Source organism: Vicugna pacos, chromosome 10 (genome assembly GCF_048564905.1).
Source record: "Vicugna pacos chromosome 10, VicPac4, whole genome shotgun sequence".
Lineage (NCBI taxonomy): Eukaryota > Metazoa > Chordata > Mammalia > Artiodactyla > Camelidae > Vicugna > Vicugna pacos.
Genome location: NC_132996.1, coordinates 14,257,166 through 14,401,344, shown reverse-complemented (window position 1 = coordinate 14,401,344; position 144,179 = coordinate 14,257,166). Strand labels below are relative to the sequence as shown.

Sequence of the window (144,179 nt, the reverse complement as noted above, 5' to 3'; positions counted from 1 at the left end):
CCTTGTTGATGAGGATATGCAAATGTTGGCATTTTAATACCCTTCTGTGCAACCACCCTGAAGTGTGGTTTAGTAGTATCTTCTGTGGCTGGGCATATACCCGCCTAATGACACAGGGAAGCATACACTCAACAGAAGTGGGAACACGTGTGCACAAAAAGACACGTACAGGAGTATTCACAGCGGCATTCCAAGCAACAGGGAAAATCTTTAGCAACACAAATGCAACACCAGCGGTAGAACTAAAGTGTGGTATGGTTACAGGGAAAAATGCAGCAATGATGATAGACCAACCACTGCAACGTGTAAGATCAGAAGTGAATCTCATTTAAGTGAGAAAAGTCGCAAACTCAACAGACTGAATAATGAAAATCAGTTAATGTAACGATCACACTAACAGGCTAAAAAAGGAAAATCACATCAAATCAATAGTCACAAAAAAAGCATTTGACACAATCTGAGTTTCATTCGTGATTTTATCAAAAGGCTTAGCAAACTGGGAATGAGAGAGTTTCAGGCACTTAATAAAGAACACATCAAAAAAATCTTCCAGCTAGCATCGGACTCAACAGTGGAAAACTAGATGGTTTTCTGCTAAGAAAGAACCTCATCAGGTATTATTAACTAATCCATAGGTAGCCAAAATGAAAGACGTTAATTCATTGATTCACCTCTCTCAAATAAAAAAGGTCCCTCCACCTGAATGAACTTTGACCTCTGTTTCTAGAACCTGGCTTCAACTATGACAAGCATCAGCAAGCCAAGAGGAGAAGACAGCAGTAGCAGGCAGCCAACCCGAGTCCGGACCATGCCCGTGAGACCCATCTTAATAGTGCCACTGTGCTGTCTACCAGACGTCTAGCTCTCCGTCAGAACTGCAAGCTTGCTTTTCCCTAGTCTTTATAACTAAAGGAGAATGCATCAATAAATTTGTTACAACGTATAGCTTCTGGAGACAGTTTAACATTTGTGTTCATATTAAGTTCTTTTTTTTTTTTTAATCGAGTTAAGCCTGTAAACACTGGTGAAGTCACGTTGGTTAACTGTTGCAGAATTAGCACACAGGAGTGGGCGTGGCTCTTTTCTGCTTTTTGGCAGGCTCGGTGTTGGCCATCCCAGGGGCTCAAGTCATTTTAATAAATGTGTTTTCAGGGGGCGTTCCCCATGGAAGGATGAGGGGGGAAAGAATGGCAGGTTCAGCCAGGTGCTGTCTATTGTCTTCTCCAATCTGTACACGGCAGATTTCTCTTCCTTATCAGAGATGTTACACATTTTTTAGTTCTATATATATGCATTTGCTTTCCCACTAGTCTATAATGTCCAGATTCTAGGGAGATTTTGTCTCACCTTTGATGACTAGGTTGCTGGAGGATAGGGTAATCGAGAAGTTACTATGGTATTTAGTAAAACATAGGAAGGGTAGCAACGGATTAATTACTGTATTTATTATTTGAGGTAGGGATGAGACCACAGAGTCTGGTGTATACAACTTTGGAATGCTTTGTGAAATAACCACTAATCCAGGGAACAATGGCGCTTGCAAATGTTGGAGAAAGCCCTCTAAGAAAGAGCATCATTTAATAGCACTATACACCCAACCACTTAATGTCCACAGAAAAATGAGATTAGAAAGCTCTTCCTCTATGTGCTTATGTAGATGATATGTAACACGTGAAGAAACATTTGGCGCAATTTTCCGAGAATGAAATTTCAGGAAAAGCCCTCATGTACACATCTCCATATACCTTAGTAGTATATAGACTGCTTCCTTTCCTTTCCTTAATCTCTTGAGGACACATTATTGAAGTATAATTGCTAGACAAGTGAGGCTTACGTTAATTTACAGTCCTACGCTTGGAGTAAGAGGCCAGCTACTTTTCCTCCTTCTAGCATATGCTGGCTTGCATGGCTATTATTTTTTTCATTTTGGTAATTTTTTAAAATGTGACTTTTATTGACATTTTCACTTTTTCAATTTCTAGCAAGGTTAGATTATTTTCCTATGTCATAAAAATAAGGCCTAAATCCCCAAACATTACATAACTTAATGAAACATCTAATATCTAACCACGGGTAATTTGTTGAACTGTGATAAGTGTCAGCAAAATACAGATAGTCTGGCACCTGTGCTAAAAATAACATTCCACAGAATGCTCAGTATGGTGGCCATAGTTAATAATACTTTATTGCATATTTGAAAGATTCTAAGACACTAGATCCTACATTCTCATCACAAGAAAAAGAATTTATAGCTATGTACCATGACAAATGTTAACTAGACTTATTGTGGTGATTACTTCACAGTATATAAAAATACCCACTTTTTAATGTTGTATATGTATATGTTTATGTTGTATACCTGAAACTTATATAACATTATATGTCAATTATACCTTAATAAAACAACAATTTTCTTTATGCATTTTATTAAACATAATTATTATGCAAATAATTACTACATTATATTAATATCTAATATAAATATACCCACTGATATTAATTAAATATATCAGTTAACTAGGAAAGTTAATTCAACAAATTATTATATATACAATTACTATACAATTATTGAAACCACATTTGAGTGCCTAGTTACATTTTTTTTTATGAGAAAGGTATACAGTGCCGATGTGTCCAGTTATTTCAGTGAATGTTTTATTATTGGGCATAATCAAATAAACAATGGCTAGAGACTTCGTTGGCTATTACAAATGTTAAAAGTAGAATAGGAAAATAAATTTGAAAAATTGTGATGCCATTGCTTGTAGAATAAAAAATCATTTCATGAAACCACGGCTTCCGTTAAAATGCATTTTCAAACAACTTGTGCCCAGTCACCTTCTTCCGTTTACCCTAAAAGGAGTCTATATTCACTGTGCTGCACACCAGAAATTGACACAAAATTGTAAACTTATCACACTTCAATGAAAAAACCCGAAGTCTACATTCTTTTAGGGTCTTACTCCCCAGGTGTTGTTTCCTATAACCTAATCACCCACTTGCACATCTTTCTGAGTGATCCAATCAGTGTTTTCCAATCCCCTTTGAAGACAGGACTCAATCTCAAGACGTAGGTGTGGCCTTAGGTGAGTCTAACGCTTTATAAAGCACCTTTGTCCAGTGGTCACTGCTTCTTCAGCGTAGACTGAGGGAGTTTGCTGCGGCTGGGCGTCGGAGAGTTCTCGTTGACCCTGACAGCCACAGACTTCCAGACGTCCAGCCTTCCAGAGCTGAGACCGCTCGCAGGAGACTCTGGTGAACACGGAATTGATTGTAAATATCTCCGTGCCTAATTTCTCTTATCCCAGTAATTTTAATTTTCCTGTTGGCCTGCTTGAGTCTTGTCCAAACAAACAAGCAGTTTTCTTAGTTTTTTTTTTTTATTAAAAAATGACATCAATGTTGAAAATATCCGTAACTAGAACAATTAAAATATACTGATATTTGTAATATTAAGTTACTTAATCCTTTTTATTCTATTACCTTATGGGTTACTAGATGTTTTTAGGTTTTTAAAAGAAATTTCATATGTATATATATATATATACACATACACAAAACTCATAAAACACCAAAAATGTTCAATATCATATATACATTTCATGGTCTTTGTGCAGATTAACCCAAGCGTTAAATGGGTTGGATTAATTAGAACACCTTGTTGTAAGGTCTTATTTGCTATCTGTTTAAAGCCTTCAGTTTGTAGTCTAGATTTGAAAAGTGTTCAGAATAGATCTAACCAACTGGTAGAAACTCCCAGGTGGCATTGGTCACGTGCGGAAATATCAGAAACAAAGAGGACACCGTCACGCTTCCATTGACTTCACCTCTGGATATTCTAGTATAGAGAGAATATCCCAGTGTTTATTCTAACTTTTTTTTTAACTATTGATTCATTTTTGCTGATTATCATTGTCGCTGGAACATTCAGCAGTTGAAAATGTGAGGGTGCGCTGATGTTCCTTTTATCACCCTCTTTTACTCTCTGCTCTAATCTTTAAACTTTTCCAAGTAACTTCAGTGTGATTGAGAACATGGTTTACCTTAAGCAAAAAGTTGCAAAGGACTCTCTTATTTTATCATTGTTTCATAGCAGAAACCCAACCTGTCTGTATTCACCATTTCTAGGTTTGTTCTGGAGATAGGCAAGTAGGTAAATCACACAAGACTTTGTCCAAAGGATTTTTTTTTAATAAGGGTAGAAGAATGACTTTCTCTCTTACTCTCTTTTTCTTGTTAATTTATAGAAGCATGGATTCAGGAGGCTTCATGCAAGCCTTCCAGAATGAACTTATCTGCTCCATCTGTATGAACTATTTCATAGATCCTGTCACCACAGACTGCGGGCACAGCTTCTGCAGTCCCTGCCTGCACCTCTGCTGGGAGGAAGCCCTAACCCCACTGAGCTGCCCTGAGTGCAGGGCAGTGTCAGAGAAGCCAGAGTTTAAAACCAATATTGTTCTCAAGAGGCTGGCTTCCCTTGCCAGACAGGCTAAAGCTAACCACATCAGCAGCTCTGAGCAGCAGATCTGTGCGACACACCAAGAAGCGAAGGGGCTCTTCTGTGAGGTGGACAAGACCCTGCTCTGTGGGTCCTGCTCTGAATCCCCAGAACATGGGGCTCACAGCCACTGGCCACTACGATGGGCTGCTGACGAATACAGGGTAGGTGATGCTTCTAAAGCTATGTGGAGTCCACAGGCTCCCAAACAGGAGAAAAAGATGAGAATGATAATGAAGCTGATGGGAATGGAGACGGTGGTGGTGGCGATTGTTCAATGTGAATCCCACGATATAAGTGTATTGTTGCAATGTTGTTGACCAGCGGTCCAAATATGTGGGACTGCTGCATCCTGGGGCAGGTGGCAGCACCAGGAACACTGGCTTTGGATGTAAGCTCGATGCTTTCTTAGTCAGTTTATATCAAAGGCTGAGTTTCAGTTTCCTAGGAAATGGATTTTCTTATCTGTGGATTTCCCTCAATTTGCTAGTATACATTCCAATCACTTTCGGTATTTGAAATATTAGAGTCAGATTAGATTAATGTGGAAAAATCAGACCACCCCATTCTGACTCAAGATTACTCTTTTTCTCAATTTATGAGCCTTTGCTAATAAATAAGGGGATGAAATTTACAGTGTCAACTTCTGGGTCACTAAAGCCCAAAGTTTCTACTTTGCAGGAGAAACTTCTAAAGAGAATGGGCTCTTTATGGAAAATGAATCAAGAAATGCAAAACAATCTGAACCAGGAAACTGACAAAATCCAGTCATTTGAGGTAAGAATGAAAATGTTCTTTTTTTTCTTTTTTTGGTATGGAGATTGATATAATTCTGGCTTAGACTTTCAGCTAAATTCAAGTTACCAAGTCTCTTCCCTGGAAAACTAGTGGCTTCAAAGGACCGATCAGTAATCACAAATATACAGGTCAATACAGGCGAATTCAAAGAATGCTATACTATGGGCAATCAGGTCATGAGAAGTATTTTGGTGGCTGGGATAAACTTAACAGACACGGAGTAAAAGACAACATGGCCCTTGTGTGGCTGTGAAGGAGAGGAAAGGGCTAGAGGAGAAACAAGAGAATTTTTTTTAAACTTTACAATATGGAGTTTACCTGATTTTTAAAAATATTTAGAAAAATCAGGTAAAGGAACAAGAGGAAGAGAAGATTCAGGTAAGAGAGAAAATATTTGATGGGATAAGAACCCTGAAGAAGCATCCCAGGGAGGGAGCCTGGGGCCACTTGATGGCTTGATTTAAACTGGGAAAGAGACTAGGAACATAGACAAAGGATGGACAGAAAGGACCAGCAAGTATTCAAGACGCTTTCAGGTGTGAGGCAGAAAGTTTGTCAAGATCTTGCTTGATGCCATTAGGGAAGTCACATTTGAAGCTTTCCTTTGAGACTGAGGATGCGTAACTCTTTTTCATCCACCATCTCTGCAGAACTATGTGTCCTTGAGGAAGGTGACGGTTCGAGCTCAGTATTGGAAGATGCATCTATTTCTCCAGGAGGAGGAGCAAGTCCATCTGGAGGCACTGGAGAAGGAAGCCAAGGAGATTTCCGACCAACTCAAGGAGAGTGTATTCAGAATGGCTCAACAGAAGGAAAGTCTGAAAGAAATGTACAGAGAGCTGACGGAGGTGTGCCACAAGCCTGACATGGAGCTGCTCCAGGTGAGAAGGGAGAGCCCATTCTCAGAGGCAGAAACACTTTTCTGGGCAATGTCACCATGATGTTGCTGCATATACAGTTACTCCCACATAAGGGAGGATGCTCTGATCTCTTACCCCCTCATATCCTGGTAATCTTTGGGAGGGTCTTCCCTTTTAGTAGCTGATGTAGGACAAAATTATTTCAGTGTAATCAGAAGTATGATCCACATTAGATTTTCCAAAATCAGCGAAACTCTGTGACCAGGGGAACATTAACCTTGTGGGAGAAGGTCTCAGTATATGTTTCCCTAATCTGTTGTCACTCTCTCTTATCCCACAACTGCTGAAGACTTTGAAGTTTTGCTCCTTGTGTAGGCAAGATTTTTAGAATTGGTCATCAATTTCAATGCATTCTATAAATAGTTTTTGACGATTCCCTGTTTTAACTGTTATCGTAAATGGTGAGATCTCTCCTTGGGAATAGGGCTGGGCAATGAGTGCCTGGGAACCTGGAGGCTATCGCCTCGTTACACAGCCCTTTCCTGACCTTCTTCCTTCCTTAATGCACCCTGAGGAAGCCTGTCATAGGCTTTGAATTTAGCTCCTTTTATTAATATAGCCTGACTTTCTTAAAGGGGAACTAAGGAAAAAGTACCTTATTGAACAACAAGAATACTAAAGAGGCAAAAGGACAGAGCTCTCATGATTAACACGATCTTACTTGTTTTCATTGCAGGACTTCCGAAATGTAATGGAAAGGTGAGTTTACATTAATGATTTTTAATTTCTGAGAAAATTGTCATCTTTTCGATGAAGTGTATGTACATTTGTCCCTTGGCACCATGGGGAACTGGTTCCAGCCCCCACCCCCACCCCCAAATTTCAGGATGCACAATTCCTTATACAAAATGGCAAAGTAATTGCATATAATTTACAAACATCCTCCCATACACTTTAAATAATTTCTAGACCACTTATAACACCTAATATAATGGAAATTAAATGCTATGTAAATAGTCGCCTCATGTGCACTGTTTTCAAGTTTTACTTTTTGGGACTTCCGTATTTTTTTTTGGAATATTTTCCATTCAGAATTCACAGATTCAATCTATGGTTGAATTCACAGGTGTGGAACCCTAGGATGTGAATGGCTGACTGCCCATCTTTTGAGTTATTAACATTAATATTTTCTATTTTATTTAAAAAAATTTTTAAACATTTTTTATTGACTTATAATCATTTTACAATGTTGTGTCAAATTCCAGAGTAGAGCACAATTTTTCAGTTATACATGAACATATATATATATTCATTGTCACATTGTTTTCTCTGTGAGCTACCATAAGATCTTGTATATATTTTCTATTTTATACCAAAAAACCCCAAGGTCTTCTATTCCTTGGTCTCAGAAGTTTCCTTCTCATTTGACTGAATTCAAATACATGTAAAAACCATCCAATATTCTGTCCTTGTTCTACACACTCACCCCATCCTCTCCAGCTTCACCACAGTAAAACTTAGGGAGTTTTTCTAAGGTATCACAGAGGAAACACCTGTCCCAGTGAGCGGGAAGATGAAAAAGACAGGAAAGAGGAAGACTCACTAAGAATGGGAAGGGGGCCTGTGATTTTGCTCCTAGGAGTGGTACAATGACTCAGCCTGTTCACCAGCACGCCCCCTTGTAGGCAGGACCTCAGAGGGAACAGCTTCCCGGTGCCACTGGGAAGCGAGACCTTGAGGACCAGGGTAGCCAGGCTGGAACTGGATTCTATTACTGGCAGACAAGAGCAAAGCTGTCTGGCTCAGTGCACTCTTCCTTTTAATGAATGTATGCTTGGTGACTACTTGCTGACTGAAGTCCCAAAGGCTTTGCCTGAATTTTCTGCTGTCTGTAAAATGCCCAGTGTCTCTGCATTCCTGGACGTGGAACGGAGGCACTGAATGAACCTTAACAACTTTACAAATGAAATAATATCTAAGATGAATAGTAAAGTTGAAATTTGGTATAATTTATATTTAGGGAAAAAAAATAAAGGAACATATTATATTCCCAGGAGTTTAGAATATAATATGTACCCTCTTTACCAAAAATGGAGACTTCTGTTGAAATATCTTGAATTAAAAATTGTTTTGTTGGTAATGGCTGTGTTACCCTTTGGCCCTGAAGTATAACTGATGTCATTCTTCACAGGGCTGAGCTGGTACAGATACAGAAGCCTCAGCCAGTGAACCCAGAGCTCCCTTCCTGGCCCATCGCTGGAACCTTAGACATGCTGAACACATTCAGAGGTGAGACTCAGCCCTTTGGTGATCAGGCCTCAGTTTCATTAGTGCTTCTTGCGAAGGAGCCTTCTTTTATTTTCATTTTATTTTTTCTGACATGAAGATAGTACCTGACTTTAAAAAATTGTTCCATCTTTTCTGCCTGCATAGCTATGTTACAGAGATCAAGACTGAACTTTGTATCCTATAGTTCACTGAGAATGCAAATCCAGACACATGTTTAGTTACATCTGACATAGGCAGAGCAGGGGGAGGGTAATCAGCTTGGTCCTGTGGTTACAGAGAGAGAGTATGTAGTTCTCAGAGTAGCAGTCAGGATTGTGTTTAGTCACTTTATTTCACTCTGGAAAGCATGAGGATAGCACTGGTGCTGTTAATTGGTTCTATATTACAAGTGCATTTATCATGCATTCTACAAAGAATATTTATTTCTAAAGTTAGGAAGATTTGACCAAAAAGGACTATAATTAGTGTAAGCAGAATAATTTTAATGCCATTAGATCAATCTCAAAACAACTGAAAGGCAGGAGATATGTGAACTTGCTTAGCCAGAACATTCTTTTCACAAGCTTCCAAACTATTCATTTATGGATTTGTATCAAAGTTTTTGACCTCTGGAAATTTAATAGCTAGATACTGTAGCCCAATAAATACCCATATAATAGCAAAGTGCTGTCTTATATTGAATAGTATTAAAGACAAAGGACACAAGAAAAGTTTTCTAAAGAAAAAATATTTTCAGTGTGTCCTGAAACAAACTATCAAGAGATTGACGTTACGTCAGTCTTCACACAGTTTGTCATGTGTCTGGACTTTTGTTTTCTCTTTCTGTAAGATTTGAAGGGTTTCTCCGTGCTGCAGAGGTAGTAATAACTCTCGTTCTTCATAGAAGAGTCAGTCTGAACTCTTTGCTCCCTTCGTTTTTGTATTTGCTTGTAGAAGGGAAAATGCAGTTTCATTGGGTGGAGAGCCTTTGCCTCTTAGGGCATGGAAAGCCCATCGCTGACCTGACTTTTGCTCTTTCTGCAGTGGATAACATTGTGAGTCTGAAAATGACCATTCCAAACGTGAGCCTTTCTGACGAGGATGCACGTGAGACATCTGGAGGTGACCATCACGGCGAGGCCGCAGACCCTCAGAGGGCAGAGGGATTTGCGGTGTGGGGAGCTGAGGCCTTCACCTCCGGGAGGCATTACTGGGAGGTGGATGTGAGCCACTCCCCGAACTGGATCCTGGGAGTTTGTGAAGATGTCTTGACAAATGTTACTGACATCATTAATAATTCTGTGGAAGCATTTCTTCTATTTTCGATGAAGGTGAACAATCATTATATTCTCTCCACCAACTCCCCACCGTTAATTCAGTATGTGAAGAGGCCTCTGGGTAGGGTTGGGGTGTTTCTGGATTACGACAATGGAACTGTGAGCTTCTATGATGTTTGCACGGGGTGCCTCATTTACAGTTTCCTCCCAACCCCCTTCTCTTCCCCTCTGAAGCCTTTCCTTTACCAGAGATCCCCATGAATAGTCACGTTTTGTGACCATTTATTTGATAAACTTCCATGTCTGAGGACATGGCTGTCCTGAGACCTCATATGAGGCAGCAGAATGACACGAGATTGCTTTTGAGCACATTGGGAATTTAAGGGAACATAAGTGTGGTATGTGTATAAAATGGCATAACCATGTTGCATGTATACATGTGTTAATCAAATTTTCTTTAAATAAAAATTAATTATTATGGAGCATTTCCTAGAACATAATCAATGGCTCTTCTTTTTTTTTAATAATAGTTTTATTAAAATAAAAGTGACATACCATAAAGGTCACCCCCTTAAAACATATAATTCAGCTGTTTTTAGTAATATCCAAATAGGATTTGTGAAACATAACTATGTTATTCCAGGACATTTCCTTCACCCCCGAAAGAAACCAGGGCCCATTAACATACACTTCTCATTTCCCCTCCCTCACCCCTGTGAACTTCAAGTCCACTTTCACTCTTTATGTATTCTTCTATTATATGTGCTTCATGTACATAGAATCACATAACGTGTAGCTTTTTGTATCTGGTTCCTTTCGCTTAACATAATGCTTTCACATTTCGTCTGCGTGGTAGGCAATGTGTTTTACTTGCATATCTGAACCAGACTGGGGTAGAAGAATGAAGTGGTGTATCATTCAGCTTAGCAAACAAAAGGAAGGACACCTGAGTAACTCCAAAAACTTAGTCATTTTAATCATTAGCTTCTACTTTCTCTACCTCCCACAACCCCTTTACTAGTGATGATTTTCAACGGGAGCAAAATTTGCTACTCCAGAATGTCTCTGGCATGTGGATTGTTTGGAGCTGAAAACAATCAAAGCCCAAAAGACTCAGGAATAAACTTTGACATTCTGCCACTAACTGCCTAAAGTAATTTAGATAGAGGAACTGTTCACTGAACAGCTATCACCAGATATATCTGCAAGGAACATGGGTTGGGGCGGGGAATTGGGTCAGACAGAGAACAAAACAAACAAACAAAAACCAAAAATAACTGCTTTGTGGTTCAGATAAAAACAGATAATAGCAGATAGGGAGGTTGAGAGGAAAGAACAGAGATTTCAGAAGTTCAGTTTGCTTCCTTGGTGACAGATTCCATGAGCCTGGTAGAGAACACACAGTGATACTGAGAACATTTAGAGATCAGAGTCCATTCTGTGTCCCATTGTCTCTGCATGTCCCGGCACACTTTTTTTTTTTTTTTTTACCAAACTTTTGCTTTTGCATCACCATGTGAATTGCCTTCCTCCACTTGAGGTTCCAAATTACTGCCAACATCCTCTTTTGCCTTTAGCTGAAGATGATACTTATTTGAGAGGTTTGGGCAATTTTGGTGCATTACTCAGTTCTCCTGGGTCTCTCCTATGTATACACGCTATTAAACTTTTCTTGGATTTGTCCTGTTACCCTGTCTCATGCCAGTTTAATTCTTAGACCAACCAGAAGAACCTAGAAAGGGAGAGGAAAATTTCTTCCTTCCTGACAATTTTATTCTGCTTTTTGAGAGGTATGTCATCAATAGCCCATGGTCCTATGGGTAGCAGACAAAAAGTGCCAAGGGTATAGAAATTAATAAATTCTATAATCAATTCTCAAAAAGTTTATGTGTAACACATTTTCTATATACTGACACAAATAATATTTGATATTGTTTTTGGCATAGAGGAGATCCCTGTTACCCAACTGTTATAGTAGAAACTGGATTAGCTATTGAAATCTTAATATTCTTTAGTTATGGGACATAAAAATAATTCTGGATGCTCTAGGGAAGTTGCTCAGGCTGGCTTGTTTTAGCCCACCTTATCAGAGTCAGAAACCCCACTGCCCTTCACAGACCCTAAAACTCTTACCTCACCTACAACCAATCAGAGACTTGTGCACAAGCCAATCAGGCACCTTGTGACCCTATCTTATAAAAGACACCAAACTGGCCCCTGAGGCTCACACAGGCACCTCTTGTCTGTGTGGCTCACTGTTGTCTTTGGCAATGTACCTCTAATAAAACTCCTGTCTATTCCCATACATTATCTGGTAAATTCTTTTACCAACCCGAGCATCACCATGTCACTGACCGGCTGCCCCACTGTGTCCCATAACAGAACTGTTCCTTAAACTAGGTTTGAGGAGTATGGTTACTTCATTGGCTATTGGTTCTATTTGAATAACTTCATTCTAGATCTCTGTCTGTGCTGCTGTATGTGTGTGTGTGTGTTGGGGGGACTTTGTTATGAAAATGATATCATTTTAAAGATGTTCATCTCTAAAATAGGAAATGCTGGAGGCATCAGTTAAGGAGTAGCAAAGGGGCTAGTAGCTAAAAAAGCTGAAGCTACTCAGGGCTTCAACAACATACATATATTTTGAAATCAACTAGTTCACTAAAGATATTTGGTTCAAAGTTAACGATCAAGGCTTCTACAAAAGTTCTGAGGGGAAAACCATCAGATATGACCATCAACAATTACAGTGCAAGAAAAGAAATTAGATTCTTCTAGCAACTTGTTAGGAGCAAAAAAAAAAAAAAGTGCCTTAACTGAGATCAACATGACCTCGCACAACGCAGTGAAGTTGAGGTTATAAGCAGAAACATACTGTCCTCTTCACAGTCCACTCAGTAGCTTTTGCTCTGGCTGCAAAATTGCTTTTAGTTGGATAGGAGGAATCCAGTCATGAATTGCTGAAAGATCTCCTCCAGGGTAAAATGGATGGATGCAGGCGGCCTATTTACAAGGACCACCATCTTGTAAACCTTTTACAGAAAAATTCTGGGAGAAATGAGATAGGAGTGGGAGGGCGGGAAGCATGACATTTGTTGAAAACCTACCATCAGTTATGGTGCAAGGCACTTTCGTGGTTAATACTGATTTGAACCCACAACATTCCGGTGTGGTAGAGGAAAAGCCCAGTTACAGAAGAAGAAACTGACAATTACAGAAATTTGGAGGCTTGTTCAGGGAAAGGAAAACGAAAGAACCCAATCCCATCAGTTCGGAAGTTGTACCTGGTGAAGCAGCACGTGAAGCAGCCAGGACCAGAAATGCTCCCCAAGTGTGACCAGTTAGAAATTAGCCAGAATCTGGCAGGAAGGTAATCAACACGGAAGGAGAAGCAGCAGCTAAAGGCACTTGCTGCCGAAACTGAGCAGTTCCTGGAAAGAGGCTGGGAAGCAGTTTTTCAGGGAACACTTCGGGACACGTTCAGCTGCTCCCTCCCACCCCAGGCCGACTTCGTCCCGGAGCAACAGAATGGAAGCTGCCCGCCGACAGGAAGATTGTCTCCTCCCCTTGCAGGGCTTCCTCTCTCCCCTCCAAAGCCCCCGGGGCTCACGGGGGCCAGGAGTTTGGGGCCGATTTGCACTCGCTTCTGGACGGAGCCGGAGGGCAGAGGCGGGGCTTTGCGCCCGGGCGGCGGCGGCCGAGGTGGGCGGCGACCTGGGCGGCCCCCGCGTCCCCGGGCGCGCGCCCTCCGCTCGCCCGCGCTCCCGAGCTTCGCCCCGGCGGCCGGCGTCTCCCGCGCAGCCCCGCCGAAGCCATGGCCAAGTCCCGGGGTCGTCCGCACCTGTGGGTGTGCTTGGCTGCAGCGCTGGCCTCTTTCCTGGGCGGATTTCTGGTGGGTAAGTGTACCGACCCGACCGCGGGGCCGGCGCCGCCGCCCGCAGCCGCCCCTCCGCGGAGGAGCCGGGAGCCGGGGCTGCGGGGCTGGGCTGCGCGCGGGGCGCCCTGGCCGGCCGACCCCCGGCGCGGCGGGCTCCGCCGCTTCCGCCTTCCTCGCAGAGGTGGCCGGAGTTCGAGTGTATTAAATGCGCACCGACTGCACGGTGCTGTGAAGGGCGGCTGGAAGGGCAGTGTAGAGTTGCCACTATCCGCAGGGGTGAAAAAGGCGATTTCACTTGCAAGCACCGTTAAGGAGGCACAACTTGGAGCGAATATGGGCAGCGCTGCAAAAAGCTGCCGTTCCGTAATCATTTATCACGTAAATATTTGTGGAAGGCTCCGCGTGTGTGAGGCGCTGCGCTCTGACCCAGACCCGGGGGGGGGGGGACAGGAAAGCTAGAGGCGCGTGTGATGCGTGACACGTGGGGAAGCGAAAAGATACCCCTCCTCCAGACTCCTTTAACCGGCTCAGAATTAGCAGCAGAATTGGAAGGTTTTCTGCATCTGTGTGACTTTTTTTTTATTGTTGTCAAGCTCACCATGATGTATTTCTCGGATAAGGGCTGTTTTTTGGGGGCGGGGCTTCTAGTTTTATAAAGTCAAAAGCAGTTATGTGTGTATGTAGTGTGCATACGTGTTTGTATTCTCCCTCCAGGCTGGCTTAGTAAGCCTCTCACAGAGACAGCCACTTCAGTGGGCCCTCCCCAGAACGTAAGGGGCGGACTGCTGTCTGAGATGAAAGCTGAAGGTACTAGATCATTTCTCCGGTAAGTTTGTCTTGTATATTTGATCTTAAAAATACAGTGTTTAGAATGTTGCAGGGTGAGAATTGTATGAAAACTGAGTATTTATTCAGGTGGGTAATTTCTTTGTGTGTGTGAAAATTTTTGATACGTGTTAATTTATGGTAGTTTAAGGTGTCCCTTTATACCATTCTTAGGATGAAATCTATTTGAATGTTGCAGGAGTCTGTCTTCACTAATTTTATCGGCATGAAAAGTATCTGGTTGCTTTATTAAGAGGTATTTCAACTTCATGTTTTAACTTTGGACTGCAAATGAATGTTATTCTTTCTTCTCCGTGCTTAATCAGCCCATTGGGCTTAATCAGCAATTTTATTTGAAAGTCATATTCTGATAGGAAGACTAAGATGGTTGTAAACTCTGATTTAGAGGAAAGGAAATTGAAGCTTCAGATTCTGTCTGCCACAAATTAAACCTTTATCCCATGTTGCAAATATAAGTAACACAAATAGGACAAAAAGAAAGCAAAAGATCAGTGGAAACCCACCAGTCTCTTAATAGGAGAAAGTGACATTCAGGGGAATGACTATGAACTCCTTAAGGGTAGTTACTGTGACATTTATTTCCATATTCAGACTCTTTCAAAGGAGTATCATAAGAACAAAACAGATTTTATTGAAACATACCTTACATAGAATAAACTGCATCCATATAAAGCCTACGGTTTGGGAGTATTGAGTGATGTGAAATAAATTCAGCAGACCATCTCCTCAATCAAGACACAGAAGATTTACAGCATGCCCTTTGCAGTTAATTCCACCCTTCTGTCCTGGCTCTAGGCAATCACTGATCAATCTCACTTTGCTATGAACTCTTACACATTTTCTAGAATTTTATGTGAATAGAATCATGCAGGATGTGCTCCTTTGTGTCTTCTTTCACTCAGCAGTGGTCTTGGGGTCTTTTTTGGATCAGAAGTTTTTAATTTTAATGAGGTCTAATTTATCAGTTTGTGCTTTTAAGAATGTTTTAAAGAACTCTTTTTAAAGAACTCTGTGACGCGTCCTAGATCCCTTTTCTCCTCTTTTTTCATCGCCACATTTTATGGTTTACGTTTTCCATTAAAGTGTATGGTTCTTTATAGAGCTAATTTTTGCATAAGGTGTCATGTTTGGCTGAGGGTCATTCTTCTACCTGTGGACGTCCAGCCGCTCTCGCCCCGTTTGTTGAAAGGCTGTCCTTCTTCCATTTAATTGCTTCTGCTCCTTTGTCACTAATCAGTTGGGCATATTTGTGGGCTCTCCGATGCTCTGCTGATCTTTGTGTCTTCTCTCTGCAGCACCACACTGTCTTGATTATTGAAGCTACGTGGTAAGCCGTAACAAGGCATCGACTGATTCCTCCCACTGTGTTCTTTTAAACAATTGTTTTAGCTATTCTATATCATTTGCCTTTTTATATAAAATATATAACAAATATGTCAATGTCTGGAAAAATTCTTGCTGGGATTTCGATAATAATTGCATTAATCTTATAGAGCGATTTAGGAGTGCTTGGCAGTTTTACTGTGCCTAGTCTTTCAATCCATGAACATGGTAAGTCTCTCCAATTATTTAGGTCTTCCTTTACGAACATTTTGCAATTTTCAGGATGCAGATCCTATATACGTATTGTTATATTTATATCAAACTATGTCATTTTCTTTGCAGCAAATTAAATCATATTGTGTTTAATTTCAGTTTTCACATGTTTGTTGTTAGTATATAGAAACACTGTTGATTTTGCATCATCTCGCCTGCCTAAACTCATGTCCTAGTTCTAGGAGTTTTTGTAGATTCATTAGGATTTATTTTCTTTGTAAGAAATCAGGCCATCTTCAAATAGGGACAGTTTTATTTCTCTGTTTCCAAACTGTATGCCATATATATATATATATAAATTTATTCCTATTGTGCTGGTTGCAATTCCAATACTGTGTTGAATAAAAATGATAAGAGCAAACATTCTTACCCTGTTTCTAATCTTAGTGAGAAGCATTCAGAGTTTCATCATTAAATGTGATGTTATCTGTAAATTTTTTTGTAGATATTCTTTATCAAGTTAAGGAAATGCGCCTCTGTTGCAGGATTGCTAAGAGGGTTTTATTTTAATCATGAATGGTTATTAATATTGTGTCCAGCGGGAAAAAATGAAAAACATGAGAGAGCTGTGAGTTCAGTTTTATTTGGGGCTTACTGATGACTATAGCCCAGGAGGTGGCCTCAGATAGCTCTGTGGAGCTGCTCCAGAGAGGGGGTGGGGGGAGGTCAGTACACACGTGGTTTTGGTGAAGGGGGGTACGTACAGTCAAGCACACATCTCGGTAGACAGTGACTGTGAGTCACGGGATGGCTGCTGCTGGTCACGAAGAGCAGATTTTCTCCATTAATGATTTTAGTGCTTCTCTAGGTATGAGGCGATGCAAGAAATTAGGTTCATAAAATTAATACTGAAAATATTCATGAAATATTTTACATTCATTTTTCTATACTAAGTGATGTCCAGAATTCATTTCATACTTAACAGCACGGGTCAATTCAGACTAGTCACATTTCAAGTGCTTAATAGCTAGATGTGGCTGCCCTCCCTGGTAGACAACATGGGACTAGACAGACCGGCCATTGCATGAGAGACACTTTGTTTTCAAATCCTTGAACAGACAGTAATTACAAGTAGTCCTAGGAAGAGAGGGTGGATTGGAACCTCCTATCTCCAAATTCCACACCCATGGATGAGGATTATAAATGGTCTCAAGATGATAGTTTTTGAGGAAAAGTTGTCAGCATCAGCCAGGCTGGTTGCTTTCTAACACAGGACTCACTGGCAGCCGTACTTGGCATCCTAATGTTCACCAGTGAAGGTCTTTATTTTTTGGATAATAGACTCAATTTTATTCTTCAGCCTTTTTGTAGAATTTCCAAAGACTACACTTTACTTGATATATTGTACTAAACTCTTAAAAGAAGATTAGGTTTTCATAGGCATAAGCACAAGTTCAAACCATTTTGATTGGATTTATCCAATGGCCTGATCTATTTAAGGAAACATCCGCATATTCCTGCAGTCCTCCATCTAAGGGACAATGATCGCGCCTCACATCTGCCATTCTTCTGTTCTTTAAATTTCTCTTTACCTTTTACTAGACAGTAGCTCATTGCTCCAATGCTATCATAATTAGCCATTCTTTATGGTAACATTGCCCTTTTATGTTTCTGCATGGTTTCTCTGTCTTGACTGGATGCTAACTGATAAACGTTATATCCATGCAAGTGAATGCTGTATGTCAGTGAAATTTAATGGCCTAAAGCCACAGTAATACACGGATGAAATGTCAAAAGTGAGTGAAAAATCAGGTCCTAGAAAAATATACATGGCATGATTTTATTTATAAATATTCTAAAAATACTCAAAGCCAAAAACACGTAAGGGATACAGCCATGTGTAGTGAAATTACAAATAACAGCAAAGATTAACGCAAAACTCAAAGACAGTGAGTGTCTCTGAAAGGCAAGGAGGGCACGTGGTCAGCAGTATGTGGGGGATCCAGAGATCTGCAATGTGCCTCTTCTTAACCTGGTTTTTGGGGGAGCTTTACAAATGGCCATTTCTTTATTATTTTTCACTGTACATATATGTTACGTATGCCCTTTGGTATAAACAACATATTTGCTAATTTTAAAAAAAGTAATTATAGTATAGAGTGACTATATGTACCTGCACTGGGTTACACCAGAGCTGCCCGTCTAGTGAGCTAAGATACGGGGTCCCCACAGCCGTGGGAGACGGGCCGGCTAAGGCCTCTGGCTTGGAGCAGCTCTGTGTACTTTCTCATGTGTTCTATAATGGATGCTTTCTACGTGTGCACTGACAAGAGTAGGTTTGGAAATGCTGAATTAGACCTGATTCTCTGACAATGCCAAACAAGTGTATTAAAATTTTAGCCTCTTAGTTTCAACACTTAGCTCAACTTCAGAATAACTGTCTATAACTATAGAGTAAAAATCACCCATCTTTCTTATTTGATTCTATAGAGAGAAGAAAAAAATACCTATCTGTGTATATGTATATATATATATATGTACACAAGTTTATTTTCCAGCTTATCAATACATACATCATGATTCTTCCTGCCTGATGCGTCGCACCAGCTCAGTGTGTGTTCTCTGAAGGTCCCTCTTAGGCTACTTCTCGCAGAGTCCCTGCTGCAGCCTGCACTGTGAAGGCTGCAATGGAAATCTGTCTCTTCACCTCTCCCCAGGCCTTGGAAGGGTCCACACTGCTTTCGATATCAAACAGAGCATCATAGATCCCTGGGAACGACTCCCCGGCGTACTTGTTGAGGCTGCTTGGAGCATAGATGATGTGCCTGTTGGCAGAAGTGGTTTGCTGTCTATTAGTTGCTCCAATGATATGTACAAGAGAAAACACAGGGACACTCAGCAATTCCTGGATTACATAATTCTAATTTTATGATTTGAAAAAGCCACTTGTCAACTAAACTTCCAAGTTTAATCTCCAAAGACTAGTCTGTGAAGTATGTACCAATTAATTATATGCTGATTTTAAACAGATGACTTAAAAGTGGTTCAGAGCCATAAAAATAAAGACAGTGACAGTAAGGACCTCTATCACCTCTATCACCTACTATGATTCACGCTTGCCACTAAATTATTTATTGACAATTTTTCTAGTCCTTGAAAAATAAACTCTACAAAGTTGATATTAGCATTTCAAAGAGGAGGAAACTGAGGTCTAGGAGATGAAGAGATCAGTCTCAAGGCACATGGCAAATAAGTGCTGACTTGGAAAAATCACTCTACCCTCTGAGATGTAGTGCAAGTGTGATTTATAAAGTCCTGTTTGTGACCAGCCAACCTACTATTGTGGGTTTTCTTTTCATCTTTAAAAGAGAAGTCACGTTAGAATGCCTAGCATGAGCATGAAGAATCACTACAGACAGCTTTGTAATGTCCGACATGACCCAGGAGGTGAGGAGCTACGACCGCGCAGGCGTCAGCCCTGGAAGGGAGGGACAGGTTCCACAGCAGAGGGGTCGGGAAGGAAACGGGCGTGGTCATGCTGCCCTTGACAGATCTTTCCTGCTGTTTGGATGATGCCCTTACTCCCAATTCCAATCATTTGAGAGAGAATTCCTATATAGAAAGATGGGGTCGCACCCAGGTAATCCATGCTCTGATTCATCCTGCGTACTTAGTAAGATCAACCTGGAGACAGTTGGCGTTTATTTGAAATAAGTACAGTTGTCAAAAATTAGTAAAAAATAAATGTCCACATTAGGAGGTAGAATAAATAAATACATATTTATTATGTCTTATGTCATAATATTTATGACATAAATACAGATATACTTAAAATAAAATAAGGGGCTAAAATCATGTATACCAAAGAATAAACATGATTTTATATCTGACTAATTGAATGGGGGAGATGTTTATTTTCTACTTCTGACTTCCTGGATCTTCTAACTGTTCTACAGTGAACATACATTTTTTTCTAAACAGAAACAAAAAAGATAATAAAAATAAAGATCTGTAGCAACTGTATTGTATTACATAAAAAAAAATCACTTACGACACATATTTTGGAATTTCTATTTGCTTGCAAAAATCAACTGTATTTTTTTCCTCAGTGCAAAAAATAAGAAAAAAATGGTATTAGACTACAGAGTCATATTTTTATCCTTACCTGTAGAAAGGCCTGTCTGGTAATCCTAAAGGATCAATAAATGCTCGTTCCAGAAACATCAGTTGATCATTCATAATTCTTAACAATATCGGGCTAGAAATGGAAAGGAGGACAGTTGTAGCTGCATGAAAATACATGTAATACCCAGCAAACTAAAAATCTCAAACAGAAGTAAACACAGCTGATATATTTTAAATTCCTGTAACATGCAAATTAAGAACAGTAGCATGCATAGTTCCATTTTCAAAATCCTATAAAATGCTATTCTGCTGAGGCTTATAAAACCACCGAAACAGTTCAATGTGCCAATGGAAAAAAAATTGTAGTAATTTTTATTTATATTGAAGTAATTAATTGATAAACCTAGATACTTAAATATTGGCAGGACTTTTTTCATGTTAGGTATCCTAGTAATCTGTTCACAGAAGCCATTTCAATATTGAAATGGGATAGTTTATTAATGTTCAGTAGTGTGCCTGAAAAAGTATATGTATTTGCCAAATGACTGCTAATAGTATTCTTATTGTTATTATTATAAAGATACACCCATTGTGAGCACAAGAGGTGGGGCTTAATCCATCTTTTCAACAGCATTTGAATGCCTGCTGTGTATCAAACACTTCCTGCTTGCAGAGGTCACATTCCAGAGGGCAGGGAAGAGTGTTACTGTAACAAGAATGACTCAGTATAACTGAAGATTTACCAGCAAGTCTAGGGTAGTGCAACGATGTTATTAAATTCAATGGATTAATCTGTCATAATTTAATTAACCAATGAGAAATAATTGTTACAATAAGGAATCATGGGGAGGGAGGGAGAGAGAGAGAGAAAAGAAAGGAAGGAAGGAAGGAAGAAAGGAAAGAGAAAAGAAAAGGAAAGAGGAGGGAAAGAGGAAAAAAGAAAAAGAAAGGTGGGTAGGGAGGCAGGTTTGTAGATGGATGGATTGAAGGGTGTGTGGCTGGACGAATGGATAGGTAGGTAAAAAGAGATAGGTAGGTGGATGGGGAGGGAGGGAGAAAAAAACAATCATTACAATAAGGAATCATAAGTTACTTTATATAAAATTTTAATTATCTTAGTTTTGTGATGTTTTAGCTTTGATAATAACAGCTCCTATTTACTGATTGATCTATGTGCCAATTACTATTCTGAATGTTTATACAATTTATACAAACACTATTTTTTATCTTCAGAGAAATCCTCCAAGATAGAGATGGTAATAGCCCCATTTGATAGATGAGATACGTAAAAACCTGACCAGGTTCACAACCAGAATGTCCTAGAGGGAAATGGGAGCTCAGTAGTATCCCTTCACCATGCTGATGGAAGGAAGAATAAAGGCCCCACAATTTGGATTTGAGCTATTTTCAACACTCATTTATTTAGCATCGAAAACTCAGGTGTGATAGGATAAAGGTAAACTAGGTATAGACTTTACCTGTGAGCAGTTCACAAACTAACAAAGGAGGCAGTTGGATGAACCATAATTTCAATAAGACAATCTAAGTTTCTGAACCAAATTTATAAAGCATTGTTACAAACACACAAATTCATGTGAATACACACAGCCTGCTTGGATATTCCTTGTGCAGAGCAGAGTTCAATCTGAAATATCCCTGGGAGGTAAATGTCCAGAGCGCCAGCCTTAGGTAAAAGGGATCTTTTCCCTTCAGAAGCATGCTGGCCTCCTGGGGAGACTGGAAGAGGCTAGGTCTTGAGGTTAAATGCTATGTGTGCATGAAGGTACCAAGGAGTCAATACTCTGTATCCTTTTATGATGAATTAAGGGATTAACTCAAGAAAAGCAGGATTCAAAGAAGTGCTCTTCCTACATGCACCCCAGTGCTCAGAGCAGCACTATTTACAGAAACCAAGACATGGAAGCAACCTAAATGCCCATCTACGGATGGCTGGATAAAGATGTGTGTGTGTGTGTGTGTGTGTGTGTGTGTGTGTACACACATATACATACACACACAGTGGAATACTAGGCAGCCATAAAAAAGAATAAAATAATGCCATTTGCAGCAACATGGATGGACCTGGAGATTACCATACTAAGTGAAGAAGGTCAGACAGAGAAAGACAAATATCATATGAGATCACTTATATGTGGAATCTAAAAAAAAATGAGACAAATGAACTTATTTACAAAACAGAAACAGACTCACAGACATAGAACACAAACTTATGGTTACCAGAGGGGACAGGGGATGGTAGAGGGATAAATTGGGAGTTCAGGATTTGCAGATACTAACTACTAAATATAAAGCAGATAAACAGCCAGGTCCTGCTGTATAGCACAGGGAACTATATTTAATACCTTATAAGAGCCTATACTGAAAAAGAATATGAAACTGGATCACTATGCTGTACACCAGAAATTAACACAACACTGTAAGCTGACTATACTTCAGTTTAAAAAAAGACCAGAAAAAGAAGAAGTGTCTCTTCCTCAGATTTCCAAGTTTTGGTTGAGAATTTCAGCATCCACGTTAATGGACTTCAGCCGCCGTCTACTATTATTACGTGCAGTAGCTTGTGCTCCAGGTGTTTCAGGATTTACAATCCAGACACACGAACTGTACCTTCCTATCATTCAGAGATGGTAAGACAAATACAGACGTACTCAAGGAAGAGAAAGCCAAGGGCCCTAGATTATCATACCAAGCCACCAGATAGTTTGTCATGGAGAAGAAACATCATTTTTTTCAGTGATAGAAAATCAGCTTCATAGAATATATGGTGTTTGGGATCTCTTAAAACGCATGTATCTTTTTTTTTTTTTTACCCTTCGATTTCAATATATCCTTTATTACAAATACATCCTTACATATCATTAGTCTAATTTTTGGTCTGTCTGTCTTCTTTCTATGTATTTTTGCATCAGTCCCCAAAGATTTGATATTTGTATCATCATAATAAATTTAATATGTAGTGGATAGTCACTCAAAATTCTACTTTCACAAAAATTGTGTCTAATATTCTCTATTTTCCTCCAATCTTAAAATTTTGCTCAAATTATGTTTTACTTTTGAGATTTTACCAGAATTAATCCTAAATGCTTCATGTTGGAAAAAAAGGTAGTGACTTTATTTGCTATTCTGGATACAGAGAATTTTTCCAGGTGGAAGTGGAAATTAGGAACTCTTTGTGGGGTAATGACATTAAGAAGAGAGAGGCCGAAGGTGTGTTTTGGGTATAGGAGAGGTTGGTTGAAGTATGATGTATAGGTGCTGAAAGAACAAAAGATAAAACTAGAAAAAGATGGGGACATACAGTGCAGGACCTTTGATGCTATAGTGGAAAATATCTCTGAGAGATCCAGCATCCATCCTTGTACAGGATGTTAGAGTGGACAGAAAGCAAGCAGAAAAAAATTTTCCAAAGAGATTTCAGCAACAAAGATGTCAATTAGCATTTCTCTTTCATCGTATCTATTACATGTATAACTTTATCTATGTAGAACATACTTGTTTTTGTCCAAGTCTTGGAGTCTCTCACTGAAGTTAGAAGCAATTTCTGTAAAATTCTTCACTGCAGAAAACAGTGCATCTGCAACAGAAATTAGGACTTAATGGCATCGTCTGTAGCTTCAGCAAAGGGAGCACCACAGGAAGGTGTCCTCTTCTGTATTTAACAAGGTATTTATACTCTATGTACTGCAAGACAGGCATCACTGAAATGGAAGGTACATCTGTATGCATAAAATATTTGATCATATAGAGCAGCAATAGATAATAAATGGATCTAAGGTAAGTCATTACCTTTTAGAGATTAACAGAAACATACAGATTGTGAATTTTGAAAGAGGAAGGGTAGCATACCAAATGACACACTGTATGTTTTCATTTCTTGTGGATGTTTCATTGAAATATTGTAGATTTTATCAGCATAGTTTCTTAAAACAACAGCGTAGTCTCGACAGTCAAAGGGGAGCACTATGGAATTGGCTAGTTCGAACACGATCCCTCCTCGAACCTGGGCCACAGCAAGGTGATTCTTAAAAGTTGGATCATAGAACTTTTCCACTAATTCATATGTTTCATAGATGCTGTGATACAGTGGATAGCTGCTGAAATTGGTTGTTTCCTACAAAAAATGCACGAAAAAAATCTCTTGTAAGATAACATAATAAAATGCACAGTATCGTATTTACTCTTAATATTATTAAGACTGTTTTTGTCAGTAATAAATAAAGAATTTAAGTACTTCAATAAGCCACTTACTAAAGTATTAATATTAAAATACTAAAACCCATCCCAGGTTTTTACTAGTTTAAAAAAAAGTGTATGTCTAGAACATAAATGATATTATAAAAATTATCTTGGAAAAATCTAACATTCTTGCCTTTAAGAAAACAGGAGATGTAGAAATGTTTCTGAAGTAAAGACAAGATAAATTTGCATGTGAGTGAAACAAATTTAAGAAGACAGAGGGTTGTCAGAAGCAAGTAAGCAAGCATGATACAGTATTATATAGGGCAATGCTGCAAACTGCTTAATGAATAAATTCCATGACGAGCAGTTCTCAGATGAGCAGTGCAGGGACAAACGAGGCCTCTGAGCAGGGGAGGGGTTCAGGAGTGGGTCCAGAATCTCCCTGAGGGGAGGGAAATAATGCTCAGACAGGTATAAGAACATACCTAAAAGGCAAGAGGCAAGGACTTCTCAAACTATGAATTGTTGATTTATGCCTTTTGTCCATTTTTTCAGATCCTTAGCTGTCTATTTATTTCCTTTTTTACTGATTGTAGCCTTCCAACTGTGGGAACAAAGGCATGAGCCTTGGGCTGGAATGGTAAACAAGTCATAAGAGGCTGCAGACTCAGAGGTGAGAAGGCTGGTTAGCCAGTGACAGGTAAGATCCCCAGAGGGGGGCGACCTAAGACAGGCACAGCCGCCTGAGTCCAGGAAGAATGTTGTTAAGCAGCTGTTTCTCATACGTTCCGCCCTGATAAGCTGTAAGGCTCGCTGGTGCCAAGACGAACATGATTTACCAGACCATCAAGGGTCTTACGACCTTGAGCCAGACACTGTCTGTTAACCATTTCCCTTGTCATTCTTCTTTGCTATATAAGACTATGTAACTTAATAAAGCTTTAGAGTAGCCATCAGCTCTCTCTGCATACGGTGTGTATGTGTACACTGATATTGTGACACCAACACTGATAAAATAGAACACTTTATATAGTGGTGTGTTGAGAGTAGGACTCTGGAATTAGCCTGCCAGAGTTTGCATCCAGGCCTCAGGACTTATTACCAAATAATTTTGGGTGGTTATTAAACCTTTCTTTGCTGTGGTTTTCTCCTAAGTAAAATGTACATAATCTTAACATCTACCCCATCACCAACCCCATCTAACCCTGCCTAACTTCCTACCCCCATGGTAAGAGGTTAAAGATTTCCTGTCTGGCCAAAATAACTAGCCCAAGAAAAAGACCTGTAGATTCTCAGTGTCGGTTGCCTCCCAACGAAGCAACTAGACCAGGCATTCTCAATCCGTCTCTTGTGAAACTTCCTGTTCAACAAGCACCGTCCCTGCATACAGGGCTTCAATCAGTCTTTTATGGTTTCTCTCCCAAAGATAGACTGCCAAAGGTGGCCAGGCATTTGAATAAAGCCTTTAACTTGAAAGATACAGATCAAACACACAAACTACAGTAAAATCAACTCAGAGTAAGAAGGTACTGCAGGAAATGGAGGAAACTTAATAAAAAAGAACGCATGAACGGCAGAGTTGAGAAAAATATCCCAGAAAGTAGAAAAAGACAGAGATAGGAACAAAAGAGAGCAGACTATTACAACAGAAATTAATCCCTAGATGCTAAACAAATTACTAAGTTTGCGAAAGGGGAAAGAGGGAATAATCAAAGAAAAAGCCACTTTCTCCAATTACAGTGCACAGATTTCCAGAGCAAAGGGTTCACTTTGTGTCCAGCCTAGCATATTAAAAAATGGCATAACTAATACAACAACGTGTACGCCAAGAACAACACAGTCATAAAGAGAAGATACTAAGATCTTCCTTAAAAAAAAAAAAGAGACAAGAGATCAGGGGCTGAAAGACAAAAAGACAATAAAGCAATGAGTTCAAAATTCTGAGGGTACAGGATTTTCAACCAAAATTTTGCTCTCAGCCAAACAATTGAAGAATTGTGTGTAGTATAGATAACTTTTGCAGACTTGCAAGGTCTGTAGCTTTCATTCACCCGTTTCAAGAAGTTCCTAAAGGATGTACTCCAAAAAGAGTAGAGAGTTCGTAACAAAAAGGAAGACACAAAATCCAGGAAACAGAAAATCCAAAATACAAGAGAAATAAAAATACTCTCAGATTTTTAGTGAAAGAAAATTTCACAGGCGAGAGTTGCGCCAAAGGCACAGAGAATAACCAGAGAAACTGGAGGAGCAGAAGAGCCCTGACGGGGAAAATGAAATCTTCCAGGGCACCTGACATATTTGAATATTCTAAGAGTATGAGGTGAGTTAACTGCATATGCATGAGGGAAGGAAAAGTCTGCTAATCAACGAGTGTAGCACAGCTCTATACTGAGAAAATGCCACGAGGGACAGTATTTGAGGGTTGGGACAAGAAGTGGTATAAGAGAACTGAATGCCTATTTTCCCTAAGAAGTAAATGCATAATACCGAAAACTGAAAAGGAAAGCAAAGTAGCACGGGCATACTATTCATAAACATGCAGATAGAAGTCAGAAGAAACCAACTACACATTGAAAGAATATTAATCTCTGAACACAATCAGGGGTGGAACAATTATGATGTGTTAAGTCACTTTTTTTTTGATTCAGAATTATGTTTGGCTAAAATATATTCATAAATAATCCTGAAGACCTTATGGACAGACTTACCCAGTTTTTAGTGTACCGTGCTCTGCCTGAGGCAATTCCCAGTCTTTGGAAGAACACTTCAAAATCATTACCAGATCCTAATTTGCTAATCCTTTTAGGGGTAAAATACAGGATTATTTGAGTTAAGTTCTTCACTGAGTACAGATCAAAGGTTAACTTAACTAAACTCCATTCTTAATACAAAAAATAACAATTTTTAGATATATCACCTTAGACAAGCAGAAAAAAAAAAGAGAGAGGAAAGTCAATTCTGATCACAAATATTTACTTCCATAAGACTATTATGGACAGGAGTAACCACTGTCCTTCTGGGTTCCTGGACCCAGTTCCAACCTGGGGGAGTGTAGGGGTTTCCCACATCAACTACAAGCAAAGCTTTGGACACCAGCTGGGGTCTACAACTCAGTCTGATTCTGACACTGTCTACCCAGAGACAGCATCAGATTCCACTGAGCTTCAGGGCTCAGTTCCAGGAGACTGTCCCCTCTGTCCTTTGCGGGGTTTATGGAGGCTTCATTCTATTGTCACGATTGATTAGATCATTGGCCGCTGATGACTGACTCAACCTTGAGGCTCTCTCCACCTCAGAGGTGGAGGGCAGGGCTGAGAATTGGAGTCCTCTAGTCACTTGGCTGGTTCTCCTACCAAGGAGCCCCCGCCTTAGGTGGGGTCCAAGTCACCTCACTAACATAACAAAAGACATCTTTGTCCCTCTAGTCACTTAGGAAATTCCAAGGGTTTTAGGAGCTCTGTCAGAGAATTCAGAGGACCAGATACACACTTCTTCTTATGAATCACAGTATCACAATTGCACGTCACTTTTTTTAAAAAAAGATTTTTTTTCCTTTTTAAATTTTAGTTTTTATTGAACTGCAGTTGATTTACAGTGTTACTTTCAGGTGTACAGCAAAGGGATTCAGTTACACATATATAAATATTTGTTAACTGTATGATGTTCAGAAAAAAAATTTATAAATTGACCAGAAGACAGACCTAGAGCCACACATATATACTACTTATTCAAAAGAGAAACATAGTTTGATGGCTTACAGATTTAACCTCAAAGAACATAACAATATTTTCTAAGCAGATAGGGTAGAGGTTCCCTGGAGAAAAAGAAAGAACCAGGCCTGGCTTTCTTGACATAAGAGAAGCCATTTTTTTCATTTACACACCACTATATATAAAATATATAAACAACAAGAACCTACTGTACAGCACAGGGAGCTATATTCAGTATCTTGAAATAACCTATAATAGAAAAGAATCTGAAAAAGAACATATATATGTATAACTGAATCACTGTGCTGTATACCTGAAACTAACACAACATTGTAAATCAACTACACTTCAATTAAAAAAATAATAAAAACGTTTTAAATTTAAAAATTAAACAATTTTTAAAAATGGAAAAAGAGAAGTCATTTTTGGCCTGTGCCATTTTGTGATAAATGCTCGGCTTTGAACAGGTCTCGGTAATTAATGATCTTAAGGGGACAAGAGAATTTAGGAACACATGACTGCATCAGGCAAGAGAAGTAACAACAGCAAACACAGTAACGCAGTTGTACGGACTCCCCTTTCTGTTACAAGGGTAAGGATGAGCCCAAAGCCCATTCTTGAGCTGTTCTGCAGAATTCAAACCCCCTAGACTGCTCAACCACCAGACCAATGGGAACCGAAGGAAAGTTGACGTTGCCCTTTCCTGACTTCAATCAACCAACGCTTAAGACTCTGTCAAACTTTGCCCCAATTTTATTATGAATTTTTCGCTCAAGCCCCTCATGAACATGCACGTACCCTTAGCTCAAAACTTCCCCAGTTTTGCTGTTCTGAGAGACACTGGTTTGGGAATGATCCCCAGTGCTCTCCTTACTTGCTGCAAGTAATAAATCCTTCTTCCTCCCCGTCTTGGGCTTGGCCATGTCTTCTGGCTCGACACCCACCAAGAGGCTAACCTAGTTTTCTGGTAACAACTGTATTTGTCAACCTAAGCAGTGCTTTTTCTTTATCAGAGGTTAGAGAACTTTTAATTCAAGTTTTATTATTTATTGAAATAAAAGACCCTTTTATTTTCAACATGATCCCATACATACTGACTTTAGCAGGAAGTTTTGATTGTTTACCTGGGCCAGCCACTGAATTCAGGAGAAGGGTCTTTTTCATTCCAGCTCTCAAAGAGAGATTTGCCTTCAAAGCCTTCATCAGGACTCTGGAGCTGCACGAGTTAAAGGGGGGGAAAAAGGGGAGAAAGAGAGAGAGAATATTTATAAATCAGACATTTTAAAACCTAAATATCTATTAACCAGGGAATCAGTAGCTAAATTGTATCCAGCAAAATAAGGAATGCAATTCATACATTAGCAGTCAGTAAGAATGACAACAATGGGGGATATAGCTCAGTGGTAGAGTGTGTGCTTAGCGTGCACGAGGTCCTGGGTTCAATCTCCAGTACCTCCATTAGAAAAATAAAATAAAGTAAGATTTATATATAAAAAAAGAATTTTAATAATGAGTTGCTGACAATATGGGAAAATGCTCACGTTATTATATATAATGCAACATGCAACTATTATTTAAAAAATACATGGAGTGTAAGGAAAAAGAAGCCTACATCAAATTATTACCAAGCCATTGTGTTCACATGAATGGTCATAAGATTTATTTTTGGTCTTTTTTTTTAAATTTTCTTTTAATTTTTCTGAATTAAGGGACGCTAGTCTGAAAAGTATATTCCTCCTTCTCTTATAAAAAAAAAAAGCTGGTTAAGGAAGGTATTTTTTAAAAATATTGCTTTGTGCCAAGAAGGTTGTCAAAGTCATTAAATAATACATACCAAAACAAATGCAGTAATATTTTATTTAATTAGTTGAGTACTTATTGTAATTGTGTTAAACCATGGGGCTTTCGATACACTTACAGGTTTTACAGATGAGAAAACTAAGGGAATAAAATAGGACTACTATTGAATTCTAGATTCAGAGCATTAGATGTTATGCTAAAATATTTAGCACACTAACCTATAATTAATATTTCATGATTATTCACAGCTAAATGAACAATATGTGATATAAAACTTTATTTTATATTTAATTAAAGTCTTATGTTCTATTTTTTAACAAATTCAAAAAATATTTATAAACTACCTATGCTGTTGAAGGCTTTTCGCAGATACCAGTGATACAAAGTTTAACAAGATGCATTACACACCGTCTATTAGTGGGAACTGTAAGTGAAAACATGGACTTCAGTGTGCCAGGTTCTCTAAATACTGGGCTGTGCAAAGGTTAATGGGAACACAAATACATTATATAAGCATGAGGAGAGAGTCAGATTTTATGTTAACATCTTAACTTGTAAAATATCAATACAAAACAATAAAATAATTTCACTCAAACTATACATTTACACAAAACTTTGACACAGGAGACAGTACCACCCCATTTATTTTAAGAAATACAAATTTAGAATAATGCAGAAATATATTACTAAATTCTCAGTTTATCACCAAAATTTGAAATGCTACCAATCACCTTCCCCAAATAAATAAAACAGAATTTTAAAAAATCCAAAATTGTCAAGCAGCACAATTTCAAACCTGACCTAGAGAGTAGTGGTTTTGCATTTGGTCTGTCTCAGGGAGACACCAGTCCACCTGCTAAACAAATGTAACTGCCAGGCTTCGTCAGCATTGACCTTAAATTACAGAAATGGTGGGAATTCTCTGAAACACAACGTTTCCGATATTTAATTCTGTATACATTTCATGCGAATTGATAAAACTGCAGGTACCCAATGGCGCTCTTCAGTCATACCATGAATAGACTGTTGCCAAATTAAAACGTTCTATACCTACTGGAGAAGTTAATACATTAAATTCCATGCTTGGGAATCCAAAGCTTAATGGTATGTTTAGGTTTTATTTAAAATACCTATCTGAGGGCAATAATTGTTCTTCTCGGTAATTATATTTCAATTGGTATTTCTATTAAGATGGTGAGTCTGGACAGGAAAGTCCAGTTCAAACCAGGTAATCAGTATAACAATAAAAATCTGCCATGAAAACTCACTCGGACGAACTTTAGGACCAGAGGATTTTGGGGGCAGGAGAACTGAAGAGCTGCCTGGAGGTCCTGAAGAAATTCAGGCACCACCTCTCTGCCAGGTTCAGTATCTTGTGCTGCTGTCAGAACTACGGTAACTTCAGCTGATGGCCAGGCCCCATGGAGCTCAGCCGACTGAGCCCGTGGTGGGCAATCAGGAAGGGGGTAAATGGCCTTAGCCTCTGTCCCAGACTGATTCACCCCTGGAGTCAGCCCTTGGGGTCCTTCTACAGCCTCTTTCTCAATCGGTTGGAAACGCCAATTCTTCCTGAGTCCTGAATTAACTGGTATCGTTCTATTTAAAGAGTGAAACCAGTTTTAAAATTAAGGAGTTAAACTGCAGGACCAAGTTCCTGGTTCAGCTACCAAACAAGCTGTGTGACTTTAGTGGCTAAACGCTTTTTTCTTTTTTGAGCTGTTTTCTCATTTTCAAATGGAGATGGTAGATATAACGCTTCCCATAGGCTGCCTCAGATCAGCGTGGGGAGAACCGGGGCAGCGGGCGTGAACGGTTCATTGGATGTAATGTTCTATGGAGTAGGTATTTGCCATATGAAAAAAAAGACAAGTCATAAAATAGCACGGGCATTTAACATAGCAAAGCCACTTCAAGAACATATCATCTGTAGAACTTAGATTCTCTAAAATTCAAGGTAATGATTTTTACCTCCTTTGTTAGATTGTACACCAAGCTGTACATAAGTGGGGTGCAATCAACTCTCAGAGTGTAGTTTCCTAAAAGACAAGGAGAAGATAGGTTGTCTTCTATTTCATTCCTTTATTTTATTCTTCCACACAAAGACCCTTCCTAAGTCCTTAGCCAGGATGATCCCTTTAAAACCCAAGTCTGATCAAAACTCTGCAACTCATCACTCAATGAAAGCGATCCTCCTCCCCGACCCCCAGGTAAAGAACCTTGAATTTATCTCTGTGCCAACGTCCCCCAACTAAAGACTATGTTCCTTTAAAAAATTTAATTAAAAGAATGTCATCTTGAGTTTCCATTAAACTTTATGACCCATGACCTTATGCTGTAGGTTCGCATTTACAATCGAGATTGACATGCCAAAAGGGGGGGCGGACCTCAGTAAGCTTAATTCAAAGTGAATGAAAATTATATTTGAAAGAAAGAGTAAAGGAGCTATTCGCTGAAACCAGGGGAAAATAACATGCTGGAAAAATGTAATAGAGTAACTGCTTTTTTTATGGTTCTACTTATTTTTACAAATAATTGATATAACTACGTAATAAAGACAATGCTACAAAAATGTTAGAATACCAACTATGAATATTGATCTCATTAAGGTGTGTCATTTGCTTTTGATTCTTAAAATGATGGGGATATAATGCAGCATGTTAAACCAGGGGATGATGTGATCAGAAAAATCCAATGACTTTAAAAAATGATACATGAAAAATCAAGTTTAAAAAAAAAAGCTGGCAATAGAGAGAACATTATTCTACTTTTGAAGAATATATGTTTGGAATACTTATTCTGTGTGGCAAAGGTATTTCATCTTCATCCGTGTGTTCAAATAAGGATAATAATGACCCAAGCCAACATTCTGGGACACTTACTCTGTGCAGAGCACAGGTCTGGGAGTTTTGCGAATATTACCTTCTTCTGTGCGTACATGAGCCTCTGAGATACGTGCTCTTAGTAACTCTTTTGAAAGGTGAGAAAACTGAGACACAGAAAGTAACAGCCTGAGGTCACACTACTAGGGGGTAGCAGGGCCAAGAATAAGAGGAAGCCCTTGGCCACTAACTAAGGAAAGTTAGGAAAAGGTAACTGAAATGCACAACCTAACTTAGGGGACAAAGCAGTTCAGCCACGCGCACAAAGGAGAAAATTTAAATAACAATGCACCTCCATCAACGGCCCGATCATTGTTGACAGGGCAGATTTACTAATCAAGAAAATATTCTATTTAGCCCTACCCTTCATTCATTTGTTGCACCCATGCAAACAGTATTTATTTGAGACATTAAGAATCCAGGAGCGAAGACGTATGATCCTGCCTGTTCTAGGCTGAAGTATATAGTCTAGAAAGGGAGGCAGTTTGTAAAACAAATAATTTCTTAGTAATGGCAGAGATGAGTGCTACAAAGATATGGCTTCCAAGAAAAAATTACATTTCAGGGAAGACTTGTAAAGTAAGAATTAGGCGGAGGGTATAGCTCAAATGGTAGAGTGCATGCTTAGCATGCATGAGGTCCTGGGTCCAATCCTCAGTACCTCCACTGAAAAAGTAAGTAAACAAATGAAACTAACTACCTCCCCCTGCAAAAATAGTATATATATATATATATAAAAATATATATATAGTGTGTGTATATATATATATATATATATATATATATATATATATATATATAAAGAATTAAACAGAGTGGGTTAAACAGCAATCTGAATACAGAGAAAGCAGTTGCAATGGCTGGGAAGTTGCTCGTGTTCAAGGAACAGAAAGATGTGTAGGGCTGCAGGGCAGTGACAATGGACTGTGAGTTTCTTGGACATCAACATGCGATTGTCCCTAAGTTCAAATCTCTTGTTTATCAAAGCAAATCCATTCTACGAGGCCTGACTCCGATGTCTTCTGCATTTCTCAAGCCTTTCCTAAAGTTTCTGTCATTCTCTCCTCTGAAATCCAAGACGAATCTGCTTATAGTCTGAGTACCTGCATATATTAAAATCCTGGACTGATTTATTTTATCATCTATAGTCAGCTGTAAACTCTTGAGTCCTAGACTGTTCTTTCCTAACCTCTGATTCGTCTGAAATCCTGGGAAGTACATTGCATAGAGAGGTACTTCATAAACAGTCTTTAAAGAAAAAAAAATTTTAAGAAGAAATATTCTTGGTGAAAGATGAAATCTTGGAATTCAGCATTTTTTTCAAACTTTGTACGCATGATATTATGACGACACGGGTTAAATTTAAATCATACCTTTTTGCTACCCTGTTTTAAAATCATAGAAATCTTCAGTACCATAACTGACTTATCCATTTAATAGGTATTCACTGAATTCCTACCATGGACAAGGTTATCTGCCAGATGAAACAAATCAAAGAATTTTTCCTAAATTAGCAGCCCAGGGCTCACCACTGCTGTAAGCACAACAAACCGACAGCAGCTTCCCTCACCACATGTTAATGGACCTGCATTTCTTGTTAGGGAACAATTTATGAAAGAAACTGCTCATCTTTTCCTATGAGACCAAGGATATTCACCTTCTATAGAAGAATCAGCATTAATATAGGCCACACCACGCTCTTGAAGGAGTCTGGAATTCTCCTGCAATAAAAACAAACAAACAAACATATAGCCATAACCCCCTCTAAAAAAACGCATACCTACATTTACTGTATAGAGATTTCTGAATTATGTTGGCTCAAGTTCACCACAAATTTGACACATAAGATTTTTAGAGTCTGTTTGAAAAAAATGTCAGTTTGTAAGAAATAATGAGCAAAACATTTTTAAGGCTAAAATGATGAAGATGAGACTGTCTACATTCTTAATGTTAAGTGGAGAAGGAACTGATTTAATCACAATGACTCCTTCAATAAGGTCTCCTATATTATGGCACCACCTACTGGTCGGAATTGACCACTGCAGTTTAAAAAACTGACAAAAGTGTAAGTAAGTAGGGTTTTGTTTTGATAAACGTGGATTCTGAATCTCTAAAGCATGCAATTTTCTAAGCGTCCTGACTATAAGAAATAAAGTGGAAAACATGCAGTTCTATGTGACGAAAATAATATTAAAAGGACAAACCAAGCTCTCAAAATATTTATGCTCTTCTTGACGCCAGCATAAATCTTTGTCTACAGGAGCACTACATCCCCCTGACCCCTTCAAAGAAAGTTGAAGTTTATAGGGCTTCTCATAATTCCTGGAGGATGACAGAAGCCAAGTAAACATTTACAGCATGACTGAAAGTTAACTGAATAAATGTTAATTTTGCACTTTACAGGTCATGCTTCTATTTCACAAAACCAACAATGCATGCAGGTAAAATTACTTTCCAAAGGGCCTGGTAAATATTCTGTGGTGGGGCTTTCCTCCTTACTTTTAGCATGATTTAATTTACAGTAGGTCATTATGGTATGAGGAATACAGTACAAACTCAAGGGGTATTTAAATGTGATCAGTTTTAGGAGCTAATTTGCAAAAAACAGAAACATGACATCTTACATGATGTTCAGTTTCTAGTGAACTGAGTGACTTCCAGAAAACGAAGATTAAAATATATTGACAATTGACATTGAGTGGTTTTAAAAGTTCAAACAAAATTTAGTTCTCAAGGGACAAAAACTTTTATTACTGAGTTTTGAACGAGAATATGTTCCTATAGACTTTCTGGGGAAAAGTTGGAATATTTTCTCGCCGGATTGACTTGTTATTCTTACATCCTTGGGAATTAAATCCTAACTGCTTTGTTATCATGAAAATGTATCTTGGAGCAAATTATCAACTAACCTCTGCCCACTCAGTGGAACCAAGAAGACCAAATTCTTCTGCATCCCAGCTTGCAAACAACATTGTCCTTCTAGGCCTCCATCCTGAAATACGCACATACATATAAATGCAGGGGAAATGCGTACTATAGCCAAGACAGCGCCACACCCAACAGAAAAAGACCAGCAACAGAGCCCTTGGTCGTTTAGGAAGAGCGAATCATGATGACAACCTTTACTTACGTAATTTCCTTTTGATAGATTTTTAAAGCTGATCTGTCAATACAAAATAGCACATCTGTCTTGAAAAAGGGGAAAAGGCAGACATGGTAAAAATCTGGTGAGGTCACAAAATGTTCTAATAGGTTTGTAATGACTGACTATGCATGGGAAGCCATCTGCGGTCTGCAGGTGCTGAGACTGCAAGAAAAAAGTGCTAGACGTGGTCTGTGCTCTGAGAGCCGAAATAACTGAGAGAGAACCCTTCACAACTTCCACGCGTGCTGGCCTTCCAGGAACAACTGCTCAGTGTCAGCTGGTTGTGTGACTTCACTCCACCCTCTGCCAGAATTAATCAACAGCTGCTCCACTCCCAACACCAGGGTCGGCTGCTGCTGTGAACCGCATCATTCAGGAGGGCGGTCAGGTGGACTGCAGTTATAAACACTGACCTTGGAGTTAAAGAGAGACCTCATTTCAAGCCCTGGTTCTCACTTACTAGCAGTCCAACCGAAGGAATGTTATTCAGACTTACTGAGCTGCTTCTGCACCAGGAAGAGCAGAGTAAAGATAAAGTTCTAGCTCGATTGTTGGGAGGATTAAATGGAGTAATATTACAAATACAGCACTGAACAAGTGCTCCAAAAAGTGTAAGTTGTCATTATTTTAGTATTTCCTTTGTGCTTATTAAGAGTGTATATCCCTGGAGCTGTTGAGTCCAGTACCTCATTTTTGTCAAGTGTGTTACGAGTATTGTTCAAATTTCTTATTAATTATTATTCCTCATTATTGCATTCTTTTGGCAAACTCTGTCATTGTTGGAGTGATGCTTTATATTTGCCACAGGAAATCTTCTTGAAAAATCATGAAACTCTGACTCTTCCACACACAAGCTGTAAGTCCTTGGATGAATGACTTGATTCTGTAAACCTTGGTTAACTTATTTATAAAATGAGAGCAGAAATAACTAGGTGACTGTCTCCCTGGTTGTTATGAGTTCAAAACAGATAACACGTATGATAACACTGTTTCACTGAGAAAGCGAGTACCTTGCAAACTTAACTTATTTTTACCATCATCTTTATTGCTTAAAAAAATAGCCCCCAGACACCTTGTTCGCAGGGTCAGTAAACTAAATGGGTGTTCTGCTCTTGGTGTGTAATGATTATTTTAAACAGCAACCATTTGAACTAAATTTTATTTTTGTTTTCATATGAAGATTCTAAAATGACTGGAAGTTAACGGCGCTAACAGCATAATCCTAAATTCTGGGAGAGAAACCGAGGCTGGGGGTGAGTGAACAAGTGCAGACATCAAACTTTCGACAGAATCCTATTAAGCAAGCAGACCAGCATTTTTCTGAGTCATCTTCTATCTCCTCAGTCACTTAGTGTCCTTGACCTGAGGCATGAGGCTGGAAGAGCCCAAGGAACTTCTGCTCACATTTCACAGACCAGGATGCTTTGGCTTCTGACCTAATGCTGGTGTGTACTCTCTAGGGAAAAAACCCATCTCCATCGTCTTAGAGGCCAAGAGAAACCCCTAACAGTGTAATTCCTTTATTTCAGATTATAATTTCATATATAAATACAAATAATGTAAATATTATATATAAATGAAAAAATGAATAAACAATATAATTAACTAATATGATACAGTCACCATATTATTTACTTGAGTAACGTAGTCATTATATTATTGAAAGCGAACTTTTGCTACTGAGTTCTACAAAGTACTCCATGCAGCTAAGATGATGTACTTTGTATCATGTGGCCTCTCAGTTGACCCTGCAACACAAACCTATGAGGCAGTATTTGTCCACTCACTTTGCTGAGGACCCAAACGAGATGCAGAAAAATTGGTGTTTTTACTCTGTTTACGTTACCTTCTTTTTTCAGCTTTCCAAAACTCCTGACGATTTCATGAACAACAGCTGCCCCGCTCTGAGGGTCAATGCCGCCAAACACCCACGAGTCACGGTGACCTCCAAGGATGACATATCTGTCTAGAGAGCACCATGGCAAAATGACTTACCCTTCCGGGTCAAGAACGGAGCAAACTGCAAATGACTCAGCAGCGCCTACACACCGAGCACTCACGCCTCGAGATAGCAAGGTTCCTGAAAACTTACGTAAATACGTCACTTTGTTTTGATTTTCATGCATGAAGAAAATACGAACGTGATAAGCGAATGCATACTTCAGTGAATTACAGTAATTATAAATATATAAGTCGTGATAAGTGAGTATAAAATTATCCTTATCCACCTCGTTATATAATTCTCTATTACTCCTCTGACCTGCTTGCACTTTGTTGCCAGTATTTTCAGAGTAAGAGAACACAGCAGCCACATAACAAGTTCTCCACTTTCTCCTCCTTTTACTCAGTTTTAAAGTACAGCTCAGAGCCTCCCCCTCTGTTTCCTGTAGGGAGAGAGAACCGCCCCCCTACCCAGCTTTCAGGGCAATCTCTTCCTATCTAATAAAGCATTTACTGCACTTCAACATAGGGGGCTTCTTGTCCCTGGTCTGTGTCTTTTTAAAAATCCCTCCATCCCCAATGCCTGGCACAGAACTGGCACAAAATAGGTACTTGGTGAGATTCAACACATAGCCAGTTGTATTTGGATTAGTGCTCATTAGAAGTTTATCAGTATTCTTGATCCCTGAAAGAGAGTGCTGGCTGCTTGCGAGAAAGACATGGAATTTAATTCTATCCGTTTAGGTAAGAAATACATCACCGTATAGTTCCTAATGAACCGACACATAATGAAGTAAGATTATTTTTAGAATGTATTTATCAGCAGGTCATCTGAAACCATATAGAAATGGGGTCAATATATTTCACCAATTTCAATGTAAAATAAAACTAAAGGATTCATTAACTTTAGGTTACCTAAACTCTGTAAGAGTGTTACTTATCATTATAATGAAGATATTTCCCCATGCAAAATAGGTGGTGAACAAACCCAGAAAACTCAGATTAAACACGTGTAAACTGTCCCTCCGTGCCTTTCCTCCCTGGATCCTTTCACTGAAGCAAGATTTATCACTAAGGTCGCTCATCTGACCAACCTGGTCCCGAAGTTTACTTTCTTTTCAACATGCATCACAATGCAAAATGACTTCCTATGGATCTATTTTGTGCTTATGTGAGTTCTCTTAGGACAAAGAGTCGCTTTGCTTTGTTTACCCTCCATCCCTCCATCCCTCCTGCTCAGAGCAGTGCCTGGCACCAAAGAACTGCCCCATCGATACTTGCTGAGCAAATGATTAATTTACCTGGTTCCACTGCCCCTCTGAGTGTTCCAATCACATTGTAAATTCTTCTCACTTCATTGTTGGAATGAATATGCATCTTGATTTTTCTAATGCAAACATAAAGGATGAAGCCTAAAAATACTGGTTAACAGCTTGCCACCCACAATGTTGAAATCTGACAGCGTCTTGAAGACTTCTAAATGCACACAGGCAAGCATTACACCGGCCCCTTAGTACAACTGTTAAGGCTGTAGGTGTGTTCCCCTCTTTAGCCTGTTGCTTTGTTTCCTGCTGGTAGTAGACAGATTTTACTTTTCAGTCATTCTCCATAATTTTTTTTAAGAGCTTTCCTCCCCCTAAAGAGTTACAATAAAAATTGTCTCTTAACTGGGTAGAAAAGTTTCCAGCAAAGCCAGGTCCGACATTGTAGGGCACTTGCAGACTTCCTTCCCAGCTGTGATCTGGTGGGGCTGATCCACCCATTTTTCTGGTGAACACAAAAAGCATTATTAGCTGCAGGAAAACTTTGAAGTTATAGGTTACAACGTCAATGAACTTGCTGTCGGGAGAGCCTGCTCATAATAGCTCCTCTGCATCAGGGCAGTACAAAGTGCATAAGGTATGCCGTTTAAAGCTTGCTACACCTCTTCTGAGGGGGTTCTGCCATTAGCACCTGCGGCTTAGAGTGAGATTAGGTACCATGCCCAAAGCCAGGCAGCTGATTAGCGGGACAGTTGACATTCAAACATTTGATAAGGATGTGGACTCTGTGTGATCAGTTTCCAACAGGAAACCATGTGCAAAGGGCTCTCCAGAGCGCGCTCGGAAGAAGCCGCTCTTGTCACGCGCCTCGGGGTTTTGCATGATGTGACTCCTCCCACTGATGAAGACCTTCCCAAATCTGTGTGTGGTCACCCTTCACAAAGCACTGTCACACTCTGTTAGGGAGGGAGGAAGAGCAAAGGAAAGGATTTCATTTCAACCAGCAGCCCCTAAAAGTATCATGCTATTTACTTATGTTTCAATTCAAAAAGGAAGGAAGATTCGGGTGGACCAGCCCACACACCATACACACCACTGGCCCCAGTTCTCGCTGAGCAGCTGACTGAGAAAGAGAATATGGCCCTATTTATGGAAAGGTGGGGCTCTTGTTTCACTCCCACATACCTGCCTTTACTGTTTGAAGAGCACAGATTGACTCAGTCTTGCTTTGGGCATGGAAACCACATGTACTTTTGGTACAGAGAAGCCGAGAAAAGGAGGTGGTTCCAGACAAACTTGAGAGTGGAAAACATCAATCTATCTTTCATGGTTCTGTCTCTAGTCACAGACCCCCATGCACACTATGCTTTGCATGGAACATTTTCTGTGGTTTCTTCCTTTATTCTGCACCTGCACACAGGTGCCTGTTCCCTGCCTACCTATTGGAAGCAATGTGAATAGCTCAACCTGACCTAGAGTCTACTAGTAACACTTGCAATACTAAAACAGTAAGATTATCTGCTTATGGAAAACTGTAAACAAGATTTTTGTTTTAAAGTACTCTATCAGAGAGGTTCCTCTGTTTGCCTATCTCACTAGAGCGTCTGTGTAACAAACATAAGTTCACGTACTATATACTATTACTGTCTATAAAATATACCATGTAATATACTATATGAACTTTATGTAATATACTATACAATTTATTTGCCTATCTACAATAAAATTTCACATGAAAAGCACCAAGTAAAATGAAGGGGCATTTCACATTGCTAAATATCATAATGAATAGTCAAAACAGCAGAGGATTATGTATACGAAAAAACTGTAGGGGGCAAACGAAGAATATACATATGCTTGATTATATGTAAAATATTGGTACAATTCCATATTGGAGATTAATAACATTGATTGGCTTTGAGATGGAAATGAGCAGGAGGGTAACTTTTTCTTGTATACCCCTTTGAATTCTGAACTGTGTAAATGTATTTTCTTTTCAAAATAAAAATATGAAAAACATAAAAAGGTTTAAATTCATCAAGAAGAAGAATAGTCAATTATATATTATATTATAAGGAAGGTAATGAATAGTGCATATTCCCAGAAAATAATAAAATACAAAGCCAAGATTACAGTGTCTCCACAAGGACAAGTAAATAGATGACTGGAACAGAACACAGTATTTGCAAGTAAGAATCTGATGTAACAACAAATGAAAATCATTTATCTACGAAGAACAGAGGTTTTAGCCTGACAATAAATGTCACTGAGATAATTAATCAGGGATATAAGTTTCTCTAGGTCTTTCTTTCACTCTATAAATTTAAACAAAACCCAGGAAGATTAAAAAGTTGAATATTAAAGTTTCAAAACCTAAAAATTTCAGAAAATACTGAAAATGTCTTCGGAAGGCTGTAATAGATGGTAGATGCTCAGTAAGTGTCTGTAAGCAACAAGGAACTGAAAAACCTATATTCTGGAGCATATTAATTTTTATTTTTCCATTTGGCAAAGATTTTTTTGTCTATAAGGCTCAAGGCACTGGATTGTACTCACAAAGGAACACCAATATGTGTAAGAAATGGTCATTCCACCGAAGAGGTTATAAGTTAGTTAGAAGAAGATACATATACAGCCAACTATAAAGTAAAACAGAGCATGCCAGAAAATAGATGAAGTCCTAAAGAACAAAACAGCTTGATTGAGCTTGTGATGAGAGAGACCTTCCCAGAGGAGGTCTCTTATCTGGATTTTAAAGAATGAGTAAGATGTGGACATACGAGGATGGAGGTGAAGAGGACTCCAGTGACAGTGTGTGATGTAAAGAGACATGGAGGCAGGAAAGCCAGAGCAACTGTAAGGCACGGTGATTAAATTGGCTGGGGTATAAAATGATTAGGGAACATAACAGAGATGCCTGAAAAGCAGCGGGACTTTGCTTCTGAGACGATAGAGAAGATGCGCTTTATCCTGTTCCTCCTGCTAAGTACAGCTAGATTCTCTGACTATAAATAGATGGAAAACAAACATAAGACTCTGAAAGGTGGACAGAAGAACACGAGCCAGCTTGCGACCTCAGGGCACAAGGAATGACACAGTGGTGAGTTCCTTAGGTTTTCTGTTTTGGCTCACATATCCCACACATGGAGCTGAAGAAGCTGGCCAACCAGAAATGCCGAGTGGCACATATAGCACATTTTACCCAACAAAAGCCTTGAGTATTAATATATATTCTTCTCAAGTGCACATGGAAAATTTTTCCAAATAGATCATATATGAGGCTATAAAACAACTCCAAATAAATTTAAAAGGTTGAAATCATATAATCCTATGATTTTATTAATCATACAAACCTTTTGTTAATCCAACTACAATATAAAGAATTTAGTAATCAATAACAGAAGGAAATTTGTAAAATTTGCAAATACATGAAAATTAAACAACTGACTCCTAAATAAACCACTGGGTGAAAAAAAAAATCACAAGAGTAAACAGAAAACACTTTGAGATGGATGAAAATGAAGACACAACAAACCAAAAGTTAGGGCACGCCGCTAAAGCAGTGCTTAGAGGGAAATGTGTGACTGTCAACACCCATATTGAAAATGTAGAAAGATATCAAATCAATAAATTAATCTTCCAACTAAAAAAACTCAACAATGAAGCGCAATCTAAACTCATATCAGGTATAAAAGAGGAAATAATAAAGACTGGAACAAAAACAGTGAAATAAAGATAAGAAAAAAAATAGAGAACAATTAACAAAACCAAAAGTTGGTTCTTTGAAAAGATCAATAAAATTGACAAATCATTAGCTAGACAGACCAAGAAATGAAGGAGAGAAGAATGTTACTAAAATCAGGAACAAAAGGGGGAACATTACTACTGACTTGACAGCAATAAAAAGGATTTATAAGGGAATGCTATAAACAATTGTATATAACAAATTAACCCTGATGAAATGAGTTCTTAAAAACACACAAACTACTGAAACTGAAGAAGAAAGAGAAAATGCAAATCAGCTATAACAAGTAATCAAAACTTCTCAGGAGAGAAGCCCAGCACCAGACGGCTTCCCTGCTCAAGAATAAACACCAGTGCTCGACACCCTCTTTCAAAAAACAGAAGGAACATTTCTAAAATTCTTCTATATGACAAACATTACCCTGATACCAAAACCAGGTAACGAAATCACAGGGAAACTGAAGGTCAGTATGAATATGGACACAAAAGTCCTCAACAAAATACTAACGAACCAAACTCAACAGCATGTTGAAAGGACCAGACGCCATGGCAAGGGGGCTTTGTCCCATGACTGCAAGCCTGATACAACACAGAAAAATCAATCAGCATAACACACAATATTAACAGGCTAAAGAGAAGCCACACGATCACATTAACTGACACAAAAACCGAGCAACCACAGCATTAATAAAACATTAGAAACACTCAACATCCGTTCACAATGAAAATTATCAGAAAACTAGAAATGCTGAAAGAAAATACAAGATTAGCCTGAAATACTTTGTGATGTCAGTACGTAAGTGCTTATAAAAGGATGAGAAGTGTCTATTTTTTATGTTGCTGGTAGGACGTAAAATGATACATCTACTGGAAAAGTTTGTCAGACCCTTTTAAAGGTAAACATACTATTATCATATGAGCAGCAGTTGTGAGTCCAGAGAAATGAACGCATGTTGACATGAAAATCTGTACCCGATTATCCTCAGCGGCTTTCTTCACAGCAGCTCCAGCTAGCTGCCGTCCAACTAGTGAAACAAACTGTGGTACCAAACACAATGGTACACTCCTCAGCATTAAGAAGAAACAAACTATATACACAACAACTTGAACAAGCCTCCAGAGGATTACGCTGCGTGGGGAAAAAAAAATCCCCAAACGGTGTATACATAATCACATTTATATAACACTCTTGAAATGACAAAATTTTAGGGATGGTGAGCAGATTAGTAGTTGCGAGGGGTTCAGGTCAGAGGGTGGGGATGGAGCAGGTCAGGAGAGAAGTGGGTGTGGCTCACTGTGGAGAGGTGAGAGAACATTCCAGCAAAATCTGTCTTAAACATAGTTGTCTACTGCAGGGGAGGGTCCACCCAGGGTGTCACTGGAAAATAACCTTGTGATTCAAAGGTCCTTTCTGACTGGAAAGCATTGAGTTCCAAAGTTGTCAGCATGTCTGGGGAAGCAGGTAACTGGTTACCATGAAAAAACCTCCCTAGAAATTCAGACATCATCAAGGAGGGGGAGGTCATAGTTACTTGTGATCTAAAAGCCTGGACACCTGGGCGTCGATCACCTTTAAGACCAGGGCAGTGTGATTACCTCCGCCTCCCCCACCCCTGCTCAGGGGACAAAAGTGCATCTTAGACTAAAGGACTGGTGATGGCCCTACCAGGAGTGCTGTGGTATTCCAGCTAGATTAGCAAATAGACACTGAAGAAACAAAACCTAGAAAAACAAAACCTCTTAAGAGAGGTTGCCTTGTAAGAATTCTCTGCCTTTGCTGTGTGTTTCCGACCTGAGGGCTCTCCTTCCACTTCCTGCTACTTCACCCCCCGGGGGTAGGTTCATCTCGGAGCTCTGTGTAGGGTCATCAGCCACCAGTTTGCTTTCTTGTGGTTGTTCGCAAATTCCTGGTTTCTGCATTGAATTTTGGGGCCAAGTAGGGGTTTTTCTGATTTAGTCATTGGGAAAGCACATCATACATTCAATTGCTCAGAAACATTCAAGCAGATACATTTCAGCTCTTAGTAACTCCACTTAAACTTTGACTTGGAATATCCTGGATTAGGAGTCAGTTTTGTAGGACTCGGGGAACAGCTGACATTGTATGTGATGCTATTTCTAAGGCTCAAGGAGCCATTTTTGGAGCATGTACTTTTGCATTACATAAATTATTTATCGGATTTATAAGTAATTGGTGAAGCCTGAATCTCATCTATGCCTGTGCAGCTCCATGATTTTGTCCCGATTATAGTGACTCTATGACCTAGTATGTCTGCACATGCCAATTTGCAGGCTGTTCCTCTGAACAAGGTGAAGGAGGAAGAGGGGAAGACGGTCTATAGGAAACCATTCCTGAAGGACCTTGCAGGGCGGCCACAGCGATGGGGTGACACTCACCTCGGAAGCAGTTGAGCTGGTCCATCAGCTCAGTGATGGGCGGTGCGCGGAGTTCCGGCAGCAGAGGCCGAGGCACGTGCCGCTGTGCTGACTCACTCCTGAAAGGGGGACGATGGGTTAATCTGCCTGCTGCCCAGGACTCTTTGTTACACAGCGTTTAAGGAGAGTCAGCATCCTTCAGCTCAACCGTCTTCATCAAAATCCCTTTCTGCACGATCATGGGCTAAATTCGTGCCATTTTTGAAAATTTTAATTTATTCTTCTTGGCATGATTCCACCTCCATTTCTCACCTAATTCCTGGGAAAACCTAGTTCTTGCACTTCTATGTGTTTATGATTTTTAAATCTAACTTCAGAAATAACTGGCTTTCTAGAAACTTCTGCATTGAACTTCACAATACACACCTCCCTCAGCCACAGGAGCAAAAAATGCTAATTTCAGTTTTCAAGGATAACAGGAAATCATATTCAGCCACACATACGACATACACCCAGGCAATGTAGGGTCATGTAGTAACTGATATCGTCACTTTGTTAAATGTGCTTGATCTTTCACAGCCCTCACAGTGCCCCAGTCGGCAACAGAAGAACAGACTTCCCATTTCATTTTGTCTCCCAGTTCCTGTCAAGAGAAAAATAAAAAGCTTAAGATTAGACTTCTTTTTAAAATAGCCCACCGGTCTGTGGGCTGGGGAAGACTTCAGAAGAGTTCCAACCACCACCGCCAGAAAGCAGTCTGGGAAATCCATTTTCCTTCTCCTCCCTGAAGGAATTTCCAGCACAGCATATTGACAGAATCTAAATTCTTGAAAAATTAGCAATCTTGAGTGTGAAATAGAGTGAGAAAGAGAGAGGGGGAGAGAGAGTGAGAGGGAGAGAGAGAGGGAGAGAGGGAGGGAAAAGACAAGGGCAGTGACTCTGTTTTGCTGCTCCCCTCAGCTCTGTGTACATTGGTCTTACCTAGGTCTGGCCCCTAAAGGGTAACATGCCCCAAACTAAGGACAGCTCAGACGTAAAATATCCCCAACAGGAAGTGCAAATATACATGAGCTTTCCCCCAATGCCTCCCATTGCGCAATTGGAGACCAAAAAAACTGAACGACAGTCCGTAAGTTGTACCTTTATGCTGTTTACAGACAAGCTACAAAAGGAGAGTTTGAGACAGGAGTGTTCCCTGGGGAATCTGCATAATCACAGTTCCATAAAGCCTGCTCACCCGTGATTTGGATGGTTTGAAATTTATTTCTCATATTTCCAACTAGGGAAGACTCCCACCTTAAATGCAAGACATGAAGAAATGTAGGGCTGGTACCATCTGATGGAAGTCAAAGGTGTGAGCTTCAGATAATATATTTTCAGGCAATTGCTCCGTTCTTACCTGGAGCAGCTCCACATCTGGTTTGTAGCACATTTCCGTGAGTTCTTTATGGATTGCTCTGAGGTCTGTCCTTTTCCCAATCATTTCCTCTTGCCTTTTTCTGATCTGCAGACATGTCTCTTGGCCTTCTCTTAGAAGGCTCTCTAGGTAGTAATCTTCTTCATCCTGGAGATCTAGAGGGAGCATCTGATACGTTTTCCTGATCGTGTCTCTGTAGCGATACACGTAATACTGTTGGGAGATGGTTTAGAAAACATTTAGTTTTCTTTGATTCATGTCCGCTTCCAAGGAGCTATATTCATCCTCAATTCATTTCCTCCCTCTTCTCAGAAACAAAATTCATTCCTCTTTCATTTTCATTCAATTGTGTTCCGTTCTTCCCTACTGAATCCAGAGCCAAACCCACCCCTTCCTCACACCACTTTCTTCTACTTCAAGAGTTCGTGAGACGCCCGGAGAAAAGCTTTGATGGGTCATTTCTTTCATATGCATCCTGTCAAATCTGAACGACCCCATGCAAGCGACTGAAATTTATGGGCGACTCACAGGCTGTATGCAGCCTCCTCATTTCAGTCTCACTGTGTAAATTTGTCTCTCATCTCAAACCTCCCAACTCCACAGGCTGACATTCTCTCTTTGCAGCCTCGGTCCAGTTTACTCTCAGAGGTAGAAGCCGTCAGCAAAGATCTTCCTAAGATTCTCACCCACCTGCCCTCAGGCAGATGTCCATCCTCGTAGCCCTTTCCCCCTGCCCTCCTTTCCTCTATGAACGGGTTTCCACCTCCCCTCTAGGGCCACAGGCTCCTTCCCACCATGTCCGGAAGGTCCTTGATCCTCACCCCCTGCATGTTCCCTCCAAGCGTGGATGGAGTCGCTCGCTCTCTCTCTCTCTTTCTGCACCTCTGTCTTCCTCTTTCCCCTTAGGTTTTTGTTTTTGTTTTGTTTTGTTTTTAACACTCACTTTTCCTCCTACTTGAACCGATATCATTCTCTAGTTAGTGAGCTGCCACTTTTCACCATGACCGTCTCACTCCTCAAACTGCTGTTCATTTTCCGTTGCATCACCTGGGCTCGGGTACTAATCAGACTGAAATACTCATGGTTTTCAGGGATCTGCCCTTTTCTTTCTAGAATGTATGATCTACAGAAATCTAGGCCTTAAACAATCCATGGAGTTTTAAACAACTATTTGAACTCCAGAATTGGGATGGATCTTAAGCCTGAGAAACTTCCCCAAGACCCTGAATCCTGCTTGTGGAATTGTCCCCATCCCACGAGGGGCCTCCACCTTAGCACTTGTTGCACGTCCCCTAGTGGCTCTCTTGTTGTAGTTACTGCCCCATTAGAGTCTGAAACCCCGCGAGGCTGCGAGGGTAGGCTGCAGTGGTGGAAGGAATATGTATTTCCTGGTGATCAACCCATTCTCAGAATTTCGCGGCACGTGATGATTTCACCTCGAATTATTAACAGATACGTTTCTGGCATGTCTGTGTCAACCTCTTGCAAAGAGAAATACGTTGGCGTACTTCAGTTCCTCTGCCAACTGTCGTGAGATTTTGTTCGATTTCTTGTATCTTTTCCCATGAAGATCTCATTTGGTTGGCCAGCTTCTGCTGTAATGATGAGAACTATGAATTTCAGCACCAGGAAAGCAAACAGATGGGGGTTTCAGAGCCCGAACGATGGGTGTCCCAAGGCGTTAGCTGCCGGTCCTTGCGGGAGACCGGACGGGCCGGAACGGGCCGCCACGCTTCCCTGCTCTCCCCCAGAGACGGGCAGCGTCAGGCGGCGCCGCGCTGCAGAGCCCCGGGCGGCAGGCGCTCCCCCCCGGAGGAGCCGGGCGGCCTCGCTGCCCCCGTTCCCCCGCGGCCTCGTCGGTGGGCCGGCGTCCGCGCGCCCTGCGCTCCCGGGAGCCGCAGCAGAGCCGACAGAGCGGGCTCGTGTCGGCTTCACGGAAGACCTTCCTTGCGCTCCTCGGAGCTCAGGCGCTGCCGGAGGCCGGCTCTTCTGGGACGGACGCCAGGTTCCTCGGAAGGAAGTTGGTTTGGAGGTTTGTCTCCCCTGACCGTTGCCTGCACACGGGGCAACTGGCAGGCTCTCCGTTCGCTCCCAGAAGAGACAGGGGCAGGACCAGCAGAAGCTGGGCCCGCAGCCTGTGGTCCCCGGGTCTAGAAGGTAGTTGAGGCACACGGCGCAGGTGAGTTCCTCCTGGAAGGTTCCTGGGATGCCCGAGTCCATGCTCCTGAGGGGAGAAAATGAGGAGTTTATTCCTCTGCCCGAAGGCAGACGAGGCCTAAGCAAATTTGGACTCAGGCTCCGACTCAGTAACGCGCTGCGTCTGGGGCAGAAGAGGCTTTGACACATTTTGGCTTTGACACAAATGGAAAAGCGAGACGCAAGGAGGGCTCCCAAGCGCTTCGGAACGTTTTCCCCGCTGCCCGACCAGCACCGTCTGCTTCCTGTCCCCTTAGCTGCTACCTGAGGTGGGGCCTTAGGTTTGCTGAGGTCATTTTCCTGCAGACAGCTTGAGCTTCAGGAGCTTGACCGACTTCAGAGCTCCAGGTGGTGGGTCCTAAGTGTTCTAAAGGCACCGGTCACAATGCCCAGTGCCGGGCACGGGGCACGGGACACCTGACTAAGGGTGCGTTTCGTTATTTCTTGTAGTTGACAGGCCTTTTCCTTGGAAGTCCTTTTTCATCTCAGTCTGAATCCACACCCACAAGCACTTTGTGTTTCCCAAAACCTTCCTGAATACATTCAGAGTTCATGAACAGGAGACTAAATGCCGTCACGTTGGCTCCCGTTCTAACCAGAATCTACTGGCATGAATACGCTCATCAGCTGCATTTTCCCTCCTGTTCTTGTTTTCTCTACCACACTCATGAATCAAACCAAACCTTAAAGAGAACATATACCGGCGTCTCCACTCTCAGGGTAGCCTGAAGTAGGCACTGCATATGGAGGCAAAGAGTCCTAAAAATCGTTTTAGGTTCTACATCAAACAGAAAACTGTGAGACGCCAGGCACCCGCTTTCTGAGTCTTTTCCGTGCACGGAAATTACTAAGAGATGAGTGAAGCCAGAGAACTAACACTAATCACCGTATTAATTCCAACTCGCATGCCAAGACTAGATGACAAAATGGAAATGGAATCACTTCCAGTAAGTGGGCAAACAAGGCTATTTCAATGAAACCACCTCAGTTTTCTGGTAAAATTAGGAAATTTTGTTTTTGTTTCCCTCAGGAGAGTGTCAGGAACTGTTCTAAGATGAATGGTGTACCCACCTAAGGAGAGGCAGATGACTCTACTGTGGGGAAGGCAGAGGACAAATCCAGCCTGGGGATCAAGGCTTCCAGGTGCGGGAGCGGCAGCTTTCAGAAGCCTCCACAGCCAGGTGAGCTCCGAACACTCGCTCTCAGTTTGGAGAAAAATGAGTTTGGCTCCTTGAGTCTCTATATGGAGCCTCTGAAGACCACACCCATGTATTCAAAGCCTTTTGTTGGGTGTTAATATGAGTGATTAGATTTCCTCAGACCTAGGACGAGATTGATTCAACACCTTGGCTTATCTGCATAAACACATCTCTGTGACTGTTGTCTCATCAAGAGCCACTGGACCACAAATGCACCCTCAAATGGACCTTGTTATCTGAGTTTCTTGATATCAAGGATTTTTATTTTTAACTTTCCAAAGAAGTTGGAAAGATTGTTTCATCACTTAGAGAGTACAGCAGATTGGTCTTAGAAAGCTTAGAAATATGTTTCCTGAGATTTATTTAAATTTGTTCTGTTATGGAGAAAGTGCTTTACTTTAATGACTGATTGATTTTTGAATTTTAAAGTAAGAGTTTAATGTAGGACAACCTGTGGCCACTACACTACTGGAGCATGGAGACTTCTTCATCCTCATCCTCACAGCCTCCTGGTAATAGCAGGATGGGTGATCCTCTGCCTGGTGCCCAGCTCAGGGTGGGGGGACAGTAGTGAAAGGCTCAGAGACCCCTTTGGGTTAACTTTATTTATTTATTTATTTATTTATTTATTTATTTATTTATTTATTTATTATTGAAGTATAGTTGGTTTACGTTGTTGTGTTAGTTACTGGTGTACAGCATTGTGATTTATTTTTATACATACTAATTAGGATCTGCAAATCCTGAACTCCCAATTTATCCTTCTACCCTCTCTTTCCCCCTATAACCATTAAGTTTGTTTTCTACATCTATTAGTGTGTTTCTGTTTTGTAAATAAGTTCATTTGTGTCTCTTTTTTTTAGATTCTGCCAACATCATTTATATTTTGCATTGTAGCAAAACAGAAACAACAATAAGCACAAAGGGAAAATTAGGATAAATAAATCTTTTTGAAGGAATGACACACATCCCCACCTCCCTTTCTTGATGTATTTCCCACCAATCAATCAACTTGAGAATGCAGAGTTTTTAGAAGAACTGGGAATCATGACCCCGTCTTTAAGTCTTTAAAGACACATATACTGTGTGTGTGTGTGTGTGTGTGTGTATGTGTATATATATACACACATATATATGTATACATATATATCTATACATATACATATGTATAGATATGAAATATATATATATATATATTTCAAGAGGTTAATCCTCCTAAGTGTTTATGGACATGGTTTTAAAAATGACCTTGAATTGCAAAAGCACTGGCTCTCTCTCATGGGGGCCCATTCTTGTTAAAAGCAACCCCAGAGCCTTTACTTCCCTATTCTTGCCCATTTTCCCTAGCCCTTCCTTTCCTAAGTGAAGTATCACAGCATAGGTTGTTACTACAGTATTTCTTTGTGTTCCAAATTAGTCATAAAGTGTTTTTAGGAATATTGATGTTAAAGTGATTTTATTTTATTTTTGTATTTTTCTATATTTTACAAAAATGATGTGTTTTTCCATTGATATAGTCATAAAAAATATACAAGCCTCAGCAATTTAGTGCAGAAACCAGGAATTCGTGAACAACCACGAGAAAGCAAGTTGGCTGATGTACCACATAGAGCCCCATAATAAACCTTCCCCTGGAGGGTGACGTGGCAAGAAGGGAAAAACGTTGGCTGCAGCATGAGGGACATTGAACAAATCTTTGCCTGAATAAATTGATAAGAGGGTCGGATTGTTATGTTGTTGGAAAGGAGCTTTGAAGTAAAAGTTAGGGACTAGAATCCAAAGCTTAACTTCTCAGGATTTGAAGGCAGATGTCAAAACCTGATTTGATCATGCACAGTGAGCTTGAGCCCAATCAATTTCTACTTGTCTTTGAAAAATGTGTGCTTCGAAGGCTTATTAGAGTTGATTCTACATGTGTGTGTGATTGTGCAGATTACAGTCATCGTGGTCATACATTGTTGTTTAAAATCTTTCATATATATTTTATTTAGCATTTAACTATTTTACTTTTTATGGGGAGGTAGTTAGGTTTATTTATTTTTAGAGGGTGTACTGGGGATTGAACCCAGGACCTCATATATGCTAAGCATGTGCTCTACCACTTGAGCTACACCATCCCCTTCTTGTTTTGATTGAATTTAGGACCATCGCCTGGCCGACGAGAGGTGGGATGGGAGGGCAGGGAACATTGTTCCCATTTTACCGTCGTACAATAAAGCGTTTGTTTTTCACTTACATGATTTTGTCCCACTATATATTACCACTGTATTTCCACCACTAAATATAGTTCCTGAATGTATTATTAGAAGTTAATCAATACTGATTAGTTAAGTTTACTCTCTAGTTAGGGTTATAGGCTTTATTACATCCCAGTACCAAGAGTCTCTGTTATTTAAACTAAAAAGAATCATGTCTTTGATGCTATTTTACAAATTTAATGTTGAGCAGGGAAGCAAGTGGTAAAATTTGCAACATGGTTTTCCAAATACCTTCAACATTTCAGCCATTTTGAATTCATTTAAATACAGATACGTCCTCACATTCTGAGAGAATGAAAACGTATTTTTATATTTATCACAATACCAAAAGTGCCTACAAGAATCTAGAAGCCGGAAAAAGTATTTTAAACACATTTAATATCATATGTACCTTTGCATCACTTGCCTTCTTGTTCAATATAAACTCAAAATAAGCTTTAATTAATATTTATTTCAAAAAGCAAAGATGTAAAGTCTACAGTATATATAGCTTCAAAAAATTTCTCTCTAAAAAGTTAAATTTTAAAAACTTTTATTTTCTCTTGTCTATCAACAAAAAAGAACTCTATATTACCCATTACTAATCTATCTTCTCTGCCTATTCTGTGTTTAATGACAAAGTGCAGAGAAAAAGTAATTATTTAAAGTTACTTGTTAAAAACCTATTGGAGTGTGGAAGACGGAAGACTCTCGTCCAGGAGTTCACATTTAAGCTGTGTGTTGGGAAGAAAGATCATCTGCACTGCACTGGGGGAGATGGCAGGGTGGGCATTATTGAATGTAGGCTATTAAGGATTTGGGCAGCTAGGTGATGGGTGTGGTCACTGCTAAGGGAAGGTATACTCAAAGAAAGAGTTATGAATTATGACTTTTTAAAAACAGTTTTAGATTGGTAATCAGGAGTAAATCGTGATGGAGATGATAAGGTAGTTTATTTGTGATCAGAATTTCTATCTAAACATATGGACTTAGATGTTCATTTAGGAGTCATTAGAGTCAGACTGGTAGATGAAAGTATGAAGTATGGTAAGTTTGTACTGGAAAAGTGTATGGACTCAGAGGAGAATATGCAGATCCCCACAAAAGAGAAAATAGCAAACAGGACCACAAGCCCAAGCTGGGAATTCAGGAATTTAAAGACACCTGAAGAAAAGGAGTGTCTAATGATTAGCATGATGCCTAAGACATGAGGGGTATTCAAGAAGTGTGGTAAGTACAAGAATCTGATCCTTTGAGGGGAGGGTATAGCTCAGTGGTAGAGCACGTGCTTAGCACGCACAAGGTCTAGGGTTCAATCTCAGTGCCTCCAATGAAAAAGAAAAAGATTAATTAAAAATACATAAATAAACCTAATTACCTCCCCACTAAAAAAAAAAAGAAGAATCTGACACTTTGGCCATCCTCTCTGGCTTGCTAGCTCCTTGAGGACTCAGCTCAAGCGTCACTGAGAAGAAGGCTATCCACCCTTCCTCTGGTTTTTCATGCCATCTTGCACACGAAAACACCAAGATTGCTCTTGCCATTTATCTTTTCACCAATTTTCTGCTACCTGAAGAAGAGTGAGTGTGACTTGCATCCAGTCTGTGTGTGGAACAGTCTGGGAGAGTTTTTTTCCCCACAATTCTTCCCTCTTAAGGAACCCCCCCTTATGTTCAGACCTTCCATGGATGCCTGAAACCATGAGCTGCACTGAACCCCATATATACTGAATTCCTTCTATACGTACATGCCTATGATGATGTTTCATTTTTAATCAGTCACAGGAAGAGATTAATAACAATCTATCTCACGCTGTGGCTGTAACTTTTGTAGTTTGAGGTGCAACAACAAAACTAGCATACATTCTTTTTCCATCTTCATAATTTCATGGGTAGGTTTGTTCTTATTGTAGATCTTAGCAGCTTTAGCATATAATTTATTTTCTCTTCTTATTAAGTCAAGAACTTTCACCTTCAACTTCACTTAATGGAAGCACTTTATGGTTTCCCGTTGGCACATCCGAATTGCCAGCATCACTGCTGTTGAGCTTAGGAGCCATTATTAAATAAAATAAGGGTTACTTGAACACAAGCAGTGTGGTTTTTGGACAGTAGGTCTGATAACCCAGGAAGCTACTAAATGACAGATGTGGGATAAGCCCAAAGGGATGACTCACGTTCCTAGTGGATGGAGGGGGACAGTGTGGGATTTCATCACACTACGCAGAATGGTGCACAACTGAAAAGGAATGAATTATTTATTTCTGGGTTTTCCACTTAATATTTTTTCAACCAAGATTTTAATCACTGGAATCAAGAAAAGCAAAACTGCAGATAACAGAAGAATTACTGAACAGTTTCAAAAATATCAAGGGAAGGGAGTAACAGATGTGTTTGGACTTTAAGTCATTTCCATGTGTTTTCCCAGGGGTCATGTTACTCTGGGACACACAATTCACATCTAGGTCATCAAAAATAAATAGGAAGCTATGGATTGTGTGTACCCAGAGGCCTTCATGTGATTTCCCTGTTACAGAAAAGGCTGAATTTTCCCAAATTTGTCATATTGTCAATAAAGCACAAACATGTGGGTTCATTTCTGGAATGTAACAGAGTTTATTAAGTAACCCATCAACACAATTGCCTCAAATTAATATATCTGAGGAAAAACCAGATGGAGAGATGATAAAAAGGATTTGAGAAACAAATTAATATCATCATGACTAAATACCTAAGATAAAGTAAGTAAATAGACATTGACTTAATATATTAAGAATAAATTAAACTCTATATAAATCAGCATCATTTTAATAGTGGGAAACCCTGCTTTAAAGCTTTGCAGCATCAGCTTTAAAGTCACAACCAGGACAATAACGTATCTTCACTCCTAACATTGTTCTAGACGTATGACACAACACACTGTGAAATAAATGTGAGGTATAAAAAGGGTAAATATTATCACTCCTGATGTGATCATTGTTAACCCAAAAACATATTTATAAATGATAAACATATCACTAAGATTCTTAGAAACAAAATTAACACTCAAAACCCATTTCTTTTTGGTACGTAAAAGATGTATCTAGGGGGAATAAAAAGAAAGAATAATGAAGGGCATTACCTTAAACAGATTTTCAATGTACATATATAAATTTAGCAGTAGGAAGGAGTTGGGGCCTCTGCTAAGAATTAATGCAGACACTGCCTGGAAAACAGGTGAAACACCTCATTTATTCATCTAGCCTGCCTCCCATTAAATATTCCCCACTGCAGTTCCAGTACAGGGGTCCATGAGGAGAGTCCCACAGGACAAAAATGGGTCCTAGGCAGATGATGAGAACAACGCTTTTCACTCAAGGATAATCAGTTTAATGCATTGTGTCTGTACCCAATAGCACAACCATCTCATTGTTTTGTTTGGTTTGATTTTCCAAGAACTTCAATTGCATGGATTTCCACTAGGAGGGCTGGGTGGTACTGGAGGTGTAGAGTAGGGAGCAATACTAGTTCACTCAGTAATTCTCCCAGTGGTGTCCCCTCCTCCCATCTCTGTGGACCCGATGCAGTGAATACTCCTCCAGTTCTCTTCTTCCTAGCCTGTCCTGCTTTATGTGGAGGAGAAGGGGGAAGGAAGGAAGGGAGGAAGGAAGGAAGGAAGTAAAGGAGGAAGGAAGGAAGGAAGGAAAGGAGGAAGGATCCCCCTTAGGAAGATGAATTGGAGCCACAGATGTCAACCTCACTGTCTTCATCTTCATCCCCACTGCTGTGGTCTGAGGAGTTACTGCCTTCCTCCTCTTCCCCATCTTCCTTGTTTTCTTCTGATCTCCATGAGTCATGAGAATTTTCTCCACTGGAGTCTGATGATTCTGCCTCTCGAGCCTGAAGCTCCTGGTCCTCTCCAAGGCCTTCTTGCCCATTCTCTGCTGATGGGGACTGCAGATCCTTCCTTCTACTCTTGGAGCTGGAGCCTCCCGGCGGGATCATGTTCCTACGCTTGGTATAGGTGGCCTCTCTGTAAGCAGCATATTCTTCCGGAGACAGGCTCTTGAGCCAGAGATCAAGGTCCACCTTGTACTGTTTCTGCAGCTGCTCAGCCTGTTCCTTATAATGCTCCTTCTGGCTCTGTGGGACGCGCTGCCAGCGCCTACTGATCTCCACCATGCGCTCCCTCAGGGACACCTCCTGAAGCTCCCTGCTCGACCACAAATCCTGGTGGAACTTGTGATATCCATTCATGGGGGGCTTCGGGGGCTCGCCGGGGAATTTCCTCTTCATGGATAAATAGTTTCCTGGGGGAGACTTCACCTTTCGTACATTTCCCTGAAACTTCCTTTCAGCTTTGACTTGGCTTCTTTTGGGGACATCAGACTTCTTGGCATTCCGGACTAGATCAGGGTGGCGTTCCCTGAATTGAGCCAGTTTATCATCAAACTCCTGTTTCTCCTTCTGGAAATCTTGAATGTATTTCAGTTTCGTCTGTTCCGGCAGCTTCCTGTACTCCTCTGACAGAACCTTGGTCAGCTCCTGGTTGCTCAGCTTGGGGTATTTTTGGGAGTACTGGGGCCGCATCTCCTTGAAAAAGCGGAGGTAAGCTGTCAGGGGCCTCTTGGGTAAATCAGGATGCTTCTTGTGTTTTCTGCCTTTATAGGTATTGTTAACATTTTCCTTTGCTTCCACGATTAGCTCTGACAAAGTGCGAAACTTTCTCAAGTTGTAAGAAATCTCTAGCCATTTGAGTTTGCACGTTTCCCCAGAATAACCTTTAAACGCTACTTTTTCCCAGTCCATCAGTGCCTGGGTTGTCTTGAACGTGTGCCTGTCATCGGATGGAACGTTGTTCTCCATATATTCCAGTAACCTCACAATGTCTTCTTTGGACCAGTCATCTTGGCCATTGGGCAACACCATTTCTAGGTCTTTGAGACACCCGTATGGTCCCAGCAGTTCAGACACCTCAGAAATGCTCCACTCAAAGTCCTTCACTCTCAAGACTCAGCAGCTGTTATTTCTGGAGGTCCTGTAGTGTGTATGATTCTGAGGAGAAAGAAAGGGAAGGTTACTCTCACATGTGATACATGCAAGAAACACACCCCCTGGGGGTATGTCCTGTCTGTTGTTCAGCTTACCCTTAAAAATGTAGATGAAAACTGGCCAGATTTCTGAGTTGAGACTAATGTTGAGCATTAGGAAACTTCTCTTGCATAATTAAAAATCCTCAGGCTCCATCCCTACATGCCTTCCAGTCAATCTCATCACAGCGTGTTTTAGCTACAAATGAGCAAAACAAATGACTGGCTACTCACTCCAGAGGCAAAGGATAAGAGAAAATGATGGCAAATTAAAAGGTTAAAATGAAAGATAAATGCCAGAAAAGGAAAGGACTTTAAAACAGCAGTGAGATACCATAACACGTCTATTAGAATGGCCAAAATCCCCAAAGGTGACATCACCAAATATTGGTGAGGGCATGGAGTAAATAGAAACTTTAATATATTGTTAATGAGAACGCAAATGGTGCAGACATTTTGGAAAAACATACGACCATTTCTTACAAAACTATTTATCCTCTGCCCACACAATCTGGTTATCATGCTCGTCCATATTTACCCACAGGAGTCCAAAACCTGCATCCATACAAATACCTACACAGGGATGTTTATAGCAGTTTTATTCATAATTATCAAAACATGAAAGCAACTAAGATGTTTTTCAGTAGGTGAATGGATATATAAATGTGGTACATCCAGATAATAGAATAAAATTCAGTGCTTAAAAAAAAAGTGATCAAGCCAGCAAGAGACATGGAGTAAACTTAAATGCATATCACTAAGTGAAATAAGCTAATTTGAAAAGTCTATGTATTTCAGGAGTCCAACCATATGACATTTTGGGAAAAGGGAAATACAGAGACAGTAATATGATCTGTGGTTGCCAGGGGTTGGGTTAGGGGTATGGATGAATAGGTGATCAGAAGGATGTTTATCACAGTGTAACTCCTCTGTATGTTATAACGTCATTATACTTCAGTCACAGCTTACAGAATATACAACACCCAGCATGAACACTAATGCAAAACTACGGACTTTGAGTGATAATGAAGAGTCAGTGTGAGTTCATTAACTGTTACACATATACCACTCCAGCACAGTATGTGATAATTGAGGAAAGGGTGTAGTTTACTGGGAGGCGGGAGGGGTTATATGGGAACTCTCAGTATTTTCTGCTCAATTTTTCTGTGAATCTGAACTTCTCTGAAACAGTAACACTTCATAGGGTTCCCGAGCATGCCTGCTTTCTAAGATGAGTCCAGATGTCCATGGACTGAATGTGCAATTGAGGAGCTAGAAATAGAAATGAGACAAGCCAAGGAGACCCTGCAGACTTGCATCCAGCTGTGAGCGCTTTACGGTGTAGTCATGAAAACTGGAACCTTAAGTATATGGCCGATTTATAGATTTTTCTGGACCATGTTGAGTAGAATAAATACATTCTACTGAACCAATTTTCTGCCTTTAAATAGCAAGAATTTAATAAGAACTACAGAACATTTGCAGTATTTATTTGGTTAACTTTACCAGTCTTTAAGACACACTGAAAGTAACACCCCCTCAGAACACTCCCCAAAAAACACCTGGTACTTACTAGAACTTAAACAAGTAGAAGAACTAATTACAGCATCCAGTTTCCTCATGTACCTTTATCCAATTAGTTGGGTAGAAAAAAAGCTATCTTTTCTAATCTGATATCCAGGGTACATGAATAAGATCTTGCTCCAAATACTCCTTGAACAGTCTCTTAGGCTATTCTTCTATTTTAAGACCAAGCCATCTCAGACATATGCTAACCAGGAAGAAAGTGGGAAATTATATAAAAATCACCTTTACAAATAAGTGGAATATCTGAAATCTGAATCTAGAGAGGAGGATTTGCTCTCTTTCCTATTTCTCTGAAAGATAAGATGATGTGTTTGAAGCAATGAAGGTAGAAATACAGCTGGGTTGTTGTTGACGTGGCACTTTTATGAGCCTGGTACTTTTCTCAAATGTTTTACACTTGTTGTTATCCCAGGACATAGGTGAGGAAGCTAAAAACAAGAGGATTTCTGGTACTTACCTAAATTACGGAGGTGGTAAAAATGATATTAAAAGAAAAGGCCTTAAAAAGAACTATTTAGGAAACAAAGGCGCTCTTAAATAGTATATGATCTATTAACATGTTGTATTAGATGAAACAGAGCAGAAACTAAAACTCAGTGAAAGATGAGGAAAATACAGTTGAATTTTAAGTGTTTTCAAACAGATGCCATTATTGGGGAAAGTGAGAAACAATTCGTCACAGATAGCTCAAGAGATTTTAACAAGAGGGTACAAGCAGTGTTATCAGCCTAATGAAGGAAACCTATGAGGAGCTGAGGTCCCTGAAGTCTTGTAACAACGAGAAGCTGAACTGAATGGGACAAACAACTTGTAGATGAAATTCAGGGATTATTGATGTGTGTTTAGATCCTGAGAAGAGCTTTTCAGTTCAGAGAGTCTGAGGTTGAGTGTGTGATAGGTTTAGAGAAAGCCAGAGAACTTCGTAGACTGCAGAAATGTTATAAGAAAAAGGAAATTACTCACAGTACACCTTCTGGCTGAGCTACATCTTTTTTTTAAATAAAAAGTTAATAGCTGATATAATTCATCTAACACACATAACGGAAGTACGAGAAAATGAAGGGAAGAGAAGTATAAATATGTGTATGGTAAGAGCCAAGGAGTTAAAGACCTGATATCTCATTTCTGGTCAAGCCAATATACATTATTTATATTAACGTGTACCAAGTACAGTCGTATAGAGTAAGACAGGAGCTCTCTGTTTTGATAAAGATATAAAAATAAAGAAAATATATCTCTCATCAGAAGCTCACAGATATGAACAAATAAGGTATCAATAGAAAACAGCCATTATGGAGAAATGGGCAGTTGGTTTAGGAGCTGGCAGGGGGAAGCGCTTCTCTGCATTTTGTCCTCTGCCCTCATTCACAAAGTAGTCTTCTTACCAATCATTGATAGGACAACTGAGAACCAATGGCATGACACACACATACACACACAACACAGTGTATCTATCCTAAACAAAAGTAGTTAATATTCTACTTTATTCTACAAAAAAACTTACTCCCACCTAACCCCAATAAAAATAATTTATTAGCATTATATGAATCTTTTCTTAACTACAACCTTCAGTTCTGAGAATTCTAACAATTGAATTTTTTCTTCTCTTTCATATAAACACCTTTGCATTTAAGTGACTTAAATATAGAGTATCTACTACTTAGGCCAGCAGATCAATATACTCCCAATCATATCAGATTGACTATACTATCAAAAGTGTTTTCACTTTTGCAAATATGTAAATGCCAAGCTAGAATAAAAACCTGTGTCATCTAATGTAAGTGACTGAAGGGAATCAAAAGTCCCGCATCTAGATCAGAGTGAGAGCAGAATTTACTCTCCTTTTGGATACTCACCAGTGTTACATTTTCACAGCCACCATCAGTTTCTGGATTGTTACCGGGCACTTTAAAGACCCAACCTTTCCTGAAGAAATACTACTCTTCACATTCTACAACAGTTTCCCAATCAAGTTTTAGGTATCATGCCAATTGTATTATATCTAGGATTTCCCATCCAGAAATTCAGTCTACTTCTACACCAAATAAATCATAAGCTAACAGAAACATGCATTTTCATTCATAAATGTCAAACAATTGTAGATATTAAAATTCTACAGCTCCACAGTGAACTGAAAGTAATTACATAATTTTTATTAACTAGGAATATTTCATCTGCTTCAGAAATGCTGAAGTCTGCTGACAGTGCAATTAAAATTATTTTTTTTTTATTTTTAAGAGAAAGAAATATGAATTCATCTACTCAGAACCCGTACTCACCAGAAAAGTCTAAAATTGGTCTAATGGATCCAGGAAAATCCATCCAGTGGGTTCAGGGGTTCTGTTTTCTCTGAATGGGTCAGCAGCTGTAACTTCCAGTGCTATCCACAGACCAGTCAATGCCACATGCCTCTAGATAGAAGAAGCACTGCTTCCCAGTTGCTATACTTAAAGCCCCACCCTGATTAGGTTTCTGAAGTTCCTTTGGATACACCTATTCAGCATTGATTGGATTAACACCTTTCCTAATCTGTATAAACAGCCCACTACCAAAGTCCCCTATGGCTGGTTTGTCTTCATCATTGATTTTTATAATACCCCACATGGCACATTCATATCTGTTTTTGAGGGTCCCACATTCTACTCCAATTCCCCCCATATTTGAGTATACTTCAGTGTGGTATTTGAATATGCATCCTCCCACTTCTGGACAGTTTTTGCCCCTTTTTCACTAGGATCTAGGATCTAATAACGTGTTTAGAATGGCCATTTAAATCCCTTCAGTTCTGATGAGTTCCTGCCATTCTATGGAAGAGATCAAAATATGAATGATTATTGTAGGTAGTTTGAGAACATGAGAAATAGAGGCCCAGAAGTCTGGCATCCTTGGCTGATTTAATTCTGAATTTAGGGTGATTAAATATGAGCATTAGATTTAAAAAATTTCAGGTGATTTTGTTGAAAGCAATTTGATTAAACCCAAACTGGTCAAAAGTATATCTAGCTTGAAATGATTACTTATTAGACCAAAGCATGTGTGGCAATATTAGCCTTCATTTTTTCTTAATTGGCTTCCTCACATTCAAAATGTATATATAGATATAGTTTCCAAATGGTAATTAAGTGGCAGTATCTAACAATAGGATATTACTTGGAAAAACTAAATCAGTGAAATATTTAAGTATTTAGCTTTATAAAACAATAAATAAACATGACTTAAATCTGAATACATATTTTTAGTTATGGATTTACACAGGCAAAGCCAAAATCATGTACTGAAATATATGGCTGTTGGAAGGGGGGTGGGGGTTGTTAAAACACTTGTTGGAGATTTCCATAGTAACTTGTTGGGATTTTTTAAAAAAAAAGTTATCTTCTCTCTCAGTATATTTGATAATCTTTTGGTAATGAGAATGAACTGCTCCTGGAAAAGAAAAGCTATTTTTATTAGAATATACTATCACATGCATATCCCTCATATAACTCACATAAATAATATGTAGATGCCTATAGTTATAATCAGTTTTAGTGTGCTTTATCTGTAACAGTTAATTAAGGGAATCAGTAAATGTTGCACTTTTATGTTTAAAATACCAATTCAGATTAAACTTTTGCAGGTTCACTATTTTTGAAAATGAAGAACATTCATTACATTAATGAAGTTATTCAATTCCTTTAGAAAGCAAATAAGTGAATTAAACTATTACTATGAATATTAACCATTATTAAACTATTGAATTGGCAAAAATTAAAAATGATAATACCCAATATTAATGTTAGCAAGAAATATATACCCTTACATACTACTGGTATGTTGTATGAGGTTAATAGAGGCTATTTTGCAAATTTGCATTAAAATTATTTTTAAAAATATGTTTGCCTCTGACCCAGTAATTCTAGTTCTAGAAAAGAATGCTAAGAACTTCATTGGGCAAAACCTGGCATGTCTGAAGCCTTGCTTCAACAACTCCTGTCCCTGCTGCATAGAATCTACATATACAGCAAAGGAAAAAAAGTTGAGGTTTTTAGTACCCTCAGTAAAAACTGAAACCTCAAGATTTTCAGACAACAATCTTTCATCCATTGGATGGAGTAGTGGGTTAAAAGTGGACCCCCCACCGTTAAACACATTATGTCCAAATTCCAACACTCAGTACCTCTAAATGTGACCTATTTTAGAAATAGAGTCTTTGCAGATGTAATCAAATTGAGGATGTCACGATGAGATCATGCTGGGTAGAAGGTGAGTCCTCAATTTACTGACTGATGTTCTGATGAGAGAAGGAAGAGGTTATTTTAGATGCAGGAAAAAAGGCCATGTGAAGAGGCAGAAATTAAAGTTAAGTTGCCACCAATTAAGGAGTGCTAGGAGCCACCAGACACTGGAACAGAAAAAGAAGGATCTTTCAGAGTCTTTGGGAGGACTGTGGCTCTGCCAACACCTTTATTTCCAGTCTCCAGAACAGTCAGAGAATACACTGGTTTTAAGCTGTCCAATTTGTTGTAATTTGTTGTGGGAACCCTAGGAAATTGATAAAACAGGGTGACCTACACTGATAGTGGCTAGCTTTTCATTTTCTCCACCCTGTTTTCTGTGCCTCCAAGTACTATACTTAACACCCAAAGGAGACAGCGGGACCATGAGACTCTTGCCTCTATCAGTAACAAGAAAAACAGCAGCTGATGTATAAAAATTATCTAGTGCTGCACTGACTTTTTTCATGCATGGCTACCTGTATTGTGAAATTTATAGCTTTATAGAGAAAGTGTAAATAATGATATTTAAAACAATAAGATCTTAACTCTAGTACAAGGATCTATATGTTACTCCTTGAATAGAAAGTAGAGAATATATCACTGAATTATACCTCTTCTCCCTTCTCCCCTCTCTGTGGAGATTGCCACTTGTGAAAGCACTACTTAAAATAATTGAGAATTATGGGTACTATTTACAGAACTATTTTTCCCTGTGATCTTTTGTTTGATGCTAACGAGAAAGAAACCTCTGCCTAGCATCTTTTGAAACAAAGATTAGGTCTTGGCTTAAAGTCATATTTCCATAATTTCATCAGCAGAATTCAATCACATGTACTGTAAGTGGATTATAAAAACCATAGAATAGGATCATCCATCTCTCACTTTTCTGTTGTAGAATGTAATACATAAGGAGCATCCCCCTTTTTTTAAGACTCATATCACCCAATATTATTGGTCAAATCAGATCCTATTGGCAGTAGTTATACCCCTTCATGTTTTCTTCCTTCGTAATTATTATTCAATAATGGGGTAGTCTTTGTGGTGTGTCTCTTATCCATTCTCGTAAATGATTCTTGGAGGAAAGTGTTGACTCTTCCTTTGTATATTGGTCTTTTGCAAATTAGAGACCCACTGATAGTATGGCTAGTATTTAACTTCTAAGGACCAACGTTAGTTCCCTGGGCACAGAGGACAGCTGATGTCAGAGCTGCTGCTTCCCACGAGAACTCATGAGGTTCTGCTCTTTCTTGCTTGTTTCACTTTATGCCACAGCAGCTCCGGCAGGACAGTACACAGTGCAGACATATAACTGTTCCTTCAGTTACCCTGGTATTAATGGGAGTCACTCTGCTCCTTAAGAAACAGAATTGTTTGGCTCAAAATGCTCCATGCAGATAATGTTCTAAGTCCCATGACCTCCGTAACATTTGTGCTAAATCTGTGGGATTCATCTTTTCTTGGACACAGAAGGCCTCCCACCTTAACAGAATTAGTTCAGGTTCTCGAACTTATCAGAGACTGAGTTAGCTGCAACCACTCAGAGTTCTCCCAGCTGCAGGTACAATACGGTGCTATTTCGTTTATTTCAGCAATTAAAAATCACAAAAGGCTTGTATGCACATAAAATTAAAAGTACTGGCCGTGACAATTTTTATATTGTCCCCTTAAACTTTCCGGGGGCTTGGTACCCCCCCCATATGGTGCTTGGCTCTCTTTTCAAATGCTCCCTCTGCTCCTTCTACAAACACTAATTCCCTCTCGTTTTATTTCTAGGCAGTTATGTTTGTTCTTACTTCACAGTCACCTATTCAGAGTCACAACTAATCTATGATGGAACTAAAACATAGTACGGAATAGCCCACCAAAGACAATTCCTTACAAGATGTTAGGTCGGTTTCTTTTTCTGCAGAGGGAGTTGACTGAGTCTCAAACGGGATAGCTCTAAGCTGGGCACAAGGCATCCCTGAGAGCTTCGTGCCAAGGAGTGAGCTCTGAATCTGTCATCCACTGAGCATCTGCCCTCAGACCATTGCTGCAGACAACACGAAAGGCCATGTAGGTCCAGCATGAAAGGCTGCTCCTGCACCGACATCCTCAGTGTAGTTTCTTGCCCTTTCTTCGATCCAATGGCTCTTTTCAGCCACGTGGTGATAAGTATCAAGCTCCTGCCCACTTCAGGATCTCCACCCTCCCCACCCTATTTACCCTTCAAGTTTGTCTTCAAATGCCACTCCCTTACACTGGCCTAAGTTTATACTTCATATATTTGTCTTTTTTTTTTTTTTAATGGAGGTACTGGGGACTGAACCCAGGACCTCGTGTATGCTAAGCACGCCCCCTACCACTGAGCTAGACCCTCTTTTTGTTTTTAAATGCCAATAAATGTCACTAATAAAGAGAGCAGGGCACTTTTTTAAACTTAGTATATTTATGTAAGAAGATCCTAGTTGAGGACAATATGGAATAAAGACATGACCTTGGCCAGTGGTTCTCAGAGTGTGGCTCCAGCTCCAATAGCAGCAGGACCACCTGAACCTTGTTAGAAATCAAATCCTGGACTCACACCCAAGACCTACTGATTCAAAGTTATGTAAGCGGGGCCTGAAAATTGTGGTTTGTCGGTCATTCCAGGTAATTCTGATGACTGCTAGCATTTGAGAAACACCGAATTAGGCTGACTTACAGAAACAGAGACTGGGCATTCTTTCTCCTTTTATTATTTGCTTATTAATTAGTTTCAGAAATAATCACTTATTATTTATTACCTATTTTTAGTTACTTTTAGGAGTAAGTTCATTATTTGCCTATGCCAGTCTTTCGTAACTTAATATACCCTTGTCATCCTATTTACAAGATGAAGAGTGAATTATAGTGGAAAACTATATGGCCCAGGCTCACTCTGAGTGAGTTACATACTAGGCAAAAAAAATGACATAGGAAATGGGAAATGGAACTAGTGCCATCTCTTAAAAAGAATTTTTTTTTTAGTTCTTTCTTGGGGGGGGGAAGAGAATTAGATTTACTTGTTTAATGTAGGTTCTGGGGCTTGAACCCAGACCCTCACGCATACTAAGCATGCACTCTATCACTTGAGCTGTACCCTCCCCTGACTAGTACCATCTTGCTGTTCCCACGTGGTTTGGCTTCCTGATTAGGCCTGGCCTTGGGTCAGGCATTGGAGAGAAAACAAGAAAAAACATGAGACACCCCCCTGCCCCCCCACCCCCCGACCCAACGGACTTTTCTGTTTGCAGGGGCCTCATTCCTGGTCCTCTGACTGGAAGGAGAGGGTCTCCTGGGGTTTTCTGTGAGCATATGTGGTGCAGTTTGGAGACTGGGGCCTTCTTTTGGTCCTGGGGTGAATCCAGGGAAAAAAAGGAGCTCTAGGAAAACCTTTTTTGTTTTTGTTTTTGTTTTTGTTTTTTTGGTTACTCAGTTCTTTGAGATTATAATTCTTTAGACTAAATGTTTTATCTCTTATTAGTGGATATTAGTCTGGAACCTGATAAAACATTCCTTGAGAATTTCAGAATCATGAGGTTTATCACAGTCATAAAACCAGTGTCATAGAATTCCTAGGTATCCAAGGATGATGTTTGGGGAGATCAGCCTCTCTGCTGCAGCAGGAATCACTGGAAAGAATTATTGGAAAGAATTTGGAAACAGTTGGATGTGATGTGTAACAAGCATTTTTGTGTGAGATTGTTGAAATCAAACAAAGGAATTATTTTGTATCTGAATCTACTGACCTGAGTAGTTGCACCTGATTTGAATCTGTGAAAAGAGCCAGAGCTTGAACCAATATTATTAAGGTAGGTTAGGGAATTATGTGACCAGTAGGACATGAATCCCTCAGAAGTAGAGAAGTGTAAGGGGAAAATGTCACTAGGTTTCAGACAAAATCCAGGTGGATGGTTCTGAGCCAAATGTTTCTATTTATTAAGGAGCAGAGTGACTTCAGTTAATATCTAGATAAGTGAAGGCAAGCTTGTGAATCGGGTCCATTCCCCAACCTGTGTGGGCTTCCGTGGGGCAGAGGGAAGGAAGAGGCAGAGGAAGAGTGAGCCCAGGGAGTCGTCATGACAACCAGCAGCCCTGACATCCTGTGTAGTGCATCTGGGTGATTTTTAAAAATTAAGTGCTAGCTAAAAGGGGGCCTCTAATGAGCAAACATCAGGCCGATGCAAAAAGGAAGAGTCAACATCCCCTGCTGCCCCCAGAGAATTAGAGATAATGACAGAGAGAAACTATATTTCTTGGAAGGATGAGACAGAAGCTCTCCACAAATACTCCCTGTTGCTCTTCATTCCCTTCCTTTCTCATCACAGCCTCCATTTCACACAAAATTCCTAGTGAACAGGGTTTCAGGAGAAAACACTTGGATTTGTAGACGAGTGGATAAGAAATGAGGTAAAATGAACAGTAAGAAGATTGAATGCTAACATTGTAAAATGATTATAAGTCAATAAAAAATGTTAAAAAATAAAAAAAGAAAGAAAGAAAATCGAATGCTATTGGAAAAAGACAGTTTGGGCTATTCAGAAACCAGGAAGAATAATAGAATTTATTATACAATAAACTAATTTTGATGAGTACAGAAAGGAACTCGTACAGTGTCACTTCCATGAGCAAATAAAACAACTAAGCAGCTAAAATTTCAAGGAAGTTATAAATATTGCCTTTAGAGAGGTATTCATCACAGAACCATTTTTGTCATGTTTTTAATTTCTCAAGAATTAAAGCCAGTTTCTCTAAATATCCAGGAAGAAGAGGCAGTTCACTAAGCCAGAAATACCCAACTTTTATTCCATCTTTCAATGAAAGCAACCTTTCCCAAATAATAAGTATTGTATAAGGGCCCGATTTGCAAAGAAAGCAAGAGAACCCAGACTAGAGAGGAACCAGATGATCAGATACAGGATTACAGTGGATGAAAAGCTTTTAGAGGTGGCTGAGAGGCACTACAATGGAAAGAGGAACCTCAAATCCAGAAAATCATATATATTCCTTTTCATATTCTTTTTCATTATAGGCAATTACAAGATACTGAATATAGTTCTCCATGCTATACAGCAGGACTTTGTTGTTTATCTATTTTATATATAGTAGTTTGTTCTGCTAATCCCAAACTCCTAATTTATCCCTCCCCTCCCTTTCCCTCTTTGGTAACCATATATTTGTTTTCTAGGTCTGTGAGTCTGCTTCTGTTTTGTAAATAAGCTCATATGTATCTTTTTTTTTTTAGATTTCACATGTAAGTGATATCATGTGATATTTGTCCTCTGTCAGACTTACTTCACTTAGTGTGATAATCTCTAGCCCATCTGTGTTGCCACAAATGGCATTATTTCATTATTTTTTATGGCTGAGTAGTATTCCATTGTATATATAATAGCCCATCTCCTTTATACAGTCACCTGTCAATGGAAAATTAAGGTTGTTTCCATGTCTTGGCTGTTGTAAATAGTACTTTAGAGAAGTGTTCTTTTATGGGTAAAACTATCAAGTATAATTCTGAAATGTCAGTAGCAGATTTTATGACCTCAGGACACTGTGACAACTAAGCCATTGCCCATTGGCACAAAGAAGGAGAAAATGACCATAGAAATCAAAGGGAAAGCCTCAAACTCACCTGATGTCTTGGCAATAATTTTTTTAGATATGATACCAAAAACACAGACAAAAAAAAGTAAAAAACAAACAAGATACATTAAACTAAAAGCTTCTGAACTGCAAAGAAAACAATGGGTAAAATGAAAAAGCAGTCTACCAAAGGGGAGGAAATATTTGTAAAACATAAGTCTCAGAAGGGGTTAATATCCAAATATATAAGAAACTCATACAACTGAACAGCAAAAAACACAAACTACCCAATTAAAAAATGGGGCAAAGAATCTGAATGGATAGTTTTCCAAATAAGATATACAAATGGTCAGGTACACAAAACAGTGCTCAGCATGACTAATTAGTAGGGAAATACAAATCAAAACCAAAGTGATATATCAGCTTGTCAGGCTGGCTATTAACAAACGGTAAGAGATAACAAATACTAGTGAGGGTGTGGAGAAAAGGGAAAACTTATACGCTGTTGGTAGAAATAAAAATCGGTACAGCCATTATGGAAAATAGTTTGGTGGTTTCTTAAAAAATTAAAAATTAAGCTACAGTGTGACCCAGCAACCCCACTTCCTCGGAATTAAAATTGATATTGAGAAAAGATGCCATCACCCTCAGTAGTCACTGCGGCGACGTTCACAATTGCCAAGACATGGGAGCAACCCCAGTGTGTGTGTTTTCTAAACAACAAGGAAATCCTGCCATTTGCAACAACATGGATGTACCTTGAGGGCATCACATTAAGTGAAATAAGACAGACAGAAAGATACAAACACCATGTAGTATAAATTATATGTTGAATTAAAAGAAAAAGTCAAACTCACAGGAACAGAGAATTGAATGTGATTTCCAGGGGCTAGGGTGTATGGGAAATGGGGAGATGTTGGCCAAAGTGTACAAACTTTCAGATATAAGATGAACAAGTTCTGAGGATCTGATGGACAGCAGGGTGACTCTAACACTTGAACTGTGCTAAGAGAGGAAATGTTGAGTTTTACCACACACAAGTACATAAAAGGTATATATGTGAGGTGATGGATATGTTAATTAACTTGATCATGGTAATCATTTCACAATGTGTGTATATATACATATATATATATATATAAATCATCACATTATACACTTTAAATATACGTATTTATTTGTCAAATATATCAATAAAGCTGGAAAAAATTTTTTAATCACAAAAACATAGTGTAATGAAAATTAATAAACTTTACTACATACCAGAAATCTGATCAATCTCAAAAAGGTAATGTTGAGGAAAAAAGTAGGAATCACAGAAGAATACACGGAGTATGATAGTTCTATAAATTCCAAGCCTGCAAAACTGTACAATATATTATTGAGGGTTAGAAACACAGATGTAAAATGATAAAGGAAAGCAAGTGCATGAAACAGAACAAACTGCCGGAGAGCTGACGCTCATAGCGGCGAGATGGGAACAGGAAGGGGCACACATGGGGCTTGAGAGTCAAGGGCAATGCTTGATTCCTAATTTACACATATTCCATACATAGTCTTCTATCTATTAAGTATTTAATAAAAATCTGTTAACATTGTAAATCAGTATAATCACAATAAACCAAATAAACCAACCCTGTAGCCCAGGAGCCCTGGTGTTCCCTCTTTGCTCCTGGGCTCTGCAAATGCTGGGAAATACATGCCGATCACCTGCTGGACAGAGCAGGTGTGGAGGGCTGTGAAGTTTGGGGATGGGGCTTGGGTGCACTGGACAGAAGCTGCCCTGACTTGCCCCGAGAAGGAAAGGTGGGCAGAGGATGGAGAGCCCCTGGAGTACCAGATCCTGGAGAAAGGGCAACGCCCTGGTGTCAGTGAGACTTCTACTGGGAGCCAGGTGGCCACGGGGTCCTTCAAAGGCACTGCATCCAACAGGGTGTAAAGTAGGAGCTGAAGCCTCCTGGCTTTGCTTTCCCCTGCCCCCAATTCAGGCAAATGCAGCAGGGAAACTGAAGGAGTTAGTGTCTACCTTCCCACTTTTCAATTACCTGTTAAAATATTTTTTCCCTTGTTCTAGCCTCATTGGCTTTTAGTACAGCGTCTTATGCTGGATGCTCACGGGACCATGGATTGCACCTCATGAAACCTCAGCCTCCCACAGTAGCCCAGCGCTGTGCTGAACGCTGGGTCAAGCCTGCAGGCTCCTCGGCCCATCACAGTGGGGGAATTAATGAGGTAAGTAAGGTGGCTGGCACTGCTTGCGTTTTGAAGGCTGTAGGTTGTATTTGTCTTCAAAGCGATGGTGCCTGGGGGCATCTGGTTTCTGGTACTTGGGGCACAGTGGGGAGAAAGGCCAGTGATACCCAAGAGAGCCTTTCAAGTTCCTTCCTGCGTAGGGCAGTGCTTAGGTGTTACCAGGGGTAACAGTGCTCAGAGAAATCAGGAAAGCTCTTATCCAGAGGCGTGGGTAGTGCTTGGCAGTCCTGGTTGCAGGCTTCTAAAACAGTGGACCGACACGAGTGAGGGGGACCCAACGCCAGGGGTCCTTAGCCCTCGGAGGAGGAGGACACCTGGGGAGGCAGGGTCCTGATGGACCACAGTCACCGTGATCCTGGAACTCTCTGACCCCTCTTCCTTCTGACCCACCACTGACACGTTTGCCTCAAAGGTCATGGGATTCCTCCTCTTCTGAGTTAGATTTGTGCTTAGTAATCACCCAGAAGAGCTTCTCTTTCCACGGGGGACTTCCCGCCATAGGGGTGGGATGGAGGGGGCACACTCACCCCACATCACCCTTTGGTGGGGCCCATGCCTTACAGTGCAACAAGGGCTTAGAGTTTAGTTTAGAGTTTAGTTCCATCTGGGAACTCAGATGGAAGCCCCCACCCCAACACCATCAAAATGTGGCTGACATAATTTATTCAGCAAAACAAATATCTACCAAAGGCCAATGCTGACAAACTGGAGAGTCTAGATGACATGGGTAAATTCATTGAGAGATACACACTGCTAAATCTCTCTGAAGATAGAAGTAAGTGAAATGAATAGCTATATATATATATTAACAGAACTGAATCTGCAATTTAATAAAATCCTCTCGGGCTTCTGTTTTGAGTGAAAACGAAGCGGCAGGGATGGGATTTGCTCTTCTACCTTAAACAAGGAAAACCCAGAAATGTAATGCATGAAACAACGGTGGTCAGACATTGACAATAAGCAGCACAGGAGAGTCAGCTTAGAGAGAGGGGCCAGCGGAGCGGAGCCCAGTGACAGTCGCAGTTCACTGCCTGCAGACCTCCAGACTCCACACAGGGATGGGGAGCCCAGACAGAGCCCCGTGGACTCCCTGAGCTGACTCTTCAACTCCTCGGGGTTAGAAGTTCTGGAAAGTCGGGGTGGCTGGAGTTCCCAGGGCTGCGTACCAGTTGACAGGAGAGTGTCTCGGAGAGAGCCGCTGTGCAGGGGGCCCCCCAGCTGGGGCCCACGTCTGAGTACAGATCAGCAAATGCTTGTGAGGAAAACATCCAAGATTAAGAAAGGAACCACCCCAAAGAAGTAGTAGGAATAGTTCCCACCATCCAGAGTTAAGAATCCTCACAGGACAGGACCTGTGAGAGCACCAGGGTGGGGGCGGGTATCATCCCACCCGTGGGGAAAATCCAGCCCATTACAGGCTTCTCTGGTTTCTCCTAACGATGTGTAAGCAAGCCGTGAAAACCAGAGATTCTCCCAGAGGTAAAGCCACTTTCTGGCCTGGGACTGTGAATGTCCCCAAGTCCAAGCAGAGACAGAAAAAACTTGAGATTTCACCCACACACTTTGGACAACAGGGGACCTGTTTCTCCAGTTCCTCTGGCCTGAAAAAGGGGCTCTCTCTGGGGACAGGTCCCCGTGCCAAAGCTACCATGTCTGCCGTTTCCCTGTTGCCACTCACTGCACCTTTGTGACTGTGGCTGATCTTTTGGGGCAAGGCTGGAAGAGCAAAAGGAAAAAAACATAAAAAGAAAAAAAAATGACTTCCTCCCCCACTTTTGTGTTGGCAGGACCCTCTGGTTAGTCCTCTGGTGAGACACTGGGGGTTTATGGTTGAGCTTTGCTGTAAAGCTCATGCTGAACGGATGGGAACGTGGAGTCTCCCTTTGAATCAGCCAATGCCAGGAAAGAGAAGAAAAATAATTCCACGAAACTCACCTCCATTGTGGGTAATTACTCAAGTCTTAACTTCTCTCCTCATTTTATTTTCTATTTTTAATTTTTCACAGTCTTCTCATAGTTACTTTTTATGGTCAGTTCAGAGTTTTCAGCTGTAATCTGTAGGTGAGATAGACTATGGAGAATTTATTCCCTTTTGGCCAGTGCCAGAATCAATACAAAACTTTTAAGCACGCAGCAATTCGTGGACCTTCCCAAAGACGAGGGTGTTACTACATTGCTTACTAATCCCTAAGCAAGTATCTGAAAGTCTAGTTGTTTCTTTTCTACTACAACTGCACAGAAATAAATTTAACCCCCAGATTATTCCCCAACCAGCTTTCTCTTAGAGCAAAAGATGGAGAGATGGTCATATTCTAATTGACCTAATCTATTCGGTAAACTGAGGACTAAGGGAGGAATAGGATTTAGCCAGACCAGTGGAGGGAGAAGAGAATTCTACACTGCCCTTGAGTTTGACAGGGACTCTCTGGAAGGCGAGTCCTCTGTGCTTTGTGGTCATGCATTTGGCTGGATCTCCACACCGATATATGCTTTCATCTCTAGCAACTTCAGATAGCAAATGAAAAGTGCATATATCCTACCCAACATAATAAAAGAGATTACTTTTATTTAAATAAAATAGAAAAGACAACTGTACATAGTTAACACTCTCACCACTTAAAAAAAAAATAATGCAACCAATATATCCCCTGAAGGTAAAATGAAGTTAAACACAGTGAGGTTCAATTGATCCTCCCCATTCTAGAAGTCAGCAGGATAGGAGCCCCCTCAGCTATTAGAATTCCTAAGACCTTGGTCAGGTTTGTGACCTGTTCCTGGTCATCTGGGTCCACACCAAATGAAAGGTCTGAGAGGGGAATTGAAAGAGCACGAGAGGAAATTACAAATGAGGGCACTTCGGGCGACGTCAGCAAAGCTTATTAAACCACAGTCGTAATCTAGAAACACCCCTATCTGGCCCCGGGGTCAGTTTCTATTGTCATATAGAATAGTCAGGGGTTCAACAAAAAAGTATGAGACATATCATATGACAAAAAAAAAAATCAGTTTGGACAGACAAAGCAGTCTTCAGGGCCAGATTTGGATACAACACAAATGTTAGAACTACCAAAGAATTTAAAATAACTATGATTAGTATGTTAAAGGCTTTTATGAAACATGTAGACAGCATGCAAGATAGGTAATTTCAGGAGAGAGCTGAAAACAATAAGAATGGGTTAGATTAGAAACAGCAGGGCGGGTACAGCTCAAATGGCACAATGAAGGGCTTGAGGGACGGGGTGGGGTTGGAACGTTTACTGAGCAGTGGCTGCCTCCCTCGTTCATCCACAGCTCCAGGATTAAAGGGAACACTGCATTTTTCTGCGCACTCCTTTTTGTGTTTGTGAAAGAGGAGTGCATGGATGAAAAAGGGATCTCAGGCAGGATGTGTCATTTTCGACAAAATCAATTGAACCACCACAAAACCTGCAGAAGCAGCCAGGATTTGGCGAGAATGGCCGGCCGCCTGCCCGGGCCTGGAGGGTCCCATTCCCCCCGCAAGGCTAAGACATCCTTGTTGACTGCGGAAGCGCAAAGCATCAGTGGAGGGTGCGGGTCTGCATCTCGCCAGAGCGAGAGAAAAGCTCAAAAGGCCTCGATCCGTAAATCAACACCTCCTTTTCCAATTGGAATGGATTCAAATTCGACCTGGAATCCACCGGCTCAGGGGCGCACCGCCACCTCCTCCCTCCTGGGGTGGAGGCAGCCTAGCCCACAAGCCTGCAAGTAGGGCTCCATCTAATCCCACGTCCAAGGCCCTTTGCACAACAACTCTCTGGCGCTGACTAGTGACTTGGATCTCCCTGGAGAGGACGAGGAGTGTATTCGAGGGGCAGTTTGGGCGGACTCTTAATCTGGGCTTCATAAAAATAATCTGACATGGAATATTTTTTAAAGACATAGAATTTTTAAATTAGATGACTATGTCAGAAATTCTACTGATGAAAAAATAGTTGTTTGGATTGAAGTTATGGCCTGATGGCTCCCCTATATGAAACCCCTAATTCCAGAACTCGTTGCTGTAAATTACTTAATAAGAAAATGCATGAAAGAGTAAAGACAGAGTAGCAAGTTTTGTCCAAAATGACTTAAAAATGACAGAGCCTGGAAATGAGTTAAATGAATTTGGGTTATAGAAAAGTTGAGCACATTTCCACACAAGACGTCTTTTTTTCATAAAGAAGTAAATATCATTATCTTAAGAATATATAAAGATAAATTTATTTCACACGGTCTTACTATGAACAATTTGTCTCCTCTTTCATGAATTTGATATTGTATGCTTTTCTTAAATCGATTCGATTATTTGTATTTACTCTTTACCTGTTTAGAAAGTTTTCACTGTATTGATTGTTACCTTTTAAAATATCAAGGAATTCTACCTTTTCACAATAACTATGATTTTTTTCTGTTAAAAAATCAATGTGTCTAGTAAAAAATGTAAGTGGTGCTACAGAAAAATACTGAATCAAAGATAGTAAATAAAGACTTAATGTCCACGGATCAGGCAAAAGCCGTTCAGGTGAACCCCTCCAGCCCAAAGTCCTGGCCCCTGGGCAGAGGTGAGAACAATGGGCTGCCCTCAGACCCTTCCGACCCTGCAGGTCTGGAGACTCTCAGCCCCAGGCTGTCCTCGGGTTCAAGGGCGCTGCGTGGAGTCCCCGTGGGAGCTTAGGCTCTGCCCAGGTTCTGGCATCATCGCTGCCTGGAGCCGCCTCCTTCCCAAGAAACCCTCCCTCTCAGAAGAAGGCGTGCATTTTCAGGAGAAGGTGTTCCAGCGGCGGCTGGGAGCGTCCAGGGCCATCGCAGGGGTCAGTGGGTACCCGCCCGAGGGAGGAGCGCTGGGCGCGGCAGCGCTCGGGACACCCGGATCCCAGGAGCTACGCGAGGGATGCGTGCCGCCCCTTCAGCGTGCCAGATCCCACGCCGGCCTGGGAAGGATCTTAACTACTGTCGGGCCAGGGGTCGCCGACGCAGGGAAGGGAGTTAGGAGGACGTGGATGGCCATGGAGGACAGTCATTTTCCAGGATGTGAAACGGGATGTTCTTAAGGAGCCCAGAAATCTTTTTGTCCCCAAGGGCCTGGAGGTGCCAAGGAGTCTGGGATGTCCCTGAGGACACTGGGCGCGGAACTGAGGTGATTCGAGTGTCAGAACAGAGGTCGAGTCTGTGGGCGGTGTCTGCGTGTCCTGGTGATATTTGACCCTGGAAGCAGAGGCGCGGGACCATTAAATTGGCGGGGATTCGCCAGACCTTTGTGACTGCGACCTCAGCTCGGGCTCCCTTATCTAGCTCTGCCGGCGCCTAACGCCTGAGGGTTCCGCGTGCCCTTCTGCTCTTCCTGCGTGAGGCCCCAGGCGGGCTCCTTTCCCAGCGCGTCCCGCAGGCACAGGGGACCCCAGGGAGCCGCCCGCGCAGGACAGACGTCCCAGGCGAGGTGCGGCCGGCAGGGGGCAGGCGAGCGGCGGGAGGGTGCTCCCAGCGCAGGTCTTCCTCTCCGGTAAACACAGCGGGGAGTTCCTGATTTAAAAAACAAGCAAACAAACACAACAATCTCTGACTATTATACTGTTTATCTTAGTCTATTTCTTTAAGTAATAATCTATTAACAAGTGCTGACTGCCGTATAAAATATGAAGGAGAAGAAAACTTATGCCAAATGCTGGCAAGGATGTGGAGTAACAAACTCTTGTTCGTTGCTGGTGGGAATGCGACATGGTACAGCCGCTTGGGAAGACAGTTTGGAGGTTCTTACAAAACCAAACATGCTTTTGTCCAGCAGTCTCTCTGTTATTTGCATAAAGGAGTAGAAAATAACCCTACCAAAAACCTGTACACGGATGTTTGCAGCAGCTTTATTCGTAATTGGTAAAACATGGAGGCTACCAAGATGTCCTTCAGTAGGTGCAGGGAAAAATAAACCATGGTATATCCAGACAACGGAATGTTATCAGTACTGAAAAGAAAGGCGCTAACAAGCCACAAAAAGATGCGGAGGAATCCTACTGCATACTATACTAAGTGAAAGAAGCCAATCTGAGAAGGCTACATGCTGTATGATTCCCACTTTATGACATTCCGGAAATGGCGAAACTATGGAGACAGTAAAAATATGAGTGGTTGCCAGTGGTGGAGGGAGGGAGGGTGGAGCACAGACAACTTTCAGGGCAGTGAAAACTCTGTATATACTATGAAGGTGGATGCGTGTCAGTAAACATTTATTCAAACTCATAGGATGCATAGCAACAAGTAAGCCCTAATGCACACCATGGATTTGGTGATAATGTGTCAATGTAGTTTCATTGACTGTAACAAATGTACCTCTTTAGTGCAGAATGTTGCTTGTGGGGGAGGCTGCGCATGGGGGGGGGCAGGTTATGGGAATCCCCTTATTTCCACTCAATTTTGCTAAGAACTTAAAACTGCTCTAAAAAAAAATTTTAAATCTATTTTAAAAAAATTTAGAGGTTGCCTTTAGAAATCAAGTGTGTCAATGGCCTCAAAATTCTGGCCTATTTACAGTAAAACATCCAAAATAATGATTTCCTTGAAGAGACAATGAGATTGAATATGATCAGTTAAAACAAAATCAACTTATTTTTCATATGTTTTTAAAAATGCATAACTACATATTTGCTTGAAAAATATCACCCAGATAGAAATCATTGTTAATCCACAATATTTTCCAGTCTCCCACTGATGCATCTTAATTTAATATTTTCTTAAGAATGTATGCCCCAAATGAGAAATCTAATTATTTTTATTCTCACCAGTCTTCCAGAAACAAGTAGTTAATATTTAAATACTGCAAAAATAGAAAAAATAACAAAGTTAATTAAAAAACCAGTTTCTTTTAATTAAAAAAACTTTTAATACTAGTTAAAGATAGAGAAAAAAAGACTTCTACTTCTTAAGATGGAGTAGTGGAGACTGGGTTCACCCTCCTGAATGATGCAGAACTGCACGAATTTGTGTCTTCTAGATACATACCCACGTTATAATGAATACATGAATATACACACACACACAAATGTGGAACACCAGAAGTTATAATTACATGGGTAAGTATGACTTTTTCTTGTGGTATAAAACCCTTTTTAAAATAACTGATTATTTAAACAAAAATTGTAACAGTGTTATGAAGGTTTCATAATCTATGTAAATGTGAAATATATAACAAACGTTAAAAAGTTTGGGAGAGGGGAGGGTGTAGCTCAGTGGTAGAGTACTGCTTAGCTTTCTGACCTGACCAGCGACCCGGATACATTGTACAGTAACTCAGTGTGTACGGGGCAGTGTGAATGGTGTGAACCCGTCTGAATAGTACAGTCATAAAATGATACATGCCACATTGTTAAACCCCGGTTGCCAGTGGGTGTCAAAATTATTGCTTTGTTTTATTTATTATTTTTATTGGCTTTTTAATTTTCTTCTTTCTGTTTTTCTTCTTTCTTATCCATGCTTTCTTATTTTTATCTTCTATTTGTCTCTTTTTAAGGTTCTTTTTAAGAAGTGAAAGAAAAAATTAGACAACAGGGTTGGGGGAAGCGATCCCCACTGACCAAGTATACTAAGGTCGAAGCAACCCTGACATGAGTAAACAGAGAGGGAAGTTGAACTTTGCTGCGGCAAACCCTCCCCTTGTGGGAATGCAGGCACAAGCCCTTTCTCCAGGTCGGGCTAGATGCTCACCGAGAATTGCTCTCCTGATTGCCCTCCAAGCATTAAACACCAGTGAATTTAAAATATGCATGGAGGGGGAGGGTATAGCTCAGTGGTAGACTGCATGCCTAGCATGCATGAGGTCGTGCGTTTAAATCCCAGTACCTCCATTAAATCAATCAATAAACCTAATTATACCTCCCCCCATTAAAAAAATTAAATTAAAAAAATTAAACATCCAAGAAACCCAAAATCTTCAAGTATCTATATTGTTAAATTAATTCCACAAATTGATGATTCGATTGGGCTGAACACTCAATATGTTCCAGGTAAGATATTATTGTTTACAAACATTGTCTTATTTGAGCCTCCCAAGCCCTCTCTGGGCCAGAGTTATGTTCCCTTGTTACTAATAAGGAAATAGAGCCAGTGAATTTTAAAACACTTTCTAGAGGCCCTCCACCAATAAGTGGCCTCCTTTAACTTTCAGACTCGAGCACACATTTTAACTTAAGCACATAGCAACTTAAAGTATTTGAAGTCAGGGCAAACACTTCCATAAGCTTCACTTTTAGTAGAGGCCTGATCTTCCAATAAAAGGTGGGTCAAATTCAGTTACCCAGTTCACACTGTAAGTATCCAGACCCACTGCCTCTCCCCTCTTCTTCCATGCTCTCTAGTCTGAAATGCAATCGTGATGACATAATGCATTCTAAAGCATATTTACCTGCTATTTTCAGATTTTTCTGTTCTCCTGTGGACCCAAGCTACCTGGGGTAGACTCCCAGGTCAATTACTTAATAGCTGTGTGACTTTGGACAAGTTGCTGACCCTCTCTGTAACTCTCTCCTCCTTGGTAAAGCTTATTATTTGTAATAATAACAGGACCTCTTTCTTCAATGGATTGAGATAATTAAATTAGTCAATGCTCAACTCGTGCTACCTTCTTCATCATTTTGTTTCTTACCTACACTGATGTGGGTTTTTTGTTTGCTTGTTTTTGCTAATGAGGGAAGGTAATTAGATTTGTTTGTTTGTTTGTCTGGAGGAGCTGGGGATTGAACCCAGCACCTTGTGCATGCTGAGCAAGCACTCTACCACTGAGCTGTACCCTCCCCCACTGAGCTGTACCCTCCCCCATACTGTTTATTTTTAATGCACTCAAAATCTGGTAAAGTAACTTCCCCCTTATGACTTCTTTTCAAAAATTTCCTGGCCATTCATGTACCTTCTCCCATAATGATTAGCTGAACACATTTTTTTAGAATCCCTGACCCATAGAAGGCTGAGAGCCCATCTAGATAGCCTCCTGAGAACCTCTTCTTCACCTGCACCCCTCTCTTCCCTCCAGGGAATTACCTTCATCGGACCAGTTCCCCTGAGGGAGTCCTGCCCCACCCGCACTGCCCCATGAAGGCTTCTCGAAGGCCCCAGGGTAAGCACCTCCGGGGAGATTTGTCAGATTTGTCGAATGTCTATCTGCATAGTCGGGGTGCTGGTAGCTGTTGGAGTCTCGTCCTTTCGCTCCTTCTTTGGGTTCACAGAACTGTTGGGAGACAGATGCCTGACAGAAAAAAAAATATCTGACTTCCTGGGTAGACTTACCTGCAAAATGAGCAAACTTATTGTATTAAAATATTAGACAATAAAACACAAAGATAGTAAAATGATAGTGACACACACAGAACTCCAGTGGTCACTGTTAAGAGTGTGAAAGAAGGGGATGTAAGCGGTGAAGCTGACACACAAAAGTACGGCGTGTGGAGATTCATTGTCGTACAACGCAATCACGTTACAGATCCTTCTGTCTCAAGGATTCCTTGTTCTACCCTTTTGAGCCACAGCCAACGCTGTCATTCTTCCTGTGCCTAACCCCTCGCCGCTACTCATCTGCTCTCCCCCTCTACAAATTTGTCATTTCAAGAAGTTTTGATAAATGGGAATATATAGTATGAAACATTTTGAGACTGACTTTTTAACTCAGCATAATTCCCTTGTGATCCACCCGAGTTTTGCATGTATTTATACTGTGTTCCTTTTCATTGCTGAGTAGTCTTTCATGGTATGGAGGTACCATGGTTGGTTTGACCGCTCACCCATTGAAGGACAGTTGAGTTGCTTCCAGTTTACGGCTATTGTGAAGATAAACTATATACTATACACATTCATATATGTGTGTGTGTCTGTGTTTGTGCAAACATAAACCTATTTCATATCTCCAGAATAAATGTCCAAGAGTTCCAAAGATGGGTCATAGTTTTGTCAGAAATTGCCATCCTCTTTTCCAGACACACTGTACCATTTTGCATTCCCACCAACAACGTGTGAGTGATCTGGTTCCTTTACATCCTTGCCAGCATTTGGTGGTGGTACTATTTTGGCCATTCTGAAAGATGCGCTGTGACATCTCAGTGTGGTTTCACTGTGCACTTCTGTAAGGGCTAATGATTTTTACTATATTTTTCTGTGCTTATGTAAGCATCTGTATCATTTTCAGTAAAATGTCCATTCATGCCTTTCGCCTAGTTTCTAATTGAATAGCTTGTTTTCTTACTGTTGAGTTTTTAGAACTCTTTATGTGTTCTAAATTCAAGTCCCTTGTCAAATAATGTGATGTCTAAAATGATTTATCCTAGTTTATAATTTGTCTTTTCAAAATATCTACAGGGTCTTTCCCGGGGAGGAGTTTTTAATTTTGATGAAGTCCAATTTAATTTTTTTTTCCTTTCTGTGGATTGTGATTTTTGTTGTCAAGCCTAAAATTTTGCTGAGCATTGGCTCCCCAGGATAGTTTTTCTATTTTTTTTTCTTTGAAGTTTTATAGTCTTACATTTTGCATTTAAGACTGTGATCCATTTAAGTTATTTTTTGTACAAGGTGTGAATTTAGGTCAAGGTTCATTTTTGTGCCTATGAAGACCCAGTTGCTCCAGCACCATTTGTTGAAAAGGCTATTCTTCCCCCTTTGAATGGTTTATGCACCCTTTTAAGAAATCAGTTGGGTATATTTGTGTGGACCCATTGTTTTTTAATAAAATTAAAACTTAATATTCATCAATTATGGCAGTTTAATATTTTTAAATAAAATATACTTCTGAAAATAGAATAAAACATTTTCCCAAGTCAAATGGGCCAATATGCATAATGCTGCTTCCTTTAAAATATTAAAATGGAAAATAATTTAAGCCACTAAAATGATCAGCCAAGACTATACGTACTAAAAACCTATTGAGTTGTATTGCTTTTTTCTATACATTAGAATTTGTTTTAAAATGCCCATTATAATCCTTGAATAAACAGTCTCTTTGTTCAGCGGCTGAAATTGATGCACTACCGCCACCTGGTGGAAATAGCCTCCTTTTACAGGCTATTATTAAAAGCACTGAAGGTGTGTAATCCTTGCAGGAGCCATTTCCTGCTTTCCCAGTTTCTTAAATCTGTTGTAACTTCAGATCTTTTTTCCTTTCTTAAAAATAGTCATAGATGTTTGCCTCAAGAAATTTTATTTGTGGTAATATATTTTAATAGATAGTTTAATTTATTAAATAATGTGTCAGATATTAATCATTCTGATTAAAATTAAAACTACAAGCAGAATTTTTTTCCTATGAAAATAAAAGTTGATTCTAAAAGTTATATAAACATTAGAAGTGTTAAAAAATATACCAATTAATCTTGAAGAACATATTTTGAAGGAATACACAGTCAAGTAATATTTGACAAGGGACTGAAGAATATTCAATGGAAAAGAGAGTTTCTTTAATAAATGGTGCTGGGGAACCATGTTCAATATCTTGTAGTAACTTATGGTGAAGGAGAATGTGAAAACAAATATATGTGTGTTCATGTATGACTGAAGCATTGTGCTGTACACCAGAAATTGGCACAATATTGTAAACTGACTATACTTCAATAAATAAATACACACACACACACACACACACACACACACATATATATACAAGAAAAATCCTTTTAAATGGTGCTGGGGAAATTGGATACTCACATGTAAAAGAATGAAACTGGACCCCTGCCTCACACCACTCATAAAAACTAATTAGGAATGGATTAAAGACATAAATATAAGACCTGAAACTCCTAGAAAAAAACACTAATAAAAAGTTCCTTGACGTGAGTCTTGGCAGTGATTTTTTTTTTTTTTTTTTGGCTATGACACCTAAAACACAAGCAACAAAATAGAAAACAAGTGGGACTACATCAAACTAAAAGCTTCTACACAGCAAAAGAAACAATCAACAAAGTGAAAAGACAACTACAGAATGGAAAAATGTATTTGCCAACCATGTATCTAATAAGGGGGTTAACATCCAAAATATATCATAAACTTAACAGCAAAAAATAGTAACAACAATAATCAAATTAAAAATGGACAAAAGACTTGAATAGACTTTTTTCCAAATAAAATATATGAATGACCAACAGGTACAGTATGAAAAGAAGCCTAACTTCACTAGTCATTAGGAAAATGCAAATCAGAAGCCATAATAAGATACCACCTCATGCTTGTTAGACTGGCCATCAGCAAAAGATAAGAGAACAAGTCCTGGCCAGGATGTGAAGAAAAGGGGACCCTTGTGTCCTGCTGGAGGGATTGTGAACTGGGTACAGCTACTGTGGAAAACAGTACAGAGAAAGAGATCAGATTTGTAGTTACCAGAGGCGGCAGGTGGGGAGCAGGGGGAACTGGAAGAAGATGGCCAAAAGCTGCAAACTTCCGGTTATAAAGAAATACTAGGGATGTAATGAACCATACGATGTAGTCAACACGGCTGTGTGATATACAGGAAATTTAAGGGAGTAAATCGTAAGAGTTCTCATCACACGGAAAAACATTTTTCTTTCTTTTTTTTGCTTTTTCTTTTTATTGCATCTGTATGAGATAATTGATGCGAACTAAACTTATTGTAGTAGTCATCTTACAAATATGCATTTTTCACCTTGAACTTATGCAGTGATACATGTCAATTATATTTCAATAAAACTGGGGGGGAAGCAAAGGATGGGAAGTTATGTAAACCTATTTTGAAATCATTTAAAAACTCAAGGCTTTGTGCTAACAAATTCTTAAACATGATATACATGTATTTTCTGATTAAGTTATATTAAAATTTTTTATTAAAAAATAATAATAAAGTCTACCTTTTCGATAAAGCAAGGCAAAGGCTTCTTGGCCAGTCTGGATGGGGCCTGTGAACGCCATGCTCAGGGACCATGTGGTGGATGAAGTAGTTCCTGTGTGGCAAGAATTGTCTGCATGGCTTGTTCTGAGTAGGGTTTAAGATTTCTGGGGCAAGAAGCAGGAAAAAAGTCAGTGTTCATCCAAGAAGAAAAATGTCCTCTGAATTTTCCTACTTGGATTCTGTGAACTGAAGCCTGACGTGTATTATAACATAACTACTTATTACAATTATTATAATAAATGTTAACATTTGAGTAATGATATTGCCAAATATGAAAGGGAGAAAGTACTGTTTTACCACGACACGTTTTGGGAAATAGAGGCTCATGTGTATAAGCCTGTCTTCCAATTAACCTGTCAGGTTACTTACCCTCAAATCCATTCCATTAAAAAATACGTGTGTGCTAATTGAGATTAACTTCTAACCCGACAGAGAAAGACAGTGGATCTTGGCTGAGTCCACGGTTTCTGGCGTAAGTGACTGTGCCTGTAACGTAGGAAGGAAAGCAGCAATCTTTTTTCCTTTTTCTTTTTTTTAAACAGCATTGTTGAAGCATGATTGACATACACTCAACTGCCCATTTTTAAACTGCACAATTCGGTAAGCTTTGACATGTGTATACGTGGTAAAAACATCATCGCAATCAGTATAGCACACACCCATCGCCTAAAAGCTCCCCTGGCCCTCCACGTTGCTCTTTGCAGGCAGCCACTGATCTGCTTTCTGTCACTAGAGATAGTTTGTATTTTCTAGAACTGTATATAAATGGGTCAATCAACGAATGTTGCTTGCAGAACAGAACCTAACAGATACCAAAAGCTGGGCCAATAATGATGTAGGTTACAGGTGATACGGTCCACAAGAGAAGTTTGTTTTTTTTTTAAAATACAGCGGTATTTTGTTATACTCTATATTGCAGATTAAATTACATGGTACCTCATTTTTTTTTCTTTTGGTATAAAAAACACTAAATTATACTGTGGATATGAACGTCCGTGACTTCATACACTTTTAGTTATCATATTTCTGAAAATTCTTATTGATATTTATCCCTTTAAAAAGAAACACCAAAAGAACCCTATTTTGATAGAGAAGGAATTTGAAAATGAAAAAAAAAAAGCCAAATCAACTTTTAAAGGACTTTTAACTGTTTAGAAATATGGAATAGAGAATAATCAACTTCTTTTCTTTTTTTTTCCATCTGTTGCCCCGTCTTCTGAGACATCCAAACTTCTCCACACTGGAAATAAAATTGTATGAAATTATTATTACTCTAAGTTTGTAAATATTTGCAAATTGGACACAGAAGTTTGCAAAATTGTCAGTTTACATTTTTATCTAAATTGGACAGATTTGGGTAACTCACTCTAATTTTCTTCTCTAGTGAGGAGTCTCTCTAATTTTCTTCTAAATGCATACAATGTGTATATATGAATGTGTGTATTGTGCTTTTTCCACCAATTAAAAGTAGACTGAGTGGGAAGTGAATTGCTTTGTCTCTTCAAAATGAATGGAGTTGCACTTCAGTTAAATTCCTGTCTAGAGTCTGCCACCCAGGCTTTGTGAATGAGGCAGACCGGGATTCCTTCCAGTTCAATGGCCTGAGCCCCTGACAATGACTTTCCCAACCCAGAGATCATTCTGTGAAGGCATGCTACCTGCTGCTCCCCGGAAGAGCCGAAACCACTGAATCCCTGTCATTTGACGTCTTCTAAATACAGGACTTCAAAAAGTCAACAACATGAGTAAGTTGAGAAGAATAAACCCTCACTTTTAAATAAATTTTGCACAGTTTGCGTAACTGTATTCTTATAGAACAAATGCCAGTAACTGTAAATCCCTGCCCCCTAGGGTATTAGTAGAAAAACCCTCAGTTCAGGTGTCCTGAGGACTGTCTTGTCGCCTGGGTTTCTGGTTCAAGCCCTCTTCCTTTGTTTGATCTGTTTGTCCTGGTATCTGGTCTCCTTCTGTGTCCGTATGATATGCCCTAAGCTGGCGATAACACTGTATCAGAGCTGATATACCAATTGCAGAGGTGATTGTAATAGAAGATTCATGTAGAACAATTTAATTGAATGTTGAAAGGCTCACAAACTTGCAAAAAGTTGCAATCTAGTGCAAAGATTATTTCTTTTTCCAAAACCATTGAAGAGTAAGTTGTTGACCCCAAAACCATGACCACTGAATACTGTAGCAGGTATTTCCTATAAATAAGGGATTATTCCCACATAACCACAATACAACCATCAAGGTCAGAAATTTAACACTGATGCCTTACTGTCACTTTATCCTTAGACCCTAATCCGTAGTTGCCAGTTATCCCAATAATGTCCTTTACAACAAAAGCATTCAATTCAGAAGCTCGAGTTCCATTTATTTGTCATGTCTCTTTAGTTCATTTATTTCAGAACAGTTCAAATCTTAACTTTCACACCCTTGATAATTTTGAAAATGAAGGGCCAGATATTTTGTAGAATCTCTTAAAATGATTTTGTCTGTTTCCTCATAATTATAAATAGATTATGCATCTTTGGCCAGAAAATCACAAAAGTGGTGCTGTCTAATGATGCATGATTTTGATGGACCCATTACTGGTGACGTTTATTTAGATCACTTGTTTAAGGTGGTGTCTGCCAGGTTTCCCCACTTAAAGTTACTTTTTCCCTTTTGATTTAAATATATAAGTGGCTATGTATTTGGAAGCTATGGAAATAGCATATTTCTCATTAAATTTATTCATTTATTTATTATTATTTCAATTTATTCATTGATAACCATTTGGACTCATGATTTCCAGTTTTATTCAGTGAGTTATAATTAGCTACATGCACTGTTTATTTTGGTGTCAAATTATCCCAGATTTGATCAATGGCAGTGCCTTCAGGATGCTCTCCCTGTCCTTTTGACATGTCTCCATCATTTCTTGAGCATTTCCTTAATTAATGGCATAACAGGATGTTCCAGACTTATCTTGCATTTCCTGTGCCACAGCTCTGGGATAAACCATTTCTCCAAAGATCCTTGATCCATTGAGTGGAAAATGATACTTAGAAGCCAAGATAAAGAAGATTAATGTGTTCACTGCTACTGGAATATGGTTCTGCCAGGTCCTCTCAGCAGACAAAGCTAAAAACATATGTGTATATGTTTTTTGTTCGTTTGTTTTTTTAGATTCCACATAAGTGAGATTATATGGTATTTAACTTTTCCTGTGTGACTTACTGACTTATTTCACTTAGCATGATGTCCTCAAGGTCCATCTATGTTGTCATAAATGACAAGATTTCATTCTTTTTATGGCTTAATTATATATATGTGTATAGAGATACATATATATATAGTGTGTGTGTGTATATATATATATATATGTTTTCTTTATCCATTTATTCATCGATGTACATTTTAGTTGCTTCCATGTTTTGGCTACTGAAAATAATGCTGCAGTGGACATGGGGGTGCAGATGTCTTTTCAAATTAATGTTTTTGTTTCTTTGGATAGATACAGAAGTGGAATTGCTGGATCATATGGTAATTCTATTTTTAACTTTTTGAAGAGTCGTTTTCATTACAGGTGAACACCCTTTCCCAATGCCTGCAAAGCAAGTATCCAAAGCAATTTTTAAAGTCAAAGGTGAATAGTAATCATCTCACTCTAAATTCTGAATTTATAGATGAGTTTTAAATTTGAGTTCACCAAAACTTATCAAATAAGAAAAAATATAAAATTCAGGAAAGCTGATTGCCCAAGAGGGTAGAGTCTTTCTCTTTGGCTGCATTTTGATGGGGAAGGGGTGGGGGGTTTCCTACAAGCCAATAAATTGCAAGGACAGACTCTTTCTTCTCTAAGTAATACAGAAAATGCAACATTTTGATGGTAAGATGCTGGCTTTAGAGGATACCTGCTCACCACACGAAGATGACGAGGAGAATGACCTGGATAACGGTCCTGGGATCTATCTTTCCATGTTGATTGGAACTGATGCTTTTTAAATCTTTTTGAGGAGAAACTTGTGACAATTTCTACAGTTGGCTATAATCACCCTTTGATTTTTTTGGACAGTTAGTCCAGCCTCACTTACTTACTTAGTTCCAAGGTCTTTTATCCTATTTTCAATATCCAAGCTACACTAAGATATTTTGTTTCAGCTTAAAGGAATTGTTATAAAATATGCTAATAACATTCTTATTTATGAAGAAAAGAATTTAAGGAGAAGTAAATTAACTGCCTCTGTTGATGTATGGCCAGCCCACCCAAGATGGCCGTCCTCTTGCTCTCTGTGCATCCCCTGCTCGACCAGTGCCGGCTTCACCTGCACCCTACTGACGGGATTACCTTCCTGCATTCCTGCCCCAGGCCCCAGCTGGTGATTGTCCTTATCAAAGGGGCAGTGAGGGGTGTGTCCTTCTGCTGGTTTCCCTGGTAACTAGTGAGCCCACCCGATGCCTTCTGGCTGCACCCAGTGGGGAGTCGCTCCAGGACCTTGTGTCAGACCTGTAAGCTCCCCCACCTGCTAAACCACCGATGTCTCTGTCACTGACTCCGGGCTCTTTCTCTGGTCCTGAAGCTGGGCCGGTACAGGCCTCGTGCGCCTGCGAGGTGCAGCCCAACGGTTCGTTAGAGATTTCCTTTTGCTCTGGAAGAATGACCTGTGTTTTCGGAAATGGGGTAAATTGGCTGTTAAAATTTTGGTCTCCGTGAAAGCCAGAGAGCATCCACGGAGCATTATCTCACACCCTCTTGGACCGCACCGCGGGACTCCTACCCTTTGTCTCTTCTTCCCTTGATCTTTCTCACCCTCTTTCTCTGTGTGAATCAGAGTCAGCAATAACTTCACCACTCAGTCATCTGAAAACCTCTTTCACTTACTCAGGAATAGCCTTACTTGATTGGAGCCAAGAAAAAAGAAAAAGGCATTCTGCATGAGAGCAGGTAGCAGTGAGAAGCCTGGCAAATGTCTGGCAGCCTTTCTTAGGGTCTGAGATTCAGAGAGCAGAGAATAAGCACCGAATCGTAAATACGGGCAGTGCAGTTTAGGGAATGATAGGGTTGAAACTTATTATGGGTAGGGCTTGTAAAATGGGACTTGTATTTTATATAATTCTAATATGCAATTCTATCATTATGAATTATATTGCCTTTGTAAAATAGGAATTATATTTTATATAATTCTAATATAGAATTCTATTATAAATTATGCTGCCCTTGGTCACTCTAGCTGGTCAAGGAGAGGTACCAGTTAATAAAAGAGTCTCAGCTCACTGGAGTAAAAACATGAAATAATATTAGCTTTTCCAATAACTGCCTCCAATTATAAAATTGTTGAATTCCCTTTTCTTGCCATTGTGTCTTGTTAGCAAGCCTTGGATAACACTGTGGGAGAAGGCCAGGAATCTTCTCGGCCACTGGCCATTTACCGATACCTTCTTCATCTGTAGGCATACAGGTGTACCGCACTGGCACTGGGGGAGCATGGTACCACAGCCGCCCTCTGGTGTTGTCTGCTTCTTTGTGATGCTAGTGGCCTCTGCTGATGAGGTTGTTTCCTGGTCTCTGTGCATTTGGTTTGCATGTGTGTCCTTAGTCTCTTGCCTTGAAGGGAGGAGAGGTTCAAAAGCTAGACCAAGCAAGTTTAGTTGCCACTCTAAGGAATCTGAATTTTGTTTTTTAGTTTAATGAGAAAGTTTTGAAGGATTTTAATAATAGCGTGATCTGACTGCCACTTTAGGAAGCAAGCTCCACTGAGTCAAAGATTGTCAGTACAGGAGCAACACTGGGGGAAGAGGCCGGTTAGGGGGCTGTTGCAGAAGTCTAGTTGAGAGATGACTGTGGTGAGGGTTACATGAATACTGGCTGGTGAAGCGGCTGGATTCATGATATATTTTGATTGCAAAGCAACAGAACTTTTTGGTGGATTGGATGCCAGATGTGAAAGAAAAAGAAGAGTGAAGGGCCAGAGGTGCACCAAAAATCTACATGACAGCCATTAAAACCACTGCAGAAGGTGGGAGAATATGCTCAGCTGGGGACAATGATGGGAATAGAAAGCAAATGGTGCAATCAGAGGGTAGCAATGTCAAAAGGGAACACGCAGCGAATAATGATGGCAGAGCAAAGGTCCATCCTTCCTCTCTGACCCGATGGGTCTGTATGAGACTCATTTCTACCTCCCCATGAGATGAGAATTTTTCTGGTTTTAGGGAAAAAGTTATCCTCATGTAAAAATAGGAGGCAGGTAAGATGGAAGAGAGAAAGGGCTATAGGAAGAAAGCTCAAGAATCTAGAGAGATTGACTCATAATCTAACGATACTGAAGGTACACAGGGACTGAGGATGTAAATGAGGACAGGCAATGGGAGTGTTGGAAGAAAAAGCACGAGGGGTCCCCTGATCCTAGCACTGTTAGGTAAAGGCTGTCGTGGAAAATAGGCTGAAGGTACCTGTTAATGGTAAGGGATGAAAAATACTGAAAAGGAAAACTTGGTTTAAAAGCCACATAGTATAGCTTACCAGTGCCAAGGTTCCACCTGGAATGTTAGCATCATGGTACACACACCTGGATGGATAGGAGGGCGTGAGTAGGGGTCCTCTCTCTGTTTTACCCTTTACCTTGGTGGGTCTCTTCTAATTTCTACATTTACTGTTGAGTAGAGTAATTGTGACATCAGAAGGAAATCATCCAATCATGGTTTTCTGCTTTTCTTTTAAAATTTCTTCTCACTTACTTTTAATAGTTTTTTATACTTTCCCCCCCTGTACTTCTGTCTCACTTCTCACCTGTTTTGTAGGTTATGGTATACCATACAATATCCTAACATTCTAACATCTTTTTTTTTTCTTTTTTTCTAATGTCTTATTTTAAGTTTGAAGCTAATTTGGGCAGTTTTTGGTCCCAGGATTTTAGAAATACTCAGCTGGAATGTGTCAGTTGTCATGAATCTCAGCCATCATGACATCAACCTTTCACGTTTTTGGAAAGTGAACACTGCTGTGTGGATGACCTTGCAATATCAGTAATGGCATCATGTCTATATCTGTACAGTTAGCATCTAGGCGATCCCTTTTTTGTGAAAGATAAGGCAACATCTTCAGATAAAACATGAAATTTGACACTAGACATTATTTCTTCTACATTAAATCTTAATTATTGGTATGTTTATTAAGAAATTGACATACCCTGCTTTCTTAGTACATATGTTTTCAGACGTTGCTGTGACCCATTTGTTGGTGAGTTGAACTTTGAAGTTACAAGAATGCCTCTTCTAGGATGTGAGAAGTGGTGGGGGGAAGATTATATAAGAACAGTCTAACTTTATGAATGGAGAAGACAGTGAGTTCTGTCTTGCCCTTGTTGACTGAAATAAATGCACAGCCTAAAAGTTGAATTATGTTTTATTTGGTGGGAGGACTCGAGCCGGGATGACAGCCTCTCGGGTCGCTTGGAGGGACTGCTCCAAAGAGGTTGGGGAGGAGCCAGGATATATAGGAGCTTTACAACAGACCAGGTAGTTGGAACAATAAAAGTTTACTTGTTACCTAAAGAAAACCAGGCATCTCAAGTGAAAGAATTTAGTGCTTTTCTATGTATGGGAGGAAATAAACATATGGGCTCATCAGTTTCATTCCTTTGACAAGCACCTAGCTACTATCTAGGGCCAGTCTCCTGTCCTTTCTTATCCTGAGTCCCCTCAGAGGGCACCATTGTGAGTGGCTGCAGAGGCTGGGCTGCAGGTTGTCTTCACTGGGGGGTGGCAGCTGCAGCTGATGACTTGATGGCTTCAGCATTCTTTGTTTGCCGATATGGTTTACAGTATTTTTTGTTCACACTCTGAATAATGAGCAGGTCAAACGTGTTAAACAGCTTCACTGAAAGATTGATTTTCCAATACTAAAAGTTTCCTATGCATTTTTTAGCTTTGAAGACTGAAAGTGGTTGGCATAAATCAACAATGTTGCTTTGTAAAGTGTGCTTTCTAAGATGCAAATATCTTCTAAGGTGCTAATAATTAGAAACTCTGATAGCAGCCTTCTGTTATAAGCTTAGCTAAGAAGATGGAATAATTCATCTGTATCTATATTTTAAATAAGGCCAAAGACTTGCTGAACCAACTAACTGGACTTTTTATAATGGATTGTCAAGCTAAAGATGGCAGATGCCACCTGTTAAGGCAGCGACAACCTTCACATTTAAGGTAATACTGCTCCTTCTTAGGACTTCTTACATGTAACTCTTACATTTTTTATTACATTTTAATAATTCAATACTTGCCTTCTCATTGTGTTTCTCATTGTATTAGGAAGGCCACACAACACATTGTGTTGTACTTCCCATTGGATTAGGAAGCCTACAGGCTTCCTAAAGGCAAGAACCATATCTTCAGAATTTTTCACAATGTCTGGAATTCTATAGCCTCTCAATAAATATTGAATAAATCAATAATCTAATTTTAATTCGGGAAGATAAATCAAATTGGGAAACTGTGCTAATTAATACACTGATTTCTTCTATTAGTCAACATTTAATTAGCTATAAAAATTGGGACAGTAGTAAAAAACAAATTTCACAAATAATTTAGGCTTCTTTTTTTTAAACATGAGGAAATCAAGCAAAATTTAATCACACATATATGTGAGAGAGACCCAAAAGAACTGAATAACCACCCAAAATGGCCAAAATCCTTTCTGTAAATACCATCTTTAGCTAAAGACAAAACAGAATGTTGGGGCTGGTGGTTTGGGACTTCAAAGGGGAGGAAGGCAATTCACATTGAGACAGAAAGTAAATGTTTGATTAAAAAAAATGTTTGCTGGGTCGTGCAGAGACGATGGGACAGAGGGGAATTTTAAGACTTTGTTAGCCCCCTCCCTTCCTACCACACCTAGTTTGTACTATACTATCTGCAGTGACAGCTCCAATCCAGGAACAGGTCCTCTGTCTACATTCTTTTAGGCAGTTACAGGGAAGATCCGTTTATTCCTGAGTCTTTGAGATTAATTGTTGTCACCTAGAAATAGTACACAAGCCAAAGAGTCAGTTTGGGGTGGCAAATCTTACTCTTCTAGAGTCCTGCCTTTGAAACGTCTTTTGAGAAGTTTCACAGTCCACAAGTTGAGTTGATAGATTGCTTTATCTCTTCAAGCCACTTTTAGTTCTGACAATAGGTCAGATCACGTACTTATTTCAGGAGAGCAATCAAGTATTTAATCAGATGCATTTTTACTTCTGGAGAGCAATCAAGAAATAGATGCATTTCTAGAGACAAAAGAAAAACAAAGGTTAATAGTTGAAGCACATTGCAAACCCAGTGTCCGAGTCCGGAGAGTTGCCAGTTGAGATTTCTACATGTTACTTAGGGTTGAAGCGTCTTTTGTAGGTTGAGATGTCTCTCGTGATGTCATCAGGTGTTCAGGTAATGTTCTGAATGTTTACAGAGTGACAGGCACAGCGAGGGTCAAACACGGGCTATTGTGGTGAGCTCCCTTGCGTTTATATCAGGCTGTTCAGCTTCAGTTTGTAGGGCCTCAGGGAAAGGGCAGCTTTAGTTCTCAATGATTCTGAGTGAAAAGTGGGAGAAAAATTGTTACTGTTCGTTTGAAGAAACAAGAAGAATTCAGGACTCAGTCTAGTTTTCAGGTGAAAGAACAAAACCTCAAAGCTGATGAACAGAACTTTGAATCTCATATTCATAACTGTGTGTTACAGTTTCTACTGAAACACAATATTTTTCCTCTCTAAAATCAGCCTCATTTCTACTAAAGAAAGCCAAATTAAAACGAATTTGTTTGCAAAGTAAGTTTAGTTTCATTAATATCGCCAGATTATGTACGTAAGTCCAGGAAGAATAGCCATTGACCACATAGGCTCTTTTAAACCCTCTGCTGGAACTTCCCATAAGGAATCTCCAGACTGAATTTTTAATAGCCTTTCAAGGCCAGTAAGCCAGGCCACGGATTTACCATCAGACCTGTGTGTAGTAGTATCCATAGATTTGGATGAATTTCTCTCTTCTTGAGATTCCAAACCCCAAATATCCTGAGGTTCTTGCATCTGCCAGGAAGTGACCTTCCTTACTCACCTAAAGCTGCTGGGAACCTGTAAAGCAAGGTACTTGATTTTCTAAGAGAATTTGTGTCTCCATAAAGTCAATGTTAGTTCCTTAAAGCTGTCTGGTCATATCTCATTTGATGCATATTCTCAAATATGACATTCTAGTCAAAGCCTTGGTAATATAACGAACATCTCCAATTGTGTCCTTTCACAAGGAGAACAGATTATTAATGAATTTATGTACATTGCTATATTGACATAAAAATAAGAATACTCAGTAAGACTTTCCAAATTCTGGAGGGATCAGGTAGGGAGAACAAAGATAAATGTTTCAATTCTGCTTACAAAAGTGTAATTTACCAAATTGCTGTATGTCACTACGTAAGAGGAAAAGTTTCCTTCATATCTGGAAAATAAAGACTAAAAAGCCAGTAATATTTCAAACAAAAGTCATAAAAATTATAATCATCTTCATCAGTTCATTCAGTCATTGATGTAACTAATTCTTGTTGCTCTTGACCTTTTGTTACCCATTTTAGGAAGCCATCAGTTTTTACATTTCAGTTCTCTAATTTGTTACCTAGTTCGGTGGCATGGCCTGAAAGTTATCAGAACCTACCTTTCTCCTACATCACTTCTACAAAAGTCCTGAAGGAGAAAAATGTCAGCTATGCCCATCAACAATTACAGTGCAAAAAAAGAAATCAGACTTTTCTAGCAACTTGTTAGGAGCAAAGAAAAGTGCCTTTGTTGCTGGTGGATCCAACCCAAAGAATTGAGGGACAAGACTTAGAGGTTGAGAAAAGTAAAGTAAAGATTTATTAAAGAATAAACAGTTGACTCTCAAGGGGAGAGCGGGCAGGCTCAGGTGAGTGGCTGCCCACAGTTTCTTCGGCAAGTTGGTTACATAGGAAGTAAAAATGAATGGGCGGAATATTTACTGGGGAGGGAAGAGCCTGATTATCATCCCAACTCCACCTTCCCAAAGGGAGGAGGGATTTTCGTCCTTATTTAGTCTGGATCAGAAGTGTCATGGCATCGGTGCATGATGGGTACTTCTGATCTGCAAGGCTAATTTTATTGAAATGAGGGCATAATGAGCAAAAGGTTACATTCGGACGCTGGAAATTCCTGCCTTTCCTGACCTTTCTTTGTTGGTCTCCAGGCCAAAAGGTGTGGCCCCTCATCAGCCCAAAGATTCCTGCTTTTCTTTCTCTGCCCAGGAACCCCTGGTGCTCACATGATGTGTGGTTTCCTGCATTTGGCCTGTGACGCTCCTTTCTGCCCAATTCCTGCCATTTGCTCTGTGTCCTCCTTTCTCTGCTCATATCTAGCTATCTGCCTGCTCTAACACCTTAACTAAGGTCAGCATGGCTTCAGACAACGCAGTGTAGTTGGGGGTATTACCAGAGATGCGCTATACTCTTCATAGTCCCCTGGGCAGACAGCTTTGCTCTGGCTGCGAAACTGCTTTCAGTCAGATACAGGGAATCCGTTAGTGGATGCTAAAGACTTCTTCTAGGCTGAAATGGCTGAATGAAGAAGGTGTCCTGTTTTGGGGGGCCACCATCTTATAAACCTTTTTTTATCACTTTTAAAGAAAAAGTCTGGGATAAACATGATAGATAGCAGGGGGAAGCAGGGAGGGTGACATTTGTTGAAAACCTACCATCAGTTATGGTGCGAGGCACTTTCGTGGTTAATACTGATTTGAACCCACAACATTCCGGTGCGGTAGGGGAAAAGCCCAGTTACAGAAGAAGAAACTGACGATTACAGAAATTTGGAGGCTTGTTCAGGGAAAGGAAAACGAAAGAACCCAATCCCATCAGTTCGGATGCTGTACCTGGTTAAGCAGCACGTGAAGCAGCCAGGACCAGAAATGCTCCCCAAGTGTGACCAGTTAGAAATTAGCCAGAATCTGGCAGGAAGGTAATCAACACGGAAGGAGAAGCAGCAGCTAAAGGCACTTGCTGCCGAAATTGAGCAGTTCCTGGAAAGAGGCTGGTAAGCAGTTTTTCAGGGAACACTTCGGGACACGTTCAGCTGCTCCCTCCCACCCCAGGCCGACTTCGTCCCGGAGCAACAGAATGGAAGCTGCCCGCCAACAGGAAGATTGTCTCCTCCCCTTGCAGGGCTTCCTCTCTCCCCTCCAAAGCCCCCGGGGCTCACGGGGGCCAGGACTTTGGGGCCGATTTGCACCCGCTTCTGGACGGAGCCGGAGGGCAGAGGCGGGGCTTTGCGCCCGGGCGGCGGCGGCCGAGGTGGGCGGCGACCTGGGCGGCCCCCGCGTCCCCGGGCGCGCGCCCTCCGCTCGCCCGCGCTCCCGAGCTTCGCCCCGGCGGCCGGCGTCTCCCGCGCAGCCCCGCCGAAGCCATGGCCAAGTCCCGGGGTCGTCCGCACCTGTGGGTGTGCTTGGCTGCAGCGCTGGCCTCTTTCCTGGGCGGATTTCTGGTGGGTAAGTGTACCGACCCGACCCCGGGGCCGGCGCCGCCGCCCGCAGCCGCCCCTCCGCGGAGGAGCCGGGAGCCGGGGCTGCGGGGCTGGGCTGCGCGCGGGGGCCCTGGCCGGCCGACCCCCCGGCGCGGCGAGCTCCGCCGCTTCCGCCTTCCTCGCAGAGGTGGCCGGAGTTCGAGTGTATTAAATGCGCACCGACTGCTCGGTGCTGTGAAGGGCGGCTGGAAGGGCAGTGTAGAGTTGCCACTATCCGCAGGGGTGAAAAAGGTGATTTCACTTGCAAGCACCGTTAAGGAGGCACAACTTGTAGCGAATATGGGCAGCGCTGCAAAAAGCTGCCCTTCCGTAATCATTTATCACGTAAATATTTGTGGAAGGCTCCGTGTGTGTGAGGCGCTGCGCTCTGACCCAGACCCCGGGGGGAACAGGAAAGCTAGAGGCGCGTGTGATGCGTGACACGTGGGGAAGCGAAAAGATACCCCTCCTCCAGACTCCTTTAACCGGCTCAGAATTAGCAGCAGAATTGGAAGGTTTTCTGCATCTGTGTGACTTTTTTTTGTTATTGTCGTCAAGCTCACCATGATGTATTTCTCGGATAAGGGCTGTTTTTTGGGGGCGGGGCTTCTAGTTTTATAAAGTCAAAAGCAGTTATGTGTGTATGTAGTGTGCATACGTGTTTGTATTCTCCCTCCAGGCTGGCTTAGTAAGCCTCTCACAGAGACAGCCACTTCAGTGGGCCCTCCCCAGAACGTAAGGGGCGGACTGCTGTCTGAGATGAAAGCTGAAAACATTAAATCATTTCTTCGGTAAGTTTGTTTTGCATATTTGATGTTAAAGTGTTTAAAATATTGCAGAGAACTGTATCAAAACTGACTATATTCATGTGAGTAATCTTGTTTGTGTGAAATTATATGATAATACATAAATTCACGGTTGTTGAAAATGTTCCTTTATATCACTCTTTAGGTAAAATCTATTTGAATGTTGCAAGAGTAAGTCTGTCTTCCCTTACTTAATGTGCAGAAAAAGTATCTGGTTGCTTTATTAAGAGATGTTTCAACTTCATATAACTTTGGACTGCAACTGAATGTTATTCTTTGTTCGCCGTGCCTGGGTTTAATCTGTGATTGTATTTAAAAGTCATACTCTGTCAGGAAGATTAAGATGGTTGTAAACTCTGATTCAGAGGAAAGGAGATTAAAGCTTCGTATTCTGTCTGCCACAAATTAAACCTTTATCGCATGTTGCAAACATAAGTAACACAAATAGGACAAAATGAAAACAAAAGAATCAGTGGAAATCTGCCAGTCTCCTAACAAGAGAAAAAATAACTTTCAGGGGAGTAACTATGAACTCCTTGAAGGCAGTTACCATGACATTTATTTTTATATTCAGACTCTTTCAGAGGAGTATCATAAAAAGTTTTATTGAAGTATAATTTACATAAAATAAACTGCATATAAATCTTACAATTTGAGCGTATTGACTGATGTGTAATATACTCATCAGAGCACCTCCTCAGAATACAGAAAATTTACAACATGCCCTTTGCAATTTATTTTTCCCTTCCCTCCCTTACCATGGACTCCTTTGCATTTTCTAGAATTTTATATAAACAGAATCATACAGTATGTGCTCTTTTGTGTCTTCTTTCTTTTAAAAAAATTTTTGGGGAGGGAGGTAATTAGGTTTCATGACACCTTATTATGGTTTTAATGTACGTTCCCCTGGTGGCTAATGATACTGAACATCTTTTTCCAGGGCTTATTCACTGTCTGAAAACCATCTTCAGTGAAATACCTGTTCCCGTCTTTGACCTGTTCTCTATTTGGACAGTTCCTTTTTATTTTGTTTTTTCTCTTGTCCTATCGAGCTTTGAGAGTTCTTTATATTTCCTAGATACAAGTCTTTTGTTGGCCTTGTGATGTACAGATATTTTTCCCAGTCTGTTATTTGTCTTTTCACATCTTAACAGGGTCATTTGCAGGTCAGAAGTGTTTAATTTTAATGAGGTTTAATTTATCAGTTTTCCCTTCTGTGGATCATGCTTTTGGGTTCAGGTCTGAGAACTCTGTGACGTGTCCTAGATCCCTTTTCTCCTCTTTTTTCATCGCCACATTTTATAGTTTACGTTTTCCATTACAGTGTATGATTCTTTATAGAGCTAATTTTTGCATAAGGTGTCACGTTTGGCTGAGGGTCATTCTTCTACCTGTGGACGTCCAGCCGCTCTCGCCCCGTTTGTTGAAAGGCTGTCCTTCTTCCATTTAATTGCTTCTGCTCCTTTGTCACTAATCAGTTGGGCATATTTGTGGGCTCTCCGATGCTCTGCTGATCTTTGTGTCTTCTCTCTGCAGCACCACACTGTCTTGATTATTGAAGCTACGTGGTAAGCCGTAACAAGGCATCGACTGATTCCTCCCACTGTGTTCTTTTAAACAATTGTTTTAGCTATTCTATATCATTTGCCTTTTTATATAAAATATATAACAAATATGTCAATGTCTGGAAAAATTCTTGCTGGGATTTCGATAATAATTGCATTAATTTTATAGAGCAATTTAGGAGTGCTTGGCATTTTTACTGTGCCTAGTCTTTCAATCCATGAACATGGTTAGGCTTTCCAATTATTTAGGTCTTCCTTTACGAACATTTTGCAATTTACAGGATGCAGATCCTATATACGTATTGTTATATTTATATCAAACTATGTCATTTTCTTTGCAGCAAATGTAAATCATATTGTGTTTAATTTCAGTTTTCACATGTTTGTTGTTAGTATATAGAAACACTTGATTTTGCATCCTGTGACCTGCCTAAACTCATGTCCTAGTTCTAGTTTTTGTAGGTTCATTAGGATTTATTTTCTGTGTAAGAAATCAGGCCGTCTTCAGTTTTATTTCTCTGTTTCCAAACTGTATGCCATATGTTTATGTATTTGTCCCTGTTGTGCTGATTGTAATTCCAATACTGTGTTGAATAAAAATGATGAGAGCAAACACTCTTTCCCTGTTTCTAATCTTAGCTAGAAGCATTCAGAGTTTCACCATTAAGTCTGATGTTATCTGTAGTTTTTTTGGTAGAAACTCTTCATCAGGTTAAGGAAATGTGCCTCTATTGCAGGATTGCTAAGAGGGTCTTATTTTAATCATGAATGGGTATTTGTGGGTTCTGGCCGGCAGAAGTCCCACCGAGACGGAATTACTCGAGACTCTGTGGAAAAAGTCAAGAGGGCTAGAGGGAGTTGGGAGCCAACTCCACGAGCCTCTCAAATGCTCCCACATGTATTGTGTGCTATCAAAGGAGAAATCACTAACAGTTGGGTGATGGAATGCAGGAATTTAGGGAAAGACAGGCTGGGTTGGAGATTGTAGAAGTCACAATGAGTACAAAGGCTTTGTTTATCTTTAGAGAAGTCACGGGGAGAGGGGAACGAGGTACATTGTTATAGATACCTTAGAGCAGACTGCCAGACCGGCCACGTCTTGTCTGGGGACAGAAGACTATCTAACAGCAGGCACGCCCAGTGTTTATAGCTGAGGGCCTGGGTCGCAATGAGCAGAGTGCTATCTAAAACCTAACCTATGCGAGCAAGGCATCCTCTCTGCTTTTTACGGCAAGAAGACGGGAGTGCGGATGCACAGGCACCTGCTTGCAAGGCAGTTACTGAGCACATTTGTTCTTCTTTAAGGAGACAAGCGGCTGGGGTCTGTTACAATTTGTTAACCCAATCATGGGCTCCCATAGGTATTAATATTGTGCCCAGTGGGAAAAAATGAAAAACATGAGAGCTGTGAGTTCAGTTTTATTTGGGGCTTACTGATGACTATAGCCCAGGAGGTGGCCTCAGATAGCTCTGTGGAGCTGCTCCGAAGAGGGGGTGGAGGGAGGTCAGTACACACGTGGTTTTGGTGAAGGGGGTACGTACAATCAAGCACACATCTCGGCAGACAGTGACTGCTGGTCCCGAGGAGCAGATGTCTCCATTAAGGATTTTAGTGCTTCTCTAGCTATGAGCAGATGCCAAAATTGGGTTCATAAAATTTTCTCCTGAAAACATGTAAGGATAGTTAGGCCTGGTCTACCAGTTTTCCCAGAGCATAGAGTTCCTCATTCCTGCTCTCTATCCTGAATTCCTTTCGGGTGTGTGGGAGCTAGGCTACTGCAGTGTCTAATGACCTAGTCCTTGGAGTGCTGGATGGTGAGGGACACTCTAGTTGGCGGTTGTCAAGTGGTTTTTCTGCATTAATTTATATGATCACAAGACTGTCCTTCTTTTCTTCCTTGCTGGTTAATATGTTGATACCTTTATTTCTTTACTGATGCTTTTTGGAGGGATCAGTCTATCAAGAATGGTGTTACAAAATGCTCCAGGAATGTGAAATCGTCTATTTCCCCCATTAATTCCATAAAATTTTGCATTATATATTAGGAAACTCATTTATTAGGCATACGTACATTAGTATTGTTATGTGTTCAAGACAGGACTAACTTTTATATTTGTGAAATGTCTTTCTTTATCTTTGGTAATAATTTCTATCTTTAAGTCTATTATATTTTGTATAAATTGAGCCACATCAGCTTCCTTACACTTACATTTGTATGGTATATCTTCTTAACTTAATCCACCAACTTACTTTTAAAATAAACCTTCAGTAGAGAGCATATAATTGCCACATGCTGTTTTATTAATTTTGGTAGTCTGTGCCTTTTAATTTGAGCATTTAGTCTGTTAACTTAGAATTAACTATTGATATGGTTAGAGTTAGGTCTGCCACTTTATTCTCTGTTCCCTTTGTTTTTGTTCCTTTACTTCTTATTTTCTGTCTTTTTTTTTTTTGGTTGTGAGGAGAGCATTTGAAATTTTATTTCATTTCAGTTAATCTTTTGACTATACCTTCTTGCACTTTTTTTTATGTTAGTCTTCTAGAGATTCCATGATACCTCTCTAATGCTTCACTCTAGTTTTACAGTTACTGTTGTACCATTTAACATAAAATACAGAAAACTCACATTTCTGTTTGTCCATTTACCCTCTTCTCTACCATCCTTTATGTGATAGCTATCAAAAATATCCTATATGCATACAATATAAAACCTCACTAAATAATGTTATAATCTTTTTCTTTGAACAGTTATATGTCTTGGAAACAAATTAAGAGTTAAATATCTGAGAAATATAAAATACTATTTTTTTTGTTGTTATTGTTATTGCCAGTGGTCTGTTTGTTTCTGACAATTTAGGTTATCCTGTGGTACTTTTATTTATTCTGAATAATTTTCTTAAGCACTTCCTGGAATGTGGGTCTGGTGGTGACCAATTCTCTTAGTTTTTCTTCACCTGTAAAATCTTCATTTCACCTTAATTTTTGAAGCACATTTTTCTTGCATATAGAATTCTAAGATGACCTTGTTTCTCCTTGTTTCAGAACCTTGAATGTTCTTTCACTGTTTTCTGGCTGGTATTTGCATTCAGTGGAAAGTCCAAAGTCTTTTAAGTTAAATATCACATGTCTTTAATTTTCAGCAGCTTTACTGTGTGCCAGGCATAGTTTTCTTCAAATTTATTCTGTTTATGGCTCTCTGAGCTTTTTGACTGTGTACACTTACGTCTTTCACTGCTTTTAGGAAGGTGGTGTTCATTATTTCTTAAAATTTTCTGCAGCATTTTCTCTCTTCTCTCCTTCTGAGACTCTAGTCAAACCCAAGAATCAAATGAACAAGGTGACCTGCATACAGAATAGTGTATTTCCTCCCCATCTCTGTCCTGTGATTTGATGAGAACACAAAGTTCCGTCTTACTTTCCATGGGTGAACTAGAGTGAACTCTCGTAAAGAGGTATGAAAACAGCTATACTGTTCTTATGAAATCTGAGCTTATTTATGATGGAGGCACATCAGATATCAGGAAACCAAAATCAAAATGTCTCGTTTGAGCTGCTTGTTTGGAGAGATAGGCAAAGAATCTGTAGGCAGTAAGATGGATGTCGTTTGAAGAAAGACTCACTCATTTCTCATGCAATACATTCAAATGGCAGATTGTCTTATTAAATGAGACAATGCTTATATCTAAAAATGTTCAAGAGAGCAAGTAAAATTTAACACTGTTGAACTCTATCTGCAGCATATCACGAAGTGTCCAAAAGAAATCACCTAGAAAATTACATCAGCTGTCCGAAGCAACATGTGGTGATGCTCTTGACCTAAGATTAACATTTGTGTCTGTTTATTTTAGCTCTGCTTTGATGTGTAATATAGCATAAAGTGATAAGCTATGTATGAATAGTGCATGATGTTATCTTGTTGGAGTTGGGTGTTCTTTCCCTTACATCCAACGGAAGCTAGAAATTGCACAGCAAGAATGATGACAAGAATAGAGGTGGAGTGAATCACATTGAATTAGAAGCCCAAGACTTTAGTGAATGACAGAGGAGTGACCACAGTTTTGAAAGCACCTAGAAGGCATGGTAGGCGGTGGCTTTTGGTATGAGCTTTAAAAGAGTTGTTATTTTTGGACAAAGAAAAAAGAAAACCATTTGAAAGAGCCAGTGGAGCGGAAGAAGGACTCCTAGCTGATCTTCCGGCCCTGAGATACGGGGGAGCATGTGGAATAAGAGAGCTTGCTGGTGAGCAGGGTCCTCTCAGGAAACCAGTTAATGCCGGGAGTCAAGCAAACATTCAGAGAGGGCCCTGAGGCAATATAATTGTTGATAGAGTAGAGGTTCATGACCAGTGAAAGAGTCTTGGAGGGGAAGGAGGGATTCAAGATTGGTTTAAAGGGATTAATGGAGTGGGAGCTGGTTTCTCCGCAGCCACTTTCTTGTTGGCAGGGCCACCATTGATCGTGGTCGCCCTCCCCCGGGGAAGGCATGTGTTCAGTGAGGGTTACCTTTCTTGCAGCCTGGGAATCTCTTGACTGGTCCACAATCCAATCATTATGACTTCCTTCGGGCAAAGGTTAGTTTGAGAAGAGGTATATGGCCCCATTGTGCCTGATGAAGTGGGGAAAAAATTGAGCTGAGACCCTCTATAAAAAGGGTCTGTTTTCCTCTGTTAAAAGAAACAGAAGAGGAAATAGCTGTTCTTGTTTGTATTTATTTCTTCTGAACATCACAGCGTGAGTATGTGATGCCTGGAGCTGCAGTGTCCAACTTGGGACTGTAAGGACGAATTCAGTGAAGTTATACCCTGGTGCCCTTTTTTTTTTTTTTTGCACCTCTGTATTTCATTTCCGTGGGTTGCCTGAAAGATGAGAGGCAGAACTTCTTACTCCCATCTTAATATCAGGAAATACACTTTTTTCCTCCGATTGTGAGAATACTATTTGCTCATTATAGAAAATAAAACAATAATGAATTATGTAAAGTTGAATTTAAATAGCCCTGGCTGCTCTGGCTTTCCTAAACCTATAAAGTAACTTCTGTCTATAAACACATTAATACCTTTTTTTTTTTAACAAATATTGCAAGGTATTAAATATCAGTAACTTGCAGTTTTGATTCAATGATGTAAGAAGTGGAAAGCTTTACAGAAGAGAAGATGCTTGAGGAGTCCTAATGGTTGGCTAATAGCTTACAGGTGGGAAAGGTGAATGACAAGAAGTGGTGATACAGGGAGATTCATGTAAATAGGATGATATTTACATCTGAGAGAAGACCTTGTGCAAAGGCTCAGAAGGTGGTCATTGTAGGAGACATGTTGGTATATTAAATGATACAGAGCAGAGAAGTTCATAAGGTGAGTGATGGGAAATGAACCTTCTCCATTTGAAAGGATGGATCAGATAGAAAAGGCTGAGATGCTGTGCTCCGTGTGAACTTTATAATACAGGGTGGAGGGAGCCACAGAAGGGTTTTAAGCAATTCATTGATCAAAATGATCAGATCAGTGATTTAAAAAAAAAAAGAAAACTCACAATTTCTCAAGGTGTGACGGCTGCAACTTTCAGATTCTAGCCCTGGAATTTAATAGAAAATAATGAACAAGTTATTTAACTACTCTGTTTCCTCATTTGTAAAATGGGGACAGTGGGAGAAGGGTTGTGAGGATGAAATGAGATATACCCGGTTAAGATCCTGGCATATAGTAAGTTTTCAGTAAGTACTGATTTTCCTTTTACTGCTGATCTTACTTGGCTGTCCTGTGGTTGACAAAAAAAGCAATTTTCAGACGTATCATTGCCATGCTTATGGAGGGAGGGGGTTTGGGAAACTTGTGTTGAAGTATTGTTCACCTCAAGCAAAGTGGATTTCATTCAGAACTATGTGAAGTCACTTAACTGTTTCAGATCATTTAGACCCAGGACCAAGAGAGCAGTGCCCAAATTCAATTCAGCCAAACTGTATGGTGTAATTCCTGGAGAACAGGCAAGAGCTGAGCACCAGAGAATATAAAATAAAAATGCGTGGACTTTAACAATTGCATGCAATAGGATGAAAACAGCTCTAGAAATGTATGTTAACAAGACTGCCTGGCAAACATGATCTATTCTGAATTTTCTGAATGTATGTCGTCTTTTACCTCCCACTTTTATTTTCATCTTAGTTCTTTTACAGCACTGCCTCATCTGGCAGGGACAGAACAAAATTTACTACTTGCCAAGAAAATCCAAACCCAGTGGAAGGAGTTTGGACTGGATTCAGCCGATTTGGTTCATTATGATGTTCTCCTTTCTTATCCTAACATGACGAATGCCAACTATATATCAGTCATGGATGAGCATGGAATTGAGGTGATGCAGAATTGTTGGTACTTCTTGTACTTTATAACTCCACCTTTTTATGTGAATTGGAATTTAGGGTCAGGTAAAACTAGAAATTTGCTAATTTATTTTATTTTTATTTTATTTTTTTTTTACAAAAGTTAATAAGGTGCAAATGAATTATTTGGTGTTTGCTATATGTTAGGCACAGGACTAGTTGTGAGGCCAGAATGAAGACTAGGACATGGTTTCTTTGCTTAGATAAAGTCAGGCAGACATTGGAACACATTTCAGATCAATATGGTAAGTGCTAGTGAAGAGGGTGACTAGGGTTCTCTACGCAGAAAAAGGTCGCTCAGCGCAGCCTGGGAGTTAGAGAAGGCTTCCTGGAAGAGCTGATAGGTGAGTCATGAGAGATCCTAAGCCAAATGAAAAAGCAAAGGAAGAGAAGGAAGAAGAGAAAATATTGGCAAAAGCTTAGAGACGTACTGTTTAGTATTGTTGGGGGAACTTAAAGAGGTTTTCTGTATTTCAAGAGAGTAAAATACACAAAGTGGGCCTAGAGATTATCATACTAAGTGAGATAAGTCAAAGATCCCACTTATATGTGGGATCTAAGTCGTAGAAATAAATTTATTTACAAAACAGAAACAGACTTACACACATAGAAACAAATTTATGGTTACTAAAGGGGAAGGGCAAAGGAGGGATGAATTGGGAGTATCAGATTAACCGATGCACACAACCATGTATAAAATACATAAACAAGGATTTACTGCAGCACAGGAGACTACATTCAATACCTTGTAATAAATTATAATGGAAGATGATTGAAAAAAAGAATATATATATGTATATATGAATCACTTTTCTGTACACATGAGACTAACACAATATTGTAAATCAACTATACTACAATAAAAAAGTCATCACATTGTACACTTTAATTATATTATAGCATTGTCAATTATACCTCAGTAAAGCTGGGAAAAAAGAATTCAAAGTAGGCTATGATAAGAGAAACCAGTATATATGTTTTGGGGATGGGTCATAGAAGGACTTATACTCTGTCCTATGGAGCTTAGAATTCAACGTCAGTCAATGGGAACCATTGACAATCCTAAGCAATGGAAGGATGTGGCAGGGAGGCATTGTAGGTAGTTTGGACCGTATGCAGATGAGACCTGGACTACGCAAGGGGCTGAAGTTGGAGTCTTAAGACAATAGTCCAGTAAAAGATGATAGAGCACTGAATTGGGATGTTAGCAGGAATGAGGAAGAGGGTTGGATTTGTGACATAGCTGGGAAGCAGTGTTAGTGGGACTTGATGAGCGATGGACTGGAGGAAGGAGGTGAAGACAGAGTTCAGGATGACTCCCGGGTGTCCGGCTGGCGGTGATGCTGTTCGTAGTGGTAGGGAATGCAGACCCAGAAGCACCTGCGGTGACAGAAGATAAATTCAAATTTAGATGTACTGAGTTTGGACATGCAAACTGAAATGTCTCAGGCCCTTAAATATACAAGTCTGAAACTGGGGCTTCATAAGTATTTTAGCTATGAATAATATTCTGAGAGTCAGTGAAATCTCAGGGAGTTTAAAATGAGCAAGCAGTGGACTGGGGATTTGAATGCATTTGAAATAAAAGGGGCCCACAAAGAAAGCTGAAAAAAAAAGTTGGAGAAGGAGGGGAATCGTGACAGTGCCACCTTTGAAGCCCTGTTTTTATATTTAAGAGGGGAACTTTTAGTTACATGAGATTGCATGCACTTATAGACGTTTCTACTACTTTGAAGACAATAATAATGGTAAACCTCATTCTCATCATTGCCAATGGAATTTATCTGTTTAATGATAGAACCTCATTTCAGGATACTTGCGGGCAAAATGCATTGTTCTTTTTTTTAAATTGAAGTAATATTTGATTTACAATATGTTAGTTTCAGGTGTACAGCATAGTGATTCAGATATATATATATATATAATTATATATATATATATATGTATTTCAGAGTGTTTTCCAATATAGGTTATTATTAGATATTGAATATTGTTCCCTGTGTTATACAGTAAATCCTTATTGTGTATTTTATATATAATAGTGTGTATCTATTAATACCATGCTCTTGATTTAACCCCCTCCCCACCTTTTTCCCTTTGGTAACCATAAATTTGTTTTCTATGTTTATGAGTCTGCTTCTGTCTTGTATACAGATTCATTTGTATTATTTTTTAGATTCCACATAGAAGTGATATTGTGTAATATTTGTCTTTCTCTGTCTGACTTACTTCACTTAGAATGATATTCTCTAGGTCCAACCATCCATGCTGCTGCTGCAAATGGCATTATTTTATGCTTTTTTATGGCTGAATAATATTCCATTGTATGTAGGTACATATATTTCATGTGTGTGTATATGTATATACCTCATCTTCTTTACCCAGTCATCTGTTGATGGACACTTAGTTGCTTCCATGTCTCAGCTATTGTAACTAGTGCTGCTGTGAACATTGGGGTGCATGTGTCTTTTCAAGTTAGAGTTTTTGTCTTTTCCAGATATGCAGCCAGGAGTGGGATTGCTGGATCATATAGTAGCTCTATTTTTATTTTTCTGAGGAAACTCCGTACTGTTTTCCATAGTGGCTGTACTGGTTTACATTCTCACCAACAGTGTAGGAGGGTTCCCTTTTCTCCACAGTCTCTCCAGCGTTTGTAATTTGCAGCCGTTTGGTTGATGGCCCTTCTGACTGGTGTGAGATGATACCTCATTGTGGTTTTGATTTGCATTTCGCTGATTAGTGATAGTGAGCATCTTTTCATATGCCTGTTTGCCAACTATATGTCTTCTTTGGAGAAATGTCTATTTAGATCTCCTGCCCACAAAATGTGTTATTCTTTAAAAACAATCTGGACTACTTCTAACTTGATGTGTTTCAATTCTTGCTAGATTTTCAAAACATCATACCTTGAGCCACCACCAGATGGATATGAGAATGTTACCAATATTGTGCCGCCGTATAACGCTTTCTCACCCCAAGGTGTGCCAGAGGTAAAATAAAAGACATTTTTTATTCAACTCTTTAAACCTTGCTTTGTTATATAAAACCTATGTAGAAGACCAAAGCCAAGGAGATTAATTGGATCATACATGCTGATTCATACGTTGTTCAGTGATGTATATACTGTCCATAAAAATAATTAAAAAAATAAAAAAACATAAAAAGAAAAAAATAAAATAAATATATAAAAATCAGACCCTGATGAAACAGATGCCATGCTTTGAAATAACAGAGAAACTGCTGAACATGCCTTTAATTAAGTAAGGGCAACAGATACTTTTACAAGGTTTTTTTCTTTGTTCATAGTCTTTGTTACAGATTTATAGGTCTGATTTTATAGATCACATTACAGAAGTTCTTAAGTCAATACCATGGTTGGAAATTAAACATAGTTAGAATTTTTTAAATTACTTTTATTTATCTGGTTTCTGTGGTTCAGTATACACTGATAATTTCTTCGTAACAGAACACACTGTTTAAAATGTTTTATATATTGTCCTTTTTTGTTTTTTAAACTTTGAGGATACTGAAATATTTTTTAAAGACTTAACACAGAATTAGCATGTATCTATTTATTAAGCCCAAGACAGGGAAGATAACTTTGGATGATGCAATATTGTGAAACAAACTTATTCTTTGGTTTTCTCTTTAATTATAGCAGTATTATATATTTTTTGTTTAGTTTTATTTTTGTTTTCCTACAGGGAGAGCTTGTATATGTGAACTATGCTCGTACTGAAGATTTTTTCAAGCTAGAAAGGGAGATGAACATCAGCTGTACTGGAAAGATTGTTATTGCAAGATACGGGAAAATCTTCAGAGGAAATAAAGTATTGTGTTATTTACTTTTCTAGAGGGAGGAAGATAAGATATAAGCTATTAATATAAATGATCAGCTTGCATTACGGTTTCCAAAATTGCTTTAGATGTATATAAATTTGCTGTTTCTTTTGTTGGCACAAAAAATCCTGTCACATATCTATAAAGGAAAATTATTTTTAATAATTTTATTACCAAAGCAATATTTGTTTAATTTCATGGAAGGAATTTTATATAAAGTAAAAAATGAAAATTACCCCTGCATTGCTCGATTTCATTGCCCACACATAATCAATTTTAACAATTCTTTCCAGACCTAGTTCTATGAAATATGAATTTAAATATGTGTCTACTTACTCATTCTATGAATAAGTTTTTTTTTTTTTTACAAAGAGGGCATCAGGCACTATATGCTGCATAGCTTCATTTTTCACTCAGCAGTAATTCAAGGGCATTCTTCCACATCCACACGTTGAGAGCTGTGCAATGAAATGGTGGAGTGCGTGGGTGTCTAGATCCATGCAACCTGGATTCTGGGCTGGTCTGGAGTCCCTATTCTCTACAACTTTTTCTGTGAACAAGTTACTTCTGTGCCAGTGTTTCCTCATGTATGAAATAGGAATGGTCATGATAGCACTAATCTCTTAGAATCCTCATTAGAATTAATCGACATTATGTTTGAAAGCACTTAACATAGTTATTGGTGCTTAGTAATTTCTTGATACCTGCTTGTTGAGTAAATACTTTGTTATTTTAGATGACACCATAATATTTCACAGAATTGATAAGCAGTTTATTTAATCATTCCTCTGTTGACAGATGCCTGGCTTGTCTTAAACGTGTTACTATTGTGAATAATTCTATTGTGAACATCTTTGTCCATGTGTACTTGAACCTTTGTGTGAGGATTTTTATAGTATACATTTATTCCTAGGAGTTGAATGGCTAAATCATAGTGTACAGTTGACCCTTGAACAACACGAGTTTAAACTGCCTTGATCCACAGATACACAGATATTTTTGAAAAGTAAACACTGCAGTACTACATGGGCGTTGGTGGGTTGAATCTATACATGCAGAGGAGTGGCGGATATGAAGGGGCGGCTATAGATGATACTCGTTAACCCCTGCGTTGTTCAAGGGTTTGATTGTATATTATTTGAAAAGTTTAATAGACATCATCAAATTGCGCTTCAAAAATTTGTGGCAGATTGTACTCTGATATTACAAGAGTGCTTTCTGAGGATTGGGAAGTGAGTTGATTGAGACTGATGGTTATCTATCATTTGCTACAATACTTCTGGTGATGAAGAATTCAGTATCTTACAGGATTGATTTTCCTATTTGTGGTTGTTTGGATTATTAGAAAAGTGTTTACAAAACACTCTGGGCAGTGTTTCACACACTACAGCTGTTCTGTGTAGAACTGTAAATTATCTCCACAAATATTTGTAGAGTGCTTCCTGTATTTGCCAGATGTTGGAGGGTGGGTAGTAAAAGTGAATAAGACACGGTCCCTGTTCTCAAAAACACCCTCAGTGTAGCAGAGGAGAAAGATATTTAAAAGATATTTTACAATGCTTTGATCTTATCCTATAACAGGAATATATACAAAATAAAAAAGACGTGTAACGAAGGGAAACATTAATTTTGCAGTTTTAGGGACAAAAGGAATGTTTCACAGAAAAGGCAGTGATTTGTTTGGAGTTATGTTGAATAAATGAGAGTTGTTAGGTCTACCAAGAGATAAATCATATTCAAGGCAAAGAGAACTGAGTGTGTAACAGCACGATAAAAAAGCAGCGTGTAGGTTTCCTTACATTATTAAACCGATTTTCTATTAGACAGGTAAGTCAGTCACCTGACCTTTCTACACTATAAATTGCACATTACCCCCGCAGGTTAAAAATGCCATGCTAGCAGGAGCCATCGGAATCATCTTGTACTCAGATCCAGCTGACTACTCTGCCCCTGGGGTGCAGCCATATCCCAAAGGCTGGAACCTTCCTGGAACAACAGCCCAGAGAGGGAATGTGCTAAATTTGAATGGTGCTGGTGACCCACTCACTCCAGGCTATCCAGCTAAAGGTAAGAGATGAGCCCTTTTAGAAGGCATATAAACAAGCATCTATAGAATGACATCAAAACTTTGTGCAGTTATATTTGGGATTGCTATAGCTAGGAGTTCAAAAGCCTTTCTCTCGTATGACTTTAGTTTTAAATTTTCCTGAGGTGTGGACATGGAGAGGAGAGGGGTCAGTTCAGTTCTCTGCCTTTAGTAGAGGTTCAGAAACACAGATCCTCATGTCCAAAGTGATACTACTCTTAACCAAACTAGAATTTAGGATTCCTGAATTGCCCAGTGATTTTATTCTTCTCTAGATCACACAGTTGTATTTTAAAAAATACCAATGAGTTTTTATTGTGTGTGTTACTTAATATGTAGAATGTGAAAAGTTTTGACATTTGTGTAATCACTTCCAAGGTTAAGAAATGAACGTATCCATTACCCAGAAGTTTCCTCTCATCTCTGTAAAGCTTTCCTTTCAACCCTTCCTACCTACTTCCTTGCAAGTCCCTAGGCCCTCATTGATTTGCTTTCTGGCAGCATAATTATTTTGAGATCTATGTATGTTGGTATCTGTATCAGTATTTCATTTCAAATTTTTTTTTTTTGCTGCATGATATTCCATTGGATGGATAATCTACAGTTTGTTTATTCATTTGTTTGAAGCTTGGATTGCTTTTAGTTTTGGGAATATTACACATAAAGCTGTTATGGGCAGTTGTATGCAAGTCATTTTATATATGTATGCTTTTATTTCTCTTGAGTAAATACATGGAAATGGAATGGCTGGATAATAAGAGAGATGTATAACTTTTTAAGAAATTAAATGTAGTCTTTCTCTGTTAAGCAGCTGTAAGTTTTTAATAGTTTTTTTTTGCATCTGTGCATCAGTTTTGCATAGATAGTCATGTCATCTGCAAATAAAGACAGTTTTATTTCTATATTTCCAATCTGGATTTTCTTTTCTTATTGTAATGGCTAGTACCTCTAGAATATTGTTGAAAAAAGTTGTTAGAGTAGATATTCTTACCTTGATCCTGTCCCAAAGATTATTCCAGTCTTTTTCTGTTAAGTATGATATTAGCTGTAGGTCGTTAAGTAGATTCTTTTTGTCAAATTGAGGAAATCCGCTTCTGTTCTAAAGTGCTACAGGTTTTTATCTTAGCACATGTATCAGTACATACTGGATTTTGTCAAATGCTTTTACTGCATCCACTAAAATGATCTTAAGTTATTATTATTTACTTTTGTTCAATTATACAGATTGATTTTTGAATATTAAACCAAAACAACCGAGGATAAACTTTACTTGGTCACAATGTATTATTCTTTTGTATATTGTTGGTATATTGTGTGATTAATGCTAAAATTTTATTAAGAGTCTGTCTTTAGTCATAAGGAATATTCTTCTATAAGTTTATTTTCTGTAATATCTCTGTCTCATTTTGGCATCAGTGTACCATTGGCCTCAGGGAATGAGTTAGGAACTATTTCATCCTCATTTTTCTGCAAGTGTTTATATAGAATGGGTTTGATTTTGTCTGTTATGTTGGTAGAATTCTTCAGTGAATTCATATCGGTGGGTCCGACATTTTGTTGGTCAGAATGTTTTAAACTACCAATTCAATTTCTTCAATAGATGTGTGGCTGTTTAGGTTATCTATTTATTCTTTGTTTGTTTGTTTTAATTGAAGTGTAGTCAGTTATAGTGTGTCAGTTTCTGGTGTACAGCATAGTGTTTCAGTCATACAAAGACACACATATATTCATTTCCATGTTCTTTTTCATTATAGGTTACTACAAGATGTTTAATATAGTTGACTGTGCTATGCAGTGTAAACTTGCTATTTATCTATTTCATATATGGTAGTTAGTATCTGCAAATCTGGAACTCCTAGTTTATCCCTACCCACTCCCTTCCCGCCCTTGTACAATGGAATACTACTCAGCCATAAAAATAATAAAATAATGCCATTTGCAGCAACATGAATGGACCTGAAGATTGTCATTCTAAGTGAAGTAAGCCAGAAAGAGAAAGAAAAATAACAGCATCATAGTTCAGTCATACATATACACATACATATTCCTTTTCATATTCTTTTTAATTATAGGTTACTGTAAGATATTGAATATAGCTCCCTGTGCTATACAGGAGAAATCTGTAGCTTCTCGATTTTACATATAGTAGTAGTATTTGCACATCTTGAATTCCCATTAATCCCTTCCCACTCCAAGGTTATCTACTTTTGAGTGAGCTTGGTAGTTTGTCTCTTTCAAGGGTTTTGTCCTTTTCATCTAAGTTGTCGAATTTATGGGCATGCAGTTCATAATATTATCTTTTTATTCCTGATACTGACAATTTATACATTTTTTCTTCTTTTCCTGATCTGTCTTGCTAGGGATTTATCGATTTTATTAATCCTCTCAGAACCACCTTTGGATTTCATTAATAATTTTTATCATTTTTCTGTTTCCTGTCACTTAGATTTCTGCTCTGATCTTTAGTATATCCTTTCTCCTGCTTATTTTTGCTTTATTTGCTCTTTTTCTAGCTTTTTAAGGTGGAATCTGATGTCATTTGTTTGTTATCTCCCTTTTTTTTCTAAGATAGGTGTTTTAACGCTCTATACAATTCTATTTTGGCTGAAAGCCAATGTTCGCATTAGGTTTTAAGCCTGACAATACTTTTCAGTCTTCCTTTTAGGAGATTATTGTATTACTATTTGAATGACATCTTTATAACTTACTCCCAGTATCTCATAAATTCTTTAAAATTTTTTTTTTCAGTTATCTCTAGTTTCAGAATCTGGAACATATTTTCCAGGCATCTGGTCAACTGAAGCTTCTCTAGATATCCTTGAAGAAATAAAATGTTCTTGTAAAATTTAAGAGAATTATATGAAATGTCAAAGCAAGTTTGTAATATATAATTCCTGTAATTGATTTTACATTAAAATGTAAATGATTTAATTTCTTACTGTTGAATTAAATAGACCATATTAGGTAAAATCATCATTGACTTTGGAGAACTTTAAATTTTTAATATAATTTCAAACATAGAGCAACTCTGCAATGGTAATAGAAGAAATTCCTTTATCTCCCTTGCTCAGATTCTTCCTTTGGGTTCATTTTTTGCTGTTGTCTTTTTTAGAGTATACCTTTAGACTTGATGTTGAAGATGGAGTGGGAATCCCCCAGATCCCTGTTCATCCCATTGGATATAATGATGCAGAAGTATTACTACGGTACAGTTTTCTCATTGGATTTGAGAATAAAATACTTTACATTAATATGTCCATTTTCTCTTCTAAAGCCAGTGTAACCTAATTATGTTAAAACATCTTGTACCAGAATTACCCCTGAAGAGCACATCTTTTTATTCTCTAAGAAGAGCAGTCAGTTTAGTAGCTAAGAAATAATAAGAAGACATTACTGTGTTTGCTACAAATGAAAGTCTCCAAAGCAAAACTATGTCCAAAGTTAAAAGTACAGATTTGAGGTTTTCCAAGTAGTTAGATTTTCTTAGATTTGATATTTGTATTTGACCTGCATTTTACAAATGTGATCATGCCCGCCACTTACTGGATACGTGACCTTGTACCGGCTACTCAGTCCTTCTGTGATTCAGTTTCCTTCACCATAAAAGGAAGAAATAGTTTCTCCCTGATAGAGTTAGTGTAAGTAGATGAGGTCATGTGTGTAAGTATCTATAATATGATACACATTCAAGTAAAGTTTGCTCTTATTGTATTCAAAACTATTGTTCCTTTTCAGATTTCCTAACTTCCACTTTTTAATGTATGTCCCAATACAACTTAATAATTGCTTTATGAGTGGCTACTGTGTAATCAGCAGTTTCTCTAGAAAGTAATTTCTTTTCCTTAACGCAGTCATGAAATTCATATGTTTGGGATTTCCCGGACCTCATGGAAAGAGACTGGTGCTTCCCGTTGCCCCTCACTGTTCTGTTTTTTCCTTAGCTCTTGTCACTAACCTAGGAAGTGCTTTCCTTATTTTATCTCAGCTGTGGCTCTCGCCCCCATGTAAGCTCCATGAGGGAAGGGAATTTTACAGTACTTGGCACCTAGTAAATAAATCCTCAGTAGACACGTGTTAAATGAGTGAAAGATCTCGTCGTCACACTTTATGATTCCTTCTGTCGTGGTGCTCAGCTTTTTTCTGTGATTTTCATTTTCCCTTGACAGCTACCTGGGAGGCGCTGCTCCACCAGATGCGAGCTGGAAGGGAAGCCTTGATGTGGATTACAATATCGGACCTGGCTTTACAGGGCATGGTTCTTTCAGGTAATGTCACATCACTTCAGTATCCTGGAAAAGTTTTATGTTTAATGAAACAATACCAAGATAGGTCTTCTGCCCGATATATTTTGTTTATCTTCTTTTTCTCATTTTTCATAATAAACAATTGATCTTTTGTATCACTTAAAAAGTACTTATGGATGGATGTATTAAATTCTTCCAACAGTGGTAGCACATTTGTTTCGTGGATCTTAAAAATTAATCCATTTGACTAACATGTTTAACATTTTAACTTCCCTTTTCAACTAACGTTTTAAAACAGTGTTTCAGGTAACTATCAGAATGCTATGCATGCAAAACACTACGTTAACTTAAAGGAAGGAGTAGAAGAGAAGAGAGAAAGGAGCCGAACTTTGCTGATCACTTCCTGTGGGGGTGGGGTAAATGGTTAGAATGGGTGAGCTCGTACCTATGATAAGGCTCGATGCACTTATCATTATAGTTATTATTGTTATTAACCCAGGACAGCACTGTTGTGGAGGAGGAATGATCACAGGAAATGTGTTCATTGAGCTTAATTTTGCAGAAAGAGTAAGATTTCCACTGGATCAAGATCGGCAGGAAGCGCCAGCTGCAGAGAACAGCTTGTGCAGAGCTGGGAACCAGCATGGCACGATCAGAACTCTGAGGAGTTCAATTTGCTTGGAATGTAGAGGGAAAGGGAAACTTCACACTGATGAGTCAGAGAAGATGTAGCTGTTTTTATTCAACTAGAATCATTAGCTCGGTCTTGTTTGCTAATGATTCACCTTAACAATGTGAATTTAGATTCTTACAGTATTTTTTAAGTTCTATAAGAATTTGTTTTTAATTTCACAACTTTTAAGGTATTAGTTCAAATTTATTTCATAGGAATTTCAGAAATATTTTATATAAGTGCTTGTTTAACATTGTAACTCAGAATGGAGTTATTTTAACATAAGAGACTTTATTAGCTGATTTATTAATACCCTCTGGAGGGACACAATGAAAAGTATAGGCCTTTCTGACTTATAAACAGACACATACAGACACAGAGAAAACAAAGAACATGTAGCTTCAGTCACATCACAGTTCAGAAGTAAACTCAGAAACAGAAAATTTCCCTGGTCAAGTTATCAAAAAGCTGTTCACCTGCATCTTGGGCACAGATCCCTTAATTTGATTTGTGCTCTAAGTGGACAAATACACAGAGTTTTAAAAAATTGCTAAAAACAAGATTCTCTGTCATCTCACCCAAAAGAAATCTTGATTATCAGTTAATCCATTTACAGAGATTACCAAATGACAAGACATGAAACCAAATTCCCAAACATTGCCACCACAAATGGGGAGTAACTTACCTGCCATATGCAAACTAGAAACATAAACAAACCCAAAATAAGGAAAAAATTAAGTTAGAGATACAGAGATTCAGCCAAGATGCAGTTCTTTTGCGGCTTGGGGTTTACATCTGAGAGCTGAAAGAAGACACGTCTGGGTTTTAGCTGCCCGTTCCTGGTTCTTCAAGGTGAATCCATTGTACAGCTCAGTTGGGCTTCCAAAAATGATAATCTGTGATTTTTTTTTAAAGTAAAACCATAATTCTCATACAAATACAAAATGAACATATGTAAAAATTTTATTTAATGTATTAATTAGCAAGGGAACTGGAAAGGAGGGACTCAATTCAATGACAGAAAAAAATAAACTTGCTAAGAATGCAGAAATGAGGATGCTTCATAGCAAAAAAACCTGATTTCTTCCACACTGGGTGCGAGGAGTCAATTGAACATTCGTTAGACGAATTGTGCATTTCAGTGGACATGAAGTATTTGTGTCACTACATTTCTGCAAGTGAAGTTCTGTCTCTACAGAGTTGTAAAATAGTGTAGTCAAAGACAGTAATAGGCAGAGGTAACTGATGTATGAGTGAAGGTTTTTTTCAATTTTTCCGTGCAGGAGTATATTCATTCATTTCACAATGGTTTATTGAGCATTTACTATACCCCTGGCACCATTCTGGGTACTGGAGGTTCAGCAGCGAAGCAAACAGGCAAATACCTCTGCCCAGTGGAGCCTGCATTCTGGAGTTCAGTTTATTTGAAATGTGATAACAGGGCAAACAAATACAGTTGACCCTTGAACAACGCAGCGGTTGGGGGCACTGGCCTCCTGCCTGTGTTGAAAATCTGCGATTACTGTTCAGTCAGCAGCCCTCTGTATCTGAGGTTTCACATCTATGTGTTCAGCCACCTGCAGATCATAGTACCATAGTGCACTTTTAGTGAAAAAAATCCTCGAGTGACTGGACTCATGCAGTTCAGACCCGTGCTGTTCAGGGGTCAACTGTAGATACGCCTTCTGGTACTTCTGGAGTCTGACACTAAAAACTAGGAAGATGTAAGGGTTAAAGGTGTGGATGAACTTCTTGGAGAGTCTGAACAGATGGCCCATGTTTATTTTCATGTTTAGATTAAAACATATTTTTCCTCATTCCTCATTATTGTATTATTCTTTTCTTAATTCTCTTCATTTAATGAGTTAATATCAATGAAATTGGTAGCTTTTAGGTCTGTATATTTAGAAACACATGCTAAACAATACTTTTTTTTTTTAATTGAAGTATATAGTCAGTTACAGTGTGTCAATTTCTGGTGTACAGCACAATGTCCCAGTCATGCATATGCATACATGTAATATTTCTGATTTTTGCTGTTAAATTTATTTCTCAGTAGCAAAAATAGACCCTTTACTTAATGTCTTAAAATGCGCCCCCCCCAAAAAAACCCACCCTGATTAATTTTTCCCCAAAGGCATTAGTTGAATATTGGACATGAATTAAATATACATTCAGAAGTACAACATACTTTCGGAGGGAAAAACCAGAATCTGCAACTTCACAATATATAGGTTTTGACTTGTTAGTTCTTCCATTCAGAAATGAACCACAAATTAGAAAATTCGGGGATTCCTTGCCCACCTCCTGTGACCCCACCAGAGGTAAAAACTTTGCTCCCTTGTGAAAAAGAAGCCCAACATTTTCTCATGTCATTTTGGATTTATGAAATGTGAATGACATTTTTTTCCTCTGTCTTTCTGAGCTTTATTGTACTTTCCCATTAATTCTAATTTGGTTAATTGTAACTTCGTGATGAATATTTAAAAGGCAGGCCCAAATCTGAACCACAGCAATGATGGCCTGGAAAACTTTCATCGTATTGTTGTCTCATACATTTTAGCAGGTGCTTTCCAAATTGCCTTTAACAATAGAATTTATCATGTTTCGTGTAGGCATCGCTCAGTCAGCTCTTTAACACTGTACTTATAGACCACTTCAGTAATGTTGGAAAAAGATACTGAGTAGCAGGATTAATGTAACTACAAAACACATGAAAAATAGGCTTCTTTGTCCTTTAATAGATAATGGTCTCTCTGCTTTATTTTTGTAATTACGTAGGGTATAAAAGTTGTCGAATAAATACCCAAGATGTTGAATACAGAATATTTTGAACTTTAAATACCAACCATAGAGCTTTGAGGAAGGAAAAATACAAAATTTTGACATAGGGTTTTTAAAATTTGACCTCAAGGTGCACGCTTTAATACGTAGGAATAAAATGTCACGATGTGTGCAACTCACTTGCAAATGGTTCAACAGTATTAACAGTGACTGAATTTAGGTGGTGATTATATGGGAATTTATCATCCTATTAAATAGTTTTCTGTACTTTTGAGATTTCTCATAATAAAACATCAGAAGGAATCTGTTAGGCATAATGCTCTGTGAAGTAATTTGTTCCCTTTGTGAAATTCTAGGAAGGTTAAAATGCATGTTCATAACATCAATAAAATCACAAGAATTTACGATGTAATTGGAACTATCCGAGGATCTGTGGAACCTGGTGAGTTGGTGAATTTAAAAAAAATTTTTGGAACGTTTTTTTACAAAGATTACAAGAGTAAGAGAAGATAAATCTTAGTCAACTCTTGATTTTCCTGGCTGATATGAAATAATTAAATTGAAAAATAAACAATGGTAAATTCTAAAAGAAGACTCTACCTTATGGTGTTGATGGTTTTCCATGGAGGAAACTCAAGCAAGAGGAAGTTTAATTTAAAAACATAAGTTACTACTCTCTATAATGCATTCTAAGTCGTAGTTCTTTTGGACACCTTCTTTTCCAGACAGGTACGTGATTCTGGGAGGTCATCGGGATGCCTGGGTATTTGGAGGTATTGACCCAACCAGTGGGGCTGCAGGTTTGCAAGAAGTTGTCCAGAGTTTTGGAAAGCTGATGAGTAGAGGTAAATAATGATTTTTTGGCAAGTGATGACAAATAGAGACTCAGTGATTTTTCCTTTGTTTTTGGGCAGGTGTGTACCTAACTGTATATGTTAACAATGATTTCAGGCTGGAGACCTAGGAGAACTATCATTTTTGCCAGCTGGGATGCAGAAGAATTTGGACTTCTGGGTTCCACAGAATGGGCTGAGGTAAATAAGATGGAGAACTTACTTTCTTGGTCAATGGGGAGCAAATATATGTATCTCAGGATAATCACAAATGGGTTCCATTATCTAATATGGCTTTAATTTGGATAAATACTCAAGAGAATTCAAGAAACAGGGTTTGTTTTTGCTTTTACATCAGTTTGGCCAAACGATAATCTCTTAATTACTGGGCACAAACCAGTTTTTTCATTATTGTTGAAATATCTTAGTTTCTATTTGTATTTGTTTTGTGAAAAATAAGTAAAATCTGTAGGCTCAGAAAATAGTCAAGTCTAGGAAGCTGTTTCTGACAAGTGACTTAACTTATCTAAAAACTGTATGGAACCTTTGGGTTAATTTTCAAGTTTTTGAAGTCTCCTTGGATTTCTTCTATCTAGGAAAACAGAAGATACTCTTTTAAGATGACTATACTTTGATTATAGTTTCACCTTTACGGATTCCATAGAAAATTGTAACCATAGGTATAGTGTACCATCTACAAAAGGGCCTGCGTGTTGAGTATAATGCAGTGATTCTGTAAATTGAATTACTTTACAATTTCAGGGATTTATTTTCTCTTTAGTTATGATTAATTTTCACTTGTCACTGGCTCTTAATGCTTTAACTTTAAGTGTCTCTCCTAGGCTCCCTTCTTTCATCTTCTCTTAGGCTCTCTGTCCAGTAACTCTTAAGTTCTTAAATGTGCAAGGTAAGCTTGTGTACTTTTTTAAAGGCAGCTGCACCAGAAAGCACTTTCCTTTGACCACCCTCTGTTTTGTTCATCTAAGTCCAGATTTTATAGAATTGATTTAAAGGATGTCATATATTTCTTGCCATTGTGTCTGGTTTTTAAAATACTTTTCTTCTGACTCATTTCCTCATACTTTAAAATAATAATATGAATCAAATAAGTTTGGGAATAAAATCACACAGTTACTTGTATCACCTTTGATTCCATTTATATTGCAAAGTCTTATTACTACGTTGGTGTTATGAATATGCATTTTGGAATAGACTTATTTAGATGAATCAGATCTCATTCATTAAGCTCATTTACTTTTAGAAATATGTAATTTCTTGTGAATACATGTATATATAAGTACATGTCTCTGTTTCTATAATTTAAGCAGCTTATAATACAGATAAAATAAATCTAAGAGATAAGATAATATGCCTTGCATTAATTTTAATATATGTGGGTTAAAAGACAATTTCAGTATTGTTTCCCATTTTCTACCAGCTTCTTGATCATATTCAGCAGCATATTTACCTTCTTCACATATAGTTAAGGAATCTTCTTTATTTCTACTGTAACTCTGTTGTAATGGAAACTCTGCCTCTGTTTATAGCAGAGTCAGCTGTCATCTGGCCCCTGTGGGTAGGTGCAGAGGTGAGAACCCTCATTTGTGGGATAACCACTCACAGCTTTAGATGTTTTTACTGTAGCATGTTCTTATAAGGTAGCAAGCTAGAGAGAGAGAGAAGAAAAGAGTTCTTTCTGCATATTCCCATCTGTGTGTGATGACATTCGTCTTTCTCTGCTGTATCTTTCTAGGATGTGTGTGTGTGAGTGTGTGTGTGCACGTTCGTGAGTGATAGAGAAATAATTTTGTCTCTTTCCTAATATCCATCCTTCCCTCCTTCTGTTTTTTTCCCTGTCCTCCCCTCCTTTTTTTTTTGTTCTTTTTCTGCATCAATATCTTTTCTTTCAAAAAAAATTTGGATACATCGAAATCTCCAGCTTCTGTCTTTTAAAATGATATATTTGCATAGGTCCCCAACGTCAAGGGGGTCTCATACTTCAGTGTATGTAAGGATTGCCTTTTAAAAAATATGGATTTCCGGGCTTACTTTGAGCAGTTTTTATCCAGTAGATCCAGGGTGATGCTGAGAATCCCCGAGCCTTCCCCCTTCATGCTCTTGTGCAGGGGATCAGGCACCACACTGTGAAAATAGTTTTCCTCTGGGTCTCCCAGCTTTTGCTATGAACAATAGCTACAGCATCACTAATGTTTTTCTTTCTTGTTTTAATTGCATTAATATTGTCAGCCAACCAGTTCATAGCGTTTTTTTAGAAATTAATGGTGAAAAGCATAGGTATTTGATTTATAATGGTATTTGCAGACCATCCTTATACTGAATTAATTTGTTTATGTTGTTGATATTTGCACAATTGTAAATGGTGTGAGTTAAGTGACAGCTTTGCTTCAACCACAGGAGAATGTGAAAACACTTCAGGAGAGAGGGGTTGCCTATATCAACGCAGATTCATCCATAGAAGGTAAATTTTATTTCAGATTGTTATTAAATAGCATACCAGCATTTAAGTCTATCGACTCCAACTTGTAAACTATCTAAGATTATCCTCTTTCTGTAAGATGCCTCAGTATCTCCATTTTCCCTTTTACCAGAGAGAAAATCATTAATAATTCAGAGGAATCAATATGATTCATAACTAAGCTGTTGGTCCTAATTTCCGTAGTACATTTACCATTTGCCTATCTTGGTCTACTACTTAAAACTAGTATTTAATCACATTCTTCCTGTGGAGATATTTTTAAAATTTGGGCTACAATGTTTCATACAGAAATACTTCCTGTATGTACTGGAACAACTTTGAAGTTAGCCAAGACTACAGACTTCCTTTTGACCCTGGCACGTGGCGTGTGTATCCCTAGACTTCCATTGTATTTTGATTATTTCTAGATGAGAGTCCCAGCACACTTAGTAGTTACTGACATGCTCTAACCTAATGTCTTGATACTGAATTGAATGAATGAATGAGAAATGAACATTGTGGCCTTACCATTTCTTTTGCCAAAGACCCCCTAAGTGCTACTGCCGTAATGAACGATGACCCTTACTAGGACTGTGGGAGCCGCTGCCTTAGCAGCAAAGTCCGCCTCTGCCGTCTTCCGTCCTGAGTGTGTACATAAGCCTCTCTTACTCCTGCAGAATTATTTCCACCTTTTTTTTTTTTTAAGTTTTAGCCAGACTGTCTATCTACCTACCTACCTACTTAGGTATCTATTTTAAAAATGTATTTGTTTTTATTGAAGTATATTTGATTTATAATGTTTGTTAGTTTCAGGTTACAGCAAAGTTATTCAATTATTCAGGTGTACAGCAAAGTTATTCAGTTGTGTGTGTGTGTGTGTGTGTGTGTGTGTGTATACACACACATATATATTCTTTTTCAGATTCTTCTCCATTATAGGTTATTACAAGATTTTGAATATAGTTCCCTGTGCTATACAGTATGAACTTGTTTATCTATTTTATATATAGTAGTGTATATATGTTAATCCCAAACTCCTAATTTATCCCTCCCCCCACCCCTTTTCCCTTGGGTAACCATGGTTTGTTTTCTGAGTCTGTGAGTCTATTTATGGTTTGTAAATAAGTTCATTTGATCTTTTTTTTTTTTTAAGATTTCACATATAAATGATATCGTCTGATATTTTTTTTTTCTATCTGACTTACTTCACTTAATGTGATAAATCTCTAGGTTCCACCCTGTTTTTAATTCTCCAGGAATGATGCCTTCAATTTGAAGTCTATTATATCTTGTTTATAATTAGAGAATAAAGTTAGAAATAAATATAGGTTCGAAATTCATTTGGAAGTATTAAAATACTCTGTTTTATTTATTTTTCAGGCAATTATACTCTCAGAGTTGACTGTACACCTCTTCTTTTCCAGTTGGTGTATAAGCTGACAAAAGAGGTATGTAAATAGATCTGCCTTAATGTTTTCTGATGAGTAGATAAATGAATACCTCTTGTTTTCTAAATTTAGTGATATTTAAACTATTGACAGACATAGTTGATTTGTATAAATAACAAATCAGAACAAAATCTTTAATACACTACTTATGTGACCTAACTACGAAAATAGTAGTGCTAGTCTCTGTTCTAATAATAGTTCTTAATAATTGTGTATGTTTGTTGTAATGTGTAGGGTCTATGGTTTCACATGGCAGAGTTATTTTGATCTAACAGGAAGAACACTGAGCTGGGATGGGAAAGCCTTGGCTGTGAAGATTGCCTTGGCTATTCATTCATTCATTCAGCAAGTATTCATCGTGTGGGTACTATAGATCAGGCCCTATGAAATGAATTCTAGTGATAAAAGGATACAGTTGCTGAATCCAAATACTTTGTAATATAGGGAGGAGACAGACCTGTAAATGAGGAATCATACTTCCCTAGAATATGGATACTGTGTACAATGGAGAATAATTATGGAAGAGAGAAGCTAAAACCCTGGGGTAGCTGGGGAGGTTGGGAAGCATTAGAAGGTGTTCATGGAAAAATTAGTGGTTGGCTGTAAAATGGAAGGATGTGAAAGTAGGCGAGCAGGTTTCCCAGCAGAGGACACAGGACCTAAAAAAGATGTGGTTGTGTGAAAGAACGTATTTCCTGACCTGTAGGTAACGCAATATGGTGTTGTGTGAAAAAGCTGGTAAGAAATGGGGCCTGACAGGTAGGCCCAAGTGTTCATAAATCTGGTGATGGAGAAACTAAAGAATCTCTAACAAGCTTGCACATTATCATATTTGTTCATTAGAAAGATTACTCTGTGTCAATGCGGTGAACAGGTTAAGCTGTAGTAAGTCTAAAAGCAAGATAGAAATGATTCCGCATGCTTATTTGGCACACAGGGATTTTATAACTTAGTTATTGATGTAAAAAGTGCTCTGAAAACCCTAATGCACTTTGAATCGCTAAAAATTATGTAATCTATTCGTTGAATATCTATGTGCTTCATTTAAACAATCCTCCGTTACAGAATTTAACTATAGAAACGTTTCTTTCAAGTAGGTAACACTGGGATGACAGTGGGAAGTAGGCATCCCCTCTCTGTGGGTCCTGTTTCCCAGTCGCCCTTTGTCTTGCCCTGTCCTTCTCACTATCAGTGTCTTTAACATCTCCTTCTCCCAAGTGAGTGTCCTTTCATTGGAATGTCCCATTAAAAACATCTTATCTGAAAGCAAGCTGTACAGACAGTCCGTACAGGAGAATCCTTCTCAGGAGATGCATTTAATCTCTGTCCTATAGAGGAGGCTCCTGCCTTTGATCAAAGGGGTAGTAAGAATTTAAGGCCAAGAAGGAGAAGCTTGGGTCTGTCCCCTTTGTACAAAGGCCGATGCTTATCTGTGGCCATACCAAAACCCAGTAGAAGAAGGAGACTTACCCTCCTGTAAACGGATTCTTGTAATTTTATCACCCTGAGTGTGTTGGCACAGTCCAACCCTGCTGGTGACCTGGGGAGAGGGTGGGGGTGGTGAAGAGGGCTGAGCTTAGAGGGAAGGGAAGCTGCCTGAGAGAAGCAAGAAAGGAACATGAGGGTGGGAATAATGGGGGAGGACCAGCAGTTGTGCCCGTGTGGATGGCTGAGACAGACGAGCTGATCCAGGCTGCGCAAGCCAAAGGCACACAGCTCTGGCTGGTGCTGGAACCGCCATAGTGTGAATCCAGAAAGTGAGGAGGGTTTTGCAGGTAATTCAGTCTAAGCAGGATGGAGGCATTGGAGCCAGGTCTCAGCTATTCCAGGTGGGCAGGAGCAGAGGAGAGAGCAGAGCCCAGTCATCTGGCTGGAAGTGGGCAGAGCATCCCAGCAGCTCCAACAAGCTGGTGGGGAAAGGGAGGCCTCGGTGGAGTCAAGACTGGTTTTAAGCTGAGGACCTGGTGTGCGATGATGAGGGAATAACCAGCCAGCTCTCTGAAAGGCCTGAGATGATGTCAGAGGAGATGATGTTTGTGTTACGATGGGCACCCTTATCCCCATTTCCATGTGTGAGAAACTGGGGCTTAAAGGGGAAGCAGAACACCGAGAAAACACTGATCAGTACATACATGTAAACTACAAAAAAAAATATATGCAGTATACTGTGTACATGTATTAACATGCAGAATGTGTGTGTGTGCAGTCAAATTGTGATAATTCTACCTAATAAAACTGAAAAGAAAAAGATTTCTCCTCACCCCGCTTGACCTACAAAACCAGGATTTATATTGACAGTTTCAAGCTTAGCTTCTTAGTATCTGTCGGTTGCCCCAAGGCCTCACTGTAGGTCATCTTGGACAAAAGCAGTTTACTAAAGTAAATATTCTATATCTGATTTCCCCCAGTGACTTCCCAGTAAAAGACATCTGAGGTGCTAAACATTAAAGTGGTGACACGTGTTAAAAATCTGAAACGCTATTAAAAAGTTTACCAGAATAAGCGGGAGGTTTTTTTTCCTAGGGACATGGCAGAATTAGAAATAAATGAACAAGAATCTGGGCTGGATTTTTTTCCTTGCCATTTGTAAGAGCATATTTCTCTATAAAGAATATGATACTCAAATGTACATATAGATAAAAGTAGAGGGCGATATTAGCTAACGTGTGGTTTTACATTGGCGTAAGCTCAGTGGTTCTGCCTCTCATTCCCAGTGTTTGACTTACGTTTCCAGATCTCCAGCCCCGATGATGGTTTTGAGGGTAAATCACTTTATGAAAGCTGGTTGGAAAAGGACCCTTCACCGGAAAATAAAACTTTGCCCAGGTAAATTACTTGTATGTATATTTTCTACCAGAGGAGCAATTTTTGAGTTTTCCTTTGCCCCTTGTTTCTCCAGACATGCAGTTCTCAGATGTCTCAATAATTTGAGAGAGCAGATACATCTCGTATTGCAAGTTTTTAGTAAAAAGATTAGGCATTATTTTGCATTCATGCGTAAAATTACATTCAGATATTATTAAATGCATGAATAAGTATAACTTCAAGTGATAATGATGAATTAAAAAAACAAATGATGGATAATTTCTTAATTTACTAAGGAGCATTATCAGTAGCCATCAAATTATGTCAGGTTACCTATAATTAGTTTAGATTTTATACAAATATTAATTTATTTTTTTTAGTTCTAATTTATACAACAGCAATGTTCTTGGATTTGTATTTGTTTTCTACTACAATACTGTTTCTAAATCCAGCACTTGACAGTAGCAGTTGATAGCTTAATTCCGTATTCCATATTAAGTCTTGTGAAAGTTTAAACAAATTTCCATTATAAAAGTTTTAAATGCTTAGTCAAAAAAATACCCGAGTAGAAAAAAGGTTTAAAAACATCCAAGATCTCAATCTCAAAAACATGTCTAATAGTTTGGAAGTATATAGTTAGGTTCTTACTGTATATGTAATTTTATATTCTGTTTTACTGACTTAGCATTTTTTTTTCTGACTTAACCATTTCTGAATGAAAATTTTCTGTGTCATTACATTACATTTATATATATATGTATATAATGTATGTATGTAGGTTGTGGCTTTTTAATTGTAGGTAAAGAAATATATTGTAATTAGATTTATTAGGGAAATAAACTGAGGCACATTTAGATTCTTCATGATCTTAAATATAGGCTTTCTCATGGCAATTTTCTTAATAGACAGTAGTTCTCTGAAGGCAGATCATATCTTAATTGTTTTTCCCTTGAAACAAATGCCACAGATGCTGCCGGAAGAGAGCATGGCTACCAGGCTGCCACATTTGGTGTCACTGCCCAGCTCTGGCTGTAGTCATTGCGGATTTGTGGGTTTATCACACCCATGTCCAGGAGACGATAGGAAAGTGTCTTGAGGGTGTGGAATATACCTTTTCCTAATTTTTATAAACGTGCCATGCAATTCCCTGCAATTCTTGGGACAGGATTCATTGCCCCATCTGTTTAACTTTATTCATGCATCTGTTTCTTCATGTGCGTGTGTGTGTGTGTTATATTTTACATTTAGAATCAGCAAGCTGGGATCCGGAAGTGATTTTGAAGCTTATTTTCAGAGGCTTGGAATTGCTTCAGGCAGAGCCCGTTACACTAAGAACAGGGTAAGCCACTTTGTCGTTTTGGACACACAGCACCTCATCCACAGTGATTTTGTTAGGGATCCTGTCATTTAGTCGTTTGGCACGAGACACTGGGTGGATATGTGTCCTGGGAAGAATTTCAGGGATAGAGATAGACTGCAGGGCCCGCTGTACATGGGCCGGGCAATAATTTGGATTGTTTTGTGAATTTTCACTGCCAGGGTATTCAGTGAAGTGGTAGTTGACAGAGTGGTGTGAGGTCCTCAGCTGACCTTACAGTCGAGATTGTATAGGAGTGTAGTATGTGTTTACTGAAAAAAAAAATCTGTAAGTGAACCCCTGCAGTTCTAACCCATGTTGCTCAAATGTCAACTGAATAATCCTTCAGCTACGTCGATACTTAGTTGCCCAGAACTTTTCATTCCCAGTCAATTGATAATTTAAAATTGTGTTGATATGCAGTTTGAGTATGTGCTCCTTAATTTTAGTTATCAGAAAAACAATAAGAAAAAATTTCAAGAAGCAGTAATATGAATGAAGATAACGTGAATTGTAAAACGAATGATGGTAAAATTTTAACTTGGCGTACATTTGGTGATAGGGTTTTAGTTAATTAGACTTAACTTTTTTTACCCCATTGTAAGAAACTTGGCGCCATGTGGTTATATTTTTAATGCATTCATTTTATGATTCTATCAGATATTATCATTTGAATATTTAATGTTTGTCTGTACTTGTTCCCCCCCTCCCTTTTTTAAGAAAACAGACACTTATAGCAGCTATCCGATGTACCATACAATTTACGAGACGTTTGAATTGGTAGAGAAGTTTTATGACCCCACGTTTAGCAAACAGCTTGCTGTGGCGCAGTTACGAGGAGCATTGGTGTATGAGCTTGCAGACTCTCAGATCATTCCTTTCAATGTTCAAGACTATGCAAAAGCTTTGCAAACCTATGCAACAAGTATCTACAATTTAGCTAAGAAACATGACCAAGAACTGAGAGACCATGGAGTATCATTTGGTAAGAAGTGGTGGGGCAGGTATCTTATAATCATTAAGTTAGAGCTTTAAGATAACATCTCCTATTGTCACTAATACATAGTGTTTCGTCCTAGAATGCATCCATGCCTCATTTATTAATCCTGACTTCCAGAAAACAAAAACTTTAAACACCTATTAAAAATGTGATTTAGTTTGTTATCTGTAGGATGATCCATTTTGCTAAGTTGCTGCTACAAACATTGGGTTGGTAAATATTTTCCTTATATTGTTGCCTTTAAAAATACATTTATTGTTATAAGAACAATACTGTAAAAATATAACAATATTACACAAAGATTGGAAGGTAGAGAAAACCAATTCCATGCATATATGTGTTACAATTACCATTATTTTTACTGCATGTATCTTAGCGTTTATCTACGTGGAGGACTTTCCACAGTTTTAAGCATTCTTTCTGTTGTGTTCAGCCGTTTTGTGGCTGCTGTTCCACATCATGGATCTCCTATAAAACAGAGATGAAACAGAGTGTAGTGTAGGCTAGGAACTTGGAGCAGTGGGTCTGGAAGCAGTTTCCTGGTTCAAATCCTGGCTGTCATATGTAGTCACTGTGTGACCATGGGAAAGTTACTTAACCCCTCTGTGTGTCAGTTTTATGATGAGTGAAATAGTAAATATATATATTTGTTGACTGACAGTGCTCATAATGTTAGCTATTACTACTGTTTTATTATAACCATTTTCTTTTATTGTTCTGGGAGTATATAATCTTAGTATGTGCCAAAATTATCAAATGTGTACTGAGTGCCTACTGTGTACCAAGTGCTGTGTCATGTCCTGGGAGGCGTAAGGAAGTTTAAGAAAGAATCACTGTCCTCAAAGAGCCTGACATCTCACGGGAAGAAGGAGAAGCCAGAAAGCCGGGGGTGCGCTGGTCACGGGCGCACAGGGAGCGCACAGGAGCACCGGGAGTCACGCAGGGGCTCAGTAACGGCCTTTGAGCATAATTACATAAGAACTGGTGATTTTGGAAAGTTAGGATGAGCAGCAGGGCGTAAGATCAAGAAATAAAATGAAGCAAAGGAAATTGTGCTTACATCAATATGATCGGAGAATCGCCCGGCGACGGGGGAAATGAAGAGAGATGGCGTCCTCAGCAGGGCCTGCCGCAGGCGGGCTTCACAGTCCCGTGCCGGCCAGCACCCAGTTCTCTTCCTAAGTGTCCCGTGTGTTTTTGGTGAATTAGCTTTTATCAGTTTGTGCAAGTCAGAGTCCAGTCAAGAGACAGATGACAGTTACAGGGCAGGACTCCCCTGGTGCAGGAGTCCTTGTACTTTCTGAGGGACCGAGGCTGCTCTCTCCCTCATAGTCTCAGACTCTCCATCTCTGTTGTGACTCTCTGTCAGCATTAAACATTCTCACATCTTTTCCATCTTAGACACATTTCTCCTACCCGATGTGCCCTACTTCACAGCCAAACCTTCATCTGACATCAGCCAGCAGTCCCTCAGACATTGTATTGAAGGAGGAGTGAGGAACGGGAGGATGGATAGATGGATATCCAGTCCCCACTTCCTGCCTCCACTTCTTTACCTGGCACCACCATGCACTGCACCGTCTTGTGTCCCTACTTGCTACTGAAAGTGCTCTTTCCAAAGCTGTCGTTTATTCGTGTCATTAAATCCCAGGGACGTGCTTTGATTCTTCTCTATTTTGACTTCTGCGCTTCATTTGAAATTTAAAATCCTTCTTCAACACTCTTTTCCCTTAGTTTCCATAATATCTACTATTAGATTGTTTGATTTATACGTGATTTAAAAAACAACTGTGACTATCTCAAAGAACCTCTAGACCCCAAGAGATCTTGTTTTGTACACTAAATGTACTTAGGCTGAACGCACTACTTCCTGGCTTTGTGATCTGATAGAAATCCCATGTCTGGAGCCGTGATGCTTCATCTACAAAATGAATATTATATCTCCTGCATCACAGGATTAATGCAAGGAACAAATCAATAACATATGGTAATATCCAGTTTAGAAAAGAATGAAAATGATAAACAGGTTGTTGTAATAAAAAAAATATGATATACTGAGAACCTAATCCTTTTCCTTAGAAATTTTGTAAACTGAAGATTGACTAGGGAGGAGGGAATAGCTCCGTGTAGAGCGCGTGCCTAGCAAGCGTGTGGTCCTGGGTTCAATCCCCAGTTTCCATTAAAAATATAAAGAAAACCTAATCACCTCCCTCTTAAAAAAAAAAAGTATACAGTGCTTATGTCAGTTGTGCCTTAATAAAACTGGAAAGAAAAAAAAATCAGCTCTTTTAAAAGAAAAAAGATAGCCTAGACCAAACTGGGTTCTAGTTCTCAGAGTTTAAATATATCAGCTTGTCATAGGCTACGCTTTAAACAAGCTCTTAAATATACTGCTTAAAAACTGAAATTGGCATTGCTTTACTCTGTAGTAATTACAGGAACATAGCTCATTTATAGCTGTATCCAGTGGCTGGCCTGTCGTCTTCATATAAATATGTATTGAATGAATGCTGGTTTTCAGATAAATTGAGTTAAAAGGAATTTATGTTCTGGACTCTTGAAATTCATTATTTCAGTTTTTGCCATTTTCAGTTGTATACATTATCTTTGTTGCAATACTTTCTAATAATTTCTATGAATCCGTAAGGAGACTCAGTAAAAAAGTGGCTTCAGTCTCTGTTCATCCATAAACAACCTGGAATGGGGAGGGAGGGCAGGAAAATGAACCGTTGAAATCACTTGTACTTACTAATTTCCCTTCTACTTTTTAATTTTTTTAAAAAGATGCCTTATTTTCTGCTGTGAGAAACTTCTCAGAGGCTGCTTCAGATTTTCACAGACGACTTGCAGGAGTTGATCTTAATAAGTAAGTTAAGTTTCCCTACTGTTTAGAAAGCAGTGTGGTGACTGGAATGAACTGTGCACACGCACCGAAGCCCTGAGCGCTGCATCCCTGCTGCTCAGATCACGGTCTGTCTGTCCAGCAGCACCAGCATTAGCTTGGAAGCTGTTAGGAGGGCAGAATCTCAGCCCCCGCCAGGACCTGCTGAATTAGAACTCTGCACTTTAACAAGACTCTGGGTGGTTTGTATTCACATTAAAGTTTGAGGATCATGGCTGTTAAACGGTAGGCTAAAAACTCACCGCAAGACAAGGGCCCAAGTGACAAGTCTTTAGGACTTCGCCTGGTCAGGATTCTGACTAAAGCTGGTAATTCCTAAGTCTGTGGGTTTAAGTGCATTTGTAGCATATTTTACTCCAGTCCCGATATTCCTGTGAACAGTGTAGAAATTTTTTTTTCCTAATACTTTAGTTTTGCATTAAATTTAACCTCTTGCCACTTTTAGGTTGAAAAATAATTTAAAAGGTATAACTGAAGGGATTATTTAACAAGCATAAGTTGTTCCACCTAATAGTCCTTGCACATTTCTTTCTTTTTCCAGATACCATCAGAATACGCTCTCCCCGTCCTGTACAGGCAGAAAGCTGTGTCCGTCCCTGGGAGGGGCCTCTCTGCCCCTTGGGTTGTGGGACAGCCCCGGGAACCCATGCAGCACCCCAGGGAGCTGGCAGACTCCAAGTGGGAAAGGGCCTCCCTGCCCATGAGGTGCAGCTGTCTCCCTCCTTCCTTGCAGGCTCCTGCGTCTTTCCCTCCTTCTGTGCTGTTCAGCCTTTATTCTGCTCCACTTTCCACAGCAGAACGGAACGGGGTATCAGGAGCAGCTTGACGGTCCGCCCTGTCTGCCTTTGCAGGAGCCTGGCTTTCCTCCTGCAACGAATTACAAGTGCCTTTCAGTTCTTTCTGATCAGTCTGTGATCCTGAAAAACAAAACAGACCACGTCCCAATAGTTCCCTCTGCTTGTTATAAAAATTAGAAAGATGCCCCTGTTGTTATAGGTACCTTATCATATGAGCTTTACTGTGTGTTTAATACTCATTTTCTTTAAAAAAACTATGATTTTAGAAGATGTAATAGTATTTAAAGATCCAGTTCCATGGTAAGGGTTTTAATCATCTGTTTGTTATTCTCAAAGCCCCACTGCAGTGAGAATCGTGAATGACCAGCTGATGCTCCTGGAAAGAGCATTCATCGATCCCCTTGGCTTACCAGGGAGGCCGTTCTACAGGTAAGGGAGCAACAGGTGTTCCAGCGAAGGACACCAGATATGTCACTGTGACCAAAACCAGCATACTCAAATCTGTTTGAAATTCCTGTTATCTGCTGAGTGGAAAGTGGATATATATCCTGAGAGAATGTGGGTAAGATTATGCGTAATGTTACAATTTGTAATATCAGAAAAGTCAGTTTCATATTATTTATTGCTTTGATGCAGGTGTAAATGGCAGGTCATAGTTGAGAAAGAACTCTGTAACAAAATCTAAACGCCACAGCATTTTAAAGGGGAGCTCAGAGTTCACACGGCTTAGCCTTCTGTGTGGATCTTTTCTGCAGGGTCTCAGAGTTGTACCAGCCACCGTTTGAATTCTCCAGTGGTGGGAAGTTTACTACCACATGAGCAGGTTCACTCCATTTTAGGATAAGTCTACTTAATAGAAAGTTTTCTTCATAAAGATGTATTTTCCTGTCATTTTCTCCCTTTGAGTCTGTTCTGTTCTTCAGAGTCAAGTAGAATAAATCTAGACCTATATAACATTTCAGGTTTCTGAGGATGGTTGCCGTAGTGTTAAATTTTGATTGCATTTATACACACGTGCACATATATTTATTCATTCGTTTGTGCTTACATAAATGGGATCATAGATCACTTTGCAACTGCCTTTCTTTGGTAACAGTTTATCTTAGAGGTCTTTCTGTGTCAGGATGTACAACTTTAGCTCTTCTCACCTGCTGCTTAGTGTGCCATTGTATGGCTCACATGTGTGATTTTTGTTTTAGTTCCTACTGAGTTTTTAATTAGATTTGTTTTTTCCACAAGTACTTAGTGTTATGAGAAGTACTTCTATAGGATGTCCCTCAGACCTACCTGAAAATTTATTTCAATATTTCTATTATTGATATCCAGGATTTCAGGGTCAAAGTATAAGCATATGTTAAATTTGATTAAGTAACTGCCAAAGTGCTGTCCAGAAAGACTGCAGTTTGAAAAATATGTTTGGAACTTTTAAATAAACATAAAGACGATATTCATTCTACAGCCAGGGGAGGGGAGGTTCGAGGTGGCCATGTCGGAAGATCCTGAACTCACCTCTGGCAGACACACCAAATCTCCAGCTACGCACGGAACAGTTGCCTCTGAAAAAGACCTGAAAGCTAGCTGTGCAGCTCCTGCACGTCAGGCAGGGGAGAACGAGGCCATATGGAAGTAGGCGGGGAGGCTGAGACCCAGTCTTCCCGCAGACCCCACCCCACAATCAGGAGGGAGCTCACAGACCCAGAGCTTCTCCCCGAGGAGTAAAGGCTTTGTACCCCACATCAGGCACCCGCACCTGAGAGACAAGTCCCCCAGATTTCTGGCTTTGAGAACCAAAGCTGCATCCATAAGACCAAAGGGCTTGAGTGAACTGAGAAACAGGGACCTGAAAGGGCTTTCAGGGGCTCACTTGCCGCAGGGCCCAGCACAGAACAGCCCTTGAAAACGCTCCTGGATTTATGTGAAAGAGATTCACTTGTTGATCTTAAGGCGCAGGTTGGAGGGGCAGGGCCCTGCTGGGGTGCTCTCTGAGGTGGAGGCTAGTGGGTGCCAATTTCCGCTCTTCTCTGCCTTGCTAAAGCTGGTGGGCACCCTCTTTTTTTCCCCCTCCTCCTCCCTGCAAGTAACAGTCTTCAAGCATCCTCTCTCTGAGCTCCAGAGCGCCAGCATCTCCTGGAGGGGAGCGTTTATGTGTGTCTGGTCCTCTGGTTTTTGCATCTGGCCTCCTGGGTTTTACAGCTGCCACCCAGGACACACCCCGTGATGGCTTGGCTCCGGACGTGGGGGATGGGAGGCTTGTGATCCTGGGTCCGCCGGGGCTGTGAGAGTCAGGGCGATAGTTCTTGGCAGACTGCCACCCCCAAGGTACTGCACAGAGAGCAGACAGAGACACACCCCATCCTTCTGAGGAAGAGGCTCATGTGCTTGTCCAGGAGCTCTGGCCTGAGGAACAGGCTTTTGTTCTGACAACTTCTAGAAGCCTGCTTATTTGCTCTCGGGGACAGAGGCTGGTGGAAGCAGTCTGCGCTCTCCCTCTGCCTCGCTCCAGCTTGACCTTGTCTCAGAAAGGCGCTTACACCCCTCTCTGGCACCCCAACTTCTGAATCTGGGGCCGGGGACACCTCTACGTGGCCTGGCTCTGCTGACCAGCGGGGTTTATGCTCGGGGTCCCTCAGGACCAGAACCTGTGAAGAGAGAGCCCTTAAACAGCTCCACCCACAGACTCAGCGCAAGGCAGCGGACCCGGGAGCCATCTTCCAGGGCTGGATTCTGGGTTAAACGCACATCTAAGGATACGTATGTCAGAGGTATGAGAGGGACCTGGGAGGGCAGGTGCTGTCTTCATGCCCCTCTGCCCTGCTGCAGAGAACCAGCATCTCTCCGGGGGAGTCCTGACACGTGTCTGATGCCTCAGGTTTCATGGCTGCCCTGCAGGGGCTGCCCCTCATCCCCTGGCTCTGGTGGCCGGTGGGGCTTGCCTTCCTGAGTCCCACGGGCCGCAGCAGTTTGAGTCAGTCCCTGGCAGGTGCCACCTCCAGGTCACTGCACAGACCGCAGAGTGGAACACACCTCTGTCTGTCTGTACGAGACCTGTGTGCTTGTCCTGGAACTTCGGCCTGAGGGACAGACTTCAGGCGAGTGCACATCCAGAGGCCTGCAGAGCTCCCCTCTGGGAACACAGGCTGGAGAACGCCCCCTTTGTACCTTCCCCCTGCTTTGCTACAGCTTGCCAGTACGCACCAGAAAGGAGCTGGAACATATGTAACTGTCACCCAGGGGACGTCTCCACGTGACCTGGCTCTGGTGGCCACCACGTGACCTGGCTCTGGTGGCCACCACTCTTGCAGTCCTACAGGATGGTATATATCTGGATAGTTAAAAAGCTGCTGCCTGGGGGCCTGACTTCCAGGCAGCCCGGATCTGAGATACTCCCCTCTGGTGCCCTGACGGATCCTGGAGCACACTCAGCTGTTGGGAGCTATTAAAAATGAGGTGGCTTTGAGAATCACAAAGTTCTGACAATCAAGAGCTTCGGAAAGGTCAAATGGTAAGGTTTACCTACAGGAGGCTCTCCATCAGGACTGTGTTCATTTCTGTGCATTAGATAAAACAGCCACCTCTCCCAGAGTCTAGCAAAATGAGAAAGCACAGGAATGTATCCCAAAAATGAAGAAAAAAAGATAAAACCTCAGGGAAAAAACCTTAGAAACAAAGATAAGTAATCTACTTGATAAAGACTTCAGAGTAATAGTAAAGATGCCGCCAGATGTGGGAGGAGAGTGGATGAACACAGCGAGAACTTCAAACAACAGAGAAATGCAAGAATGTACCAAACGGAAGTCATAGAGCTAAAGGAAGAACACTATAATGGAACTGACGGATACACTAGAGGGGTTCACTAGCAGACAGGATGAAGCAGAAGAATCGATGACCTGGGACACAGGCCGCGGAACTCACACAAACAGAGCAACAAAAAGTGCAAAGTGTCTGAGAATGTGAAGACAGCCTAAAGGACCTATGGGACAACATCAAGCAAACACTCACGTTAGACAGGTCCCAGAAGAAAGAGAACAGGCTGAAAACTTCCTTAATGTGGGGAAGGAAACAGACATCCAAATCCAAGAAGCTCAGGCAATTCCAAAAGACACCCATCCCAAGTCAAACTACAGTGAAAATGTGAAAAAGGTAGAGATGCGAGAATCTTAACAGCAGCAAAGGAAAAACAACTTATGTACCAGAGAACTCCCTTAAGACTGTTAGCAGATATTTCAGCAGGAACTTTGTGATCAGAAGGGAGTGGCATGATGTATTCAAAGTGCTGAAGGAAAAAAAAAATTCCAACCAAAATGAGGAATAAAAATCATATAATCTCAATAGACACAGAAAAATATTTAGCAAAATTAAACATCCACTTATGATTAAGAAGTCTCACCAAGCTGGATATAGAGGCAATGTGTCTCAGCATAATATAGGCCATTTGTGACAGACCCAAGGCTACCATCTTACTCAGTGGTGGAAAACTGAAAGCGTTTCCTTTAAGATCAGGAACAAGGCAGGAATGCCCACTCTCTCCACTTTATTCAGCACAGTATTGAAAGTGCTAGACACAGCAACTGCAGAAAACAGATGTCCCAATCAGGAAGAAGTAAATAAAACTGCCACTGTCTGCAGAGGACATGGTACCACATATAGAAAATCCTAATGACTCCACAAAAAAAAACTATTAGAAATAATGAACAAGTTCAGTAAAGTGCAGGACACAAAATCAATACAAGGAAATCTATGACGTTTTTATAAACTAATGATGATCAGGAAGAAATTAAGGGGAAAAAAAACCCATTTGTAATTGCATCCATCGAAAAGAATTAAATACCTAGGAATAAATTTAACCAAGGATGTGAAAGGACATATGCTGAAAACTGTGAGAAGATGCAAATTAATGGAAAGATACTCCATGCTCGTGGAGATGGAAGCATTAATATTGTGAAGTTGGCCACAGTACTCTATGTATTTATCATAAAATCATATATAGTGTTGAGATTAGTAATGAATATATGAATCAGGAAAATTTGTGCATATTTTAAGATAAAATGTTTCTCCTGTGGAGTATATTTTAAACATTCATCTTAAAAGTTCAGAAGTGCAAGTATTTATTATAGAATTAAAAAACCCGGTTGAAATTAACTTATACAGACTTAACTGAATTGTGAGTAATGCATTAAAACTGTTAGAACAATGGCAATCAAATAATATTTCCTTCATACAACTGTAAGATAGTAAAACTGTATTGTTTAAAAAGCCACTACATTTTTGGTGATTTTTTACAGGATCACTAGAAAACTAACAAACGTTCTGTAATGTAGTGTAAAGAGCATTAAATAAAGCTCACTTTTCTTGTAAACATCCAATAGGTATGCAAAAGTCTTTAAAAGCTGCGAAGAATTTGATTATGAAAATATAAAACATTTGCATTATTATAACACAGCACTTAGTAATCACTATGTACTGAGGGAGCCGTTGAAAAAATGGGATCTCAACTCTAAATGCAGATGGTAGTCTGCAGGCTGCTATAGCTGCCCTTGATACCTCTTGAAAATTCAGATATTTTCATTGTGGAGGGTGATGTGTTATCCTGATACACTTGAAAACTTAAAAACTAGACCAGAGTTTGAGTTGTTACAGAACTAGAATAGTTTAGCTTTCATGAAGGGGTGTTAGAATTGGTTACATGGTGTCTGTTGTCTGAGCTCTTTTATAGCTGTCTGCTTCTTACCTGAGAGAATTATTGAAAGGACTTAGCCTCAGAATAGTAGCTAATATCTATTGAGCATTTACGAGCTGTCAGTCTATATGGAGTGGTTTCTGTCCATCACTTGATTCTCACAATAATCAGCTGAAGACAGTACTATTATTGTGCCTCTTTTCAAAGCTGAATAAACAGGCACAGGGAGGTTAAATAACCAGTGTGAGGCCACAAGGTAAGTATGACAGTGTTCTGATTTTCAAACACAGGCAAACTGGTTCCATAACCCTAGTAACTACTCTAGGCAAAGCCTGAATCATTACACACAGGGAACAAGTTTAAAGAAGGCAGGTAATTTGTCAAAGGCCACAGAGGTACTAGATACCTGGCCAATGAGTCAAATGAGCTTTATTTTATTCCTAGATCTGTAATTTTATACTAAAGTCTCCCTTTGCAGTTCTCCAGAAGAGGGCACGTAGACTAAGCAATTCTATGACCTCTCTCTCTAAGATCTCAGATGTAGTTAGATTGGAATGTAAATGTTTATCACCATCTCAGCACATACACTTGTTTTAGCAAGAAGGAGCCATTTGAGGCCATATTGAAATTTAAAAGCCAAGAGCAGTAAGTCCTGATATACTTTGGAAATTCTAGATTATTTCTTTGATCATTAATACTGATTTATAGAATTCCAAATTGTCTCACACTGTAGATTTACATCTTGAAGAAGCTCTAGGATTTAACTTTTGGATCTAATTCCTGATAAGAGGGTTTAATAAAATGTCCTTTTCAGGAAGGCAGAATTCCACATAATGGGGAGAGTGGCTTGATCTCTTGAACTACTTATGAGATGAAGCAGGTCATCAACTGCAAACTTTCCTGCTAGATCAGAAACTAAGCGTGTCCCTTGTGGGCAACCCAGATATAGCCATTTAACCTTTGTGGAATAGGCTTCATTATACTTACCATTTATGATATTTGGGGAATACAAGTTTCTTTATTGCTTTTTAATGTCTGAAGAGTACTGGGAGCAACTGTCATTCTTGTTGAATCTCTAAAAAGCAACACAAAATAATTTTTTAAGTCTCTTCTCCCTTATTAAATATATCCGCGAGACGTACATGTTTTGTGGATGTCTGTGGCTGGCTAGGCAGTCAGAGGACTAATGCACATAACTTACAGGAAAGAATCTACATTAGTCCAACTGTGTGGGTTGGCAGCATGATTCATGAAATGCTTCTTAGTCTGCTCCTTTCTTTGCTTACAATTACACGATTACCTAAGTATCTCAAACCAATTATGCATGTTTTCATTTTGGAGTAACAGAAGTAAATGCCAGCAGACATTGAATACTTAGCAAGATGTGGTCTAACAAAAGGGAATGAGTAAAGAAAAAGCATATGAAATGTTAATATGTGTATTCTCTTTAGCTCAACCTGTCCTCTTTATGTTCTTTTCTACTAGGCACATCATCTTTGCTCCAAGCAGCCACAACAAATATGCTGGAGAGTCATTTCCTGGCATCTTTGATGCTATGTTTGATATTGAAAATAAAGCAGACCCTCATTCAGCCTGGGCAGAAGTGAAGAAACAGATTTCTATCGCAACCTTTACAATTCAAGCAGCAGCGGGGACTCTGAAAGAATTGTTATAGTGAAGTGTCAGCCGAGTGGTCATCCATTAAAAATGTCACTGAAAGTCTGAGGGTAAAATCCATCTTTATTTTTGATAACTCATGAAGCCAGAGTATGCAGAAATCTTGCTTTTTATGTCATGTTTTGATTTTAGACTTCCACCTTGTTCATCTGCAGACAGATTTTTGGCTTTTAAAAATCTGTAACTTCATCATCAAAGTGCTAATCTAATAAAACAAAGCAAAAAGACTTCAACCATATGGTAGAAAGAGAGAAAGTAACTGAAAATTCCCTAAAATAAATGCAGCAAGGAACTTGAGCTCTCAGACTTGGCTGGTAGGAATGTAACACAGTTCAGTCACTTTGGAAAACAGTCGGTCAGGTTCTTATAAAATTTAATGTAACTCCAACATTCTACTTCTAGGTAATTTCTAAAGAGAAGAAAAAACGTGGTCACCGAAAGACTGTTACATGTATGTTCATAGCAGCTTCAAGTGGAAATAACACAGATGCCCATCAACAGATGAATGGATAGATTGTGGTCTGGCCACAGTGGAATACCACTGAGCCATAAAAATGAAGTAATTGCCAATACGTGTAATCTCACTGGCAGACATTGTTGAGGGAAAGAAGCCAGACACAAAAGAAAGCCTAGTGTGTGATTCTGTTTATATGAAGCAAAGCTAATCTGTGACCGAAGTTAGAACAGTGATTGCCTGGGTCCAGTAAGGGGCAGGGAGAGGTCTGCGGCTAAACAGGCGTAAGTAAGCTTTCTGGGAAGATGGGAGTCTTCTGCATCTTGATCTGGGTGATAAATACATAGGTATATACATTTGTCATCCTAATCAAACTGAAACTTAAAATATGTAAAAATTATACCATAATAAATTTGATTACCAAAAAAAGGGGGGGGGGGTCTGGCAAGGAAACTGGAATAGCACACCTCTTGTGAAACCACTGTGGAATACAAATGGTAAGGAAAAAGTGAACCCTGTACTTTCGGTAACGTCAACTGTATTGAATAGTCTAAGTGATGGGTGAAGAAAATACAGTTGACCCCTGAAGAACATGGGTGTTAGGGGCACTCTGTGCAGTTGAAAGCCTGTGTGTAACTTTATAGCTGGCCCTCCATACGCTTGGTTCTGCATCCAGGGATTCAGCCAACCATGGATCATGTACTCCTGTAGTACATAGTGAAAAAAAAATCGGCGTGTAACGGGACCCATGCAGTTCAAACCTGTGTTGTTCACGAGTCCACTGTTGCCACAAACCTTCGTACTGATTCCTATTGAGTAGAAAAGTGTATCAGCAGGTGCAAACTTTCATGCAGAGCCTAAGACTCAGAATTATGGGTAAAATAAGATGGAAGCTTCAAAAAGCACGGTTGTTCAATTAAAGAGTTGAGAATCAAAAATTAATAAGATGTGGCAGCTCAAAATTTGCAAGGGGAAACTACCCCTTGTTACCTGTGTTCGCTGACCAACAATACAGTTTAATAAAAGAGTGGGAGTGTCTACCCTGGGGACAAACATTTCCTATATGTTCAATATTAATAGGTGGTGATTCCCCATGGTATATAAGTGGCCTTGACAGCAATGACCCTGAGTCAGCAGGGTAAGTTTTAATATAAACTATTTGTTTAACTTAAAGAGGCAAGAGTATTCTGCTTTAAAGAGCAATAAAATGTTATTTATGAAGTATAAATTCATAAAGCATATGAAATGAGACTTTTGTAAAATAATTTATTTTAGCAAATGTAAAGACTTAACTTTATTACTGTATTACCTTAGCGTACACTTTATTTAGGGTAGAGCACTGTGTTGTAGAGAGAAATACTAAGTTACGGTGCATGAGTCACACTTTTCTACTGTTCCAGCTGAGGAAATCCCTACATGTTTGGGGGCATCCTTTTCCTCATGAGTAATGATTGTTAAGTTTCCCTCCAATTCTATTATTTCATTTCTAAAGGAGATGAAACAAAAGTTTATGAATCTCTTTTACGTTCTTCCCAGTGGCAGCCTTCCGAAGAGATGTGTAGCTAAAACGGCATGTGTGGGTTGGAAATACGAGTCTGGAGAAAAATAGTAACCTTTGCAACTTACTGTTTAATTGGTAATTTTAAAAAAATTATCTTTGATCAAGAGTTGATCATGAGAATAGAACAAGTGATTATGTGTCATGCAGTGTAATAAACTCAGAGAATATGTACTACCACACAGAACATGTGTTTGAGCTATTTTTAAGACGTCTTCCCCCTAGCACTGTTTTATCTAGGAGATGCTTTATGTAAGCCACTTGGTAACCCAAAATCTGGAGTGGTCACAAAATGTGAAAAAAAGAGGCTGAGCAAATCATCATGGAAAACCACCACTTTACAAAGGGAGAAACAGGGAAAAGGAAACGGGATATAAAACAACCAGAAGGCAAACAATAAGATGGCAGCAGTAATCACTAGAGAGAAATGAACTGAATTCACCAATCAGAAGTCACAGACTGGCCTGCTGGATTAGAAAACAAGACCTAACTATATAATTTCAGCTCTAGAGATACACACGGGCTCATGGTGAAAATTCAAAATAAGGCTATTACATGCAACCGAAATCCAAACCAAAGTGGGTAGAGCCATACTTAGACAAAATAGACTTCAAGCCAAAAATGATACCAAGAGACAGAAAGGTCATTATATGATGACAAAAGGGTCAAGACATCAAGAAGATAAAACAATCAAATATATGCACACCCAACATCTGCAACTTAAATGTCTTAAGCAAATACTGAGAGATGTAAAGGCAGAAACAGACAACGCAGTCTTAGTAGAGGACTTCAACACCCCACTGACAATGATCACTAATCATCCAGACAGAAAACCAGTAAGAAATGTTGGAGTTGAACCATACTCTAGAGCAAACGATCTTAACAGACATGGAACATTCCATCCAAGAGCAGCAGGATATACATTCTTCTCAAGTGTATAGGGACATTTTCTAGGATAGGTCATATGATATAAAAACATCTCAAGAATGTTGAAGTCATACCATCTGTTTAGATAGTAATGGTATAAAGGTGTAAAACTATAAATCAACAACAGGAAGAAAGCTGGAAATCTTACAAATGTATGGGCACTAGACAAGACACTTCTAAACAATAGAGAAAAAATGGAAATGAAAAAATTTTTTGATACAAATGAAAATATAAATACAACCTATCAAATCTTATGGGATGCAGCAAAAAGCAGTTCTGAAAGTTTATAGCAGTAAGTTCATATATTAAGAAATTTAGAAAGATCTCATAAACAACCTAACTTTATACCTCAAGGAAACAGAGAAAGAAGAAATTAAGCCTGAAGTTAGGAGGAGGAAGGAAACAATAAAGATCAGAATGGAAATACATAAAATAGAGACCGGGGGGAAAAAAGAAAGACTTCAGACCTGATACTTTAAAACTCTTAGAAAACATAGGAAAGGACCTGAGCATTGGTCTTGATAGTGATTTTTTGGATATAACAACAAAAATAACAAATGGGATTACATCAAATTTAAAACCTTCTGCACAGCAAAAGATATAATTAACAAAGTGAAAAGGCAACCTGCAGAAAGCGAGAACTTTTTTGCAGATTGTATATGTAAGGTTTAATATCCAAAATATAGAGAGAATTCATACAACTCAGTAACAAAAGCCCAAACAATCTGATTTAAAAATGGGCAGAAGACCTAAGCAGACATTTTTCCAAAGAAGATACAGATGGTCACCAGGTACATGAGAAGATGTTCAGTATCACTAATCATCAGGGAAAGGCAAATCGAAACCACAGTGAGGTATCTCTCATACCTGTTAAATGGCCATCATCAAAAAGACAAGACAACTAGCAGCAGTGAAGATGTGGAGGAAAGGGAACCCTTGGTACATTGTTGGTGGGAATGTAAACTGCTGCAGCCACTATGGAAAACAGTATGGAGGTTCCTCAGAAAATGAAGAATAGAAATACCATCTGATCCAGCAATTCCACTTCTGAGTCATTTACCTGAAGAAAACAAAAACACTAACTCAAAAAGATACGTGTACCCAAATATTCATTGCAGCATGATTTATAATAGCCAAGATGTGGAAAAAACCTTAGTGTCCATTGATGGATGAATAAAGAAAATACGATGCATATATATTATAATTATTCAGCCATAAAAAAAGGAAGATATCCTGCCATTTGTGACAACAGATAGCCTTGGCACATTATGCTAAGTGACGTAAGTCAGACAGAAAAAGACAAGTACTGTATAATATCACTTATATTTGGAATTTTAAAAAGCCAAACTTGTAGAAACAGAGAATAAAATAGCGGTTATCAGGGGGTGGGGGTGAGGGTGAGGGAAAAGACTATTGTTGTTTAAGGGTACAAATTTACAAGTAGTTACAGCAGCTCTAGAGATATAATGCACAGAACAGGGAATACAGACAACAGTATCATATTACAATCATCAAACTTGTTAAGAGAACTTGGTCCAACTACCAAAAAACGGGCAACCTGTGTTAGGAGATAGAG

General features: G+C 39.5%; 4 protein-coding genes and 2 long non-coding RNA genes across 9 annotated transcripts; 4 read left to right on the top strand and 2 right to left on the bottom strand.

Moving 5' to 3' along the window:
- Positions 1 to 4,251: 4,251 nt before the first annotated feature.
- On the top strand, positions 4,252 to 9,965 carry LOC102544751 (tripartite motif-containing protein 64C-like). Its single transcript, XM_006218374.2, has 6 exons — positions 4,252 to 4,665; positions 5,183 to 5,278; positions 5,950 to 6,180; positions 6,896 to 6,918; positions 8,351 to 8,448; positions 9,472 to 9,965. Exons 1-6 carry the CDS (start codon positions 4,252 to 4,254, stop codon positions 9,963 to 9,965), a joined length of 1,356 nt encoding a protein of 451 aa, XP_006218436.2.
- A 3,528-nt stretch (positions 9,966 to 13,493) lies between these two features.
- On the top strand, positions 13,494 to 16,246 carry LOC140698941 (uncharacterized). Its single transcript, XR_012076953.1, has 3 exons — positions 13,494 to 13,600; positions 14,296 to 14,407; positions 15,723 to 16,246. It is a non-coding gene; the product is annotated as an uncharacterized lncRNA (long non-coding RNA).
- Positions 16,247 to 16,585: 339 nt separating this feature from the next.
- On the bottom strand, positions 16,586 to 45,221 carry LOC140698653 (putative N-acetylated-alpha-linked acidic dipeptidase). Of its 3 annotated transcripts, XR_012076449.1 has the most exons (14): positions 44,562 to 44,683; positions 39,432 to 39,530; positions 39,065 to 39,150; positions 37,669 to 37,788; positions 35,587 to 35,669; positions 34,335 to 34,398; positions 31,767 to 31,834; positions 29,123 to 29,214; positions 26,997 to 27,087; positions 23,956 to 24,220; positions 23,602 to 23,683; positions 20,129 to 20,221; positions 18,537 to 18,788; positions 16,586 to 16,827 (listed from the first exon to the last, which is right to left on the bottom strand). XR_012076449.1 is itself a non-coding variant. In XM_072969025.1 (13 exons), the coding sequence occupies exons 2-13, from the start codon at positions 39,524 to 39,526 to the stop codon at positions 18,599 to 18,601; spliced, it is 1,329 nt and encodes a 442-aa protein (XP_072825126.1). In that variant the 5' UTR covers positions 39,527 to 39,530; positions 45,167 to 45,221; the 3' UTR covers positions 17,788 to 18,598. The 3 variants fall into 3 exon arrangements, 2 of the variants coding, with proteins under 2 accessions (XP_072825126.1, XP_072825125.1); XM_072969025.1 differs by lacking the exons at positions 16,586 to 16,827; positions 44,562 to 44,683 and adding an exon at positions 45,167 to 45,221 and having other exon boundaries at positions 17,788 to 18,788; XM_072969024.1 differs by lacking the exon at positions 16,586 to 16,827 and having other exon boundaries at positions 17,788 to 18,788.
- Positions 45,222 to 55,539: 10,318 nt separating this feature from the next.
- Positions 55,540 to 90,397, bottom strand: UBTFL1 (upstream binding transcription factor like 1). Its single transcript, XM_006219350.3, has 3 exons — positions 90,312 to 90,397; positions 83,763 to 83,907; positions 55,540 to 57,227 (listed from the first exon to the last, which is right to left on the bottom strand). Exon 3 carries the CDS (start codon positions 57,099 to 57,101, stop codon positions 55,896 to 55,898), a length of 1,206 nt encoding a protein of 401 aa, XP_006219412.1. The 5' UTR covers positions 57,102 to 57,227; positions 83,763 to 83,907; positions 90,312 to 90,397; the 3' UTR covers positions 55,540 to 55,895.
- On the top strand, positions 66,716 to 86,973 carry LOC140698654 (uncharacterized). The gene is made up of 6 exons (XR_012076451.1): positions 66,716 to 66,917; positions 70,763 to 70,920; positions 72,729 to 72,887; positions 79,955 to 80,038; positions 85,437 to 85,548; positions 86,795 to 86,973. It is a non-coding gene; the product is annotated as an uncharacterized lncRNA (long non-coding RNA).
- Positions 89,391 to 141,863, top strand: NAALAD2 (N-acetylated alpha-linked acidic dipeptidase 2). Of its 2 annotated transcripts, none has more exons than XM_072969023.1 (19): positions 89,391 to 89,805; positions 97,001 to 97,112; positions 104,851 to 105,037; positions 107,954 to 108,055; positions 108,770 to 108,895; positions 110,786 to 110,972; positions 114,104 to 114,197; positions 115,158 to 115,256; positions 119,049 to 119,134; positions 119,418 to 119,537; positions 119,644 to 119,726; positions 121,941 to 122,004; positions 123,382 to 123,449; positions 126,184 to 126,275; positions 127,503 to 127,593; positions 128,332 to 128,596; positions 131,396 to 131,477; positions 132,647 to 132,739; positions 139,473 to 141,863. In XM_072969023.1, the coding sequence occupies exons 1-19, from the start codon at positions 89,778 to 89,780 to the stop codon at positions 139,660 to 139,662; spliced, it is 2,169 nt and encodes a 722-aa protein (XP_072825124.1). In that variant the 5' UTR covers positions 89,391 to 89,777; the 3' UTR covers positions 139,663 to 141,863. The 2 variants fall into 2 exon arrangements, with proteins under 2 accessions (XP_072825124.1, XP_072825123.1); XM_072969022.1 differs by lacking the exon at positions 89,391 to 89,805 and adding an exon at positions 96,134 to 96,307.
- The last annotated feature ends 2,316 nt before the right edge of the window (positions 141,864 to 144,179 follow it).

Excerpts from the sequence above, each read along its gene's own strand:
- LOC102544751 (XM_006218374.2), top strand. The coding sequence starts at position 4,252 with ATGGATTCAGGAGGCTTCATGCAAGCCTTCCAGAATGAACTTATCTGC. Across the intron at positions 5,279-5,949 it reads ACAAAATCCAGTCATTTGAG|AACTATGTGTCCTTGAGGAA; the intron begins GTAAGAATGAAA and ends CCATCTCTGCAG. Across the intron at positions 8,449-9,471 it reads CATGCTGAACACATTCAGAG|TGGATAACATTGTGAGTCTG; the intron begins GTGAGACTCAGC and ends CTCTTTCTGCAG.
- LOC140698653 (XM_072969024.1), bottom strand. The coding sequence starts at position 44,614 with ATGAACCTACCCCCGGGGGGTGAAGTAGCAGGAAGTGGAAGGAGAGCC. Across the intron at positions 39,151-39,431 it reads GCTGGAAACTTTTCTACCCA|AAAAATCAAGATGCATATTC; the intron begins GTTAAGAGACAA and ends TGTTTGCATTAG. Across the intron at positions 34,399-35,586 it reads GTTCCACTGAGTGGGCAGAG|GAGAATTCCAGACTCCTTCA; the intron begins GTTAGTTGATAA and ends TTTTTATTGCAG.
- UBTFL1 (XM_006219350.3), bottom strand. The coding sequence starts at position 57,101 with ATGGTGTTGCCCAATGGCCAAGATGACTGGTCCAAAGAAGACATTGTG.
- NAALAD2 (XM_072969022.1), top strand. The coding sequence starts at position 96,226 with ATGGCCAAGTCCCGGGGTCGTCCGCACCTGTGGGTGTGCTTGGCTGCA. Across the intron at positions 122,005-123,381 it reads CGCAGATTCATCCATAGAAG|GCAATTATACTCTCAGAGTT; the intron begins GTAAATTTTATT and ends TTTATTTTTCAG. Across the intron at positions 126,276-127,502 it reads GAAAATAAAACTTTGCCCAG|AATCAGCAAGCTGGGATCCG; the intron begins GTAAATTACTTG and ends TTTTACATTTAG.